At 41.0% G+C, this 144,179-nt stretch overlaps 8 protein-coding genes and 1 long non-coding RNA gene across 13 annotated transcripts; 4 read left to right on the plus strand and 5 right to left on the minus strand.

Moving 5' to 3' along the window:
- Positions 1-3,102: 3,102 nt before the first annotated feature.
- foxn1 (forkhead box N1) lies at positions 3,103-8,053 on the plus strand (the record flags this gene model as incomplete). The annotated part of the gene is made up of 8 exons (XM_084351040.1): positions 3,103-3,222; positions 3,691-4,032; positions 4,514-4,609; positions 5,099-5,220; positions 5,366-5,462; positions 6,718-6,925; positions 7,043-7,483; positions 7,764-8,053. 8 exons carry the CDS (start codon positions 3,103-3,105, stop codon positions 8,051-8,053), a joined length of 1,716 nt encoding a protein of 571 aa, XP_084207166.1.
- A 2,860-nt stretch (positions 8,054-10,913) lies between these two features.
- Positions 10,914-31,278, minus strand: unc119a1 (unc-119 lipid binding chaperone a1). Of its 2 annotated transcripts, none has more exons than XM_084350629.1 (5): positions 30,852-31,278; positions 14,137-14,250; positions 13,800-13,893; positions 12,067-12,239; positions 10,914-11,947 (listed from the first exon to the last, which is right to left on the minus strand). In XM_084350629.1, the coding sequence occupies exons 1-5, from the start codon at positions 30,973-30,975 to the stop codon at positions 11,835-11,837; spliced, it is 618 nt and encodes a 205-aa protein (XP_084206755.1). In that variant the 5' UTR covers positions 30,976-31,278; the 3' UTR covers positions 10,914-11,834. The 2 variants fall into 2 exon arrangements, with proteins under 2 accessions (XP_084206755.1, XP_084206756.1); XM_084350630.1 differs by having other exon boundaries at positions 13,800-13,890; positions 30,852-31,276.
- A 1,124-nt stretch (positions 31,279-32,402) lies between these two features.
- crybb1l3 (crystallin, beta B1, like 3) lies at positions 32,403-36,792 on the minus strand. Of its 3 annotated transcripts, none has more exons than XM_084350642.1 (6): positions 36,763-36,792; positions 35,057-35,130; positions 34,849-34,967; positions 34,626-34,758; positions 33,532-33,674; positions 32,403-33,398 (listed from the first exon to the last, which is right to left on the minus strand). In XM_084350642.1, the coding sequence occupies exons 2-6, from the start codon at positions 35,120-35,122 to the stop codon at positions 33,230-33,232; spliced, it is 630 nt and encodes a 209-aa protein (XP_084206768.1). In that variant the 5' UTR covers positions 35,123-35,130; positions 36,763-36,792; the 3' UTR covers positions 32,403-33,229. The 3 variants fall into 3 exon arrangements, with proteins under 3 accessions (XP_084206768.1, XP_084206767.1, XP_084206769.1); XM_084350641.1 differs by having other exon boundaries at positions 36,757-36,785; XM_084350643.1 differs by lacking the exon at positions 36,763-36,792 and adding an exon at positions 36,466-36,479.
- A 2,840-nt stretch (positions 36,793-39,632) lies between these two features.
- On the plus strand, positions 39,633-42,793 carry cryba1a (crystallin, beta A1a). The gene is made up of 6 exons (XM_084350992.1): positions 39,633-39,661; positions 40,106-40,172; positions 40,325-40,443; positions 40,609-40,750; positions 41,192-41,334; positions 42,274-42,793. Exons 2-6 carry the CDS (start codon positions 40,134-40,136, stop codon positions 42,419-42,421), a joined length of 591 nt encoding a protein of 196 aa, XP_084207118.1. The 5' UTR covers positions 39,633-39,661; positions 40,106-40,133; the 3' UTR covers positions 42,422-42,793.
- A 1,838-nt stretch (positions 42,794-44,631) lies between these two features.
- cpda (carboxypeptidase D, a) lies at positions 44,632-65,317 on the plus strand. Of its 2 annotated transcripts, none has more exons than XM_084351885.1 (21): positions 44,632-45,419; positions 46,560-46,807; positions 51,912-52,054; positions 52,146-52,315; positions 53,510-53,919; positions 54,001-54,192; positions 54,829-54,996; positions 55,270-55,379; positions 55,577-55,679; positions 56,067-56,209; positions 56,305-56,474; positions 56,596-56,898; positions 57,111-57,306; positions 57,508-57,643; positions 57,813-57,959; positions 58,809-58,907; positions 59,002-59,066; positions 59,352-59,483; positions 59,618-59,803; positions 61,986-62,088; positions 62,723-65,317. In XM_084351885.1, the coding sequence occupies exons 1-21, from the start codon at positions 44,770-44,772 to the stop codon at positions 62,947-62,949; spliced, it is 4,101 nt and encodes a 1,366-aa protein (XP_084208011.1). In that variant the 5' UTR covers positions 44,632-44,769; the 3' UTR covers positions 62,950-65,317. The 2 variants fall into 2 exon arrangements, with proteins under 2 accessions (XP_084208011.1, XP_084208012.1); XM_084351886.1 differs by having other exon boundaries at positions 59,005-59,066.
- LOC311256649 lies at positions 60,284-61,480 on the minus strand. Its single transcript, XR_014622512.1, has 2 exons — positions 61,223-61,480; positions 60,284-61,076 (listed from the first exon to the last, which is right to left on the minus strand). It is a non-coding gene; the product is annotated as an uncharacterized lncRNA (long non-coding RNA).
- A 1,258-nt stretch (positions 65,318-66,575) lies between the features above and the next one.
- Positions 66,576-85,924, plus strand: gosr1 (golgi SNAP receptor complex member 1). Its single transcript, XM_084350986.1, has 9 exons — positions 66,576-66,647; positions 67,104-67,212; positions 68,575-68,662; positions 69,424-69,531; positions 69,713-69,804; positions 75,874-75,948; positions 82,804-82,833; positions 84,797-84,879; positions 85,337-85,924. The coding sequence occupies exons 1-9, from the start codon at positions 66,614-66,616 to the stop codon at positions 85,459-85,461; spliced, it is 744 nt and encodes a 247-aa protein (XP_084207112.1). The 5' UTR covers positions 66,576-66,613; the 3' UTR covers positions 85,462-85,924.
- A 3,593-nt stretch (positions 85,925-89,517) lies between these two features.
- trarg1a (trafficking regulator of GLUT4 (SLC2A4) 1a) lies at positions 89,518-109,329 on the minus strand. The gene is made up of 3 exons (XM_084351815.1): positions 108,336-109,329; positions 92,086-92,212; positions 89,518-91,530 (listed from the first exon to the last, which is right to left on the minus strand). Exons 1-3 carry the CDS (start codon positions 108,753-108,755, stop codon positions 91,520-91,522), a joined length of 558 nt encoding a protein of 185 aa, XP_084207941.1. The 5' UTR covers positions 108,756-109,329; the 3' UTR covers positions 89,518-91,519.
- Positions 109,330-112,415: 3,086 nt separating this feature from the next.
- aipl1 (aryl hydrocarbon receptor interacting protein-like 1) lies at positions 112,416-117,697 on the minus strand (the record flags this gene model as incomplete). Its single annotated transcript, XM_084351005.1, has 6 exons — positions 112,416-112,762; positions 113,149-113,290; positions 113,364-113,540; positions 113,626-113,814; positions 115,532-115,711; positions 117,593-117,697. 6 exons carry the CDS (start codon positions 117,695-117,697, stop codon positions 112,563-112,565), a joined length of 993 nt encoding a protein of 330 aa, XP_084207131.1. The 3' UTR covers positions 112,416-112,562.
- Between the last annotated feature and the right edge of the window lie 26,482 nt (positions 117,698-144,179).

Genomic DNA, 144,179 nt, shown 5'->3' on the forward strand with positions numbered 1-144,179 from the left:
CAAGGGAACTTTCGTTAATTCATCCAAACCTTCAAAGAGTGAATGTAAACAAACTACTTCTACACCGCTGTGTCTACAACTTGTTGGCTTCAACTTGCTGGCTTCAACTTTTGACACTTGTTGGCAGCCTCTCAGCCTCGCCCATTACTTTCCCTGGCTTGCCTCATCAAAAACAACCTTATTATTTGCATATAATACGAAAACGTTTTGGTACATGATGCAAGAAAACACGTGAGATCTAATGGGTGGTGTGTGGCTTTTTATGTCATGTTTTACGACGGGGCATCCCAATAGAGCTCAGAATACATCACCTTCTTCATAATGAGCTATATGCAGTAATAAGCAGCTGATAAGCAGTGTTTTGTGCCAACAGGGATTTAGTGTTAAATAGAACAAGAATATATGATTATACTTTAATAAAAAAATCAAAACATTTAATGAGATCCTTGGAGCAATGTGTGTGTGTGTGTGTGTGTGTGCCCCTCCTCTTCTGCGGTTATTTAGAAGAATGCTGTAACGTTGTTTTGCTGTGAAGCTCCAGAAATGTTTTGTGGACAACTTTCCACCAGCATGGGGATGAGTTTGACTGAATTTTAGTTTTTGGGTGAACGTGTCCTTTAATGGCACACGGGCACCTGATTATCGTTTAAAAAAAAAAAAGAGTTGAAAATTGCGCACCTGCCCTTTAATATCGGGGGGCACAGGAGGTGGAAATGCTGTCGTTCATCTCAACACAGAAAGAGCCGACGTGGACAGAAAGAATAAGATCATTATCAAACAGGAAAATAAACAAAACCTAATCAGCTATATTGTTTCTCCAGTGATGCATGTTGTCATAAACAGCACATCTTTAAAGAGTGGGTTAATCTGAGAAGCAGTAGAAGCAGTAGAAACACACTCAGATAGATACAGAGACCACTCCTTAAATTTTTAAGTGCCAGTAAAATCTCACAGTAGCCAAGAAATGTGGGCATGTCCTACTACCCTGTCAACCCAGGAACAAAGCCAGCATTGTTTGTACAGTGCCAGGACGATTAACTTCCATTCTAAAAATAATATAATATAATCTGAATACAAATACTAACTAATAACGAACATCGTCTCTATTGATCCTCACAGTTGAACCTAATTATTGCTTTTTTGCTCGTACACCATCTGTCCATCTTCTGTATTGACAGGTCATTCAAGTGCTGCAGTTACAGTATGCATCTGATGTCCTGAAAAATAAATACCCGGTGATATTTGGAAAAACTCAGAAGAAAGTAACTCTCAAGACAAAGTTCAGTCTGTTGCACCAAGAATTTTAACTAGTTTTTCAAGGTGCACCTGTGTTTCCCGTAACCTGGTGGCTGGAAATGATGTGTACTTGCTGAGACTTATGTAATTCTTGTTAACCAGTTTTGTGTGGATGAGGTTAAAGAGGCACAACTTGGAAAACAAGTGAACAAATAATTTTTCATTGTGCACAAGATGGAATAGTTGTTAGAAGAGTCTTGGGGGGATTCTGGAAATACCTTCAGAAGAAAAATATACTGATCTAAGAGACTAAAACAGCCAAAAAGATAAATTTTTTTATGGTCTTAAAGATTAGAAAGTGACACACACGCACACCACTGCTGAAGTTTCTACTTCTCTTACTGTAAGTGCATCCGTTCTGGCTGGTGGCAGCGTGTCTGTCAAGCAGAAGAGAGGATTTGTTGCCACAGTGGTGAAAAGGTGATCTCTCCACTTTCAGCTCGACACTTTAGCCTCCTTTGATCTGAACAGAAAGAGCTACTTCCCTCTCTCTCTCATTCGTACACACTACAGGTCAACCCTACTTTCTCTGCCTCAGCATTTTTTGGCTTTATGTGACCTAACAGCCATGGTTTGTTGGCAGTTTTAATGAGCTTGGTGTTTAGGTTACCTTTACCTGGAACGCGAGCCACGTGTCTGTCAGCTCCGCTGATATCAGATGTCACTTTTTAACACTCGACCCCGACCCCGTGCACATCCACTAACGTCAAACTTTGGTGTTTTCATAAAGCGGCACTGAAAAGGAACTCAACTGTTCTCACGCCTGCTCTCATGCTGTCAGAGGACACAGTATAGTGTATCTTGCAGATTTATGGTCGAATAATGACTCTGTAGATATGATCTCAAAGGATCAGTGACAATAAGTGCTTTGTGCTTCCTGTCATGTGCTGAGAGCAACATCAATCAAAAGTACAATCAGAAACATCCTGATTTTATGACGCGCTTATCCTTTTATTATCTGAATCCACAATTTAAAGCAGGGATGCCTAAACATTTACCTCTCATTTCTTGGTAGCCCTCGGGCCAAAAGGAAACGCCTCTTTATACCATTGTATTATACTGTTAAGATGCATAAAGGCACAAGGATCAGACGTTACATTACCTGACTGACTTCTTGCGCAAAGTCAGTCTGCCCTCTGGCTAGATCCGGATTTTATAGGATCTGCATCAAATTTTACTCGTAGATCCCATCAAGATCCATGCATTATGTAATTAATGAAAAAGTTAGAAAACAACCTATTTCAAAATGTTGAAGATGTAAGAAAACATTCCTGGATCAGTCCATTTATCTGGATCCGCACCAAAAGTTAATGGGGTCTCTTCTGGGCTGAGACCCATCCTCCATCCAAGTCCTGTGGAAATCCATACAATAGTTTTTGTGTAATTCTGCTGACAGCCCAACAAACCAACCAACTAACGAAAACATGGCAGAAAACATAACCTCCTTAGCGGAGGTAATCAAGGATCCCATATATTTACACAGGCAAATGTTTTTAACTTTGGCCAGAGCCGCTGTCTGTCTGTTTCTAATCGTTATGCTAAATGAAGCTCACCAGCTGCTGAGAGCGAACAAAATGTCAAACTATTTCTTTAACAGCTTCGTGTGACCCTAAGATTTGACTTTATGTTGCTAATTGATGCATATTATCCATTTCAAACTATGCAGCCCCCCGTTGGGCCAGTCAGTAAGAAACATCATCTGTTTGATCACAACTGGGCCATAAAACACCACTGACAACGGATTGATTAAAGTTTTCCTTTTTCATGTTTTTTTAATCTCTTCACAGGAGCAGATTTTGGTGCAGAATGTCAGACTCCCCGCAATTTTACCCCAGCAGCAGCAGGTCTCAAGCATCGACCCCTCAGGCCGGTCTACACACCTGTGAACCCTGTGGGACCTCCTGCCAGCAGATGGCAGAATCACAGGTACTGAGCTGCCTCAGGCCTCAATGTCTTAACATTAACAGATTCTTCTGTGTAATAATGGAAATATAAAATCTGTTCTGACTTTTAAGTCTCATCCAGCTGCTGTCTGTAGTCCAGTATGTACAGACTGTCTCCAGGCTAGATTTCTACCCTTGTTTCTAATCTTTATGCTAAGCTAAGATAACCAGCTGCTGGTTGTATCATCTAGTTCTTCTGCATGTTTCCTAAAAGCGCTCCTTTAACTGTAAGCACTGGTTAACTTACAGAGGTATGTGAGCATGAAAGGCTCAGACTGTTAAACGTGTGGTATGTTTACTATGAGAGAGGAGATTTTGTGGCCTCCGGGGATTCACACTTGGCAGTTTCTTGGTCTCGTTCCCAGCCCTGATTGGATTGTCGACAGTAAGCATACGTGGTAAATTACGTCTTGAATAATTTGTATGTACTGTTTTAATGGTCATACCACAGGCCGATGAAGGCAGGGATGTCTGCTTCACCCAGCATGAGAGCAACACGTTCAGCCTGAGGACTGCAGCTGTGAGCAAGAGCTACAGTGACGATGAGACCCTCGGCTCAGGGTCAGGATCAGCACCAGGACGAGGCCCCGTTGACTCTGACCCTTTCCATTCCTACCAGCGACAGTTCAGCGATGGAGCAGTGGTGGCCGCAGGTCATCTCCAACAGTGCTCGTCGTCCTTCAGCTGTCTGCAGGAGACACACAGCCCCGACAATTGTTCACACAGCTCAAGTGGCGAAGCACCGGCATCCTGGGACCAGTACAACTGCAGCTTTCAGGTTGCTAGCTTCATGGTACACTGATTTTTATCCCCATCAGTTAGTTCAGTTGTTGCTTGGTGCAATAGTTGATGTCAGGAGGGTGCCCACATGTAAGGTTTATTAGAAAGAAAGGGAGCAATAAACAGAGTGGATGACAGAAATGACACCTCCTCACGTCTTCATTCATAGGAAAATTAATTTAAATGCAAATTATAAAGCAGCGACTGTGTACGCAATATTTTTATAATAACAATGTGACAACGTGAAAAGGGTCACACATAGTGATAACCTACAGAGAATGGTACAAAGTATCCTTTAGCATCTTTACGAGACTGCCAGAAAGCTTTTCTAACGTGGTTAAAGGGATAGTTCGGGTCTTCTGATGTGGGGTTATATGACGAACTTATCCCTGGTCAGTGTATTTCCTGCAGTAGATTACACATAAAAGCATTCTAGTCTAGTCCAGTCTAAATTGCTTCTTTTGAACAATTTCTTTTTGCATTCTCATATTTAGAGTCCGTACACAGAACCACCAGCTGTGCCAGTAGAGCCCTCCTGCTTTCTGTCTCAAGGCTACCCATCCTACAGCTCATCGAGCCCTCCGAAGCAGGTTGGTGTGTTTGTGGGCTAAACCGAAGGATATGATGTTTGTGTTACACCCTATGTACGAGCGACAGGTACTGAGGTTATGACTTGATGGTGTCACAGTAATCTAAATGAGCCGAGATACTGTCACCCAGGGATGTTGGGACTATTTTGTCGGAGACACACGTCTTCTTCACGGTTGCGGCCGTGAGTCACTGTGAAGGACCACTGATGAGAGGGCTGATCCATGGGCGCACCTTTCCAACTTGATTTGGGATTCATAAAAGGAAATTTCCGCACTGGCGTGTCACAATCGACTGCTTTTCCATTCATTAATTCCAACTTTATGACACATATACAGTTAGAAACTAAAGTCAGGCAAACCTGTTTTTTCAAGCATCAGAATGAATCATTGTTTTATGGACAACCATGACTCAGTGGCGCCTTACATAACACACAGGCCTTTTATTAGTTTTTAGATTATTCATAGTTTTTATGTGTTTGTGTTCTGCAGGTCTCGTCTAGTCTGTACACTAATCATGAGCAGCCCAAGAGCTCAAAGTATTCTCTATCCACCCAGTCACACCAAGGGGGCACCACACAGACGCTCTTCCCCAAGCCGATTTACTCATACAGGTAACTTCGTATTTCAGCATATTTTTGTGATATATTTGTGTATGTGTACAATTCATATGTGATCGCTATCTTTAGGTTAATCTGATGGCATTGGTTTGTGCTAAAAAAAAACCCCTGTCTAAAAACGTTTCCGTCCTGATTGCAGCATCTTGATCTTCATGGCTCTGAAGAACAGTAAAACTGGAAGCCTGCCGGTCAGCGAGATCTACAGCTTCATGACAGAACACTTCCCCTATTTCAAGGTATCACAGTTAATTTTTTCACCTTCACCTGCTGGAATTAACCCACTGAACCCACTGACACTGACCATGTTTCTGAAGATCTCTAATAAGCCCTGAATCTTTAATTATCCCTCTTTTCGTCCCGTCTCAACCTCTCAGTCATTATTTAGAACATGTGGTCGGTTTGCAGTCTGACAACAGGCTACTAATAACTATAATAATGAGTTGTTTCTTCATTAACTCCTTGTGACACCAAATAATATAAACACTCATCAGAAGCATTGAAGTGCATTAAATGAGAAGTTGGATTTCCCCACGTGGGTCATGATGATGCGCCAATGATGCAGGATGACATTTGTTGAAACTGCTGAATCAACAAGTCACCTGTCAGGCTGTGTAACTTCATGTTTACGCCTCTCCGTTCGTTTGTAAAAAGCAGAACTAAAATGCAAGAATGTTTTATCCTTCTTTCGGACCAAATGAACCCAACTACAGGTGTGAAAACACCCAAAATGTATGCCTCTGTACTGTGACTGCGATTAAGCTATCCAGCTGCAGGGTTTCACCTCTATTTGGGTCATTATGTACATTTTCCAAAGGTTTCCACATAACTACAAATCAAATAAGTTGAGACTCACCTTTGGAAGGAGCTCAAAGACTTGCTGCCATTCATGTTATAGGATGAGATCTATAGATGGCTGCTTTCCAAACAGCTGCCTGTCACATTAAACCCAGGCTGCAGGGCCAGAAAATAGATGAAACAGATGATTAGTGATATACTCGGGGAAGTCGAGGCTTTTTGCAGAAGGCACAAGATGTATCTAAATACTTTCTGACTGTCAGGTATAGAGTTCAGTTCAGTGGACACTTGCTATGGCATGCAGATATCAGGCGTTGCAGATGGTGGAGAAATTATAACATGTCTTGATATTTCCTCCAGGCATGGTTGGGTATCGTGGTTAATGTATTTGGATTTAAGTGAATTTGTAACAACTGTCATAACATTTGGACACTGAAGCACAGTCAGGCGGTGCTTCTGAGAGCCTTTTATAATAAGTGTAAGAATAATAAAGTGCTTTGATAGACGAAGCTTGAACAGGATACTCAGAAGGCAACGTAACAGGAAGACCAAGTCGAGAAAAAGTTCATTCAAGACAAAAGACGCAAAAATGGAAAATGCAAAATTTCGATATAAAAACAAATAAAAGGATAAAATCAGTAAAAATCACGTGTTAATTTATTTCTTCTGCATGTCTCCTTCCCTCTCTGCTTTCAGACAGCTCCTGATGGATGGAAGAACTCTGTGCGTCACAACCTCTCCCTGAACAAGTGCTTTGTGAAGGTGGAGAACAAAAATGGGAACTCGTCCCGTAAAGGCTGCCTGTGGTCTCTCAATCCGGCCAAGGTGGAGAAAATGCAGGATGAGCTGCACAAGTGGCGTCGCAAGGACCCCATCAGCGTTCGCAGGAGCATGGCGAGGCCAGGTGGGTCATGGCTCTGAGAAGACTGATTTCCCCAGGAATTCATTGCAGTATAAGATTAAAAGAGTCAATCAATCTTATTTGATTCAAAACTTTATTTGATACGCACTTTTTTCACAGAATGCCTTGATCGTCTGATGGCAGAGAGGCCAGAGAAGCACAGGTCTTTGCCACCTTACACCACTCCAGCGTTGTTATCCAGACTGACTCCCATCTACAGCACCAGCTCGTCATCTTGCACCCCGGCCCAAGTTCAACCACCCTGCCCATCCATTTGTCGTCCACAATATACCCATATTCAGCCTCAGCAGCCCTGCTACCAGCCTCCCATGGCTGCTCACCCCAGCAACTCGTTTGCCCTGTACTCACCCTGTGGAGAGCCAGCGGCCGGTGGGAGCCTGAACTCACCCATGGCTGGTAAGATGCCGACTCCTTACAACTGTAGCCTGCAGGCTGAGTACACTGTTGGCCAGAGGAGCATGCAGGACTTCCTGATGGAGGGAGACGCCGGTTATGACATCGACACGCTCAACCCCAGTCTGACTGACCTGCAGCTGCAAGGTATGAAAATCAAGTCGAGGCAATATGATTGGTAGAAAACAAGCAGGTTCAGCTTCATCCAACGTCTGCACATAGTTTCATGAGATATCGACAGAAACGTCAGCGTTGACATGATCGGTGAATATTAGCTTTTAAGAAAGATCACAGATATGTAGGCTGGTAACTGAATACAGAGATGTAAAAAAGAATTTAAGGTTACATATTTTGTATTTTGAATTGTCTTTATTCTCTAATCATCTTCAAAAACTGATCATCATCTGATACTTCTTCATTTTCTCAGGTAACTTATGGGAGGAGTTAAGAAAGGACAGCCTGGTTTCTGATCCACAGGTCACCACCACGACACCGTCCTCCGCCTCTGCCCTCCAGGAAGTCCAGACCAGCTGCATGCAGGTCTCGCCTCCTCTTACTGGGCGACGAAAATCAGAGTACGAGGACGAAAACACAGACAGTGAACGAAATGTCGAGCAGAACGGCTGCTTGAATGGGCTGCATCCTGTGGCTTATTCAGGGGTGGAGAGTTTGGCAGGGTATCTGACCTCCTGTACCACATCCATCTCCTTGATGTAAAGACCAGACTCTTTCACTTCCTCTGACCATCCAAGTTCTCTAGTAACCAGAATGGGGAGTGTTACTGCAGGCGACTTCATGCCACAGTATTAGCATTAGCACTCATTAGCATTAAATCCTGTTTTTGATGTAAAAAAAGAGCTCTTGTAAAATATTTTGTTTGCATGATTCAGCACACATTTCTTTTCCTGCATTTATGCAGTTGTGTCTCATTTTGAATTAACGAACGCTATTAAGTTTGATGAAAAAATAATGATTAATATTGTAATTTCATTTCTTATTGAAACCTACGTATATTGTTACATGTATTTTGATTTGAGCTTGTTTTTTTTTACCTTTTAAAAATTGTAATGACAAATTTGACATTATTGTTGTATTTTTTAAATTTTTCAATTCAATTTCAATGACCTATTTTTAAGGGATTAGTTTCTTTGAGCTTTCTCCCACGGTCCAAAGATGTGCACTTTAAATTAAAGCATAGGTGTGTCCATGTGTGAGCCCTGTGATTGGCTGGTGACTATGATAAAGTCCCAACTGCATCGGCTCACCCCTCAGTCAAGAAAAACAGATAAATAGATATCTTCTGCTTCAGCACCTTACCGGCTTATAACCTCAAACTCATGTACAGTTTCCTGGATTACTGTGCACGAGGTTTGTGAGCTGATTTAAGTTTAAAATTTGAATTATTGAATCTGCAGCGTTATAGTGAGTTTCAGCTCTGCACCTTTACTGCTTTGGTTCACTCTCCACACTCTCATGATGTCATCTTCGACTTCAGGGGGCAGCTGTTTTCATCAAAAAAGCTCTAAAAAAGTCCGCTGTACACTACCTGCTAAACACCAAATAGCAGACACAACTAGCTGGTGAACAAAGTGGGGCATTTAGCAGCTAAAGAGCCAGACATTTTGCTCAGGAGTCAGTGAAGACCAAAAACAAAAAGCAGAGCTAAAAGAGAGTGACTGTTGCACATAATGCCCCAAATTAATGCTATCTTGAGATTATTACTAATGTTGCTCTGTAACTGCTTCATATGTAAATATGCCAACAAGTTTGCCATATCAGCTTAAAAGTTAATTATTTGTGACGACTTGTTTCCACTGATGTCTAGTGGCCAAAAAAATCTGTTCTGATTTGCTTTTGTATGTTTCGACATCTTCAAGGTCAATATAGTATTATTATTATTATCATGATTATTATTGTTTTAAAAACAAACCAGTAAGATAACTTATTGTAGATTTTAGCCATGGGCTCGGCAAAGTCAAGAGCTTCATTTGATGTGTAATAAAAGTGCCATCCTGGTGGATGATGATTGGTGGGGTCACAGCAACAGTGCAGTAGGACTGTTGTCACAGAAGATGGCAGCAAAGACAATCAGTGAGCTGCAGCTTGTTCCTCATGAGGAGCTATCTTCTGCTGTAACTGTCACATCTTTTACTATCTTCATCTACATCACACACCATCTGCAAACTTTACATGACATGCTTTATTTTAGCACTCCGGTTGACTGCTTTTGTAACTGCTGCTTTTGTAAAAATGTTGTGGTAAATTGATTCAAGAGTGTTATTTTTAAATAAATCTAAAAGATTTCCCTCTGCAACTGTCTTTTTGAATTCTTACTTCACCGTGTCAGACACAAATTATTAATCCAAGCAAAGTATTTTACGTCTTTAAACATGTCTGGAAGGGATTTTTAATTAGCGCTCTTTAAGTGATTGTTGGTAAATTTCCAAACCTGTGTCTGACGATTTTGTACACCCCAAAGTTTCTGAGTGCAACACCACTGTTATAAATACAAATCCCAGGTCTGTAACAATTTGTCAGACATAATGTAGGTGCTAGCTACAAACAAAACACATTACATCAAAACAATGTTATGTGTTTAAAATTTGTATGTTGAAATAAACATGTATGTAACACTGTGATCCTTCCCTCTCACTGAAGTTACATAGTGCAGAAACAAGTGACAGAGACACCATTCAGCCGATTACAAGACACTGTACCCTCAACAGAAGAGCTGCATGATATGGTCAAAAAGTGACATTGTTATTATTTTGACAGATATTACGATTGTGATATAATTCATGATTATCAAGGATAACTAAATTTGACATCGCAATTTTCATTGTCATTGAAAAACTAGTAAAATCATGATGATGTGGAGTTTCCCCTGGTCTCTGCCAAACAAACACATTTTATTACATCTGGAGAACAAGCTTTGTAGGCCAGAGAATCTCTGCAGCACTACAACATTTCATTAAAACACTGTTTTGTGACACATTTTGACTTTATAAAACAATTGCAGTTCTTGCGATTTGGATATTGCACTTAGATGTACTGCGATTTCGATTATTTTGTGCAGCCCTTTTGAAGCTGTAAGTTTAAGGGAAAAAGATAACCTTTAAACTTCAGGTATCAGGTAACATCTTCATTTCACAAATAATGAAGTAAGGCAACAGGGCTGACAAAAGAAATCCTGTGGAAGCCTATAAGTGACTATATCAAATTGAAAATGAAAATGTAAATACAAAATAGCATTGCAATTTTCCTCATACGTATGTGTTATTTGAGGGAAAATCAAAATCAAAATGCATTTATCGCATTTTAATTTTCACATACTAGAACAGACGTTCTATGAACACATAAAAACGAAAACGTAAAAGCTGTTTCACATTTCAATTTCAAAGACCCGCTCCACGTAAACACAATGCCAGCTGTATTCCTCATGTCTACTTGGTTTTCATACCTTTTATTTTGTCCATTTTTTGTAACCAACATGATTTTAACTCAACTGTTATATTTCTTTTTTTATTGATCATCATCGTTTTGAAGAAAACAAACAAGCAAACAATGGATAACAAGATTTCGAAAAAATCCCATATTTATTGCAGTGATGGAATTTCCGCTGTCAAAACTTTACATACTTTTTCATTTTATACTTAAAACATGAATCATAATTAAAGTGTACACAGTGTTCAGTACTACAGAGAACGTACCGGATATCAAAATTGGTATCTGACTTTTGGCTAACGTAGGTTTCCTGACACCTTCAAAATGGCTATTTATTTAAAAAACACTCCTGAAGTAGTAGTAGTAGTACTATGCACATGAAAACATACAACAAATGACACATTCACATTAGACAGAGTACACGTTTCTGCTTGTCATTCAAATGGACGACGACGGACCGAGATCGTAGGAGGAATCACTCAGATGTGTGCTACTAGAAATTTAAGAACCTTCAGGAGTAAAAATGTAATGAGATTCCTATACAAACTATATAAATGTACATCTGAATGGATTCATTATTATTCAAGTTTTTTTTTTTTTAAGGTTAACTTAATTTCTCTCTTTGTTGCCTCGTCTGGTTTAGCGAAGACAAACAACACTCACTGTCTCCTTGTTCTCTTCATGTTAACAGCTATCAAAACACACAAAATGTAAATGAACCAATGTTTTCCTGATGATCCAGTGGAACCCACATACACAGACTGAAATCAACAGTATGTACAGACACTGCATGTGTTTGCTGCCCACACACTCACTCACACACACTGATGATGATAAAACTGACAGAATTTGATGTTCCTGCAAAGAGAGAAATCTTATTATGGCCTGGCAGCTGAATACCTGAATGGAAATTCATGGAGTTAACAGGAGTGAGACAAGAGTGTTTAATGCCAGCGAACTGTCCATCGGTTCATCTGTTTCCGGTCCTGAAGTCGTACATGGATTCTGGAAAATGTCTAGAACAGGGAGGAGTGAAGGGTGGAGGCTGCTCTTCCTACGGCCCCCCACTGTAGGAATAGTCTGCCTTGTTGTGCATCACCAGCTTGTTGTCCACAAAGTAGAAGCTGTCAGACTGCGTCTCGTAAGGGTGCAGGATCATCTCACGCACTGAGAGAGAGGAGAGAGACACATGATACTCGGGAGTTTGCATCATTAAATCCTGTAAGATCTAATAAAACGTCTGTGTGTGGGTGTGTGTTTGTCTCTGGTGGTTACGTGACACTCACTGATATCCTCAGACAGCGCGGGGAACTCGTAGATGTGCTCACATGTGTTCTTGCTGCTGGGCATGCAGAAGCCGAACTCAAAATCAAAGCTCTTCAGCAGCTGATCGCGGAAGTAGTGTCTCTCAATCATACGGAAGTTGTTGATGGGTGTGTCTCCCACTGTGAACTCCACTCTGCAGAGACATGAGGGGAAAGTTAATTCACCAACATGAAGTTGACTTTTTCTCATAACCTTCGGGGCCTCGTTTTTGCAGTTTTGGCTTCCTCATCTGGGGCCTCAAATGGTCTTACAATCAATTCAATTCCTTCATTTGACATGGAAATGATCTTATCTCCAGGCAACGTCTAGACTTGATGAAAGTTATTGTCCTGCTGGTTATGTAGAGGTATTGCACACAATTTAGTTACGTGTGAAGACTTCAATCTCCTCTATTGCTGGAATCTCGTCTTTGTTTGCTTTGATTTTCTCTTGGCTGGCAGCGTTTAAGCATGTAAACAAAACATTGGAAATTATTTTAACTGTAAGTATGAATCTAAGAACATTTTATAAATGGGGACCCTGTTGGTAATAATAACATTGTTCTTACAAAAATAATTACCAACATATGGGAACATCATTACCACAAAGTCCATCGGGGCAAAAAAACGAAAAATTTGGAGGTAAAACTAAAAGTGTGCACACCAAAATGCAACATCCATAATGGTTTCACACAACTACAGTAAGCACATTATGTTATCCCAACTTGTGATCAAAGCACTTGTTACTCATTTGGTCACAAAGAAATCCCTATGCAAACTTTGAAGGTAAAACCAAAACATTATTTATTATCCAGGAACAGGTTGGGTCCTTGTAGAGTCATTTTAGTGATCTCATGGATTTCCATAATGATGTCCGGTTCGAAAAAAGCACACAGTTTAATATATATGGAGCTGGTTCATCTCGATGAGTCAGTTGTTGGGTTGGACTGAAATGAGTGACAGCGTGGGAGTCTGATGATGAACACCACTCAGGAACACTGACAGATATTTGGTATGTGACTCAGCAGGTGGGCCGGGCCGCTCTGTGTGTTCACACTGATCAGCGCCAGCCTGGCGCCCCACGCTGACACCCACACACACCTCCTACATCCGGGATGTGTCTTCTGTCAGTGTGGCAGGATCGACCGGACGTTACTGCATCATTCAGCTTTTTCACACAGACTATGTTTACATGCACTAAATATTCCAGTTTTTGCCCTTTTTCTAGAAAAGACAATATTCCTTCTAAGTTGTTTACAAGGCTGATGGAAATGAACAAAGCCTTCTTCTTCCAACTTTTTTGAAAAGGTAGGCACTGTGATATTTATGCATATCCAAACATCTGTTGATCTGAGCTGACAGGTGTGGCAGATCAAGATGCTGATTAAACAACATGATTAGTTCACAGGTGTGCTTTGGGCTGGTCTCAATAAAAGGCCTCTCTAAAATGTGGAGTTTTATCTGGAAAACACTCATTTATAAAGCGCTGAAATATGGACTTCACATGACGAGAGTTACAGATATTCCAAGATTTCCTAATGACTTTGCACGTCTTAATCTAAAATGGCACATTCTGAATATCCAAACAGAATATAGTCTTCACGGGACCCCTATCAATTTCAGAATATCGTCATATTAGGAAAAGATGTTGAATATTAGTCTGTACATAAACATAGTTTTCATTTGGATCAAATACACACTTAAGGTTAACTTACGTAGCTCCAACCTGCCGCAACTGCAGGAAGGCAGGGGTGAACTGGTATCGGACAAAACGGCCGGCATTGGGGTCACATTGCCTTTTGCCTGCTGCTAGAGAAGAGACAATAAGAAGAAAAAGAGTGAAAAAAGCTTTTTTAACTTCCACAGGCCGCAGTGTCTCTACTCGTTTATCCTCTGGGACAAGAAAATATCATACAATAACATTTAACAAATTAAAAACACTTTAAAAGACAAGTAAGATAAAAAAACAAAAACATTTGGCTCACATATAACAAAACATCAACCATAACTCCGTCTTCATACTATATAAAAATCATTATATGTTCCAGTGACCTGGTGCTGGAGGTTTGGTGATCTCAAACAGGACTGTCCCTGTTTCCATGTCGCGGATCTTAAACCTGGTGAAGTCGATCATGTGGACATTTTCTTCTGGAGAACACAAATAATCTGAAAAAGAGAGAAAATACTTGTTAGGCTGTGTTCTCTTCCTTCTCTTGACATGATATCACTGTGAATGTAGCAAACCTTTCATGTCAGGCGGCAAGCTGTCAATTAATGACAAACTGGCACCTCAGCAGATTTCTGCCAAGATTCAGTAATCTCTGTTGTTATTGGCATGTTTGAACCGATCTAATTTACAATAACTTCATTCATGCATCGATGCTTTTGGATGCTTACCACTGTAACCTCACAATAAGGCCAAGGATGTTGTTTGTTTTTTACATGCCAGATCTTTCTGTGTGCCAAAGTATTACGCAAACAGTAAGTACACACCTTCTGAATACCTCTGCTATAATAATACAGACTCAGAGAGTACTTCAGGTGATCTGCCAGACTCATTCGATGGGGAGGATACAAGCTGAAAAATGCTTTTGTGTTGCGAAGTCAAAATATGTACAGCCCATTCAGCGTATAATGTAAAATTAGTTCCCTAAACCTGACCAAGTATGTCCGTTCCCTAAACCTGTCCAAGTAGTTTAGTTCCCTAAACCTGACCAAGTAATTTAGTTCCCTAACCAAGTATTTTAGTTCCCTTAACCTATCCAAGTATTTTAGTTCCCTAAACCTTACCATGTATGTCCGTTCCCTAAACCTGTCCAAGTATTGTAGTTGCCTAAACCTAACTACGTATTTTGGTTGCTTAACCCTAACCAAGTATTTTAGTTCCCTATACTTAAACAAGTATTTTAGTTCCCTTTACCTGACCTAGTTTGTCCGTTCCCTTAACCTAACCAAATATTTTAGTTGCCTAACCAAGTATTTTAGTTCCCTTAACCTATCCAAGTATTTTAGTTCCCTAAACCTTACCAAGCATGTCCGTTCCCTTAACCTATCCAAGTATTTTAGTTCCCTAAACCTAACCATGTATGTCCGTTCCCTAAACCTGTCCAACTATTGTAGTTGCCTAAACCTAACTACGTATTTTGGTTGCTTAAGCCTAACCAAGTATTTTAGTTCCCTATACTTAAACAAGTATTTTAGTTCCCTTAACCTGACCTAGTTTGTCCGTTCCCTTAACCTAACCAAATATTTTAGTTGCCCAAACCTGAACAAACAGAAATCTTAACAAAAAGAAAATAATAAATGAACCATATGATAATATGTTCCAAGCAGGATTTAATCCTCAGTCTCTTGATGAAGAGTCACAAACATAACCCACTCAACCACGACAGCATGTTTAAAATGTGGTCTTCAATGTACTTTTGTGATCCTAAAACAACATTAACTATGATGTTCAGGGAACACCAATACGATGATATCAGATATGCCTAGCACTCACACCGCCTAACTACAATATTGCTGAGTAGACAGGTTGTGTCACACCATGTATGTTTTTTTATGTATTTACAGTCATTGGAAACTTTCTTCTCGCAGGTTTCTGTTCTCATTGAGCAGGAGGATTGTCAAGCTGAGTGAACACAAGCCCACTAAAAGACAGAAACCCAAGTACCCTGAGCAGGGTGACAGATTTGGCCATGCTGGCACTGTGTGTGTGTGTGTGTGTGTGTGTGTGTGTGAAACAGTCCCCTCCCAACGGGGCAGGATTAGACCTAAGAGGCTTATTGTGTTTTACCATCACATGGACTGACTGGTTGGGATACACACACACACACACACACACACACACACACACACACACACCCCTACTATCTCATTAGGGTTAAGGTAAGGGCAGCTATTATTGGCAGTCTAAGTTGCATAAGGGTTAAAGGGTCTTTCTTGCTGATGACCTTCTCATGCAAACAGAGTCAGGGGGCAACAATGGAGGTCAAAATAACATGTATTCATGCACATGTGTCTGCGCATACACACTCTCACACTGCTGCATCTTCTACTGTTTCCGAGGGTTAGTGAGCAGATGGACCACACAGGCTTTAGCCACCTGCTTGAAGATATTTATAGACATTTTCATTGCAGCACACTTTACCTGACAAACACCTTGTCTAAAAATGTCCCTCTTGTGAAACAGGACTATTTAGAGCTTCTTGCTTCGTTAGGTGGACTGCATGTTCTGACATTAATTATTTAAAGCTGAAACTTGAGCAAAGATGACAGAAGTGTCTTTTTTTCTTAAATTATCGTTCGTCCAGCGCAGACAAATACCACTGAATAATTAGGTGGAATTTAAATGTAAATATATATGATTTACAAAAGAGATTGAGTCAGGCTGCTTCATTTCCAAACCACGTGCGACGATGTGACCGACCTCATCAACACTTCTAAGCAAATGAACATGAAGAATGTGTTGTATTTATTGTTTTAGTGTTTCACGACGCTTCACGTCACTTATGGATCTTGTGATATGTTAATTCAAAATGTACAGATTTCTAAAAGCAATCTCTAAGCTTCAGTTATCAATCATGTCTATACAAATCAGTGACGTTTTGATGAATTATGCATTAAAGCATTCAAGAAATTGCTTTTACAACTACACTAAAAGGCTGGCTTTTACATACATACATCAAACCGTATTAAAACAGACCTCTTTTCTGTGTATGTAGCATTTTATATTAGAGCGAAGTACGTTATGTCATCATCTTGACTTGTGTAATTAGTATTTCCATGCTCTTTAATGGTCATCCGTCTGAAATGCACTTGATGCTAAAGTTAGCCACATTAAATGACATGTAGGGCTGAAAAAAAAATATATAGATTAGTGCCAGTTATTAACAATCAACAACCACATGACTTGGCTGCACAAACATGTCAAGAATTAGTGGGCAAATCATCAGTAACTGCAAAAAGGCATTTGTCTGTGTAAATGTAACACTTTACATGCGTTAATCATTTTTTTATTGGCCATGTGTGAGCGGGATGTAACATGTATTGTAAATATTGTATTGTATCGTATGTATTTAAACCCTGACACTTGGTCCACAGGTGGGGAGCATGGACATAAAAGCTTCTTCCCCCTGCTTGGGATGGATGTTTTCTTCAAACATTGTATATATGCATGTATGTATTTTTGTGCATTTGCAGAATCCATGAGGCTCATCCATGGTGATTATGTCCATATGGACGTGAGTGTTGAACATTATAAGACTGGTCAAGACATTTCCACGTAAAGCTGCTCTGGCTCATAAAGTCTCTTTATTTTGCCGTCCCAACTACAGTAAGAGGGTTAGAGAGCGGCTGTTTGATGCAGTGCCCTCTAGTGCCAGTTCATTTGATGTGAGGAGCTTATCTGCTCTGAGAATATTACTGTAAGCCTACTGTTAGTCTGAGACTTCTGAAGCAACAGCAAGGAAACTCCTTCACACACTATTTATAGAGCACTACTGTATGTAGCCTGAAGGTAATCATGGTGGGGGGTGAGTTTGAGATGGACAAGCTTCAAATAATCATCAAACTGGACTAAATACGGTTATATAATACTGATCCAAACTCTCTTTAGCTCACAGAGATGAATGTGGGCCACTCGTATTAAAAATATTTGCATCTATAACATGATTATACACAGCAATTTAACTTTACTGCTCCTCTTTACTGTGACAGTAGATGAGTGGTGTAATGTACATGTACACTTGGTCTCAGGCCAACTTACTGATGGAAAATGTCAATCCAAATGCAAACTATAATGTAACTGCAGCCTGAAAATGATCAGAGTGGAGGATTTATTGATTTGTATGTTTGTATACAGTATGTGGTACTGCTGACAGTGAACTTCACATCATGCCGTACTGAAAACAAATATCACAAACTCGTTGTGTGTTGTGTGGTCGAGTCTCAATATCTAGTAATGTGATTAATAAAGAGTTCATTAATAGGATTCATAACGAATCAATACAATTTGTAGGACTGTATTGATTGTAATTACCGTATACTGTATGGAATGCCAATTCAGTCAATATTAAATAAAAAAGTAAATAAATAAATAAATGTGGCAATGAAATAAATCTGAATATATAAATCAATCAATTTCTTTCATTTCAGGGGACTTTTATTTCATTATTCATTTCATAGGCACATTTATTTATTTTATTATCATATGTATTTATTCAATATTGACTAAAATGACATCCGTACATCAGTTTCTCATATAAATAACTTTAACAGGATCACACAAACCTTTTTGTCTGTCTTACAAAACAAAACACACCATAACCACACCAGAGAATATTTTATTATCTTTAACTTGTTTAATACCTTCTGAAGGCAGCGGCGATGTTCAAACTACAGTCACATCATATCAGTAGATGTAAATAGTGAGAGAGATCATCTTCCTTTTCCCTCAATGCAAAGCCCATTTCTAAAGGGTAAAATCTACTGGGTGTCTAAGGGTGTCATCTACTGAATTTATAATTTCTGTCAAAAACGGCACCTAATTGAAAATCTGCTGGCAGAGCGCTCTGAATGCATCTTGCGTATTTGTCACTGAGCAGCTCTCTTTGTGGGCAGATGACCGATAGATGTATTTTGTGAATTGGCTACTCGCCAAGCGTGCTGAAAAAGGCAGATGGAGCATTTCATCTGATAGCACAGCCAGTGAAGTCACTTTCTCCCAGTCCAGTGCAAGTATTCACACATATAACCATGTCAGTCCTCCAGTCTCATGGAGCCCGGAGCTGGTTACAGACATGAGATTTTTACAGCCGCTGCACATGGAGCAGCTTGACTGATGAAGCATGACTGTACTGTCTTTCAGAGATTTGTAGGAGTAGTAATAAAATCCTGCCCTTCTCAGAGGATCACTGTTTAGTGACAACAAAATGAAGTGTGAGCTGTGGGGCGAGAAAAGGAACAAAACACGCACTCTGAATGATGAGAGTCATTTTCCGTTTGTGTGAGACAGAGAGGGAGAAAAGAGACCGAGGATACAGAGGAGGAAGACAGAGACAGCCTTAACTACTGTATCTGATGAATGAGGCGTCTTATACAGGCCTCAGTCTGTCTGTTTTTATGATGGAGCTTGCATTTGGGATTATTTAGGATTATTATATAATGCATTTCTTATTTTGGGTAAAACATTCTCATTTGTCAAAGGGCAGACAGATTTCAAACTGGTTTCTGAAAGCATCCAGTGAGGACAAATCCATCAATGAAGTGGTCATTGTTCTGGTACACCTAGTCTGTTCATTAAATCATATTCATATCAGTAAATTCATAGTAATTCAATCACATTACACATAGTGAACACTGATACTTTACATGGGAGATTCAGGTAATGAGTACAACTTACTACTCAAGGCATGTACTTGAGTACACTTTTGAGGTACTTGTACTTGAGTATTTCCATTTTCTGCTACTTTATACATCCATTCCACTGCATTTTGAGGGCAGTTATTGTACCTTTTACTCCAATACATTTATTTGATAACTTTAGCAACTAGTTACTTTGCAGATTGCATGCTGCATCAGAGCCAAAGCAGAGCCAGTTACTTACTAACACTGTCTGCTATAAAAAGAAGAAGGCTGAATATTGGATCCAATAATCGCCAAAGTAACTTTTAACATGATATATTTATTTTTACTTAAAGTATGACTCTCGGACACTTTTCACAACACTGGTATCAAACCACTTGGATACTCACAGTACATTTTATAATAATACAATATACAAACCATTTAAAATACAATGAAAAGTTTTTTATTGAAAGCTAGTGTGAAATATCTCCAGTGACGTCTGCAGTTTGTCTGTCCATTTAATACAGAGCTACAGCCAGCATTCAGTTAGCTTAGCTTAGCTTGACTATGGACCATAATCACACGGTGGCCATTTTTCATTATTTCATTGCTTGTGGATTGATCGGGAACTGAAAAGACGATGGTTGATGAAAAATCTGGAGGGACATATTTGATACCCTGTAGCTACCATTACTGTTTGATTGCGTTCAGTGTGTTTTATATCCAGGCTTAAATAAATGTGCATTATTTCAGAATTAATTACTCCTTTTTTCTATCTTATCGTGAAACACTATCAAATGGTAATGTTAGGTAGGAAGTGGCTGAATGCTAAAGCTAGCTGTTGTCTAACGGAAGCTACTAGGTTACCTTGAAATATGTCCCAATGTCCCTCCAGGTTTTCACTATCTGTTCTTTGCAGCTGGTGACGCATCAGGAAGCGATGAAACTATAACAATATGTCAGATTCCCTGCCCATGACGTCAGAGGAAAATGGCCGCCCAGTAAAACCAACACAGTTTGTTTATCGTATAGATTAAACAAGATGTAACATGTTATTAAGGGAGCCTCTGAGGTTTTGTTAGCTCTGAACAGAGCCAGGCCAACTGTTTCCAGTCTTTCTAGTCTGCTAAGCTGCGCTAACCGTCTGCTGGCTTTGGCTGCATATTATCTATACAGATATGAGATCAGGTATCTGATCCTGTTACTCTTGGCGAGAAAGTGAACGCAGTAAGCGTATTCACCAAAATGTCGAACTAGTTAGTTAAAAATGCGCTCTAGCTCCAACACAAGTCGTCCTCTTCTTTCAACCATACTGGAGACATAGTTGTCTGAGTCATTGTTAAGCGACTGTGCAAGTAGCATCCGTCTGCAAACAGCAAACTATTAAAAATAAATCAAATAAATAAATCCCTGCAGACTGAATCACCTTGTCTTTAAACTATGAGGGTAAATGATATACATGTTCATACCTCAGTCCCTTCTTTCTTTCACGCACACACACACACACACACGCACACACACGAAGTGCTCCACTTCACTTCCTTCAACACTGTCACCTAGCAACGCTCCTTCTGATAGTGTGCCAGCTCGATTAGCCTGTCTTTTCCCTTCCCCTCATCCACCTGGCTGCTCCGCAACAACAAGGTGCAGCAGCGAATCAAAGGAGAGTATCTCAGGTTAGGCATCAGTGGTATGCAAATGAGATGTTCCTCGTAAACCTGAGGCCTCTTCCTATAGACTGAGGGCATCTTTTTGTCTGATTTAACAGCCTCGGAGCGCAGGAAGCCGAAGGAGCTGGAAGACTCGATACAGAATATTAAGAGGGTGTGTGTCAATTACAACATGACATGATAGATTACACTTTATTGTCCCTGTAGGGAAGCATGTCATTAACACCCAGCACAGGTGATCTGCCATAATTACACGCTGCTCTTTCTGCACTTATTCGGAGGAGGAATTTACAAGTCCACGTTTACTTTTCACATCTTATCTTGATTTCATTGTGTCTAATTTCTTGTTTTTAGCCGTACAAATGATCTGGCTGAGTGTTTTCTAACAATCTCTATCATCTATGATAACACACATTATTCACAACCCTCAAGACCAACAGCAGACTCTTGTTAAACACAGCACTTTTCACTCCACTGGAACACAAAGTCAACAAAGTCCTGAAAAGATCCGTTCGGCAGAAGCCTTTCTGAAGAGAGTAAAATTAGCACCAAGTCTTGAGTCATGCTGTGTTCCTGTGTCCAGATACACAGAGCCTGTCTGACACCAAAATGGCATTCATAAAGAGCGAGCGAGCTGCCACTTATAGCTCCTTAATCCCCAAGATTAGCATGGAGTTACAGACTTTCAGCCACAGGGATTGACTTCACATGCCTTATTCTTTCCATTTGACTCTGTGGTTTCCGATCAGTGCCGAGACTGCGTGTTCGATTAATCCCACAACATGAAGAAGAACAATGCGGACATGTTTACTTATCTCCACGGTGAAATCCACAGCCAAAGGCAGCTAGTGACATTAGCATTACATCTTGATGTTCACATCATGATTTACAGTGCACCTGTGTATGGCAGGCTTTTTCATGTCTCTCCGTTAACAGCACCTGTAGGCAAACTGCCGAACCTTGAGGTTCATGCAGAGGTTGCATTTATGAGCAGCTGAATGCAGATGAGATTTTGTCCTCTTATCTTTCTCTGGCCTGCATCAACCAGTTGGGAAAAAAAGAAAGAAATCTGTGAAAGGGTGTTATGGGGACGGATACTGTGATATAAGCTCCCTGGGAGAGAGTGGCATTAAAAAAAACATTCATATTTGTGCCTTCGATATGAACGTACAGTTATCTTAGCTTAGCATAAAGATTGGAAATAGGAGGAAGCAGTTGGCCTGGATCTGTCTGAAGGCAACATAATTCTTCTACTAGCACCTAAAAAAATCACTGATTATTAGATATGAGGATTGTAAGGAGACACACCAAGACTGTTTTGGTGAGTTTTATTTCGATTCTGTCAAGTTTGAAGTGTGTTGAGTGTGTGCGAGGCAGTTAAGCTCATTGTAGACATACTGTGTACAGTTGTGTGTTTCTTTTTAGTAAGGAAAGTAAAAATATTTCCTTTCTTTCGTTCACTTATTAGAGTAAAGAGATATCCTGCTTTTACATCTCCTCTTGAGGGACAAGGTGGACAGGACGAGACAGGACGGGCCAGGCCTAGCTGGTTAGCATGCTAACTTCAGTTGACATCTCCGCGACACAGAAGCCTGACGTCTGCGTTGTTTCTTCGCACTCTGTTGATATGTCAGTTCATTTTTAAAAGTGTTTTTGAAACTAAAACTCTGGCCATATCTCACAAATTCCAACTTGAAAGAGTGCCTTTTTGTAAACGACTTCATATTCAGTTCAGCATCACTCTCACACAGGGAAGCCTCACAGCCAAAGGTAAAAAAATCTGCTTATCAGCACTTTGATGGCTTGTTAATTATAACAATAAAAAATCCCAAGATGTTAGATAAGAAGATTGATACCACTTTCATTTAAATATGACGCTACAGCCAGCAGTGGGTTCATTTAAACAAGCGTGTAAATAGGAGGAAACAGCTAATAAAGCTAACGAAATTCACCAACCAGCACCTCTATAGCTCAACAACAACATGTAATTTATTTCTGTTTATTTAATATTTAGTGGTGAGTTCAGAAGTGCTGATCACACACTGACACGCGGTGACGGCTCACAGCCAAATTTAGGGTCGTGCTCTGAGAGGAACCTGAAGTGACACTAAGGATTTGTCTGTCCTCCTCCCTCCACTCCTCCCCTCCTTCCCATAAGCATGATCTAAAAAAAGAAAAAGCTTTGCAGACAGTGACAGTTTGTACCAAGAAAATCAAAATTTCTGATTATTGTGACAACTTGTACGATTTTTCATTGAATTACTCTGAAGAAAACAAATCACTCAGTGCTGCATCTTCAGTGAAAAACAGTAGAGTGGTGTTATATTTGTGGAATGAATGTCTTTTTACTGACAAAAGTCACCATGCTAAGAAGTACAAAATGATGTGATTCCAGCTATTATTGCCCGTCCATGTGAGCTCCCACTTGTAACGCATTTGTACAACAGGTTATTGTAAGCAACAGCAGCATTTCTCCTGCTCTAACGTCTCCCTTTATTCACAGCCGGGTGCCTAAAAGAAAGTAAATCCAGTCCTTGAATAAAACAACTAGTTATTTTATTATATTTATATTGATGCCTACTTTTATGGAGTCTATAAATCTTATTCATGAGACTAAAAGTTCCCTCACGTCAGTCTCCTAGGTTAAAGTTGTCACAATGAATGACGAGTAAAGGCAGCCACCTCTACAGCAATACAGCAAAAACTGAGAATGAGGCTGGCTGCGTTCTGTTCAGGATCATCCCTGTTTAATCTGATTTAGATCTTTCAGAAACTTCATCCAATCAGGACAAGGTAGGACATTAACTGTGTCAGCTAAGCAACCCTGGACATACATGAATAGAAAATGATGTATTAGAGTGTTTGAGGATTTTTGTGTGTGTGTTTCTGAGCAATCGTGGCCAAAGATCCCGGGGTCAGCATTCACCCAAGGGGTCACAAGTTGAATCTAAGGGGATGTGATCACCGACTGCTGCTCACTGTACTGTGCTGTAGCTAGCTGCTGTAAGCTGGTTAGCTCAGTTAGCTGAGCAGCTAGTGGCACTATTAGCTGACTGGCAGTGTTGATGTTTACACCACGGCAACGGAAACAGGCTCAGCAGCCTCCAAGTTAACACGACCAATTTGGGAAACGACCACAGCCTTCAAGAACCGACGGATGCCAGTTTGACGACAGGCGATACTGCGCCATCGTTGTATTAAGACACAGGACAGGCCGCACGACCTTTACGGGGTCACAAGGCCAAAAAGGTTGGGAACCTCTGGTTAGGACACTGCAACCATGTTGAGCTTGGATCATAATTATGTACTTACGAAAAGCCTGTTGGCTGACATACTGTAGTTATCATGTGTAAGCCACTGAAAATCCACTTGTGCCATCTAAGAGTTATATCATCCACGATCTGGCACGTATTAGCAGAGAGGGAGCATCTGACTGGGGGAAATTTATGCTGCTGCTCTCTGGATTTCGGCCTGTGTGTCTAATTTTGTAGAGACGCACTTCGAAAGGGGTTACCAGCAAAGATTACAAGCAGAGCGTGTTGAACATCTGACATCTTCCCCCCAGCAGCGACAAGGCCTTTGGGATTATTCATCTTTTATTGGTACAAGGGGTCTTCTGCGCTTCTTTGCAAGTTGGTCTATTCAGTGAAAACTATGGACTGTAACACAGTAAACTCTTACATAATGCTCCTTCGACATGTTAAAATTTGGTGCCTCAGAGCGTAAGACCGGCCATCAGCAGTGTTGATTACTGATGTGGATGCAACGAGCCAGCTCTCTCCATGTCAAATCACTCTGAAAGAGCAACCTTGTGACAGCTGTGCATGGTAGATTAAGAACCGGCAGCACCAATCAATTTTAATTAAAGCTGCATCCATTGTGTTGGCAGACATCACAGAGTGGAAATCCCGCCTGACGTAGATAAAGCGCTGCTCTGTGTCCCACACTTATTAAGGCCAAATAATTGATCACCCATTAGTGTAAAAGGAACCAGACTATACCGACAGAGGATCTAGTGAGGTAGAAGTCCTACATCCCATAACGCTATAATTATTTTAAAGTTGTGTTTCTTCTTATTGTCTGTATCTATTCTTGTGAATAATTTTGGCATTGCTGCTCATCTGACACTTCAAATGCAACTTTTGAAACTGACAATCTAACAAACACATCCACTTCACAATACCAAGATCTCTTTTTTTTCACTTTCCATACAACTCCTTAATTCCCTTTGCCTTTGACAGACAAAGTGAGCACCATTATGCCCCGAGGGCAGGCCTTTCTCCCAACCATTGTGTGGCCAGTTACAACAGATACAACCACTTTTGCTTTAAGACATGAGACGTTGAGACGTAAGATGTTTTTCTCTATCCTCCATCTGCAGCTGTGTGCTTTTATGTGCTTACAGGTGAGTCTTACTACACTAGTCAAGGGCCCATCAGGACACTGAAAACAGTTTTGACATTGTGGACGTTAGCAGATCCCTGTATTCTGGATAATGTATTCTCAAAGGGAGTGATGGGAGATAAGGTTCGAAGTCCTTGTCTGTGCTAAAATAAATACATTTATCTCAAGTTAATCTGGCAGCCTGAGTTCGCTGTACCAAGTGATTATCTTCCAACATAACATGTTAGTTCAGAAATTCAACTCAGGATACTGCCTCATGTTTGTATGCCTCCGTGCACCAGTGAAGTTGTTGTTCTTGAGCTATGGTCTATAGACTAAAATCTAGTCAGTTCGTCCTTGAGTCAAAGTGAACATTTGCATCAAATTTGAAGGATTTCCTCGAGATATCGTGTTCACAAGAATAGGACGGACACACAGAGAGGGAATTTTGTTCTAAAAGAATAAGTAAAACTCTCAGAATAAAATTGAAGCAGGCTAAACATTCGGTCCAATGCAGCTCTATGTGGCACGGCCCTTCATTGGGCAATCAAAAACATGCAAGTACGCATTCCTGGTGGACTTCTTTGTAATGTGAATGCTGTATTTCTACTAGGACTGCAGCAACTAATTGATTAAATCAGTTCAAATCAATTATAAAATCTGTTGGCAACAAATCCCATCATCGATTAGTTGGGTCTATGTTATGATGCAAAGCATACACTGTGGTAACAGGTTGGGGGGCAGTAAGCCAGCTAATGCTGCACCTCGTGTAGCTCATGTAAAGAATTATAAGAAATGATGCCGTCTCCTGACTCTGCAGTAAGTGTTTGAGAATTCCACTTGACTTGTGTCCATTTTAGTGGACAGACACATGATCACAGGTTCAACTCAAAAGACATAACGGATAGAAATACCTTCTGCTTGTTTTCTCTCAGTTTGTTATGTAGTCAGGCCCCTGCAAATATTTTAAAGCTAACACTTTACGATACAAAAATAGGTTGAAGCCATGATAGCTTTGCAGAATGTTACTTTCAGTGTCAGATCAAACACACTAATCTGTTACTCCAACTGGACTTCCTGGATAATTGTCTCACTTGCACCTCGAACAACGCAGGTGGCTGTTTTCATCCTGAATCCCCACTAACAGTGAGTCACTGCAGGGATCTGGAGCTCTAACATTGGTATGATCCAACTGAGGAGTGTGTCATTTTAAATAGATGATTTCCATTTAAAAACTCTTGCAGTGTAATTGAATGACTGAGGAGCATCTTGTGTAAGAAGCACAGTTTTCACTTTTCATCCACAGGAAATCCTCACTCTCTCTCTGACTCCACTGCACTTACATGGAAACACAATTAGACATGGCGGATGAGAGGAAAGTGGCTACAACAGAGCAGCAAATAACTATTTCAACACAGAACAATTCCAGAAAATTTGACTTTAAGTGTTGGAGAAAAATATATGTTAATTAAAACCAGAGACAACTCTTTGTCGCCCCTTTACTGTCCATCAGTAACTACTGTAATTCTTGTTATTAGATTAAAAACACAACATTCGTTCAGTTACAGCAGTATTTCTGTTTATCTGTTTATCATAAATCATCCATCATGTAAACAGTAAACTGATAATGTGCCATTTTTCATATCCCAGCAGCGCCTCTCTGCTGCCTGGATTATATTTCTTCTCCTCTCTGCCTGCGTGACAATGAGGCGCTGTGCCTCCCTTATCAGCACTGAACCACCGTGACAGACTGGAGCTGGGCTGCCCCAAAATGGTGGCATTTACCTCCCAAAAGCAAGACTGGAGAAGTCATTCACACTGTAGGGTGAGGCATTTTCTGCTTCCCCCTTCTCCAACTGTGATTTTCTTTCTCTTGCAGCAGAAAATGATTGTCTGAATCGTGCTGCGCACTATGCTTATCTCGGCGGTGGAGGTCTTTTGTAAGGCCGGTCGTTTAAAATGATTGCGGAAATTTTGCTCTCATCACCGAACAGGAAATAAGGAAGGAGATTCAACATCAGTTCATTCGAATAAACCCAAATATCATCCAGCCACCGCTCAAATTAAAAGAAGATTTATTGCTGACTGGTTGTGAGAATATCTATTTTTTAGTGGATCTTACACATATTTTATTTGTCTAGGACGATCAGAAGCCAGAACATTTCTAGTCTGATATCCACAATGTAAACAAACTCACTTACACTTCAGGCTCATTAATTACCTGAGGTGTATCACGTCATTGCAGAATGCTGCGTTAAAGCCCTCCTGACATAATCCAGATTACTTAGATGTCAATGGAGAGCGGAGATTACCGCACCATCATGAGTGATTTAGGTATAATTGCACTGACAGAGCTTGAGTGCTGCTTTTCCAAATGAAAACAGATGTGATGGTCTGAGAGGGGATGAGAGCAGAGAGATGGTGTGAAGGTTTTTCGGGGATTCAGTTTTGACTTCATGGTCAATCACTGCTCTGAACATGAATGAATTCAATTTAATGGATTATTTGTTTCTTGTGTTTTGTGTTGTCAGTTCGTTAAAGGATCCAACTGACTGACTTGAGAGTGAAAGCAGGTGTTAACCCTGCTGTTGTTGGAGGCACTTGGATTACTAATAGTGACAATAATCTGATGTGGGTTTTCCTCATGTTGTGTATCTATACGTTTGGTTTAAAGATAACGAGTGGGGGTTAAATGCAGAGTAATGTCTGACTTTGACAAAAGAAAATCATTACACGTTCAAAAATCTAAACTTTATGTGGAATTATTGTTGGCAGCGCTGTCGCAAAGACAAACACAGGACGAAATGTGTTTATTCATTCATTGAGTCTCTAATGGAGATTGTATCTCTGCTGTACGGTTAAATTAAATTCAAGCTGTTCCCCAGAATTACTCCAACACAGATTAGCTAAAATATATCCTTCTGTTAACTCTATCTGCCCCAGGTGCTGTAACCCAGTCTCCCTGGGACACATGCTCTGGTCCTGTCCCTCCCTAGTCAATTTCTGGACTCCCATATTTGAAAACTAACCCACTCACCACAGTGTAATGTCAGTGGAAACCTGGGCTACAAACCTTCAGAGGAAGGCAACAGCATTCAATAGCATGCAGACTGATTCTTATGAATTGGAAATCTGACAAACAACCCTCTTCAAGAGATGGATACAGGAGGTGCTGTCATTGCTCCAGCTTGAGAAAATAAGACAAACTTTGAATTGATCTTATGACAAATTCACTAAACTATGGTCTCCATGTAAAGGATTGACTCTCTTTTCAAACTTCTTGTTTGTTTGTTTTCTTTCTGTTTTTGTGCTGGTGATAATGGTGGGCATATATGTCTGTGTATGTATGTATGTGGTTATGAAATGATGATTGGGACGCCAGTCTGCCTTCATTTTACTACGAGGCTCATAGGGGACCAATCTAAACGCTGATGATGTCATTATTCTATTGCCATTTCATTCTGCAATCAGTATTTACTTCATGATAATAAGTTAAATCTAAAAACCTGTCCACTGCCAGTTTAAAGTCCACTTTCAATGTATTAGAAATGTGTGCTCAGTGGGCTAAGCATTAATAATAGTGTTAGCATTCATTCTACAAAGTCGCTAAGCTACATCTTCAAGAATAAATGATGCGTGGTACCATTCACATTAAGGACGAGGATTAGCGTCCTGTTACCATGGAAATACTGGTTCGGGTTAAGTGACTGGATGCAGTCACGCCCATAATTTGCAAAAGATATCACAGAGGCTACGAATACGGTGGATAATGGCGAAATCTGTGATGTGCGGTTATATTGTGCCAATATTCTGTTGATGATATGACTTGCGATAAAAAAACCAAACCTATATAAGATCTCCTCTCCTTCCTCAGCCATCGTGGTAGCTAACTTTGCAATCGCTACCAAATGGAAACCAATCTATCTGATGGTAGCTGACGGCTGGCTGGGTCTCCATCTCAAGCACGCTGATTGTGAATCCATGTTGCATGTAAATAAAATATACATCTTTTTCAACCGTAACTTAGTTATAATACTTCACTTTGTATATACTGTTAATAGTTTACTGTTCCTTTTTTGTTTATTGTGTTTTTAGCATTTTTGATCATTAAGAAAATCATGTAGGTGTTTTTAACTAGCGAGGTTAGCCCAAGCCCTGAGGAAGAAGCCAACTTTCATAGTGGCTGAACCGTGTAATTACAACGTCATGTGATGCACCGGGACCCAGTGACTTCTTTCAGTAAGCCAACATTGTGAAAGAAGCGGCAAAATGACTTGTTTGACTATTATCAATTAAGACATTCAGTCCAATAAAATTTGAAAAGTCTAGAAGAGCCGCAAGATTAAATCATTTTTAATTCTATTCAAGGTAGCCGGGCGCTAAACTGGTAGTTATCCGGCCCGGTTGGTGAAAGTCTTGAGTGCGCACGCTCTACAGGCCCCACAACGCGGAAGATCCGGGTAACTTTATACCCAGGAAGTCGAGCCATTTTGTCTTCATGCGCCACTGAGCAACATTTTAATATATAGGTGACAAAGCAAACAGTAAGGTGAAGTATTTGACCAAGTTACGGATGAAAAAGCACTGAGGTAACTACAGACGAATACTGTAGAGTCCGCAGCCTAATCCAGGAGGCAGTGTCTGACATAATGTAGTACCCATGAGACAGATTGTTAAAGTTTGTGTAGTTCCTCTCCTCTGACTTCAGGTCAGAGCCTTTAAAATCCGGCTCTGTGACATAATATGGAAACACTTTCATAAGATGTTAAACAACAGGCTTGTGTGTAGTCTTCCTCTCTTGCATTAGTTTCAGCTGACTGTCTTACTCTGTAAGGAGATGTAATCAGCCGATCCCATCTCCGGCCACCTGTTACCTCAGAGCTACAGGTTGTCTTGAGACGAGGATGTAGTAGGAGCCAGATTTTCCTCAGCAGGATTTGAGCAGCACACCAGGAAGTACACACAGTCACCTGCTCTCTCTTTCAATGCCTGCACACTGAGACACAGAGCACCTCCAGACACACACACGGGTGTTACACAGGGAAACTCAACATGCTACTCGTCCCATACAGCGTGAAATAACAGTACCTGTCTTCAGGTGGTGTGTTAAACCTGTAACTGCCCACTGACTGTGACACACACTGGTTTAAAGTCTTATTTAAAGCTGCAGAGGTCCTCTCAGGCTGTGTCGCTGTCCATGGTATCTATGTGTGGCTCCTCGACACAGCCAATCAAACCAGTAAACTAACACTGGGAACGTGTTTCATTATGAACAAGGAGGCAGCAGCAGATGGTTCACACTAATCTCCTCTAACTGTAAAGCTTTAACTACTCTTCTCACAGTGCCAATTACAGTCGCAGGTTACTTACTCTTGGTGATCTTCTGCAGCCCAAGCACATCCTCGGGCGTTATTACGGTATTTCTGCGCAGTTCTTCTTCAGTTGTAACCGGGATCCCCATGTCTGATGAGTTGCAGCCTTGCTGCACTTTCATGTCCAGCAGAAGAGGGCTGTTCGGTGTGAGACCTGGACAGGGACTGAGGCTTTCTGCTGCTCTCGGCGTCGTCGCCGCAGGAGCCGATTTACTTGCGTCGCAGCCTTTAGTTGCGCGCTGGCTAATACACCGCACGGCAAACAGGCTCTGCGCTGCTCCAAGAATAACTCATTCTCCGTGCCTCCTCCCCTTCTCGATCCGGTAAAAGATAAAAATCAGCCCCTTAGCTCCCTCCCCTCCCGCGCTCAAGGCTCATCGGCTCTCTCACAAGCTATTTAATCCAAATCCTGTGGCTTTACCCCGACCAGTGGTGCGTGGCTCACAGTCTGCGCACCTCGTCATCTGCTGTGATACACCGGCGCGTGCATGGCTGGGCTTTACTCAGGAGAAGTAACTGATTACTCGGTACTCGAGTCGTTCCTCACCTCAGAGATGAGCTCCATCCATCCCCCCCCCAGGTGGAGCAGAAGTTCACAGGTGTCACAGATAATCTCTTGGTGAGAGGATTCTGTTTAAAGGTGCACTATGTAGTCTTGGGGAAGACATTTTTAATCAGGAGAGAAAGATCTTCATTGATATTTTTTATGCCTGAAAAAACTAAATAAACAAACTCTTTGTTTTCATGACTGAATAAACAAACTGACCTTAAAGGACAACACAGTTGCATACTGTTTTATGTGGCGGACCCTGCCACCTTTCTAGCTTCAAACAGTGTTCTCGGGACCTGATTTTCCTCTGAGAACAGCTTGTTGATTCAGTTATGGGAAAAACATTTCTGAGTTTGTATTATTACCTCATTAATATTGTAAAAATTGAAATTCTCAGTTTGAATTTCTTCCCCAAAACTACACAGTGCCCCTTTAAGAGAAGAGTGCTAATTCATCCAAAAGCTGTTTGTATCTTTCTCTTCCTTAGAAACATATGAAGGTTATAGGTTCTCACTGTGCAGTCTAGCTGAGATGCCTCTGTAGCATTGTAGGCTACATCTCAACAGCTAATTGTATCAACGCGTGGTCACAGTTTTAACGTCAGCTCCTATCCATGTTATGTGAACCTGATATAGCAGCTATTGTAGAAATGTTGATATAACACATATGACTCGTACACATTTTGACATACTGTATCTTTGGTTTGCAGAAATGTAAAATGGGGAAATTTCATTATGATGACCGGGCTGTTTGAAGAGTTACCTTCAACTGAAACTGTAAAACTGAGGCAGTAAAACCAAAACAATGAGCTGAAAGAAACAGTCTAGAGTTGATGGGAAATAATTCTCATCAGGTTCATTCAGAAAAGCGACCCTTTTCATATCATACTTGTTTGATCCATGTTTAATAAAAAGTGCTGATTAGTGACACTTTAAATAAATGTATATGTGTATGAGAACATCATGACCTGAAGGAAACAAAGGACAAGATGAGACTGACTGTCAGCTTTATAATATCTTTATTTCATTTTTTTTTCATTGGAAAGTTGCTTTCCAGATGCCAGCATCCCTGAGAAAGTGTACAATGCAAATCTCCTGGACAGCCCCATCAGTGAGCTGAAACAGGGCCAGCCAAAAGATATTCACAACTGCAAAGCACAACCCTGCGCGGCCACGTTTCTCTTGTTTAATCACAGACTGGCCAGTTCCCTCCTCCAGTCACTGAAGTTAGCCTTTTGCTTTGTGATGAGGAGACAGTGCCTCCCTCTGCTTGGCAAACTCACTGCAGGGCATGTGCAGAGCTGAGAGGTGTCCATGGTAGTACTTTGTGAGGAAGTGATGTGATAGTTTATCCCTTTACTCTCTAAAACCTGTGGATCCCAGGAGAGGGAGAGCGCTTTGTTGAACAGGCTTATTGGCATCATTTCAGCTGGAAACACATAGGCGAGTAAATAAAAATTAAATAAAAAGGGGTATAATAGCTTTGAAACAAACTAAAAAAAACACAAACTATCAACTTAAATTTGCTAATCCCCTCTAATCCCGCTTTCATAAATGATAAATCATATCATCTTCCTTTGAGGTCTGTAGACAGAGAGCATTGCTACCGTTTTTACAGGTGTTACAGTCGCTCTGGAAGTCTGTGACAATCATTCACGATGCCACATACTCCCAAACCCTACCAGTAAAAGCACTAACAATATTCAAAAGCCGTTAGCTTGTGTGGCTAAGTGGCCGTTGAAGAATTTCCAGGGGATGGTAAGCAGCATTGCAAGCCTGGCCCCTTGCTATTCCCTCCTGTTAGCCCACAGTCTGCTGGATTCCTCTCTATGCGGTCATCTCGAAGCAGCCCCTGCGGTGCGTCTGCATGTCCCTCACCCTGCGGATGGACTGGATCTGGGGGTGGTGGGCTCCCCAGTCATTCCAGTGCTTGTAAGGGCCCATCTCAAGCACGTACTGGTAGCCACGGTAGCCGGGGTACTGGTAGCCCACCCAGCTATGTGAGGAAGAAGAGAGAATCACATGTGAGCCATTTTGGATGATCTTAACAATCTCTTCGTCAGTTCCTCTGACTCTTAGGCCACCATACAGGCTAAAAGCAGGATACAAGATGACTTGAAATGACTTACGTTCCACCGGTGACCTGAATGCTGGCAACGCGGTCCTGGAAGCCGTAAGACCACAGGCTTGGAATATCCTCATCACACACCTCCATCTTACGACCCTCAAAGTTTGGACACTCAAACAGGCAAATCTTGTGGTCCTGGGGATCCTGTGCGACACAAACACCAGAACCAGAATCAGGTTTTATTCCAATAAGCAGTAAAATGCTGAATATTGGGTCAGATAATCGGTTGATCCAGAGTACACAGTAAAGAACTACAAGTAAATGTATGTATAATTTACTTTAACTATCGATACTCAAGTACATTGAAATCAGATATATACGTTACTTAAGTACTATACATATGTGTTACTTTCACTTTTAAGTCATATTTTTACATGATATTTATATTTTACAACACTGGACACCTGTAGATCAATTACTGTCATGTCCAGGGGATCCCCAGCAAAAATGGCAATCATTTATTTTCACTTTAATTCCATCTTTAAGTGAAACAGTGACAGGATGTATGGTTGTGTTAGTCATGCGTTGGGTACATTTTCTGTTATAAAACATTTATTTAATTAATTAAGTAAGCAGGTAAGTGAGTAATTCTTATCAGATGAACAACGCTGGGACAACATTTGTGTCAGTTTAGAAGGTCCTAGATGTGAAAAAGTTTGATATCTACTGTTGTTAGATTGTTTTCAGATTTTAAATAAAGAGATTTCAAACAAGAAAGGTCCAACTAGGGTGGCTACAGTTGCAAGAAGACATTAATTGTTATGTAATATTGATGATGGGTTTCAATAGAAATGTTGCTTTAGAAGCTAAGACCAAACCTCTGGGGGAAAAACACTGAATACTCGCAATTGTCTTCGTTTTTGCTAGTCAAATTGACACATAGTGACATCTCAGCTTATAAAAGCTTTAATCCAAAAATGCTGGCAGTGGAATGAGCCCATAAATACACATATAACTGAAACCATAAAAGGCATTTCACTTGTGCTTATAGAGGATGGATGAGAGGATAAACAACAGTGATAAAAATCAGCACTTGAAGCCACAATAGACAGGAAATGCAGCACAGGAAAAACCTGGAGGCTGATCCCAACTTACCATCTTGACGGGCCTGACCGACATGAAGCGGTCACACCTGTAGCTGTTGGACCAGGTGTCCCAGCGGGGATACTCTCCCTTCTCCAGCATGAACATCTCACCGGTCATGTTCTGCTGCTCATAACCCACCCAGCTAGACAGACAGACAGATAGATATTTTACTTCCAGGGATTGAACATGCATAGCTGTAGCACACATTTGATTGGCAGGTGTAGTGACTCACGGTCCACACTCCACCCTGATGGAGCCGATTCTCTCGAAACCCTTCTCACACAGGTTACGGGATTCTCCGAACAGGTCCATCCTGCGGCCTTGGAAGTTCTCAAATTCATAGAGGTATATCTGAAAAGTAAAACAAGTTTAATGCAATCGTTCCTGATGTCAGATATTGTCAATGCATTGCAAGTTTTTGTTGTTTTTAGTAGATGTACCTTGTGATTGCGCAGCCCGATGGCAGAGTGGCTGCCAATACTGCCCTGAGCACCGGAGTGAGACATGATCAGATCTGGAGAGGGAAGAAACGCAAAGTCAGTCGGCCATTTCCAGTTCACTGGAAGGTTACGAAGAGGGTAATTACACTTTATTGACTGCTGGAATACAACATGTAGGCTACACTGTGAGCGATGTGTAAAATGGCAAGCCAAGTCAATATTTACATTTGCCATCAGCAAATGTCATGAATCGAAGCACTCTTTGATATATCAAACATATTAAAAGTCAAAGTAAGAGACGCTGACATCTTTCAAAGGATTCAAATCAGCTCAGATCAAACACTTTTTGCCTTATGGCTGAAAGGGAACATTTGTTCGATGTAACTTAATTTTGTGATGAGTGGACGAGCAGAAACTTAATGTCCATCTTTACGTAGGATTTAAAAAGTTAACTAACACCAGGCTGAGAAGCAGCATTAGCCTCTCTGGTTGAAAGTTTCTCACCATGACCAAAATCCCTGATGGCTGTAGTGAATAAATTTGCTTAGCAACCACACCCAACAGTGATGTCATAGTCTACCGACACACCCTGGAGTACACTACCACATCACTGCAGCAAGGCGAGAAGTTAAACCATTTCAAGTCAACAAAAACAGGGTGTTAAGTTGCTCCTCGGGGTTAAAACATATTATAAAAACAGTTCAGCATACTTCCTTCTTTTATAATTAGTTTCTTCTATAGCGGACCAAACATGAACCTCAAGGCTCAGTGTCTTTTTTGTTGTTTTCGATTTCCTTTTTTGCTCAATAAAACTGTTTTATTCAGGTTTGTGGAAGGCTACGGTGCACCTGTTCAGTGGAGAATTTAAGAGCCCTCCCGCAATAATATGTTTTCAATTAAAAATTATGTGATTTCACATCACTTTAGCTCGTTTTTATGACCATATCTGTGAACAAGAACTTGTTAAAGCTTGCGCAGATAAATAATTAACAACCCAACAAGCTCATTCGTTTAAGTCATTTGGCTTAAGTGTAACTCAAATCACCTAAACCTTTTAATGTTGACTATTAAATTTAAGATGTACGAGCTAAAAAGATTTAACAACCTAAAATTATTGGTTTACGTTACCTGTTCATTTTGAAGTAATTGGTTTCCTCAATTTTTTTAAAAAATGAAGTCACTTTGTCAGATTTGACAGTGTATATACACTATATTGATAATCACATTTTAATGTTCTGCATGCTCAAATCTGTCCCAAAAGCTTTTTTGTTTTAGCAGCATAGTTTCATCTGATTCTGTCCTCAAAGTGGATTTCCTTCTGTACATTTTCCAGTGCATCCCCTGGTACTTTGTTATTTCCACGAGAGGAGGAATACTCACTAATTAGCCAAAAACTAATCTGTTCAAACCTGCCAAGATCTTTTTTTCTTTAAGGATAAATGATCCGGCACAGTCCCTCATCTCTTCATCCATCTTACCTCAGGATGACAACATGAGAGCAGCAACATAAAATCATACCAAGCTGCATTTTGTTAATTTACCATCTACTCAGTCCCAAATACAGGTTTAAAAGAGAAGTCAATCCTTGCTTGATTCTTTTCAGCCCAAATAGTAAACATGAAAACCACAATATTCCCTCCAACATCCAAATGTTTTTAGCTGTTCTTGAAGAGTTAGAAGACCTGAGAGTGGAAACTTACACTTACAATTGCAGGCTGAAACGGACCGACCTTTGGTGAAAGTGATGGACGCAGGCCTTGTGAGTGGGGATATATATATACGTTCACAACCGACCGAGTCTATAGAGGCAGGATCGTGACTTCTCATTGGCTGGGAGCTGTTTGGAGCACGGTGCAGGGGTCAAAGGTCACGCTGCTTATCTGCGCATAAGTCGTGCTGACTCGGCGGCCTGTTTTGTTGTCCAGCACCATTGTGGGGAACCGGTGACAGTCACTGTCATCAGCAGAAAGTTTGCCTGCCTTTCAAACCACACACACAGAGTTAGTTCTGCAGCTCTCACGCTCTCACACTTTCTTTCTAAATTATTTTTCTATGTTTTATCCTTCCCTTCTGTCATTGTCTCCAGTCTTTCTGTGCTCTGATTTGTCTTTCACCTCCATATTTTCTCTCTCTTTCTTTTGATCCTCAGTGCAGCCGGTCCAAGCCTTTGAGCCCTGTGTGTGTAATGTGCTGACTGCAGGAGTGGCATCCATCTCTCTATTGTTTAGACAGGCGACTGTTGGACACTCTTTTGCTTATTGTAGTGCTGGACAGGCTATATCCATGCATACACATCATATACAACCACACCTACACACTCCGGTCATATGCACACATGCGTTTGTACACGCACAGTGGATTGCTTGCACGCTAACAGAATATTTTCTTTTTTGGAAAGCAAGTGAAGGATAATATCATGTGATCGAGTTTCTATTGGCAAAAATATTCACATTTTGTGGTCTAATAATTGATTTAACAGGTGTATCAGTATTGTCCCATGGATCTCTCACATCTTTGCACTACGATTCTTTAAATGTTTCCAAAACATTATGATTTCCATCTGATGTGATTTTAGTGAATGTTTTGCGGTGTTGAACAGTGGTGAACGGCCTGTGGGCAAATGTTTGCGGCATGAACTTGAAAATGGATTATTAGAGCACTGAGAAAGAGGTCAGAGGAAACGTCATCTGACATCTGTGCAACTTTAGACATTTATAGAGTAGACACATGAAGTGAAACAGAGATACAATATTAATGTCACTCTGATTCTAATTAATTTAAAACAACAAAATTATGTCATCATCTTTCTGGAATATCAATTTGATCAGACACTAACGAAAAGAAAAAAAAAGAAACACATCTTTGTTGACCTGAGAAAATCAGCTAGCTTCATGCTGAACACAGGAAGAGACTCATTCAAGTTAATCCCATACTAGCCGTACAAGAAGAGATGGAGGAAGTAGAAAATATTTTGCCAGAGTAAGCAAATTGAACTAAAATATCAAAAGTTACGGTACTCATGCAGAAAGGCTTCTTTTGAAGTGTTTTCATATATTTAATTATTGTTTGATTCATGACTTATTTCCCTCTAAGATTAAAGGGTATAAGTACAATGCAACAAAATGGAAATACTCCAATAAAATACAAATATTTTGACTCTTTATCGTACAATACTTAAGTCAGTGTACGTAGTTATACTATAAAAACTGCAGACAAGGACAGTAACATACATACTAAAAGTTTTAACATTTGATGTATCAGTAAGGACGTTAAATTATTGCTAAATCACAGTTCATCAACACAGAGTATAAGAGTATATGTAGCTTTGCAATATGTGTACAAATAATGGAAATGTTTTGTTGGGGTTTAGGATTAACACAGCTATAGGTGAACTGCTGACCCGTAGAGAGGCTCGTGTGAAATGTTTGGAAGAATTTCAGTTTTGTATTAAATATGACATCAATGTATTTTGTGGTGGAAGAAATATTTGGATCCTTTACTTAAATAAAAGCAGCAATACCACACTGTGTCAGCTAATCCAGCCCCAAAGAGTAAAACAGCTCATTTAGCTTTAGAAGTACAGTCGGAATATTTTCTCAACCTGTAAAGGAACTTTAAATCATTTGGTTTATCTGAAACATTCACATTCAAAATAAGCAAAATTAGAGATCCTGGGCTTTCACTGCACAGGAAAGTTAACTTGTAACTTGTAACTAAAGCTTTTAGACCAATGAAGTGGAGTAGAAAGTACAATATAAGTAAAGTAAAGTACAAGTACCTTAAATTTGCACTAAAGTACAGTACTTGGGTAGAAAAAACACATTAAACGAAGTACACTACAAGGTCAGTTATCACTATCACTAACGGATGTGTGTAAACGTGTAAGTGTGAGTTCCTTTGTATGCTCTGAGTGTATGTGTGCCTGCATTAACAGGCCTTTGTATGCCTTTCTCTGTCCATGAATGTGTGTGTGCATTACTGAGCATGTGTGTACATAGGAGTGAGTGAAAAGGTGGAAGGACCAGAGACGTGAGGTCAGTAGAGGTGGACATGAGGCGCAGATTGGAGACAGAGCACAGCGCAGTGTGGAGAGGACTCAGTAAGATTATCACTTATTTATATGCACATTTTTTTATTAGACACGTTTGTCATTTTGAGTCTTTCAACGTATCTTCAAAGTAAAAGAGACAAAATGTTCTGTTTGCGGGCAGCCATTTCTGTTTTTGTGCTTTACCACTAAACGTGTTTTTCTTTTTTTCCACCAGAGTCACTGGCAAGACCATCCACATCTATGATGATCTGTTTCCTGGACCAGGCTTTGCCAGGACTTGGTCCAGCCCACCGGTCATGGACCGTTTGGAACTTGTGCTTATCTGCACTGGGCACGGTGCCCTCCATCCAGTCCCACTGCGGCGAACTAAAGCCCAGCAGCTCAGTGCTGAACAATGACTGGAGCAGCAATGTGCTGACTCCTGCCCCGACCCACAGGCCCAGCTGCTTTTCAGCACCAGCATGTATAAATAGGTCCGTTTACTCCGGGGTCAGGACATCGTTTTTGTGGAGCCCCCTGTGAGCACTGCACCGCTATTCTTTGGGGCCGGTCAGGTAAGCCCTCCATCTCAATCCAGCCTATAGACTTGAGCACACCATTGTCACTTTACATTTTTGTGTCTTTTGTCTGCGTTGTTTCTGCTGAGCCATGTAAATGTATAGACTGAGGTCAAACATGCAGATGCATAGACACACTGACCACTGGGAGAACAGGCAGCATTGTGCCTACGTCAACAGCTCGCTCCATCAAGTGTGCGCATGAAGTAGCTTCAAGAAAGGTTTCATTCCCAAACATATAGTTTGCATTAGGTGATTTGTTCCTTTATATAAATCAAGATCCTTTCTAATTCTCTAAAGAAAATCATAAATATGCAAAAAAACAAAAAATATGAATATGCCTCACAATAAACATTATCTCTAGTGAGCGTGGAGGAGGTGAAAGGTTGTTTTTGAGCTGTGTAATGTTTTCCTAATGATTCTCTCTGCTCTGCACTGAAGGTAAATCAGCACTGAGAAACACAGTAGCATGGCTCTGAATAATCCCACCCCACTGGGACCATGGAAGGTGAGTGTGATATCTTCCCGCGGATGAAATTTTTATTCATAAGCTGATTTCATGCCTGGCCTGATGATGTCAATGATGTGTGTGTCTGTACACACATCAGTGTGTGCGTGCGGCCTGTGCATACTACATGTATGCATTTGTGTCCTCTCCAGATCACAGTTTATGACCAGGAGAACTTCCAGGGGAAGCGTCTGGAGTTTACCTCAGCCTGCCAGAACATCATGGAGTGTGGCGTCGACAACATCCGCTCCCTGAAGGTGGAGTGTGGCGCGTAAGTCCAACAAAGATCGACCTGTCAATACATTTATATCCTTAAAATCTAGCAACAATTTAAAAATATACTAAATATGTCTACAAATTCATTAATATCTGATGATCAGTCTGTTCCTGACGGTGTGTACATGTGTCTGTGTGTCCGTCTGCTTGCTGCTGACAGCTGGGCAGGATATGAGCACTCCAGCTTCTGTGGACAGCAGTTTGTGTTGGAGAGAGGAGAGTATCCTCACTGGGAGTCGTGGAGCGGCAGCAACGCCTACCACATTGAGAGGATGATGTCCTTCCGCCCCATCTGCTCTGCTGTGAGCTTCTGTTTCCTCCTTCACAGTTAAAAAGCACTAAGTTTGACTCAGAAAAGTGACTCACTTGGGATCAGAACCCGGTTTTCTCTTGTAACGAGCCTACAGAGTAACTTTGGACATCTCACTCAAATTTTATGAATATGGCAAAATTATACAACTTTGTCCAGATGGGAGGGCTGTCTCCAGTCTCTCTGTACATGTAAATGTGTGACTATTTACATAAAGAAAGAAAAAACAAGTAGAAAACAAAAGAAACTTACCTTATGAAGAATGTCTTCAGAAGGGTTTATTGCATCTACTGAACAAACATTACATCCTCACTTGGTATATCACTGTGTTCAGTGTCAACAACAGCTTCGTAGGATATCACCTGTCTTCTACGATATTAATAAAGTATAACAGTTGCTGAATTTGTCTTTTTTTTGCATCGTGTGCACACAGAACCACAAGGAGTCCAAGATGGTGCTGTTTGAGAAGGAGAACTTCATGGGACGCCAGTGGGAGATAAACGATGACTACCCCTCTCTGCAGGCCATGGGCTGGGGCAACAATGAGATTGGATCTATGCAAGTTCAGAGCGGCTCGTAAGTCATTTCTGTGCTGTATGTATTAACCACCAGGCTGTAGTAAGGCTACATTATGTAGAAATTGACATTTTGTGTCTATTATAAAGACACTGTATCATCAAAATGACTTTGAAGCTGTAATTTTAAGGTAAAAAAGTTACATAATGTTGCTTTAAATTCCTTATGGGACAATATAACAGAGACATCAGTAAGAAATAAATGCATCAAAGGACAGTGTTCTTGTTGCATTGCATCAAGAGACAGTGTCCTACACTTTGTTTTACTGTTATAACAGCAAAAACTGTATTTCATACTGCTAATACTGACAATCTGCAGACACAGACGCCTTATCCACCATTTCTCAGGTCCAATCCATTGCATATGCATTTCAATATTCATCGCAACCCCATGTCATCACTTTATTTGTGACTATTACTGTCTCAACAACACACTGTTATGGAATTTATAATGTTAGGATAAGCCCCTTGAGAAGTATAGTTTGAAGTAGGGCGTGGCGATATAGCTTTAAACAATATTGGGATACTTGATATGATATATACCTCAATATTTTGAAATCTCCTCAATATATTTGAGGAGATTTCAAAATATTTATATATCTATATAGATATTTTGACCTAATATTTTGACTGTTGATGCATGCTTTCACAAAATGTTAACACAATAAAATTAATGGTCAATAATTATCAGTAATGACTGCTGTAATGCAGCTGTTAAAACCAGGAAAAGACAACTATACTGCCGTATTACCATATAACGATATCTAAAATCTAAGTCTCATATCACAAGAATGATATATTATCTATACATTGCTGAGGCCCAGTTTGAAATGTGATTATTTTCAATTTCATGCATTTTATTTCATGTGTAGGCTCTATTTCACTTCATGTTTAAACCACATGTTTAACCATTAATCACTGTTTATCTCTCCTCCTCCAGCTGGGTGTGCTACCAGTTTCCAGGTTACCGTGGTTACCAGTACATCATGGAGTGTGACCGTCATGGCGGCGAGTACAAACATTACAGAGAGTGGGGCTCCCATGCTCAGTCCTTCCAGGTGCAGTCGCTGCGTCGAATCCAGCAATGAGACCTGCAGCCTCCTCTCCCAACCTCTCACTCTTTACCTCCTCCACCTCCTTCTCCTCCACCTCCTCCCTTCACCCAGTCATTCCAAGCTTTAACCAGCTCTGTCAGACCTTAGTGAACTAAGGCTGACACCTCCTGGTGCTTCACTATCAAGATGTTTTTGTTTTGTTCTGTTGCCAAATGAAAATAAAGAGAAACGTGATAAAGAGAAAGAATTTAAAAAAGAAAACACTGACGAGAAGCCCCTGACTGACGCCCCGCTGAGGAGAGACGAGGAGGAAGTTGAAGGCCTCATGGCGGCAGGGTGGTGATGTCAGTCAGAGTCATTGCTCCTCATATTTGTGGATAAAAATGGTGCTACCAGTGATCAATAAAGAAGGAATGGGCAACATAAAATAAACAGAAATACAAGAGTCTGCTGCTAAACTCCATGGTGCTCAGTTGTGATTTATTTTCATGTTTACACTCAGGCTTCTTCACTGATTGTTAACATTTACAGACAACAGATACTTTCACATAAACTATTACTCCTTGCCCCTTAAAGAAAGTCCACATAAAGCTTGCTCCAAAGCTGAAAAATACTGTATAAATTAGAAAAACATTGTCTTGGGTATGCATTTATTTTAGGAAGGCTACATCACCGACATGACACGAGTGCACCTCGTTAATTATTGTTAATCATGAGCATGTTTTCTGTGAGAATACCATCCTCTGATATCGTTGAAACACAGGATGAACGCTTAAGTACATGAGTCATGACTGAAGCAAAACAAACAAGTGAGATGTAATGGTTGCTCCACCTGTGCACACAATAAGAGCTACTGCATAAAGGTTACTGATAACAGATAATGGCATAACAGCACTGCTAAGAGGAACATTTTCACTTAGATCCTTAGTGTTTTCATTAGGTAATGTGTGGCTGGAAAAAAATTAACTGAAAACACTCACGAAGTGTTTGTGATATTAGTGGGTGGCCATGAGTATTAAAATGTCAGTGTGAGCTTGAGTGAAAAAGGGTTCGACATGGTCCAAATAATCGTGGACACTGCTGGAGTGTCTGCTCTTCTTTTTAAAAAAAATATATAAACATACTGTATCTTTTACCACTTTCATATTATGCTATTAATAATGTAACAGAAACGTTTCAGGAGTTTCGATTCATAGAACACATACGGTAAATCTGACACCTACAGTATTACAAAAAACTAATCAGCAGTATATTTCCTAAGAATATACAGCCGCCGATGTGTTACTTTACACATATTTTTCATTTTAGTAAAAACAATTTGTAATAGTTCAGTTTCAGGTTAGCCATTTAAAGGTGAAATATGAAAGAAACTGGCCACCTGTAAAAGGCCACTCCAAACTAATAGGGAGTATATCACCAGAGGAACCGCTAACCGCTGTTTACTGTTCTCTTTTCTGTTGCTATCTATGGCTGTAGCTAGTAGCTGTCGTTAGCTAGTTGGCTCAGTTAGCCATACAGCTAGTGGTCCTAAGCGGACTTGAGTCTCCACAGAGCTTGGCTCAGCAGCCTCCATCTTTAAAATAGTATTAAAACTGATATTTCTTCACATTTTGTTGACAATTTTTGTGAAATGTTCTGAGCTAAAATTCTCACATAGATGTTACATATTGCACCTTTAAAACAAGGCACATTAGCAACATAAATGTCTGAGCAAAGTCTCCTGAGAACCTAATGTAAAGTAAATTTAAGTAGTGAAGTTTATTTAATAAAGTACTTTTCACAGATTAAGGTCAGGAAGTGCTTAACAAACAAATTCAATTAAAACATCGAACCATAAAAGGGTGAAAACAACAAACATAAGTAACAACACATCACAGAAAAAAGCATATTTCAGTAAGCAGTTTTTTCAGACTATAGAAATACAGGACAATAAAAAGTATATTATAGGGTATTTATGAAAATAAATAAATTACAATAAAAATAGCAAAACAAACCAATAACTGAAGTGTGAAGTGGTGAAGGGGTGAAATTAAATGATTATATATCTTATAAACACAGATAAAAGTATGACGCGTGAACTTGACACATGTAAGAAGGCTGTAAACGTGTTAAATTGTAGAAATTTGAGCAAAAAGGTGAAAAAAACAAAACAAACAAAAACATGTCCGCTCCGGCCCGCCTTAAAGTGTTACGTCATCACGGAGCGCCGCCCCCTGTGGAGTGAACGGAAGTAGACGGGAACAGGCCAGGCGGGCCAGACGGGCACTGACAGCGAAAATACGTCTGTAGCTGGGGAGACAAACACCCATAAAATATTAAACCTTGGCGTTTGTTCTTTAATTTGGAAGTCCGAATGGTTTAGAAGTAGAAGATACATCAACATGGTACACATCTGGGAGCATTTCTCGACGAAGCCGAAACTACGGGTGTCACTTTTCGCCTTTCTTCTCTGTCTTGTTTTCTCCCCCGGTGACGCCAGGCTGCTCCGGACCCGAAGCGTCAGCCCCTCGACGGAGGACACGGTAGAAACTTACAACAAATACTACAATTATGTTGAGCTAACCGGACGTTTACAGTCCTTAGCCCAGAAATACCCTCACATAGCTAACCTGTCGAGTATAGGTCGGTCTGTGCAGGGCAGGGAGCTCTGGGTGATGCGGATCACCCAGGACCCCAACACAGACTCACCGGGGAAACCCAAATTCAAATACGTCGGGAACATGCACGGCGACGAAACCGTGTCCAGGCAGGTGTTGGTGTACCTGGTGGAGTACCTGCTGACCAAATATGCGGAGGAGCCGCGTATTGCTGAGCTGGTGAACAACACGGATATTTACATCATGCCCAGCATGAACCCAGACGGCTTTGAGAAGTCCGTGGAGGGGGACTGCAGTGGAGACAGCGGGGGCCGGAACAATGCCCAAAATATGGACCTCAACAGGAGCTTTCCTGACCAGTTTGATGGCACGACTGTCAACTCAGACAGCGTCCCCGAGGTCGTGGCTGTAATCAGATGGATCCAGGAGAAAAAGTGAGTCTTCTCAGAGTTGTTGTGAGGTCGTGTTGCCCAGAGCACAGGCAGGAAAGGCTTCAGTAAACTTGATCACACACGCACCTTTCAGTCAATGAGTGTCTCACAGTGGAGGAGAGTGACAAACGTCTTCTGTCAATGAGAAACTCAATTGTCTGTCCTCTTTATAAGGACCTCGGGGGGAGCAGATGCGACTCATAATAAAGTCTGCAGAACTGGGACACCATAATAGCATGGAGTGTAAGACTGAGGTTCACTGAGGAGCAGAGCTGAAATGACCAGTTGATATATAGAAAATTAACCTGCAACTGTTGTGACAGTTGATTTTACAACTGCAGCTACGAGGAAGAAAAGTAGTTGCCAACCATTTTGATAGTTCATTAATTGTTTTGTCATTTTTCAAGCAAAAACGACAAACATTCACTGGTTTAAGCTCCTTGACTGTGATCATTTTTATTTGATAGTATGCTGAGTATTTATTCCTATTGTCGGTAAATAAAGGCAATTTCAAGATATCCCCTTATGCTTCAACAAATTGTCATGGACATTTTTCAGTATTTTATGACATTTTAAAGACCAAATTATTAATTTATTAATAAAACGTTGGTTGTCCCAGTAGCTGCATGTCATACCACCCTCTCTTCCCTTATTTTCTGTATCCAAAAGAGCCATTAATGCCCAAAACATCTTAAAAAGAATAAAGCCAAATCAATCGTTAGCCCTGACTTTGCAAACATTTGTGTCAATGAGTAACTCTCTTCCTTCTTTATTTCGGCCTCAGGGACTGACAGGTGTGATTCATACTGACGTCAGCAAGAACTACTTTCTTGGGTGCTTACGGCTGAGGTTCAATGCTGTGAACAATGGGAATTTCCCTCTTAGCAGCTTCACATTTCATTATAGTATTTTTTTTCCGTGGAGCCCTTCTGCAGAATTGTTTCCTTATAACCTTTCAAAGGACAAGACTACAGTTTTTCTACTTAACTCTTACAGAAATCTCACATATGACGAGATCCCGAAAGCAACTGTAATGTCAGAGATGGGGGACGGACTCCACACGATAGAAAATACATTCTTTAGTTAGCCCGAGGCTCATATGCTTCTTATTCTTGCCTCTAAAATGCACAATTGTCTCTGTAGATTCGTGTTGTCAGGGAACCTGCATGGCGGCACTGTGGTTGCCAGCTACCCTTTTGATGACTCAGCCTCCCACCAGCAACAGGGACACTACAGCCAGTCGGAGGACGACAGTCTGTTTCGATACTTGGCCCTGGTGTATGCCAACAACAACCCTGTGATGAAGACTGGTCATCCAAACTGTCCTGATGCCATGGATGAAAGTTTTGATGATGGCATCACCAATGGGGCGAAGTGGTATGACGTGCCTGGTAAGATGATGCATTTTAAATTGGTTTTATTGACTTTGATCTATCTATTGTAGTTGAGAGCTGAGGATATGAGCTGGAGTCAGTTTACACAGACTTCATCCTGGTCACATCCAGTACAGTATGTGTCATATGGACAGTCAGTGAGTCAGTGAGCCTTCTCACTTCTTGTTATAGACCTAAAACATCTGGTAATACCTTCAAGTGAGATGGTAAGGCTGTCTGTTGCCATGGAGATGGCCAAGAGGAATTGGTGGATTGTGTCTTTGAATAAAGACCTATTGTTGTGTAAGGGGACAGTTTGTCCAGTCATTCTCTTATGTGCTTCAAGTTTTATATTTGTTGTAGACAGCAGGCAAACAGAGCTGTGTAAAGTATTTGTAGTAGGGGCATCACAATCCTGCAAATCCCTGGTTTGATTTTCGATTTTAAGGTCATGATTCTTTTTGGATTTTCAGCACTGATGGCTATGCCAGTGTACGACTTTCACATTTGGATTTATAAAGATCAACAGATAGTTAGCTTGAGGCCCTGACAGCTGTCATTTACATTTTTCTAATTCTTAGATAGAAAGGGGTATTGGACAACCACTGTTCGACATTATCCCGGTAGCTTTTTGCAAGTTCAAATAATATTCACCAAAAATAAAGAGTCCAGATTTCAATGAAAAATAGCACCCTCACAGTTTGTTTGCAAGGAGAAAACCCTCTTCCTAAACAAATCATTAAAGGATATCTAAAAAAAGAAAATAAACCCAACATCTCTGACGGTGTTGGAGTTTCCTTTGGTACCGGTCCGATGTTTGTCTTAAGACAAAGGATAAGTGCCTGGAAATGCAGCTGCAGGCTACTGGGAAGCTAGCTGTATTGTCTTTAAAGTGTTGTTTATTTTACTTTTGATGCACCCAAGTAGGTTGGAAGAATCGCTTTTACTTTTAATTTTGAGGAACCAAACCTAAACCAGTGGCTCTCAACATTTTTCTGTCATGCCCTCTTCAGAGGCAGACAAAGTCAATGTCCCCCCCCCAACCCACATGTTTATCAGTCTGCTGACAGTGATAGGGGAAGCATCTTATAAAAATGTTTTTACTCCATATCTTCCCTTGATCATCTGAGTCCCCCTTTCAGTGGCTCTAAGCCCACCCCAAGTTTGAACACCACTGGTCTGTCCTTTGTTGCTGCTTGATATCTCCCCATCTGATAGCCAAGAATGTAACTTCTTATTGTCTGCCTGTGTGCAGCGTATGTGGGTTTGTACAAGTAACATGCGCAAGCTACAACCTGTTTGAGAAGATGCACAAACAAGCTATTACAGTACCTTTTACACTTGGTGTAGCACAGCTGAGGCTGTTGTCATGCACAGGTTTTCTCCCACTGCAGATCATACATAATAAATCATTCTTTTATCTGCAACTGAATAGTTTTGTTCATCAAAACGCTTAGAGGCAGGTTCCAGTTATTCGTTCAGCTAATGAGCTCATCCAAAGATCATTGTTACTGTGCACATACTGGTCTTATGGCTGCACGGTGTAAAGTTTTGTAGATTTGAACAGAGCTGACTAATTCTTCATAGTCAACACTGGAACTGAACAAAACTAATTTCGGTCTCTTAATATTTCAGTCATTGAAGCACTGAATAGTGTGGCCTAGTTTTGGGTTTGCCAGGTGTCAAAACACTGAAAAACTGTAAGCGCTTAAGCTCAAAATGTGCACTGCTTACTGAGTTTGTTTGTCAAAGCCTGTAATTACTAAAAGTGTGACAGCGGTAGACAACTTCACAGCATATTGTGGGCATATTCAACCCTGTGGTCCGTTGGGTTAAATCCTCTGACTGATACGTACAGTATATGTAACCACGTTCTCTGGTAGAAGCTGGTTTATTTTTCTTTGTGAACTCCGCTTCAATCGGGGTTCAGAATCAGCTCTGTTCACATCACTTGTGCAGAAACTTGATCAGCACACTTTTGTTTTGTTGGTTTGTGCGACAGGCTGTGAGGTGCTGACGTCAGTGCCTGTGGCTTCAGGTAACCACACTGCTTTTCCCGTTGAGATGTGCTTTGTTGTGGTAAATTATATGCAAGGGTGGTTTTTCTTCCAATTGGTGATTTCCCAGGGATTAGTATGCACTTGCTGTGGTCAGGTTAATTTACTTGATTAAGCCGTAACTCTCCAGAATGAGCACCTTGTTTGCTCCCGTGCATTTCTTCTTATCTCGTTTCCTTTGGTAAGCGTGTGAGATGTTTAGTGTGTCTATTTCGCAATTTCATTAGTGGTGCCAGCTACTCCATGTGCAGGTAACAGTTTTTTGCTCACAAATTATAATTAGGTCATTCAAATTCAGTTTAATTTATTGTTGTATTTATTGATCCATGAGGAGAAAGGCTACAGGCTGAAGCAAAAGTAATTTATTTAAGAGCTGCTCTAATTTAATTTATCTGCATCCTCCCCCCAGATTTTATAATGTAGGCAGTCGAACTGACTCATAGTTTTAGGTTTCTTTAAAAAAATAATCATTTGTCCCTGTTGCGGCTCACTTTAACGTGATATTATGTCAGTACATGTCACACATCTGTCTACCACCAGAAGGAACTGGAGCTGTAAATCATTACCAAAGCCATCAGCACAAAGTCTGTGTAAATCTTGGCTTTAATTGCATTCAGAAAACTTCAAGCACAGTGAGAAAACGAATGGCTGTCTTAGTTGAAGATTACCTATTTTGTTGCCTCAGTTTCGCAACTAAAACATTCAGTATTCTGGTAGAGAAAGCTCCAGCTGTAATAGAGGCCAGTTATTAAAACTTTTAGCAGCAATACCGTCCACACACAAAAAAGTGTTAATCAGACGAATAGACAATGCCTGTATCTGTCTGTGACATCTGAGTGGATGAAATGTCACTTCTAAATCTGGGCTAATGGCAGATGATGGAACCAGCCAGGACATTGTAGTGACATAATGAGTGACCCAGGCAGAGCGCCAGGACCAGGAGTCAGGGACAGGAGGTTTTTTGTGTGGCAGTCAGGGCTTGAAATAATGATTCAGCATAACACGTTATCTGGACTCATAATCTTTTGACGCGGTCTAGCCTCAGAGAGCATCGTTTACTTTTGAACTGTAACCATCAGCACATAACTAGGGCACTTTGGTGTTGTTGAAAATGCATATTGTCAGTTTTATTTTTTTTCTTCTACCTGTTTTGTCCACTCTGTCTTGTAATGTTTCATATATTCAAAGTCTAAACTGTTTCTGGGTCATTGGTCCATATCTTAAAGCCTGTGTGTGTTGAAAGATAAACGTCACTGCCTGTAGACATGCAAGAGGAACAAGGTCTAGAATATAATTTTAATGTATGGAAATACAGCTGTATTGCTGTGATAATCTGAGGCCTCAGAGTGCCTGTGAACACTCTGATAGCAACTGCTGACTGTCACATGACAGTAATTACTTTACTTTAGTAGCAATTCCTCTTCCTTATCATTAAAAAATGCTTGACTACAAGGGATATTTTTTGTAAATCCTTGAAGTTATCCTTTCTTCTAAACATCCCTGTGCTTTAACCAGATTTTGGCTCCATTGTCTGGCTAGTGGTTTCCTGCTAAGTTCAGGGTGTGTCGCTGTATCCGGTACATAGACAGGATATTAAAGGTTGGGGCCCCGATAGTATGTCTGTGTTTGTCATGCTTTATCAGCATGTGGGTGGTGTTTACTTTGAGTGAGTGACGCTTGATTCAGTTCAAACTGCTAGAAGTAACTCACACAGGATGACGCCTAACGTCTTATGACCCGGACATAAGGGCTTTAGGTTGTTTGTCATGTTATTGCCGCCAGGTAAAGATTTCCAAAGCTTGTCTGGTGTTATTTGCTCATCATTAACAGGGTTGGTTTGGTTGACATAGCACCCTGCTGCCACCACAGGGGTAAAACCTCTGATGAATTACCCTGACACACATTCAAAATAAGCTCAGAGGGCAGGGCTCTCTGCTAATGTTTGTACCCAAAAGTTTACTATGGAAGGATTACCCCAGGGCATACAATGGGGATGCCCCTCCTGTATTCATTAAAAATTAAACCTATCTGTTCTGTCAACGGATAAGAAAATCAGAAAATTGTCAGACGAGCTGTTTAGAGTTTATTATGTCTTCTGAAGTTGCTCTTTACAGTTTCCAGTGAATGACCTGGCAGCCAGTCACCCTCGTTAAGTTCCAGACCGAACAGCTGTTGCTTGACCGGGAATGACTCAGACAGACCTCTGTGTTTGTGGTCGAAGCTATATTTTGGTACGCCTGCCTGCCCTCAGAGCCAAGGCATATACCACATCACATGCTGCAGCATTTCTTTCTTAGCTTGTGAGGGATGCATTGTAATTTTCTTTATTGCACTTCCTCAAGTCAAGTCAGTTACTGTATGACTTTCAGGAGGACGTCAACATCACAGACGGTTGGTATGAATGTCTGGCAGTTTAACCACACGGTCAGCACAAGCGGTAGAATTGTCACACTTACACTTTGTTCATTGGTAGTCCAGCACAATATGAGGGAATTTAATAAAATAGGTTGCAATTATCTGTTGTGGTGCTGTCAATGTCTTCCTCATTGAAACTGGTTGGTTGCTGGTTGCTTTGCAGAAGTTATTTGTCAGTGTTTGTTGGTGCCTGAGTCTTTTCACTTTGACTGCTACAAAGTGGCAAATAGTAGCTGTTTGATTGGGTTCCTGTGGACACCCAGCAGGCAGTCATGGTAACCCTCCTGCTGTCGCTCCAGTGGGACGGCCAGCCGAACAGCCGGCTCTCCTGTGTATCATTCTGTTTGCCTTACTTTGGGGGTTAGGCAAACTGCACATGTCATGGCTTGATGCCACATTAAACACTATCTTGAAACTGTGGCATTGAAGAGACTCAAACCTTTCCAGACAAAGCTTCTTTCTTTGTTAATCAATTGGCCTGACACCAGTGGGGGTCACGTTTAGGGAGGCAGGGCATAGGTAAGATTTTACTAAATGATTACATCCTGTAATTCCTGGATTGAGACCTTCTCTCTTGTATAATATATAACTGAATGTGTTATGCCATCTTTAGCATGATTGGTTTATTACATTGCTGGCCTGTTTTCTAGGAGGGATGCAGGACTACAACTACCTCTATGGGAACTGTCTGGAAATCACCATGGAGCTGAGCTGCTGCAAATATCCTCCTGCTGCTGAGCTCCATAATGAATGGGATCTGAACAGGGAATCTCTAGTAGCCTATATTGAAAAGGTAAGGGTGTTGTTTTTTTAAATTTATTGAAAAGAACAATGCCATTATCATACAACATGTCCTTTGTATTTACATTACTGATATCTTTCAGGTCCATATAGGTGTCCGTGGCTACGTGAAAGAGGCGATAAATGGAGCTGCTCTCGCTAATGTCAGCATTGTGGTGACAGGCATTCGCCACAACTTGACCACGGCAAAATATGGGGACTACTACCGCCTCCTTCTCCCAGGAACATACAACATCACAGCTGTGGCTCCAGGGTGAGTATCACCATTAACCTTCGTTGATTTAGCAGGTTTTCATAAATAGAGGTTATAGATTAAAGTGCGAAACAAAAGTCAGGTTTCAAATTTCATGACAGTGACCAATGACAGACAAGTGAGCGGTGTGTAATTGGCTGCTTGTTGCCAGATCACAATGAGTGAAGCAAAATTTGTAATCTGCCCCTTCAGCCTGTCATACAATGAAGCTCTGTCTTGGGCTTATCCATTATGTACTGAAGAAAAAGATAATATCAGTTACTTCCTCTTTGAAGTGACCGAGCACATCTTTGTCACTGAACCGAAGAATAATGTGTTTCACAAGTTTACTGGTGAATGACTTCCTGCTACAGAGACTTCAAGGTGGAGTCAGCGTTTCTGGAGAAATATAGTTTATTGTTCTCACTCCCAGGTCGTTGGTATTTGACGATTAACTATTTGTATGCAGAATCACTCACCCTGGGTGATATTTTTTTGTTATGGCATCTGTGTTGTCTAATTATGGTACTTCCTTGTTATTTTAAGATGGAAGTGAAGTCCTAAAGTATGCAGTGTTTATTTGCCTATACTGTGGCATCCTGTCTCATTGTTTCCACCACCGTTGCTAGCCAAAAAAAATGTCACACTTCTCATAATAAAAGATCTCTAACAATGTGTTTCGTGCCGTTGCTTTAGCAAAGCATCTCACTCCCAGTCAGTCACACGCAGTCTGAGCAGAGCCATATACACTCAACCTCCCCCTCTTGTCAAAGTCGATGTCTTGCTTTAAACCACTTCCAGTGCTGTGTTCTGTGACATTGTGCCTGACAAAAGTGAGAGTAAAGTACAACTATTTATTACGTTTGATAAATGGCAACGTGCCATGCACCGCATCGCATGTGAACATGTATTGAGATACACATGCACAAAATTAAACTTGAGGTTTCCAGCAGCAACCTCTGTGTTAACCAGACAGTCAGGAAAATATTTGCATGTTGGAAATCCTCATCAGTGCCCATAGTATTTCTCTGGACTATTGCTTGACTTATGTTCGTGTTATGATCTAGCCTCTTAATCTTGCTCTCAAATTGCACCAGCCTGACAGATAAACATTTCCATCCCTTCCGACCCCCCTTCAGAGCCAGAGATCTGCCCACCAAAGTCCTCAAACTCCTGTGGGAAACACTGAACATGTGTATTGTTTTATGTCCACAGGTACACATCAATGACAGTCTACAGCGTCCAGGTCTTGGAGGGCAAAGCCACAGAATGCAACTTTACCTTGGCACCTGTGGTCAGTGAGGCTGCAGGTAGCACCACTACTCACTCCATACCATCCACCAATGATCCAAACATCCCCACAACCACCGCCAACTCCTCTAACTCCACCCAGACCCGGATGGTTCCTTCTGAGGGAAACAGCCCTCCGTTGCCTCAACCTGAACACCTGTCCATCCAGCCCCAGGTATTTCGTCACCACAACAACGCAGACATGGAGCTGTTCTTACGCAAGTACAGCAGCGAGTTCCCCTCTATCGTCCATCTGCACTCAGTCGGCCGCTCAGTGGAACAACGGGAGCTCCATGTGATGGTCATTTCAGACAACCCCACAGTCCATGAGCACGGTATGTCTTACACAGATACTTAACCTAGTTACTTCCTTGGTTTTTCCTGTAATTGATGTCCTGTTTTTGTTTCCTCATCAGGTGAGCCAGAGTTTAAGTATGTGGCCAACATGCATGGTAATGAAGTGGTGGGTCGAGAGTTGATGCTTAACCTCATCGAGTACCTGTGCCGTAACTATGGTACTGACCCGGAGGTCACTGAGTTGGTCAACAATACCCGTATTCACATCATGCCCTCTATGAACCCAGATGGCTATGAGGCATCCAAAGAAGGTAAGAGAAAAGGACACACACGAAGAAGCTCTTACACAGGCAACAATATAGTAACACTACCTGCACACTAGGTAATTAAAGCTTGTAACATTATGGCAAGTATTTTGGTATAGATGGCACACAGGTGTTTGATTTATAGCTTTGGATACATGAGCAAAGGTGTACTGTTACAGGACCTGAACAGTAATTTGATCGCTTGACTAACAGCCCTTGTGTGCTCTGTATGCTGCTAAGAAAGCTATCAAACTTACAGCCAACACAGGGCTGCAAAGTGACCAGACCACTGTCATATGAAGGGGAAATACTAATTAATCACTAAGAAATAGGCAATACAGTGTTTCCCACACATAGACTTCATAAGGTAATAAGCAGTTTTTGAATTGGTGTTATTTTTGGCATTCAAGTTGTTCTTCTTCTACTTTGCAATTATCATCATTGCAATCATCTTGCTTATGTCAATTCTATTTAAGTATGTGGAAGCTTCACAAAACGTGTGCTACTAATCATGTACCATTGTCTTTTAGCCGATAGCCAGTGCTGATGTGTAACAGGAAGTATAGAGGAAGTGGAGATGAGGTTGTAAACATGCTGTGGTTACAGATACATAACTAACCATTTGCACTATTTTCCTCACAGGTGATGTAAAGGGCACCAAAGGGCGCAACAACAGCAACAATTTTGACCTGAATCGCAACTTCCCCGACCAGTTTGCCAACATCACAGAGCCCAGACAGCCAGAGACTATAGCTGTGATGAACTGGCTAAAGAGCAACGCTTTCGTCCTGTCGGCCAACCTTCATGGAGGTACGGTCTTGTTTTGAGCTTTTAGTGCCAGAAATTGTAGTCTTTCACTGCCACTGTCACCTTTTTAATAGTCTGTTAATCATGTTTGCAATTTTAAATGTTGTGTATGTTTTTGCGTGTTTTGTGTTTTTTCTTATGAAAATCTTTGGTAGCAAGTCATTTTGTTTTTCTTGTATAAAAAAAAGATATTCGATACCTCATTTGATACAAAGGGGAAATAAGGTCTTTGGCATACAAAATAGGTACATTTTCTCTCTGTGTCGTGGACTCTAGGTTCCTTGGTGGTCAACTACCCCTACGATGATGACAAAAAAGGGGTATCTCAGTACAGTCAGTCACCTGATGACAAAGTCTTTCAGCAGGTTTCTCGGGCCTACTCACAGGTAACCGGATACTGCATGTCTGCAGGCTTGAATAATGTCTGCTTGTGGTTTCATGGTGTAATTGAAAACAAAATTGGGGCTGACAAAAGCCACTGGCTTTTTGTGAAATCAGTGATGAAATGACTGGAGATGAAAAGGTTTGAAAACCACAACAGTACTCATTGTTGAGTTCTAACTTGTGTGTGATGTGTGTGCAGGAGAATCCTGCGATGCACAAAGGACACCCTTGTGAGGAACTTTACCCTGATGAATATTTTGATGAGGGCATCACCAACGGTGCCCAATGGTACAATGTTCCTGGTATGCCTACATTTTTTCATCCTCCTTTGTTCCTCACCACATTAATTTTGTTTTTCCACAGGAGATCAACCAAAGCTTGCGTGCATATGAGAGATTTTCAGTTTATTTGTGTAATTAGTAAAGTTATTTTGGTGGAGAAAATAAACTTTTCCCACATGGCAAACTTCTGTTTTTATAGCCTCAAGTTACACAGATTGATATTTATGTTTTATGTACAAGTTTCGTCAGTTGGTTTGTCTGCAAACGGCATTTTAGATCTTTTAAATATTTAATTATTATTTCAAGTGATTTCTGATTTAGAATTGAAATCAAGATGTATTCTGCACATACTGAAGTGGCTTTAATTCAAAGCTTTCAAGTTTAGGACTCCCTTTTTTTTTTCTCCAGGTGGCATGCAGGACTGGAACTATTTAAACACAAACTGTTTCGAGGTGACCATCGAGCTGGGCTGTGTGAAGTTCCCCCTGGCCAAGGACCTGCCACAATACTGGGAACAAAACCGACGATCTTTGCTTCAGTTTATACACCAGGTGATAAACACAAATCTTAACATGAGCCTGGAGTTTCTCCTCACTCTACTCAGTTTTGCGTCTACTCACGTTTACATGATAATCTGCCTTTGTAGGTCCACCATGGAATAAAGGGCACAGTCTCTGACAGCAGGGATGGTACAGGAATTCCCAATGCCACCATTAGTGTGGAGGATATAGATCACAACATCACCACAGCTCATACTGGGGACTACTGGAGGCTGCTGGTCCCTGGGACTTACTCTATCACTGCCTCTGCACATGGGTGAGATTTGGATTTTAAAAAAAGGAAGAGCAAACAGAAATTACCACAATGTTTCCAGACAGTTCCCTGCAGTTACTTTCCCTTATTTCCAGAGCTATAATTAACTTTCTCTGTTGTCCAGATATAAATCTGTGAGGACCTACGCCACAGTCCAAAAGGATGGAGTCGAGGTGGTGGACTTCAGACTTACACGTGTACACTCAGACCCTAATGGCCACCCAATCGAGGGCCCCCAACCCACCCAGAACCCATCTGAGAAGGAGTTTGAGAGCTTAATCAAGGCCCTCTCTCTAGGCCAGGGTTTGGAACAGTTGGTCAAGGACACAGCCACAGAAAAAAGCTTCCGCTATCAACGCTACAAAGAGCTGTCCGCCTTCCTGAGAGGCCTCACTCTTAACTTTCCCCAAATTACATCTTTACACAGGTAGGGAGACTTGATATTTCCCCAAGCCCTGTATTTGAATCAATCAACATAATTTCCTTTTACAGATACATAAATGTTTGACATCATATCTGTATATCCTTTGTATGCCGAAGTAAATTTATAATCACTGTCCACATCTACTCTGTTATGAAACACAGAGCAAATCTTATAATGCTGGTGTATATTTCCTGTTTCTTGTCTTCTGTGTCCAGTTTGGGTCAAAGTATAGAGTTTCGAACCATTTGGGCTCTGGAAATCTCGAACAAACCAGGGGAAGCTGAACCATCTGAGCCCAAGATCCGTTTTGTAGCAGGGATTCATGGCAATGCCCCAGTGGGCACAGAGCTGCTGCTGGAGTTTGCTGCCTGCTTGTGTATCAACTATGGGAAGAACCCAGCCATCACCAGGGTGAGTCTTAGGACCACTTTAGGAAATACATTGTATTATATCCTGTATGTATAAAGTTAAACCCTTTTAAAAGTAGAAATCTGAGAAATTTGCACTCTTTTACATCTGGGATCAGGTTCAGTCTGTTGTGCAATCTTGTCTTGACTGGAAAGAAACAGTCCTAGTAAATGACGTATATGGTTCTCCATCTCCCTTCCCTAGCTGGTCAATGAGACTCGGATTGTCATCGTGCCCTCCATCAACCCGGATGGGCGAGAACAGTCTGTTGAGAAGCAGTGCACCTCCACCCAGGGCTCGACCAATTCTCATGGCAAGGATCTGGACACTGATTTCTTTGGTCAGTTGAATGGATTTGTTGTGTGTTCAGTTTAACTGAGGGACAGAGACACCGACACAGAGACAAAAGAACAAGATTTATTGTGAAAGAAACAAAGACATGTCATTGATTATACATGGGTACATAAATTGCCATAAATTATATAAAGTTGTTTTCCTCCTTTTTTTAGGTAATGCATCTCAGCGTGTCGTAGAGACTCAACCTGAGACCAGAGCGATGATGGACTTGATTCTGGACAAGGGCTACACTCTGTCTGTAGCCCTGGATGGAGGCTCCCTTGTTGCTACCTACCCTTACGACAAGCCCGTCCAGTCTGGTAACACCACTATGCAGAAGGCTGCTTGACTCATTTTAAACATATAAGGGCCTGATCAGACAGCGCAATTTTTGCAGTGAGAGGTGCCTTTTTCCAGTTGTTTTAGTTAGTTAGCAAAGCACCTCGTGTTTTTGCAAGAGTGCTCTGAATATCTTGAATCATTGTCAAACCCTGACTCTCCGTAAAATAATAATAATAACCCTTGTACTGACCATCATCCAGGACAAGCTCCTAGACCAGCTGGTGGTAGTACCTTTGATTTGTCTTTCTGAGGATCTCATTTATCCACAAACAAACAAGGCAACGTGGTGAGCCGCGCATTGTGCAACCGGCAAAACACGCTCTGTCTGATCTGATCTGTCTGTGTTTGAAATGGAAACTTTTATCAAGATTACAAATATTTAGAGATTGCCCCCTTTTAGGGGTAGGCTAAGGATGGAAAATTAGTTGTTATTATGAAAAGCTTGTGGTTAGATTGCTGTAAAAATTTGGTACGGATATTCTTGATGTCCTGAGGATAGATGAATCCTGATGATCCAAAATTCTCCACATACGTTCAAGAAAATCTAACTGGCTGATTTCCTTGACATCATCTAAAGCTATAAAACCAGTGCCAGTAAATAGTCACCTTGTCCCACACACACTAGACTGTTGTTTTTGTTTGAAATAAAATGGTGAGTAGTCACAGCACGTCTAACGTCCTTCTCCTCTCAGCTTTTCATTATATAACAGCAGTTTTCCAAACTTTGAACAAATGATCCACCATCTCAACACTGATTGCTGTTAAACATTTCTCGATAGTATTAAATTTGACTGTGTGGTTTTATTTAGTCTTTCTTTTGTTTCCAGTTGAAAATGAGGGCACATTGAAGTACTTGGCAAGTATTTATGCCAGCAACCACCCAAAGATGCACCTCGGGGAGACTGGATGTTCAAATAATGGGCAGAGTATGTCATTTAAGCACTATGAATAATTCTTGTTATGTTGGTCATTAATAAGATGATAGCGGTTAACAGCCAATTGAACTTTTCTGTTGCTCAGTAGGCAACATCCCAGATGGAGTCATGAGGGCAGCAGAGAGACAAAGTCACATGGGGAGCATGAAGGTTAGTCTCTCCACAGCACTGTCTTTGATAGCGGCTACTGATGTCAAAATGGTCTCCAGGCTGCACTACGTGGTATTTTTATCATATGAACTGAAAGGAAAGAGCACATTTTTCGGTTTATTTTTGCAAAATGCTGTGTACCGACAGCTTGTCAAAGAGTTTTTAGATCCTGAATGTTAGTTTAGTGTTATCTGTCAAATCAAATGAGCAGTAAAGCAGAGACAGAAATGGGCCTCTGCTCCAGTACTGTCTCATGTGTCATCTTGTGTCTACGTGTCTTCCCAGGACTTCAGTATGGACTTTGGACACTGTCCAGAAATCACAGTGTATACTGGCTGCTGTTTGTACCCTCCTGCTGAGCAGCTGGCTACACTCTGGGCTGAGAACAAGAAGCCTCTCCTCAGCATGTTGGTGGAGGTATGATGTGAGATTTTATCAGCACAACATGGAGACATTGTGTACTTTAACCAATTTTAGATTAGATATTCCAACTATTTAAGATTATTATCATTATATATCCTTCATTTTCTCTCAATTTCTACTCCATCCAGGTCCATAAAGGGGTGCGTGGTGTGGTCAGGGACAAGAGCGGAAAGCCTATTGTTGGGGCGATCATTGTGCTCAATGGAGGAGTGAGAGTCTTTACTGTAGAGGGCGGATACTTCCATGCACTCCTGGCTCCCGGCAACCACAACATTGAAGCTGTCGCTGATGGCTACCAACAACAACGCCAAGAGGTACACAGTTATATACATACCATGTATTATGTGGGCCTGCAGTGTGCTAGCTTTCAGGCAGATGGCCACGAGTGGATAACACCGAACGAGGAAATCTAATTTATAGTGTCTAATTAATTCATAGGTTCATTATTTTTTTATTATCTTACAATTCAAATGTTATTTAGCTCACTACTAAACATGTGCTGCACCTGGGGACGATAATGCAGCATAAAATAAGAGGCTCACAATTTCTGGTTTTGAATATAGATTTTTATGCAACTGTTAGGAAACAGAAAGAGCCCCAGATGCAACCACATGTGCTCAGTTGAACAGGGAGCGATCATACAGTACACTGCATTATTTAAATGGTTGGCAGGTTTTCAAACAAATGATTTGATGATGATACTTTGGAGTAGGACTGCACAATTAATCACAAAACAGCTTTGTAATGAAGTTTTGTGGAAAGAAAACATATTTGTTTGGTACAGACCCCCAACAATTGTCACATCATCATGATTTTAATAGTTTTTTCAGTGTAAAAAAAAAAAGAATTGTGATGCAAAAATAACCGTGAATCATATCTTGATCATTGTCTCTTTCGAATAATTGCAAGATCTTTTACCTTATCGCGCAGCCCTACTTTCTCAGTTTAGGCAGATGCAAACCAATTATAATTCCAGCTTTTGCAGATTTTGGCCTTTTTGGTTTGCGTGATTTTTTTCTTATGTATAGAGACTATATAAGAGTCTGTGGGAGAATATCATCGTGGTTCTCCTTTACTGTCTATGTCTATAAAAGGTGTAGAACGGAGCACGCAAAATCTCTCCATCACCTCCACCTTTCCATTTGGATGCTCTGAAATCTGAAGCGTGGGGTAGGCCAGTTCTTTAAACAGATGTTCCTTAATGTGACGTCCCAGCTCCAGACTGTAGGCTGCAAGCTTCCCGCTCGGACTAAAGAGCAGGGGATCCACCACTGAGTGATACGTCTGCTGGTACTCCGGTATGGTGAAGCCGTGGATCATCAGAGGTCCTGGCTGACTAGCTGACACAGTCCTCTCTTCAGTAGTTAGGGCTCTGACGCTGTGGGGCACTTTGAGATCTGGAAGAACAGCTGCGTTCCTTATGTACCTGTCCTCCAGGGGTTTCTGGCAGTCTGCTTCACTCTGCTCACATACAGGGTCCAAATCATACGTTGGAGCCAACATGTATTTTCTCTCTTTAATAGTCTCCCCATATTTCTTAGGACAGCGAATACTCTGCCTCAGACCATAGGGACGCATTTCATTCCTCTGGAAATTAAAGTGACATTAGTGTTAGTTGACTTGGATGCCTCTGCACAGGTTCTCCTATGTCTTGATGTCAGAATACAAGCAGCAAACCTTTTTTTTTTTTTACTGAGAATTGGAAAGAAATTATGATCAAGAGGAGCACTTACTCTTTCACAACAAGTCTTTGGGTGTGTGTTCAGACCACATCACTGAATCACATGGGTTGAAATCCTTGTTGACCAAGCTTTGAATCTAATTTCCTCATTTTGTTTTTAACTGCGCTTAAATAACGACACTGAATAAATGAGATGCACTTCACTTCGCGTGGAGAAAAATCAAGCAAGTTACAAAAAGTAAATTCTGAGATTCTTGAGCCAGCGCTGAAATCCTATTTTAGACGTACAAGACAACCTGCAGCAGATTATACTAAGCAGTCACACCTGCAAATGAGGCTTTTTTAATTAGGTCATTAATGACCCCACTTCTGTAGGGAGCTTTAGCAGACAGTTAAATGCCTCCAAGCTTTGTTTGGAGAAACAGGCAGAATGGATGAGACGATGTGGTAAAGCTTGATTTTTTTTCTCTTCTTGTTGTTGAAGTTAGTTAAGAAGTAAGGTTAGTAAGAAACAACAGCAATAAAACATAATTATATGAATTTCACAGGTCACCAAAACACACTAATGTTCTTTTCTCATCAGTGTTGGTGAAATTTCAGAAACAAGTAACCTTGATTAACATTGCCACAGCTTTTAGGACCTGTGTTACCTTGCAACAGTTTATATTCAGAGGCTACCACACCCAAAACAATTATAGAAATGAAGAGTTTGATTCTGATCTTTGACTTAAACCTCCTCCATTAAGAATGTTGCTGGAAGCCTTCCTAAGACACAGTCAGATTTAATTTCATTGAAATTTTTTTCTGTGTTGCAGGTGGTGGTGTCTGCCTTTGAAGCTGCTTGCTCCATCATCATTGAGTTTGACATGGACAACAGCATCTTCGGCCTGCCAAGAGAGTTTGTGGTGGCCAGTGCAGGTGAGCATGTCTGTGAAGAGGTCTTTTGTAACCAGTGTAGACTGAATGCATCATGTGATCTGTCCACATCATAATAAAGCAGATTTTTTATTTTTATTTTGGTTACTGTGATGTGACAAAATCGTATCCAGCCTGTAGTTTTTATATTGATCTGTTTTGATTTAATGTTGCTAAAAACTGTTTAATGCTTTGTTACTGTAATTTGTTTTAAATGTATGTAATCAAACTAGATGGAGGTCACATTATGCAAAAAGAAATGCATAAAAAACAAAACAAAACAATAAAAATGTTATTTGTAAGAAAACCATGTGCTTTTGTGGAAGTAACATGGAATTGTAAAAAAAACGTACTGACCCATCATTCACAACAAAGCATCAATACAATTATTTTCAACAACTTCACTTTAAATATTTTGGCAATTTTATGTCGGCAACATTTTTTTTTGCCTTAAATGGTCTTTGAGGCATTAAAAAAAACTGCCTCCCCTTTCTGAAATACTCTCACAGGATCCGTCATTGGCACAAGAGAAGTGCAATGTTTATTGTGTGTCAAGTCTTTCAATGTTCTCCCAGCTACAATCTGTGTATGTAGTATGCTGTCAAGCTGACTTGTGCATTTCTCCTCCTCTTTCCAGCGGCCTCCATGACAGCGTTGGTGGTGACAGCGTGCATCATCTGGTGCGTGTGCGCAGCGAAGTCTAATCGTCAAAAAGACGGCTTCCACCGTCTGCGGCAGCACCGTGACGATTACGAAGACGAGATCCGGCTCACCTCTATGGGCTCCAAGAAGTCGCTGCTTGCCCACGAGTTTCAGGACGAGAGCGAAAGCGATGAGGAGACACTGTATGCCAACAAAATCTGAGGTGAAGCGTTGCACTAATTCGACTGGTGGCTCAATATTGTTTTGGTTTCCCCGTTTAATTTAACCCCTGGCTTGAGGACCAGGTTGAACTCTGGGCTGAAAGACACTTTGTTCTGTTGTACCAACAAGCTCTGAGGGGTCACTCAGTTATTAGTGCTACGAAATTCTGAAAACGCAAAGAAAATCCTGTTGGTGTCTGGACTGAAGGGCTGGATGTTTTTGTTTCTCCATCTCTACCTGGCTGGATCAGGAGAAGAAGACAAAGAGGGCCATTTAAGAAGAAGAGAGAAGTTAAAGCTTGGTCCACTGAGGTCCTCATCCGTCCAGGTTTCGAATCCTGCAGCTTTTTTTCATTTCCGAGCCACGCAAGAGTGCTCTTTTAGACCACTACCTGTCCTGCCTGGCTGAGGGGCTCCAGCCGATAAGTCCAAATAAACTTGTTAGTGGATGTGTAATGAACTCTGGATGGAAGTGCTCAATCTCACACAATCTCCCCACTGATATCATGCATTTCTTTCAATACTGCTTTGAGTTGGGAAATTAAAATAGTTTCTTTTATCCACGACAGCGTTGCCACAATGAAGTGTCTGAGCCTTTGGGAGACTGAATCCAATACTGTGCCTTGGCTTCTTTAAAGTTTACAGTCCGCTCGGGCTGTAGTGTGTGCGTGTGTGACAGCAAGCAGCAACATGGTGAATAGATTATACTCGGTCCATGCTGGGATTTGATCCATCCTATACTCAGGTGGTAGGAAAAGATAGAAATGATGATTAATGGACTGCTGAGTTCCAATGTTGCACTGTTTCTGCACAGATGACTCAAGGCTGGCCGGCCTGGGTTCAGTAGTTTTATATTTTTCCTGTGAGTCAATGTGTTGGCCAGAATCATAATAATGCTTTAAAGCATCAGGGAGAATCTGTTACCAATGAAATGCTTGAATGAAACCCTTCCCAGTAAGTGCAGGGTGCTCTCATGTATGCATGGAGGTCACTTGCACTAAATAGAAAGCAAGGATTGTCCCATATCATTGTCCAGGAAAATAAAACTACGAATCTCTAAATATGTAATCATAAAAAGAATGTATTGTTTTTTTTTCCCTTTTTTGTTTTCACTAGAGGTTTCAAACCGTCTGTACATGGAAAGTTGCTGCTGACTTTCTTGCATGTCACATTGAGTCTGTGCCCCTTCTTTGTGCATTCTTACCCTGTCTATAATTTCTCACAATGATGAATATCAAGCCTGTTTTCATTTGAATAAGTGTGAACTCCCCCACTAAACAAATGTATTGAGTGCAAAAGTCGCACCAGGTTTGTCCGTCCATTAATGATCACTATGAATCAATATCAGAGCCACCCATTCACCATGATTTAAAAGGTCCAGTGCAAAGAAATTCATATTTTCCAAACTTCAGATATCAGAAAACAAAGGGTGTATAGATCATAATCCATTTGATTGAGCGATGAGGCTGAAAGGGGCTGCGCAAGATGTTTTCTGTGTGATCTCTGCAGCACTACAGACTTCATTATACTGCTGTTTTGTCACCCATGTCCTTGTTTTTCAAAGAAAGAACGTGTCAAATTGTGCAGCTCTAGTTAAAAGCTGCAAAAATTCTAGTAAGTGGACTTTTTTAAATTGAGACTATTCCCTAAACACAAAAGTTTAAAGCTACTCAAAACATAACTACTATTGTGGTGTAACTTTGACTTGATTCGTTTGAGGTTTAATGTGCAGTGTCAAAGATGCATATAATACTTCAGACAGTTGACAGGGGTGCTGAAAAAGAGGTCGCAGACAAATTGCCTTAGTAGTTTTACATAACGTCCCAGTCTGGAGTGAAATTGTGAGTTATTCAAAGAAGGAAAAAAGCGAGATTATGTTTGTAATCCTGTGCTGAAATGTCCAACTGCCAGGACCCAAACTCGTGGTAGTCTTCACATCAGAAAATGCATTCCTAACAATTCAGATTCTTGCACTGGATCATTAAAATCAGGTAAAAAAAATTGGGACCGCTATGCATGTTTGTCATCACATACATAAACACGTTGTTTACTAAAGAATTTGCCTTGATTTTCATTTACTTTGAGAAGAGATTCTTTGCAGCTCTCATCAGTGATGTTAAACCTGATATCTGTCTAGAGAGACAGTTTTGTATGTTATGTTTCTTATAATGTATCTGTGAGTGCGTGTGTATGGATATTGAAAGTTGAGCGTGTGCCAGGCTCAAGCAGTGTTGGTGAGAAGATTTTATATGAACTGGAATCAAGTGTAAATAATGTTTGCCAATTGTGAATGGGGAGTGCAGTTCATGTTAACCATGAATACGCACAAAACTCATGAAACACAATGAAATAAAACATCTCACAACTCCTCTCTTGTTTCTGTGTTTCATATGACACTGATCGCATTTTTTTATGACACTTCTTCGAAACAGATTGTCCGGCGGTGAAGGAGAGAGGAAAAACGTAATCCCTGGTCAGAAGTCTCTCACAATGAACTTTAGTGGCATTATGATTAATGAATAAAGTTTACTAGCTTTGAAAACTTAATCATCTGAATAAAATGTCATTTTCTTCTCTTGTGTGAGTTATGTGAGTAAAAGAGCTCCTCACAGGGTTTGAGACGCCAGGAATGTAGCACGAGTTAAACGACAGGTAGTGTGACAAAGCCATATAAGGTAATAAAGGGATAATTTGTCTGCAATGTGGCCTTTCTTCCATTTTGAATTTCACCTTCCTTGGCAGATACGTTCAGAAAAAACACTGCTATAGCAATGACGAATCACAAGTATATGTTGAAGAGACCCTCTATCCACATTGTTTTGTTTTGCATTGTACAGTATGTTTATGAATATGTGGAAAATGAATAAAACTACAATAATGGTCTATAAAAGGATAGCAACAAGAGAACGTTGTCGAGAATGTCTGTAGCATTATTAATTGAAATAAGTTTTAATTCAGCTTATTTGTTCACCACTTCTTGTTATTTTAAAATAACTGGGGCATGGGGGTGATGGCTAAACAGGTCAAACAGGTTGTCTATCCCTGGCTCCCCCTTTCCACACAGGGAAGACATGATGCATCGACTCACAATCGTACAAATAAAACAAGTTAACACACTGTAGAACATCATTTCAGCTTGAAACATTTAAACAAATTGTTGACATTCATTAATAAAATGATGACGTTTATCAGACCAACTGGGTAGTGGTGTGTGTGTGTGTGTGTGTATGTGTGCGCTTATAACTCACGCATACACGAGAATACTAGCATTGAAATATAAAAGAATGATTGATTTTAAGAAAACTGCTGCAAAACTGCTGCAAAATTGATATATTAAACCTTTTAACATTGCTCTTGTTAGTTTTACAGTGCAAAAAAACATTTAAAATCACACAATTGAGGACGTAAGTAATATATTGTGCATGCATTCAATAATTTGCTTTAAACTAAACAAATAAACATAACTGTAATTGTTGAAACTTAATGCCTCTAGGTGGCGCTGTTTATATAAGCGTCGCTGGTGCATGGTGAGCCTGGGTGGTGTTGTGCCTGACAGGCTCAGCTGAGGGCGACAAACCTCCACAGCTGACTTTAGTGCGTAAGTTGACGTCTTCCTCTGACGTATGACACAACCCGGAACTGGGTGACGTCCCAGAATAACAAAGATGGCAGGAATAGGAAGCAGCAACTATTGGGAAGGTAAGTGAGTAAAAATGGACTCTATTTGCAGTAAACAGTGTTTGCCACAGCGTCTAGTACAGTATTCATAATGTCACAGTTAATTTTCCGGTGTCGCTGTCGGCGCATACAACACCCACAGTTTAAACACATACGTGTCTCTACAGCGACTAGCTAGCTAACATGTATGTTAACGTTGTTCCCTAAGCTGTTAAATCTGTGACACCTCTCTAAACGGTTTGTCAAGTAGACACACTTAGAGTCCATTGTGTCAGCTCTCACACTCATTAGATGGTAATTTGTATAAACCATTTTCCTCATTTTCTCCTCGGTTGATGTAATGTTTAGCAAGTTAGCTTGTTCAGCCAACGGTACAAATTAAGAAACGTTGCTGTAACCTTAATATCTTGCCATTGGGTTTGGCAACAAACTTAAAGGTTTTTTTTTTTTTTTTGTTGCTGTGTGATTGTGTTACAGATCTGCGGAAGCAGGCCAGACAGTTGGAGAATGAACTTGACCTGAAGTTGGTCTCCTTCAGTAAACTGTGCACCAGCTACAGCAGTTCCAGGGATGGACGTCGAGACACGTAAGATCAACTTTTCTGTAGAGTCAACCACCGCCTGAAGCGAAAGTCTGTGTAGATCATCAGTCATGCAGGTGATGGGATATGTAGAAGTAGTAAGGCAGAGGTCGCCTGACTGGATTTTACCAACCAGTCTAAGTACACTCAGCAAGTCAAACTGCCTCTGACTACTACTAGGTAAACAAAGGCACTTGGTTGGGAATGATAGGCTGTGTTCCCTTGATGTGATGATTAAAATAATCATTTTTAGCTGACCAATTGTGGAATAATTGATTAGTCAAACAACAGGAAATTCTCTTACTTTTTGATAATAGAATCATCATTCCATCACTTCTGATTTAATCTTCTCAAATGTAGGGATTTCCTGCTTTTCTTTGTCAAATATGACAGTCAGCTGAATGTCTTTTTGTTTGTTGTTCATGAGGTAACCTTTGTGCTGGAAATCAATGATTCCTTGATGTTTTAAAGCCAAATGATTTTCAAGAAAATATTTGTCAGAAGAATTGATAATGAAAAAGTGTTTGTAGCAGCCTTAAGTAAAATAAGTCTTTCTTGTTTGTGTTAGAGAAGAATGCATAACTAACATTTAACCAAAGTCAAAAACTCTCTTGTTTGGTCACAATCGAACACCAAAAACTATTCCAGCTTGAAATAGGAAGGAAGCTTGTCAGCACAGGAAAGTGTTGGCTGCAGGAAGGAAGTTTATATGAACAATACATATAATCCATACTCCAAGGCTTTTGTTCACTAGCTGTAATATCCTGGGAAGGAGGGAAGTGAGGGGGAACTTCCTTATGGAGATCTTATTATTGTAACACTATCAGCACTGAAGCCACTACTTGTGAGCTTTGAGGACACCTTTAAGTTTTGATTCTTGAAATGATTTGACCAGAAGTAGGCATCTGAAAGATTGTTTGTTGCCAAATGGTGCTGGTTTGATGCCCCACACAAGAACCAGTGTGCATTTCTACTGATGCATCCTTACATAGGACATTCACTTCACCATCACATGTAACACATGTAATTTAAACAAAAAATGTCAATAACATGTGTGTGTGGAGGGAGTAGCGTACGTTTCCCAGAGGAATGTCTTTGGTTGTTTTGTGGATAGTTTTAATGAAGAATTTAAAATTTTTCATGAACATTACTAATAATTTAAGTTATTTGTGACGAATTTCAGGTCCAAGATTATTTTGTACAATATGATTTTGTTTCGGACGTCACTACTGTTAAAAATGTTTTCATGTGTCAGTTTAAATCTGCAAACAACTTCGATCAGTTCCAGTATAACATTACAAAAATGAGTACAAACAAAAAACTTTAAGTCGTCTGATTGCACTCCATTCTTTATTTCTCCTCCTCAAGGTCAGACACCACCCCGCTGCTCAACAACTCTACCCAGGACAGGATGTTTGACACCATGTCGGTGGAGATCGAACAGCTGCTGGCCAAAGTAAGTAAATTCTCATGGGCCAGTGGGCCGTGAAAGGCCAGCGAAAAGACTGTAATAAGAACAGCACTGGATTTATGCCAAGGCTCTCTGTTTTTCATCGAGTAAAGAGCAGACTGCAAGCTCCACTTCTCCACATGGTTTGCATTGGACCCCAGAAGGCTTAAATGTATTTGATTGAGCTCAACATTCATAAACTTTGTTATTCTTCAAAGGGCAGTTCAGAGAGACTCCAACTATTTTCAGAATTGATTCATTATAATTAAAAGTTACTTTTTAAGAGATAAAGTCAAAATTCTCTGATTTCAACTTCTTAAATGTGAATATTTTCTGGTTTCCTTCCTCCTCTATGACAGTAAACTGAATAACTGTGGACAAAACAAGACATTTAAGGACGTCATCTCGGGCTTTGGGAAACACTGATTGATATTTTTCTGAATTTTCTGAATTTCTTTAGAACAAACAACTAATCACAGGAAATATGTCAAAAACAACAGCTATCTCATATCTCAAAATTGTGCAATTCTGATCACAAAATGGCAGTATGAGTTCCTCCCTGTAATGTGTTGCATCATTTAGATAATCAGCATGAAAGACATGTAGTACAATGTGTTTATTCTTGAATTGACACATGTTGTGTTTTTACATATGCAGCATATTTTAATGGGATTCTGTCCGGATCTTTAACTCATGTGCTGATCTTCTGGTTTCCCTGATGTCTTTCCTGTCGATATTTCCATGCATTAATTTTCCATATCTGTCAGCTGACTGCAGTGAATGACAAGATGGCGGAGTACACCAACACCCCGGGCACAGCGTCTCTCAATGCTGCACTCATGCACACGCTCCAGAGACACAGAGACATCCTACAGGTTTGCCCGCTTATTCTTCTCAATTCTCATAATTTTCTATACTCTTTATATTCTTTACAGTTTTTGTTTTCTTTAAAACGCCAGTTTGGTTAAAGTATTCTGTAAATTAACTTCACTAAATTAACTGCAGATCATAACTTCTCCATTTTATCCTGTTGGTGTTTCATTTGGTTCTACGCAGGATTACACACATGAATTCCACAAAACCAAAGGCAACTTCCTGGCCATCCGTGAAAGGGAAGACCTGCTTGGGTCTGTCAGGAAAGACATTGAGTGAGTACACAGTCACAGAACCTGGTTTACAGTTACGGCAATATGGTCATTGTAGTTTATTATTCACACTGTTAAGGGGATTCCAACTATTAATAACTTATTAAATCTATTGACTGGTGAAGGTAAATTGGCGGTCAAAGCCAGCACACAGTGTCCTACTGTCTCGCTCACATGAGACTGTACATGGTGCTGCATACAAAACAAATGATATTGTCATATGATGCATTGCTTTGTGGCTTTGGAGGAATTAAACCTTCCGAACATTATTCACACTACCTCTGTGTTGTAGACCTTATTCCTTGGAGGGATAGTTGAACCTTGACTTCTACCTGGCACGCTCTTGAAAAATGTCGGCCATTAAAACCCCAGAAGATTCATGGGGTATTTGGCCTTGTATTGAGAAAGTGTGTCTCCTCAGATTGGCTCAGTCGTGAGTGAGTGTATTGAAATGAGATGGAGGCTCCCACAGACCATGACTCGTGCTGTTTTTTTTTTTCTTTTTGTAATGGCTTATTGATCTTTAAGACACAGCAGACAGTGAGCACTGCAAGATTCCTATTGATCCCCCTCCATCCAGCTAGTATGCAAATAGTCCCAGGATGAATCACACAGTCACACATGTTCCATAGGCCTTACGCTCACTTTATATCATAATCTTTCTCATCAAGCTCTCAAGTAAAACCTGCGCTGCCGGACGTTTACATGTAAATGAGCATCTGTTGCATTTGAGCCCATGCCAAACGAGTTCACAAAATGCTGACTGAGCATTTCACCGCTAGGTAAATCTCTCTGTGTATTGCAGTATAATAGAGTTTTTAAATCTGGAGTCCGTGGCAACTTTCCCACGCTGGTGTACCAGTAAATACTGATGTGCTTTATGTCAGCTGGCAGGGACTGTTAAGCCAGAGCTGAAACCATAAGAATCCCAATTTGACCAGAAATCTCAGTTCTCAGCACTGTGAAAAGGCAGTAAAACACCTTGCCAGGTTTAGTTACGGACTAATCTAGTAGAAACAATGTTAGTTTTGAACTGTCTCACGTCCCGTTGGTAAGAGGAAACGCATACAGTATCAGCGAGGGACACCAGCGCTCACTATCGAGTGAATGTCCGTCTGTTCACTCGTGTTTTACCTCGGTTTCTGTCACTGTCCCTCTTCACCTTCTTTACCTCCTCCATCAGCGGGATTCTTTTTCCTTAGCAGTTATTCCAGTTGTTCCACTGATACCTGGGGAGAGCAACCTGGCAAAACTGTCTTCCTGTTTTGGCTGCGCAGTACGCGCTTCCTTTTGAGCCATGATTCGACTGTCGTTTTCTGGGAAAAATCCAGCCTGGTGGCAGACAGAATAGCATAGTGAAAGCGATGCTTATAGGGAACCAATCTATAGGCAGATGGTGTCATTTTTCTACAGCCATCGCACTGTGCAATCAATATTTACTCCAGAATGATAAGATAAGTTTAAGGCAAGAAGGAGATTATTAGCAAACGTACTCCGCTCATGACACAGACCCTGAAAAGCTGTTTAGTTCAGTCTACAACAGTGTAATTGTTCGTGTCACTTCTGTATTAAATCAATCTGTTAAACTGTGTTGCTAAATCCAAGAACAACTGCTCCCAGAGACTTGATGAGAGCACATGTACATACAGAGGCATGTACAGATCCTGTGAACACCACTTCTCCCCTCAACAGCTTTCTGTCTTTATGTGTAAATGAACAAAGTTATGTTAATTTTAAAATGTATAATCATTACATATTTCGATATTGATGCAACACTGAGCCATTACCTAATGATAATTTGTAGTCGCAGCTGCACACAAGCAATCAAATCTTAACTGTGTATCTGCTCATTTAGTAACATCCCACGAGTTTAGCGCCACATGCAACAGTTCACTCAATCTTCTCATTAAATCACATTGCTAAGGAGTGACACTGACCCTACTAATAAGCTCAGTGCTGATGAATTCAATGCATAGAAATGAGCCGGTGTTGTTGACCCTGGGCTCGGCCTAACGATGACTAATGTGCCCAGGGGCTGCTAATGAGGGAACTGTCTGAGCTCACAGGTAGAGGAATTACAACTGCTGCTGTTATGGCGCAGTGTGATGAGACATTGTCATACTTTACAAGACAGTGCCTAACCTCATTCATTGACCTTTGCTGGTGGAGCATGGGAGAGTGATAAGATAGGACTTATGAATATATCAACACAGCCATATCCTGCACAGCTGGAAGGCTAGCTTATTGTTTTTTTAAGACTCGATCTGTTGAACTGCCTCGACTGTGATGGACTGCGATCATACTTGTTACCACAAACACCCTTCTCTTCTGATCTAAGAGATCAGAAGAGAAGGGTCTTATCCAAGTTTATTTAGTAGGGTCAGGAAAAAAATGCATTGTAGAAAAACGTAAACTACAAAAACATTTTCTAGACGACTTAAAGTGCAGTCTGAAACTTTAGAATTTGCCTCAAAACAACAACAGCTCCATAATAAAAGATATGAATGTTTTATATAGTTTTATATGGAGAGAAATGTCTCAAAATGATCCATTAACGATGATTAGGATTTCCAAATGTGTACGACTATTTACACGTAATTTTGGGGACTTGTGAAAGTGTGTTCCGATCTCACACAAACACCAAGCAACGTGAACAAATATTCCTGAATAAATATTGATATTTAATACAATAAATACAAAAGAATGTTAGAAATATTATTAGACAATCGTACACACGGTAAGCTTTTGAAAGCAAAAATGATCACACCTCTGATGTTAAAGTAAAACATCTGTGGGTAAAATATTAATTTATTCAAGTGATGATGTGTGACAAAACTGTTGTACATATTTGTTAATAGTATTTTTCATTTGTGGATCATTTTGAGACTAATTTCTCTTTAAATGTAATGTATTGCAGATTAGGCAAAATGTCAGGTTCAGTAAAATGTGTCGGCTTTCCTGCCATTGATCCAGTGATGGATGTTCCTGCAGCAGCTGAGCCTTTTGTCCCTTTTGTCAGGTAGAGGGCAGTAGAGATCTTGGGCATGGAGTAATCCTCACCAGGACGCTGCTCACTGTACATTTTTATGTGTATTCGTGTTGTTTATATTGCACGCGCACGCACAAAAAAATCCATACTGATTAAGAGAAATATCACACTCATTTTAAATGAGCAGTATGACATTTTATCAAACAGTGTATCAATATCTTTCAGTGTGCTCGCAGACACCGTCAGCAAAACATCTTCTCATGCGCACACACACACACACTAACGGCAGCACCATTCATAACAGCAGAACGGAGCAGAGCCGAGCGCAGACCGAACGCTCCCGCTGCTCATGCTTTGATTCTAAATGTCAGCAACAAAAGTGACAGCTCGCCTGTGATTTACATTGGTGCCCTTTTAAAAAGCCTTGCTGGAGTGATGAAGCTGGCTGTCAGTACAGGCAATTCTAGCCGAAGACGAAGGCATCAGCACTGCCGGTGGTGGGGCACTCGAGCTCGAGGCAGCCACTGTGGAGTAGTGTTGTCAAAAATATCGACGTATCGATACATTCAGAATGTTTGAAACAGTGTCAATACTCATTTTCTGCAGTACTGATACACAAGTACTAGCTGTGCATTCCCCTTCTCCTGCGCTGCTGCATTGCCCACATAGCCCTGCTTCCTACAGAAGTAAATACAGGCACACGACACGAGCCTTGTTGTGTTTATCCCAAATAAAAATCAAAAATGTTATGCCCTCAGTGCCGTGTCAGTTTCTCCCTGTGGTATTGAATTTTAAATATTTGAAATATTAAAGGTACATTAATATACTCAATAAAGTATTTCCATTAAACAGCTTTAGATGGCGCACTGGAGATGAGCAGGCACATTTGTTCGTAGACTGCTCACAGATAGCTGGGTGGGGTAGAGTGTTTATGGTATAGAGGCGTGCATACTCTTATGTTTCCCTCCCCTGCTCTTTATCTCACTCTCGCCCAACAGGAGGGTGGGGCTGTGTTAAATGACCAGAAACCCAGGAGAGCAGCAGCAGGAGTCGGCTGCTCAGGGATGCTGATAGCTCGAGCTGCATCTAGCAAAAGAGAATGGATGTGATGTGTTCGCTGTGTGAATGGTGTAACAGCCCAACCATTCACTTTGACTGCTTTGCTACCAGATAGAGCACACTGTTACTGCTCCTTCATAAACCTGAGATTGTATGGTACTGTCGATATGTGGATGAACAATCGTAAGCCATAGCGAACAAAATCAATAGTTTTTTTTACGGTTCTCACCTTCCACACACCCAATCTGAACCGTTTTTACATGAGGAGGTCAAGCTGTGATTTTATGTCCATTGCTGCCTCGTAGCAGGGGAGAACCAGGCTGGTTCACCCTGCTTGGGAACAAGATGACCATATCTGTCCTTCCAAGTTGCGGGTGACCAGTGAGAAGGCAGCATTGTTTAAAGGCTTGCTTTTGTTGCGGCTGTGGCTGTCGCTCAGGGGTAGAGCCAGCGTTTTGTTATCAGAAGGTCGCTGGTTCGATTCCCCTGGTCTGCTTGTCGAAGTCTACTTGGGCAAGATACTGAACCCCAAACTGCTCCTGATGTGCTGGTCGGCACCTTGCATGGCAGCCACCGCCATCAGTGTATGAATGTATGTATGATTTACTGTAAGTTGCTTTGGACAAAAGCGTCTGCTAAATGCCCTAAATGCTTTTTAAGCTGCTGTGTAATGTGAGGTGGTTCGTTCCACTCCCACCATCCTGTTCTCTCTTTCAACCAGCCAATAGCAGTCTGTTCTCCGCTCCGCTCCACGACAACCATACTGTTGTTGCGTTAAGTTACTGCTAATGCAAACTGAATATTTCCTGCTACTGCTTTCCATTGGTGAACCACAAAAAGGCTTTTACTGTAAGGCACGCAGAGGGAATGCAGTGGTATTAGCACTGACTGCTATTTGATAAAAGTTGGTCTACATAGCAGTTAAACGAGTGCTTTTTGTCAGTCGATCAGATTAAATATCGCATGGAATAATAAAAGAAGTAGTAGCCTTGGTGAGATGGTTGGATAAAGAGCTGTAGGCCACGTGTGTTTGCAGTTTTTGTGAATCAGCAAAGCTCCTGCACACCATTAAAGTGAGCTAGACCTTTTATTCCTGAATGTTATGTAGGATGGAAATTCACGTCTTGACCATAGGTGGGCGTCTTCAAAGAGCTTTTGTAGACTAACGGCCCTGGCACACCAGGCCAACAGTCGGCTGTTGGGCATTTTCTGCCATCTTGAGCATCAGTGGCTCAAGATGGCACTTGACAGCCATTGTTGGAGGCTTTTTGGCCAATTCAGCATGTAGAATCAGTGGCGGCTCATCAGTGACAGAAATCACTCTGAGTGGCTGTTCGGGTAAGCGGATCAGTGCCCAAAAAGAGAAACAAAAAGAAAAAGGAAAGCTCCTTGAGCCTGTTAAGGTTTCTCCTTGTTTTTTCACAATTAGAAGTGGCTATATTAGTGAGAGTGGTGTCAAAAAATGTATTTTAATTATAACAACAGATTGTATATCACTCAGGTGCATAACGTACAAGCTTGTTGGCTGCCGACTGTAGTCTTTCCAGTGTGTTCAATTGCAGCTTTTTGGGCGAGACACAGGAGTCTAGTTCTTTGATGTCAGTTTGGTGTGTCGGGGGCTTTAGACAGACAGACAGTTTTCTCACACTGAATAAAACTGGCCCACCATGTATACCCTGTGGTCTCTGTCTGTGGATGAGGAAAAGAAAAGGTGATGGAAAACTTCAGAGACAGCTCTTTCTCTGTCCACCTGTTTCTCTAGTCTCACTGTAAAAACTACAGCAAGTGGTCAGGCTGAAGGCTGTCAGCTGTCAGTTAACTGTCAGCTTGGTCTACCAGGATCCCTGAAATAACACTTGATATATGGTTGTGAGATATTTTCTGACTAAGATGACATAACGTTGTCATCGCTGAATGCCGAGAATTGATGCACTGTCACTGTTTTTGAATGTTGCCTCACATTATTCAAATATTGTTGCGTAACTCTCTTGAATTTTGAACTTATATTCCGGTTCCCTTTTCAGGACATACAAGAGTGGCTCTGGGGTCAACAACAGAAGAACGGAGCTGTTTCTGAAGGAGCATGAGCACCTGAGAAAGTAAGTTCCCCTCAGCTGTCTTTGCTACATTTGAAGATTTTGTGAAGTGATAAAGAATCCAACTTTGTAATTCACTCAGACCAAATGTATTAGTTAGTTTCGGTATATCAATCCCAGCAGATCAAAGTAGAATATAGGTGCTATTTTTCCAGAGCTATGCAGCCTTTCTTGGCAAAGCAGTGCCCTCAGCTTTCCATTGATCAAAGCTGATCTTGATGGTGCAGCAGAGCCATTTGGAACAGCACTTGTCACTGAAGCCTGTTTGTTGAGCTCTAGCATCCTTTGGCACTTTATCTCTTTATGCTTTTACTCTCCAGCAGATGGGTAGCCTCTTTTTCATGACGTTGCATTCGCTAATCCAGAGTTTGTCATATATATCAGGATAAAGAAAAATGAAGACCGGATTTGAGTGCTTTCCTGGCCGGTTGAGACCAAAATGTTTTGTGCTTTATTTAATGCCTCCAAAATATCAGCAGTGGCAGTGTTGTAGGGTGAAAGCGCCCCACGATAACGAGTAAGCAAATTCTTAATACAACTTTTCTACTCCATTGCATAACTGCAACTTAAAGCTGTAAGTAAAGTTTGGCAGACTTGTCATACTGACACAGTAGGTCAAAACCAGATCTGCCAGCAACCTCATTAGTGTCCTACTATCATTTGGCTGACTCTCAAGCACTGCAGAACAGCATGAGGTGGTAAAGTTTGTGAAATCTGTAAGCGAGTACCTGTGTGTGAGAGGTGTGAGAGGCATCCTGTGTGCAAAGTAAAATTGGATGTCAGCAGGTCGCACACACACTCAACCAAAGCAGGAATAAACCACAAAAGAGCTTTTAACGTCACTCAGGTTCAGTGATCCCATCTGCTAATTTGGACATACAAATCAGTCTGATTTATTGTCTCCTCGGCTGAATGTTTGCTTCCTGTTTCAACCCCTCAAAGGAATAACGGCTCAATTATTCCCCATTAAGACCACTTAATTCATTTCGCAACATGCTTAACCTGCTCTGACATGGCCTGCCTAATGTTTATGGAGTGAAAGGGGGTTCATTCAGAAACACGAACACAACACGACAATAAAATAACCCAGCAATCCCACTGCAGTTTTTGAAAATTCAAAGATTTTTCATTAACTCTGATGTGAAGCTCTAGTGTTGTATATGCAGCTGCGGCCACTTGCAGCACAAGTGCAGTCATGCCCTTGTGCTAATCCAGCACAACTTATCAGGGTATCAGTAATGACATTATCTTATTAAACCACAACCCATATTAGAGGGCTTCCCCAGAACACTGGGAAACAGGAGAGTGGAGATGAGGATCGAGTTACGCTTGATTGATCCTATTAGAGCCATGAAACAGGAAAGCGGGCCTTAAGAGAAAAGGGCTAAAATGTGTTAGTGGCCAGAGCGATGATCTGAAGTCTCACTGAGGGCAGAGCGTGGATACTCTAGATTTGGGATACACTGCTCTTCCTGCTCTCTTTTCAACAGTTTTATGAGTATCGTGTCACTCATGTGAGCTTATGTGATCAGTTCAGGTCTAGAAAGAGTTTGAGGTGCTTTTTTAATTTAATATTCACACCATGTTATGGAGAGCTATCTGTGGAGTTATCCTTTTGCAGCTCAGCTTGTGATTAAACTCTGTTTTTGCCCATGGCCTTTTACCTTAGACTAGGGAGCCTACATGAGGATTAAAATGTTCTGTCTCTCCATTTCTTTTAGGGTAGATAATACACTGTATGACCAGCACAAACAGTGTACGGTATAGGGTTTGTGTGTGTGTGTTTGTCTCTATAATATATTGGCAAGTGATGGGTCCAGCATTGCCAAACTGATCAGCTAAGACTAATCACTCTCCAATGAAGGAAAAAGCAAAGTCCCTTCCATTTAATCTACAAATGACTGCTACGGGTAGAGTGCTTTCCAGCCTGCATTTATTCTCAACAAAACCTAATGAGACGCACATGCCGGGATTCATTTTTTAGTCGCCTCTCTAGTTTTGCTGGTAGTGATAAACCCTGTGTATCGCCTGCCTACCCATTACGTGATGAGATAATACTAGGTGGAGAGCAGCAGCCTAGTAGGATGGGAGGTAGCTGGGAGCTAGTTATAAAACACAGATCACTGATTTTGCCATGCATGCTGTTTAGTTATTCGAGCTACCATAAGTATTGTTGATATTGCTGTAGTTGTCTGTGCGTTCAGTTCATCCCTTTCTATCTCCATCATTGCGTATCTGTTTTTCCATCTCTCTCTGCCATAAAGGTCAGCATTCATGAATAAACTAGAGGGAGGGAAGGGCAGGTCCATTAAAAGTCCATGTTGGAATAGCTCTAATGGTAGTGGTCACTCTGAATAGGACTTCCTGTCAAACAGAGGCACAGCATCGGTGTTGGTGAGAAGCGAGGCAACTTTACACCTCTCATTCACGAACATCTGCTTGAGCTTGATGCTGTGTGCTTGCTGTCTGTGTTGATTTGCCACCAACTGCCTCTTGGCTCCGAGTCTTACACTTGGACTTTGTCTGAGCATACGAACGCCTGCTGCTAAACCACAGGTGTTGAATGCCCTTTTTAGTGATGCTCTTGGACCCTGTTATACTTACTTGAAAGTCTAGTTTCCAATGACTTTTTTATGTAGTTATGCAGCTCTAAAAGCCTTAAGGTGTGTACAAATTGAACACACCTCTGGAAACGATACTTCTTAGCCTAGTCAAGCTACTCCTCACAGTGGAAAAGGGCCCTTCCCATCTAGCATGTTCAGAATATCCCTTAATTGCAATCATGAAGAATGGCATCATCCAAAATATTTTCAAAAAACAAAAGAGAATTGGAAACCATTAACCAACCATTATTTTCCAGCGACTGCTACAAGGACCAAATTGTACCTTTTTTTTGATGTGTTTTTCCCAACGAATCAGAACTTTTTAATTTCAGTAGCTTTGATAAAACCAGAACAGTTTATTGCCCTTCCAGATGATTGAGATGCTCAAACGGCCAGTAAGAGAAGAAAAATAATTTGGACTTTTACTTCCAGAACCCTGATGGCCAATATAACCCCACCCACTTCTCCAATCTGCCTCCCTTTCTGCAAGGTCTTATTTGTAACAAAATGTCTTACATTGTAAAAAGTGGCTCTTTGTTAAATGTGGTGCATAGTGGAGCGATGCTGGGGATGAAAACGACGAAGTGTATGTGTGTTTGGTGCAGTTTTTTCCAAGCATTTCAAACGAATTACTTCCATGCCACAGTCCCCACATGCCACGGCCTCTTTACTCTCTCTTTATTATTTCTCCGTCTCTCCTTGTCCCCGAGTTTGAGACCCCTGCTTTTAGTTTGCTCTGGCCTGTTGCCCACTTTGAGAAGTTCCATCTGAGCTGCCAGTTCCCTGATATGCTAATGTAATCAGCAGAGGATACCTCTGAGGATTCTGGGTAAAGTGCTGCCCTGCTCTCTCAGGCTCACTAGAGGGATCCACACAGTTCGGTTCAGATTCAGTTCAGAGGTTCGGTCGGAGGTTTACGCAACAATATGAAAGGCATTTTGGGTCAATTCATCTGTGTGCGTTGCTCCTAGCTGGTTATCGAGATGAGTGCTCGAAAATGGACCTAAGCACCTAAGTGCATCAACTATTTTCACTGACTCGCTCATATATATCAGTCCATTATGATCTATCATAAGTGCATTTTAGCAAGACATTATCCAAATTAAGATTGTGTACCATTTATAGCCACGTTGTTGTGAAAGAAGACCTTTTTTCTCATTGAGTGTTTTGCTGCTTACTGCTATGTGCTCATCGTACTTTTGGTGCTTGGTGTTTTATTTGGGAGCTTCTCATTTAAACAATGTTTATCTCGGAGCAACAAAATGCTCTACATTACCACAGGCTTTTTCTCTGCTGGCCGAGCCCCACCAGCTGATCTGTAAAAAACAAAAGAAAATGGAGGAGTAATTGGTAGCTACAGATTCCCAGCATTTACCAAAGTCCTAGTTTATGTTTCTAGCCTTCTTTCTCTTAATTTGTTTTATAGATATTAATTTGCATCAAAGGTTGATGAATGGCAGTGTTACTATAAATATAATTTCTGTGAATCTCACAATATGTTCAGCTCTGAGCTTTGATTTGTGACCCTTTTTCCTCTTTGCTGATGCAGTTTGCTTTCTGCAACTGTTGCCAAGATTTGCTAAGACTGTTTTCTTGGCAAAGTAATTAATGGTTCAGTTTACCTGGCGGATTCTTATAGTCGCCTGACGGAGCATTACTCTAAAGGGTTTTTCAGAATACCACTTGAGATAATTGATGACTCAACAGAAAAGAAATTAGTTACCATTTTGATTATCTATTAATCTTAATCTGGAGTCATTTCCCAGCGCCATGATGCCAATTTACCACTGCTTGTAGCGTAGCAGTTCTGATGCAAACAAAAAATGGCCACTTTCATTTGAGCTGTAAGTAGTCGGCCCGTTTCGATGTGCGAATGGCAAGAGAGAGCACTGAAGCTTGTGGGCAGGATGGGTTGATTCATCACACTGGGAAAGGCAATTAGCTCGGAGCTAATGAGCGATTTTAATGTCTGCAGCAAAACACCACTGACCGGGGGAAATGGAAGGATCCCCCTCAAACCACATATACATGAATGTGATGGCACAATCAACCTCACAGCCACAGCAGCAGCTTGTTGATGGAGGGAACGAAGCATAAATCTTTTGCGCTGTCTCATTCCTGCATATATAAACTCCATGAATCACGGCTCACCTCAGCTCACAGCCACTCTCTCTTTTGCTGTTCAGATCAGGATTTATCAGATGGACGCTGTGGGCCGACAGTTAAGGTTCAGTTTTCTTTCATCATTTAAGACCAGTGTCATGAGGCTGTCTGGCCTTCCCCTCACCAAATTCTACCTAAGTTGATAATCAACTAAGCATCATGAGTTGTAAGATTTTCAAAATGTCAGTTGTTTAAAAACTAAAAATAAAGAGCACTGCTTGCCAGTAAGCCTGCAGAGTCCTACTCCCGCTGTGCTCACCCATGCTTGCAGTATTTGGCATTTGTACAGAACTTGGCGGCCAGCCTTCATTCTGAATATTGAGCCAGTTATCTTCCCGTTTCACCAAATAAATTGATTCCAGTAAATGATTCTGTTTCAGTGTGACCAAACAACATAAAAGATAATACACCAAACCACAGCCAACAGCAGTTTGGTGCTCGCGTGCAGAGCTATGATCCAAGAACAGAGGGTGGTCCAGCTCCAACCGTGACTGTGCATTGACCCTTTCAGTGTCCAGTCCGTCTACTCTCCTGTGGTGTTATAGGTAGTGCTCCTGTCCACTGGCATTTCTACCTCTCCCGTAACCTCTCCAGAGACCATGTTAAATGTAGACAAATGAAATGAGGTCGAGAACAGGTTAGATCACGGTTACAGGAATTAAAGTCATCCATGTTGACTGGCTGACGTCAGTCCTGTTTAGCTTACCAGTAAAGAGAAGGACTGTAACATTATAGGTCATTAGCTGGACCTGTTTCAAAGTGATTACATCAATATATAACCCAGAAAATGGACTGTCCTCTGAGAGATCAGCTGGTCAATACTTGACCACATAAGTGACTGGGACAAGGTCCCACAATCAAATTTAGTTTTATGGTATTACATTTTTTTGTAGTTCTGGTGCTCTCATATTTGACCTGCCTGAAGCAAAGCTTGATCTGCTTTTTAGATTTTTACTTTTTGAACTTTTCAGTGCACCTTCTGTAATAATTTACTTGCTTTTCTTCTTCTTCAAATTCATCATTCTTGATAAACTGGATCTTTGAGACTCCTCTGAGGGCTGCCCAGCATCTGTTAGATGATTAAAAAACTGTTAGCTCAGCACACACACTTGGCAACAATGCATGTGCACATGCAGAGCCTCATGGTATGTTTTCTCCTCACTTAAAAAGAAAAAACTGCAGTGCAGATAGAGGTCAGCCCATTGAATATAAGCACGCTCACACTCCCAACCATGTTTCTCTAAAGATTAGATGAGCAAGTTAAGGTATAAAGATACGATTTAGCTAAAGGTTTGGTCTGGCTAAAGTTTGACTTATTAAAGTTCCTTCTCTTCCTTTGACTTTGTTTGGATACATAACGCTAATAGCCAAACAGAAACCACATATTGAGCATGACTATAATGATGTGGAGTTGAATGGATGTTGAGCTATGAAATCCAATCCCTGCATTTCTGATTGTTTGGTTTCCTTTAGTTCTCTGGAACATTATCCAAATTGATTCCAATTAGGGGATAAGCTGCTGAGAGCTTTGTTGTTTATGAGCAACCCGAGACACAAAACTGGTGTTACAACATCAGATGGTTGTGTGCCTTCCAATATTCTCCGCAGGACAAAAGCCAGCAATTGACACTCCCTTTTTAATGTGGTTATGCAGAAGATTAAGCTCCAGGATCTCTGAGGTGGAATCCTCTGGGTCTACTTAATCCAGACTCCTCATTGTTGTGGGAATCATCCAGGAGGAGAGGATGCGCTGAACAAAGTCACGAAATGTGTTTGAGCATTTTTTTTTTTTAAACAAAGGACATGAAACACTCAAATGATGATAGGCTGTTTTCTGCTAGGCTGGTTGGTCAGTCACTATGTGGGAGTTAATAAGATTAATATGGAGAGAAGAAAAAGAAAATCCAGTCCCATGAAATCTAATTCGGTTCCTTGGTCCGGCGCAGTTTCACCAAGTGACATGATCTGAACATGCCGATCTGAACAGATTTCTTTATTACCATTCAGTGTTTTTGCTACACTGCCCCATGTCAATAACTAACCTCTCTTTCTCTTTTTCATCCCACCCCCATCTCCCGCTCCTTGTTTATAGTTCGGACCGACTGATGAATGACACAATAAGGTAAGACCTGCTTTGTATCTTGCATATAATGGAAAGAGATATATTTGCATACATGACAGCTCCCCCCGCCCCTCTACACTCTGTCATATCTACCTGCTGAACCTGCCTCAACAGCCTCAGTATGTGTGCAGCTAGCCTGATAACAAGAGTTGCCAAACAGAGCGGCAACAAATTCAAAATCTTTTATTGTTGGACTCAGGATGAAACGCCTAAGAATAGCTGATGAAATGATCTAAAATTCATCCAGAATCTAAAAGAGGAAGGAAACCAATTACATGTTTTCTTAAACACAGACTGCATATTCATAGGTGACTTTTTATGAATGAACTTTTCAATGCCTTTTCTCATTGAATGTACCGATGATTCAACTGGCAGAGTTCGTGCACATCAAAGCCTTAAAAGTGCTGGTCACATAATAATGTCTGCAACCTGGGATGCCCAAAATAAATCTGCCCACTTCACTGATTTATAGGTATCCTCCACCTCTCACTACTCCCTTTCTCTCCCTTCAGCCCTGAGCAAATGACAAATATGATGCTTAGCGTTTATCCTCCCTCCCTCCCTCCCTCCAGTCTGTCTTTCTCTCATCTCTCTCCATTGGTCCTCTCCCACTCTTTTCCATTTCCAGTCCTTGCATCTCGTAAACTGTGCTTACCTGGGGACTGGCTTGCACAGCGACCTGATTGGTGGAATTTGTCTTTGAAAGTCTTGCCGCAACTGTGCACCCCGAGATATTGTTCAAGCTTTGGAGCTGTTATTTTTCACAGATTTTGTCTCTGAAATGATTGATGATGCTTTGTGACACCCCATCCAAGCTTGGCTTTATATCCATCCAGATCTATGATTTGTGATTTGGGGTCATATAAATAAACTGACTTCAACTTGACAGGTTACTCGACTTCTTGTGACGACTCCTCCAGGTCACTTTTAAACAGCGATCACGGACTGATCACATACATTTTGGCTGTGTGTGTGAAGGGGAATCTTTATCCTCCAGCTCTGATTCTCATGAGCTAGTTAACATTGAGATAAAGGCGCGTCGAGGTTGCTGGAGTCAGCAAAGTGTTTCTTCCTGACTGAGGAGAACATGATCCCCAAAACACTGCTACAGGCCAAGACTGCGGACTGATGCCATGACCTCACCCACACACCCCACCCTCCACATACACTTATAGTTACACACTGCAAATTCTGTCTTTACCTGCATTCAGGTGCACACAAACACAATCCCTCTAGGCTCGCTGCTCATCAGCGAAAAGAGTAAACAACCATGGGGGATTTCATTTATCTTGTTTTGACCAGCCTCCTTTGGGGCTCCGTCGCTCTGGGGTGGGTGGAGTTTGTCCCCTGTGGCTGGTTCTTACTGCTGCTGCATCTGCTGTTCAAAAGCTCCATGCAGTGAAGAAAAAACTACTGTACCATTTAAGCAAATTAACACCAAGCTTAAGTCATTATTTTTACTTTGTTGAGTGGATTTCCTTCCCTCAGATGCTGCTACTGTGAAGGGCTCAGAAGGGGGCTCAGTAACTGCTATTGATTATCGTGTGTAACAGAAGGCAAACAGAGCCTGAAACTTTCCCTGCCAACTGCCCGGCTGCACTTTCTTGCACTAAAAGTTGCTGAGGCCCAAGTTTGAGAGCAGGAGAGGTACAATATCATAGCAACTCTATACCTTCCTTCTACAAGCTGAGGAGACTCGCACACAATACTGTATGACACCTATAAAGCTCAAGGAGATTCATGATAGGATGACTTGCATCACCCTAGAATAGTTCAACAATGGAATAAAATTAGACTTTAAACTGGACGCTCGTTTCTCCAAAAACATCCCCCAGTAGCATTGAATTTCTAATCATCTGTGCAGCCCCTTGCACTCAGAAGCACTTTACAGTACTAATGACTGCGACCACTTGCAGTATATATATTGTCACCTCTCAACTCATTTCTCTCTTTGTTTCTACAGTATTGCCATGGCGACCAAGGAGAACATGACCTCCCAGAGGGGCTTGCTGAAATCCATACAAAGCAGGGTCAACACGCTGGCCAGTATCCTTTATGGGAGCTGAAGGGTTCCTGCTGGTCCTTCAGAAATCAATGCTCACATATTGCTTTTCTATGATTCTTGTTAAGATATATAACCACCACCGTACCATATATCACTCTGTCAAACACCAAAATGAGCCTTACTATAGAGAAGGTGTTAATAATATAACAGCTAATATAACATATTGACTGTGTGCAGCAAACAGTCTCAGTAAAGTTTGAATGGAAGTTTTGGTCAGCCCCTTAATGCACCATATAGAGGATGCTTTCAGGGGAATCATGGATGTTTGTATAGCAGCTTCGATGGTTTCAGAGTTGTTACTCCTCTTATGCCTGTTATCCAGTGGGGGATGTTTTTAGGGCGTTAGAGTTGGACTTGGTCCTAAAAAGGCAACTATAAAGAGCTGTTTTTCTTTTAATTTAAATATTTGTGATCCTCCTTAACTTTTGACTTTCCTAGACCGTTTCCCGACCATCAACAATCTCATCCAACGGATCAACCTGCGAAAGAGACGGGACTCTCTCATCCTCGGCACGGTGATCGGCGTCTGCACCATTCTCCTCCTGCTTTATGCTTTTCACTGAACGCATCGACCTGGTGATATCTGTAAAGGAGCGGGACTGATCTGCTCTTTTGTAGCAAGGGGAACCCCAGGAGACTGAGCTCAGTGATTGGAGGACCCTGGAGGCTCCCGAGCAGAAGGACATTCAGTTGGTCTAGTTCTTGGACGGGGAACAATTTCAGCCAACTTGAACTACTGAACTTGTATTTAGTGGCGGGACAGATGGAGGGCTGGTGGTGGAGCAGTCTTTTGCCAGCGGCGGAGAGGGAGACCGGAAGTACAAATAAAAGAAGATTTTAAACGATTATATTGATAACTCACTCGGAGAGAGACTGAAGAAAGTGTGAAGAGACTGAGAATGTGTGATGCATCTTTTTTTTCACAGTTGGAAGAATTTTTAGTGGAATGGTCCTTTTTAATTAATGGCGTGGGACGGATTGTTCATTGTGGGCTGTAAAATGTGAATTAATAAATTATTCATATCAGTATGTGCAAAAAGGTGTGTGACACTACTAGCTAATTAACATTTAAAACTGTTTTATATTTCAAAATATATGACTTGAACTCTGTTCAAGAGTGTATCGAGCTTTCTCACTTCCATCAGTGAGGAGAGAGAGAGAGAGGGAGAGAGAGAAAACAAAGCCCCTGACTGGATCATCAGATGGATGGATAATAAAAGTAGTCATTAGTTGCAGCCCTCTTTGCATTCATACCTGCATTTCCAGTAACTTTCTCTGTAATCTTTGTGAAATGCACAATGCAAAATACACAGATCAGCCATCACATGAAAAGGACCAACGATTGTGAGTGAGTAACATTGATCATCTTGTGACAGTACAATGTTCTGCTGGGAAATCTTGGGTCCTGATATTCATGTGGATGTAATGGTCCACAACAGAGTTCAAGTGGCATCCACATGAACGCCAGGACCCGAGGATTACCAGCAGAGCATCGCATTGTAACAAGATCATCAATGTTATTCGCTTCTCTCAATGTTGTGGCTGATCGGTGTATGAAATCAGCTGCCAAGTGAGTGTTTAGATCTCACTTGTGTTTCTTTGGTCACTTACACAAGAGGCTCCATCAGTTCTACTAACTGGCAGACTGTTGATGGGATCCTTTAATGGCAGTCATGACATGGTACTCGGGTTTAAGACGTGTTCGTGGCAACAAAACCAGATGTTTTTTATGAGCCCGTCTGTAGCAACCAAAACGGGTATTTTAAGTGAAAACATGATCTTTTCCAAGCCTTAAACCTAACCCGAGCATGAGCATAGGGTTGCCACAAGATAAAATTGAAGATCGAACCTAAAGAAATGTAAAGTTGCAACATATCCTGGTTTGCAAAAACGTACATTGCCAAGATTTATTCTGACGAGGGGGGTTGGAAATAAGGATTTTTGATGAAAGTGGTGAAATCAAAAGCAGTGCTGTACTTGTAGGTCTCTATAGAAAATAAATGGAAACACTGCTTTGATAATGGGCTATTGAAGGAGTTAACCATTCTGCACTTAGTATAGTGTACCAGCCAGAGCCCATCAACCTCTGTTTCATTTCCGTCCACCTGGAACACAAAGCGACACGTGCATTTGAAGGTGGGAACTAAAGCGTTCATGAGATGGGAATGATTGCAGACTGGGTTTGACCCGTTAGATTAAAGTCTCGCTTTGTTGGCGGGGGTGTGGGACTGTGAAAGCAAGGCGGCCGTGTGAGAAACATCAATGTGTTTTTGTCTCACCGCGTCAGGCTGTTACTCGACTGGAATCCAAATATAATAAGTGCACTTCAAGGGACTGAAGGGGATAAATTTGGTTTCTTGTCCTCATTCCCTCTGTTTGATGCCTTCCTCACAAAAACAGCATAGAAAACCTAGCAGGCTGCAGTCTCTGTAAACTGTCTGTAAACTTATCTGGAAGTTTTTTTTTTTTTAAAGGAATCGCCTGTTCTCTATTTTTATTTGTTGTCTTTTCTTGAAATATCTCACTTCCTTTAGTAGGGAAACCCTGGGTTGAAGTCTAAATTTGGTGCGGACATGAGTACACGCTGTGCACTAGACTGCAGAGGTGCTGATGCGTTGAACTCTTGAATATTTCAGCCACTCAAACTGAGCGCCACCCAGGCAGAACTAAGCACCAGATCCTCTCACTTAGAGGGGTCGCGCTACAGTGACTCCTGACAAGCACAAAGTCTGTTTATTCACAGCAGCTGAAATGTAAGAAAAACGCCTGGTCCTCTGTTTCTGTGAAGAAATCAGATGGCTATTTTAAGCAGAGTTTGGTAATGCTGCTTTGTGATGCTTCACTCGTCTGATGGCCTCCTATCACTGTTCTCTGGAGGTGATTATTGATGAGTTAAAAGGCTCTCTGAGTCTGAAGTATTCTGGCTTTTTAAGCAAAACAGACAGCATTTCTTGGCAAATTGGCAGCCAGAAAAAGCACTGCAAAGAAGAAAGGATGCTGTTTTTTTGGGGGGGCTTTTTTTTATCTTAAAGGATTGTGGTGGTGTAAGTGTTGCATCAGACCACTACTCTGCAGTGTGTGTAGGTGGGGGGAGCTGGCTTTAAAAGTGCCAAAATCTGTCATGAATTCTTCATTTCCCCCCTGTTTTTTCCCCCTAGGCCATCTGTAACCCATAGTAGTGGCGGCCATGATGAATGGTGTTCTGTGTCTCAGGACCTGCTGTACGCAGATGGTTCAGATGTAATAAAAGCAACAGCTGTACAGTATAGTGTAATCCAATACAACAGCACTGCAGACTGCAGCCTTAACAGAGAGTAAAATCAATCTGTGATTCACTCATTACGCTTAAATAGTACACTCATAAATGTGGAGACATTTTACAGGTGTAGCTCTTATGCTGAGGGACGTGAAAGGCACTGGGCTTACTTACATTATTTTGATCTTTTTTTTTTTTGGCCCACCACCATTTTGCATGTGACATTCTCCATAAGTTGTTTACAAAACCTGTTGCCTGTTCAAGAAGTACTCTCACTATCACTTTTTACACGGAGGTCATTTTCCTCAGATGTCATGCACAGGTATAGGCAGCTCGAATGTTGGGTAATGTAATGCTGCTGTGTACCACGTTACAAGTCATATAAATGTAGGTAATCTGACAAATTGTTGTCATTTCACAGCATCCCAATTGATCAGTAGGTGAAAAGATAGTGGATGGTGAAAGTGTGGTGGCACATTTGGCCAAATTTCAAAGTAAAACAACATATTTGATAACTTCTTAGCTAACATTACCATTTGATTACATCCTGCGTGCTTCACCTCCAGGTTTAGACAAAGGTCTCCAAGATGTGTGTTGGTACTTGTGAATTAATTTAGGCCTCTCCTAATTGTACCTCATCAAAACCATATCATATTAAACAGTAACGTTAGCTAGATTGGTTTGAATGCTAACATTAGCTGTTTCCTATTGGAAGCTAATTGGTAAACAAACTAGTTTTACCTCGAAAGATGTCCCTCCGGGTTAATCCATTGTCCTTATAGTTACAAATCAATCTGGAAGCAGTGATATGATAACAGTTTGTCAGATTGCCTGTTTATATGACTTACACCCCAGAACACAGCGGTACGATATTTGAGCTTTACATTTTTGTGTGATGTCAGAAGGAAAATGGCCGCCAAATGAATATAGTTGGTCCAGACTGAAATATAGCAACAACTTTCAACAACTATACCAACGATTATAAGCTGACTTTCCTTGACATCTCTAGCACCATTTTAAGCTTCCAATGAAATATGACAGCTATCAATTGGATTACTATGATATTTGGCTCATTGTGGGTGTTGCATGTTAGTGTCCTTTCCAGGAACCCCAGGAAACCAAATCGATTTTTAAAGCGGATATTTAGGCCCCTTGTTTTGAAATGGGTGGAAGGCTTCAACAACGTGTCGAAGTTGTGGATTATACAAAAACTTCACCCGACTTTCCATCTGCGTGGGGGTGAGTAGATAATGGCTGAATTTTCACTTTTGGATGAACTTATCCTTTAAATCATTTCTGCCTGTTTGAGACTGTCAGCGCACAAACTAACAAACTCATAAACAGCAACATCAAAAGGCAAAACTTGGACCATGCATGGTAACATTTATTCCAGACATGCAAAATGTACACCACACAGATGACTGTGAAACTGGCACATACAGTATACTGGAAAAGGAAAACAGTAATATACAGGAATGAAATGAAGGTTTGAACTGTTTTACTGACAGAGCAGAGCTTACAGGCGAAACAGTTGGCTCTTAAACACCAGTTTCAGAAGATGGAACATTTGTTTTGTACTCTTTGGATTTTGCTGCTTTCAGATGTTTGGATAAAGAATGTGATTTTTTTTTTTTATGTATAACAATGAATCGGAAAGGAATTGATAAAAACCCCTTTTTGCACAGAACATTGTGCTATACAGTGTTAACATTTCACATGATTGCAGTGATGTTCAGTTTTAGGACTTGGAAGAATCACTTTAGCTGCATAGTTTGATAAATTTCATCCTTTATCAGTCGTAATTAGCTGGTGTTTCTCCTCTTGTATGAGCCCTTTAACAAACAACCACTGGAACGCAAAAAAAAAAAGGGAACTTAGTCCAAATGATTCCTGATTTGCACAAGACAAAAAAAAGCACCCAAAGAAAAGCTGTGGATTCAAACAACGCTACATGGTCTTAACAGTGACGTCACCTGTGCTTGTAGCCTGTAATGTGTCAATACAACAGTCCTGTGTCATCAATCTGTCGTGCTTGGATTTGAAAGAAAGATCGTTTAAATGCTATCTGTTGTTACTCAGTCAAACGCAAACTCACCGGCCTGTTCATTTACAAAAAAAATAAATGTGTGTGAGCCCGTTTGGCCCATAGCATGCGTACATATTGCATATATATTTTCCCATATAAATACATTTCATACCAGTACAAGGAGCGGACAAAAACATTCAGTGAAACAATGGCATCTAACAGTCCATGTATAACAATGTAAGAATGGGGAGCTATGGTGTAGAAAGGTAGTACAAGGTAATATTGAAAATGATATAAATGAAGGGAGATAGCCACTAAACCAGGACTTGTGAAAGGAAATCTAGGAATTTAAAGATGGTAGGAGGTTTGGCATGCGTTTCAGCCTCTGCCAGAGCACGGCAAAGAGATTTTGAAGACGATAAAGGCCACGCTCTACAGTGGCTGGGCTCACGTAATGTACACAAATCACTCCCGCATGTGCAAACCTGTTCGCCTCCCCGACTCCTCGATAAGAAAAGAGACAACTAATAACAGTCAAAAACGAAGGCAGAAGTTTGGTTATCTACATTCAGGCATGCAGTTGGTCTCGATTTTTTTTCGTTTAGTTTGAAAAAATAATAATAAATAACAAAAATTAAAAATGTGTTCCCTGCCCCCTTTTTCACAAACCCTTGAGTTTCCACTAGTAACGCTGACGGAGCAGCCATTGTGACAGTCTTAACAAACCCAGCACCACTTGGCATACAAACGTTTTTAGAAAATGTACATCTATATATATTTATATTCATATATCCATATTTCAAATATATTTGTAGCTGTATATGCTTTGAATGCAAGAGGTTCAGTAAGGAATATATGAGGATTATATGCAGCTGTTTGAAGTCCAAACCCAGAGGCTGTTCTTCTTTTTCCCAAAGGAGCCCCATCGCAGACGTCTGTTGTCCTCGCACGTAGATCCTCCTCTTCATTTTAAGAAGTCCATTATTCCAAAAGGAGACATTTATGAGTCCTCCTGACCACATACAGATCTGCATTTACTTTCTCCTCTGTTTTCACCTGAACAATTCTACATCAGGTTTTTTTTTTTGTCAAGCAAATGTTACTGGATTCTAATGCATGCATCTCTGAAGGATTTTTTCATTTGTTTACTCGCTGCAGTGCCTACTCTCACGAGTTACCTATTTTTTTTTTTTTGCATTCTGAGGGTGGTCACGACGTTATTACCATACAGCATAAACTTAAGAATCGTATTATTCGTTATTTATTTTGGAACAGGCTTTTTTCTTCCCCCCTTGTTTCATCCGTTCACGGGTCACGTTCCTCCCTCGGCTCCTTCGTGTCATTTGCTCGCTGCAAAAGAGAGAAGAGGAGAGAGAGCGTCAGGTCCGGCACGAAGACGGCTTCATTATTTTTGGCTGCTGAAGCTCAAAGTGTCGAAGGCTGTGAGCGGTAGCCGCCCTCGCTGCACAGTCAGCCTGCTACACTCGCTGCAGTGCTAAATCAATCTGCGCACACACACACACACACACACACACACACACACGGCTTGGAAATGTGCTGAGTTTGGACATAGAAAAACACACATCTCATGCTTGTGTGGTGGTGTCATATATCACCCTGTAATCGTAATGCAGTCTTTGTTGTTGAACACTTGTTGTTAAAGCCCTGTGTGTGTTTGTGAGTGGACACACGCACCGTACATCACTTTCAAACGTTTCTCCCCTTACTATACTGTAAACATAATTCATTTTAAGCACAGTACACTGGAGGCTTCACCAAATATTCAAATGTGAGTCATTACTACAAAAAGTAAAACAGGCTGTGGTTAGTCAACATGTATCGGAAAAACTATTATTTTACATCATTGTATTTTGAAATGTGTCCGGTCTGGCTTTGTTCCTGTACCTGAAACTGAGACGTAGACGACGATGACGACGACGCCCAGGACGATGGAGACGATGCTGAGCAGGCGAGCCAGTCGACCGAGCCTCCTGGCCCCGTCGATGTCCCCGACCTGGAGACTGTTTCTGGACTGGAGACACACAAATAGCACAGGGTGTCAGCAGGAGGAACATCTGAATGATAATATTAAAGGTGCACTATGCAACTTTTCTTTACAGGCCTAAATCAGATTGTAGATTTGATGTACTTTAAAGCCATATGTTTACATCTGTGTTTGTAAACATGGCTTGTATCTGAGTTATGGTGGGATGAAGTCTTACAGTTCAAGAATAAAGGACTAAAAAGTTACATAGTGCACCTTTAAGGAAAGCATCCGCTTACATAATTGTGAATCCAACCATGCTACAGTGGGGTAATGATTTTCAGTTGCAATGGGCAGTCAAAGCATACAAGACCCGGGGTAAATGCACTGCTGCACAGGAATACAGGTTAATAACGCTCACTGTGAATGTGGTACATAGTCTAATGACAGAAGTAGCGTTGTTTTGGCAGGAATCATATCTCTCTGACTCACTTATTACTCTCACCAATCAGACCAAATCAGACAACAGCTAGATTAAAGATAAGGAAGGTCATATTCTAGTTTAAGGGTTGATAGATCATAAAGAAGGTATTTTAATGGATGTATATATTGCATCAGGTCATGTAAGATCATTTATTGAACCATCTTAATATTTGGGGGACTTGACTCTAATAATTTGGTTAAGAGGAAACACCCACGATAATACCTCCACTTCACAGAACAGCTATTTACTCATTACTCCACACAGAATACTCCAGGTTAGACTTTTTCATTGCTTAATAAAGGATACCAGCACACTCAATGGTAGGTTATGCAAAGATTATATAAAGAAAGGGTTAGCGTTAACTTATTGCCTTCACCCCCTAGAAAAAAAAAAAGATATTTGTTTGAATTATAGTCAAAAATGAAAAACTGAGCAAGTCGGCACTGTATTCAAAACGATCCACAAATGTGTGGATGAAGGACTTGTGATGAAGACATTTCTCTATTATGGAGATTAGGAAAACTGGTGGAGAGAGAGGATTAAGAAAAAAACCAAGAAATAATTAAATGTGTTAGAAACTAGGAGATAGTCAACAATTATTTGAGGCCTACTGTAAGATCATATACAGCCACCCTAACTAAGCTGACCTGAGTCTGACAGTTTCATGGCCAAATGATACAAAACCTTCAAGTCTGAAATAACACCAGTGCTCCTCAGGTGCTTCAACCACAAGCAACCCAATCATGGAGCGAGACAATAATATCAATAATCCCCAAAGAGGGAGAGGATGATTTTAAATACAAACAAACAAATAACAAACTGCTCACATCAATAAAAGCCAAAAGGATTGAGCATGAGAAATTCAGAGAGACTCATATTGATGTCACTTCTAAAAACGTTCAGCACACACACAGACTGCAGGTTAAACACACTTGACTTGCCTCAAACACTTCCTTATAACATTTTTATAAATGCTGACTTGTCAATGTGGTTCCTGTGACAACAAGAGACGTCAAACCAAACTAAAGCAATAAAACTAAAAGTACTGCCACGGAGCATCACCGGGTTAGTGGTTCGATCCCTGGCTCCTCCTGTCCCAACCCCCTTTGGCCATGCACGGTAGCTCCGTTGCTTTCAGTGTGTGTGTGTGTGTGTGTGTGTGTGTGTGAAGGGGTGAAGTGTACGGTACAATACATTTACCATAATGAAAATGTTTAAAATTGGAATTGATTGCTCTTTTGTCATATTAAACCCGGGCAAAATTCCAGACAAACTCATGGCTCAGGATGAATATCTGCTTAAAATCCTTCAGCCTAAGTCTACAAAATGATCAGATTGTAAAATACTGAAAGAAATGGAGCACATATACGTACCTATATATGATGTAAACCATTAGATATGCCCATGATAAAAGTAAAAGTGCAAATAAGGCTCCCAAACAGAACCACCATACTCCTTTAGCTGCACCATTTCTATATTTTTTACCGTGAGTTGAGTCTGTCGACATTTATGACCAGAGTTGTTCAGATAATTTTCAAATGCAGCCAGTAACTGAATACAAATTAAGTTTTGTAATCACTTACCAACTGGATTACAAAGAAATGTAATCAAATCTGACTACTTCTGGATTATCTCAAAATCAAACATTGATACTGTACATTTAAAACATGTTCAACGTCATCTTTGACTTGGCATCTAAATACACATTTTTGCAAATGTAACCTGGGCTGATCGTAGTAATTTATTTTCTGTGAAGTGATCGTGTTAATCCAATTACACGTGGTCCATTACTACCCACTCCTGGTTATGACACTCATATTTCACATAGCCAGTGACTTTTAATAAAGACAACTCCCCGGTGAGCTTCAGTTTATCAATATAAGCCTCCGGCAACAAAGAAAACCTTCATATGTCCATGAATCATATCGACACTATCAGCACAGCATAAAATGAACACCACAAATTAAAGGGATACTGAGTTTGGTTCCCAGAGACCGCTCCCTCCACGGCGCATGTAGCAGCTCTCAGAGAGTTAAAATATTTATCAGGAGGTTTTCTGTAAATCGACAGCCGAGTTATTTTAAAGGGAGGTGACACACATACGGTACAGTATTGTTGACTCCTCTAAGGGAAAATACCAACAATAATTTATTCCCAGCCGTGAACTGTGAAATTGTCTATTTCAGATAGGCGTATTGGGGTTGATGGAAGAATGTGACTTGCAGAGCTAACTGGATGGAGTATGTCAGCGCAGCACTGTGAAGGGGTCGTAGATCAACTTAATGCTGTATGTATATTGCTTTATGTAAGCTGCAGATATGGAGACAGGAGGATTTATGTGTATGTGTGTGAGCCATGACGGATGGATCCTCAATCCTCGCGCAGTGCTTTTATATATGAGAGACCCAAAACAACAAATCTCAAACGGCTGATGTTACTATCGTCTTATTAACCTTGGTTTGCATTTATTAAGGCTGCTTAGAATTTGTGATACTGTTCAGCACACACACCGCTGTATACGGCACATACACAAGAGCAGAGAAGCCAACACACACACACGCAGTTTGATTCTTGACATCTCGTCATTGATTTTGTCGTAAAACAAAGGTTCGATTTATTAAATGCTGATTTTTCTTCTTTTCAAAAGATATTATTTAACAATTCATTTGCTTTTAAATATTTCAACTCTTTACTTCTTTTTTATATGTAACTTAATGGATTTCTACTTTACTGAAGAGTATGAAAGAGTGAACTTCCCAATGCAAAATTGTTGCGGATATTCAGCAGCTTTTTTCTTATTGTCATTAAAGACCAAACCCAACATTGAATTCTTTCTTCTTACAGGTAGTAGCTGTTTAACTTTTCCCTCTGGGTGCGCTGGGTGACATGTTCTTTCATTAAGATAAACACAGGCGCTGTCATTTATTTTGGCTCAAACCCATCAAGCTGCCATAAACACTCACCAAAGATGGATTCATCCGTGGCGGAAAATCATCCCCACCCATTAGATCCTACTACAGTGCTCGGCTGTTTCAGGAAATGTAAATCTTTACAGCACATTTCCTTCATTCAGGTGGAAGCACAACAGGGTGAGCTACCATGGATACTGCAGCCACACAAAGCATGTGGATAGTGTAAAGATAAAACATTAGACATAAGTAAACACAATTAAATGAAACACGTTAATAATACATGTGAATTAAAAATCATTAGGAAACTAAAATAGATTTAGGATTAAAATCAAGACTGGCAACCGACCAGTAAAAGTTAATAAGTCATGTGAATTAAAACCAGTGAAAAGTAAGAATAAAATAAGAATTGAGACGAATGAAAGACAGATTTATGGTTTTAAATAGACTGAAAGGGTGAATCAGGCAAAGAGAAGTGTGATCCCTAGTTTATTTTCACTCATTAAAGCAACATTATGTAACTTTTTTTTAACCTTAAAATAGCAGCTTCTAAATCATGTTGATGGTTCAGTGTCTTGTAATGGGGTGAGTAGTGTCTCTGTCTCAGCCACTCCACCCCCCCATCACTTGTTTCTGCACTATGTAACTTCAGTGAGAGGGTAGGATCACAGCGTTACATACATGTTTACTTCAACATACAAGTTTTCAACACATAACATTGTTGTGACATATTAAGTTTTATTTACCACAGTGGCGTTGCACTCAGAAACTGTGGAGGGTGCTAAATCACCAAAAATGCAAATTTCTTTCTATTTTTTAAAGGTGCTTTCTGATTATCAAACAGGTGTAGGTGTTTAATAAATACTGTGAAACCTTCAAACCGTCAGCACGTGATGTCACATGTATGAAGTTGTTGCCCTCAGCCACGCCCCCAAAACACCCTAAATAAAACTGTGAGCCTGAAAATGAGCATAAAATGGGACCTTTAGGACAAGAGGTGTGTGCATATGTAATGCGATGTAACAGACATGACAGCAAAGTAAATAAGGTCAAGTTAGAGATTGAAATCGGCAAAAATGAAGCGGGCAGAGCGTCACAAAGTCTACAATTAGTTAACTGAGTGAAGCATTTGTGGTATAAAACCCCGTAACAATATAATATTAAGAATGCATAACCTGTTCTGTGTCCGAACACAAACACACTAGGTCAGAGTGTGCTAATGACCACACAGAGTTGAGTTTCTTTCCGCAGTAAACAAGAGTCACAGGTCGTACCGAGGAGAGAAACAACAACAACATCGGACACTGGAGAGTTGGAAAAACACTGCCTACTCTGCTGAATTTCACTTCCTGCTGTCTCGCTCTGGTTGTGTGACTCGATGTATCCATCACGCAGAGTCAAAACATCGCAGTCTGGAGGTGGTGTGATGGTGTTGATTATGTCTCACTGCGCCCTCTTTATAATGAATATTTGAATGTCTGACCGGCCCTTTGTACCAGCAGTGTCACCCTCTATCAGGTTTTTTTTAATAGGATAATACACAACGCTCTCAGGAGGTCAAACTATCCAGGAAAGACATTCTCCGCTCACTAGATTTTTAATCTCGAGCTACTTGGACTCTGCACACAATACCAGCTGGTGTGTGTCAGCCTGGGTCAGGAACCCAGTGGGGGGGGGGCTTTAACTACCTTTTGGGTCCACGCCCTGATCAACTGGGTCTGTTCAGAGGTCAGACTCCGGGAGAAAACAGTGTTAGAAAAGTGCCACTCATACTCTGTGTTAAACCAAGGGCAAAGAGAGAAGGGGAAGGGAGAGCACGTTACAAAGCTCATGAAATAAGGCCACGTGCATCCCCAACTTATTAAAGGATAGAATATTTATCCCACCAACAAATCTGTCTCGAGATTTGTGGATATCGATAAAAAGAAAAGAAACAACTCATTGTGTATTTCATGAATGTCAGTACACCTCAGGATTCTGGAAAACACCCAAACCAAATATTCAGTTACGCCTGAAGCCAAGGATGTAACGCAATACTATGGAAACAAAAAACAGAAGGCTCAGCGGATTGTCAACTTCACATCCACAAAGCCAAGTGTGTGTGGTTTCGCCCATCGTTTCAACCTGTCGTGATCGAATTTAAGTGTTTTGAGTGTCCAAATCACAAACAATAAGAAATGATCTCACAGTTATTAGGCTGCAAGAAGTTTGACCTATTGCCCACAATTACTGTGAGGCTACTATATTACATTTAACAACTTCATCTAGATATTTTTAAGAGCATCAAGCATCAGTTATCTTTGTCCACTAGACAGAGCTGTTTCCATGATCTTTTGCCGTCTTGTTGCATCATAACCTGGTCCCACACTCAAGCCTTTTGTGTTTTAAAGCCTCATTAGCTAACTTTTCCCCACACACCACACACAAGGGATTCGGAGCAATTGCATCCCTCGTTGCCTTGAAACCAAATTTTATGAAGCTGTCGTCATGTTTTTGGTTGGATTTCGCTTTTTTTGTGCTTAGTGTCTCCATAATCCTCACTGTCTGCGGACCTTTTTTCTACAGTCCCAGCAAAAAACCCACACGTGACAACCAGTAGAGTGTATTCATTGTCATATTTAAACATTTAACTTGTGATATGTAAAAAAAAAAGGTTGGCATTTTCACGAAAATAAATAATAATAATTGTAAACACAATGCAGTACATATACAGTATGGCAATTACAACTGCCCACTAATGTCCTAGTGGGTTTTTCACAGACCGGTGCTGAAGGACCCAACACCCGGTGGTTGGGAACCCCTGTCTTAGAGAATGTCTGACCCATTCCAGCTGTGGCAGGGTTGTTCGGACTACAAGAATCTATTAGAGGTGACTGGGTAGCTTCTTCAGAGTAACAGCATTTGGTCAATCTGCTTTTTTCGAATACAGTGGTGGAGAAGTGGGACTCTATACCTACAAACATTAGAGACTCTGGAAGTTAGCAGTGTGTGAAACCAGCCTCGAGTTTTGGCTGTAATAAGCACAAAAGTGTCATTTCCCATGATTGTCTTGCTTATATTTTCTATCTTACTGATTCAACTTAAACTTACACTGATGGACTTTTTTGTGTTGTGATGTTTAATGCAGTGAATTTGCTGTTCTGTTCTAAAAATCCTGCCTGTTTTGATATTACATCATTACGATGTCGTGTTTTATGTTTTTGACTTAGCGTCACATGTTGTAGAGAGAGAGAAAGAAAAAGCAGTGAGGCCGTGTGCTCGCTCTTGTGCCTGATGAAAACTTCAGGAGCTGTCCGTGGTGCTGAATGTGTCTTTTTAAACTGGAGGCTGTGTGTGCAGCACAGCAGGAAATGGACTTCTCGTTCCTCTCATCTATATTAAATTACACAGCTTTATTTTTGTAGGGTGTGTTTCTCCATATAGAGTAGTATTAGATGGAATAATCACTCCACATATCCCGAAATGAATGTATCAAGGACAAAATATGGCCTATTAAAGCCACTTCAGCTGCACAAAGACATCATTATCCAATGATTTACCTCTTACATGAACCCTCAATGAATGTGTCTAATTGAATCACTGAGGGAAGAATCATAGCAAAGGTGGCATGAGGAGAGAGTTGTAATTAGAGCAAATGTGACATGGAGTGCAGGCAAGGTGAGACATTATTTCAGTGGAAAAGTATGCATGAGTTTTGCTAATTCATCGTGATACAAGCACATCTTTTCAGTCTCAACTCAGGTAATTTGGTATTGCTCCTTAAACAGATGGAAGGGACTCCCTGAGCAAATACCTCAGAGATATTTTTTTTTTAAAAATCCTAAACAATGCATTTTAAACTACAATATGTTGCTTGTCTTCTTGTCTCAATCATGCAGTCAATACTGAGGGTGCAGAGCTGGGGTTGCCTCAGTATTAGATAAGATTACACGGCAGAGAGAGAGAGAGAGAGAGAGAGAGAGAGATCTCTACAAGTGACTTCATCCTCCCACTCCCATGAGCCTCTCTGTCTCCAGGCTGTCTCTGGTGGAGTCAGATCCCACAGTGCAGTCAGTGCAGGTGGGTGGGGACGGTGCAAACCTGGGGTGATGCACTGGAGGGAACGACTTTTTTTAAATTAGCATTGAGTACACTTACTTTCCAGTCTGATTCAGTAGATTTAATTTATATTAAGTGTAACCTTCGCCTTCATGTGTGTATCCTGATTTTTCTTTTGGGAACATGAACACTTTGGATATTTATATTTTCCCTTCAACTTATCATTATTAAACATTCATTGCAGGATAATGACAATAGTGACATTTAGATTGGTTCCCTATAAACCTGATTTACAGTATGCAGTGCCAACAGGCATATATAATCTCCTGGGAAAGATGACTGACTGGCACCATTACTTTCTACTTTCACGTCTCCATTAAAGACTAAATAGATGAAAGGGCCCACCCTTTGTCATGTGTTGCTGGTAGTTGCGACTCTTAGGAAAACTGAAACGATCCAGTTGTCATTCACATTACTTCAAAAGCATGAAAACGCTACAAGACAGTTAAAAGACATTTAAATAAGAAAACACAAGTTAATTGGAGGGGCAATTTAATATAATCCTGATTAAAATTTTGAAAATTAAAGTAGGCTTTGGTACAATTTCAATGTGACTTACACCACAAAGGCTTAATCAATGCACATGTCACTTTGGGCTCCTGACACTAAAATAAGAGATTTTCTTCTCTCGCTCACACACACTTCAGCTTCTCACTTCCAGGACCTGCAATGAAGCTATGGTCCAAACACAGTCCCAGTGGAGCCTGTATTGATCCGGACTCACATCACAGAGAAAAGCAGCATCAGCACCTTCAATCAATGGAGGCCTCTTTCAGAAAACACTGCCTATTCAGCCGACTAAGAGAGAAAACGTTAATGAAAAGGATTTGAAAAAGTTATAATATTCTACATCCAACACAAAAACGGGAAAAAGGATTGAGAGAAATTCAATGTCAGCATTCTTGTTTAATATACCCAGCCTTTTTTTTTATGTTAGCCTCAGGGGCAGCAAGAGATTTAGTGTGTGTGTGTGTGTGTTTGTGTGTGTGTGTATGTGTGTGTGTGTGTGGTTAGTGGGAGGCCCCTCTCCTGGCTGATGAATGTCTATATTGATTCACAGCAAGAGTAAGCCTGGTCATATTTGTTTTCTGAATGGGAAATTCTACCCTCAAAGTGTCTTGTCCAGTGTTCATTGTGCCACCAGTACACACACACACACACACACACACACACACACACACACACACACACACACACACACACATTACTCTCTCTCTTTGTGGTTCATGTGTTCAGCAGAGGAAGGTGGAGGCTAGTAAGTCAGTAAGTGCTCCCTTTCTCTCTTGTCATTAATAATGGAGGACCAGCAGCAGCCTTGTGGAGAGGGACACTGTACAACCAGGAGCCAGTGTATAGTTATGTCTGTCACAGTGGCCATTTTGATCCAATTAAAATTGTTTGTTTGCATTCACATCCCTTATTTCCTGTAAAACGTTCAGTTTTTGGGTTCATTTTCAACATATTTACCATTTTATGCCTCGCCATTGTAGCCTGGAACATAGACAGCTTAATTTAAAACAGTTTTCAAAATTAAATGTTGAAATGATCTATAATTAAGTACTTGTAGTCATTTCTAAGCCCATAAAGAGAGAAAACAATGCTGCTTGGTTGGTCTCCGAGTCTGTTGGTTTTAACCACTTTGGTCTGGATGGGTGTGAGGAGCATCACGGCCCCTAGGGGCCGCTAACAAGGCTTTTAGACTCAGTCTTGTTACGCTAGAATCGCCATTAAAATTTCAGACCACTCAATGTAGTCAGATGATCAAATCTGTCAGACCCATGAAGGCAAAGCCCTCATTCTCAAAGCTATAAAATGCATTCTAGCAGCTGCTGGAAGCTCATAAATTTTAATTGTATTTATATCTTTGTTGGCTGTTGAACTGGAAACACAAAGTTCAAATATGCTAACTCGGTGTTAGCGCTACAAAAACCCAAAGTCATAATGGCATATGCCATGCCTTATTCCATATAGCACATCTGTAATGTGAGTTTCACAATTTAGTCCGTGGCACAGCTATCAAGATGAACAGAGCATGGTGCTCTTGGTAGTATGATGTGTTGGTCAAAAGAAAATTAGATAATAAAGTGATGCGCAGACAAAGAGAGTCCAGTTAGAAGTCCCTCTAGTAGCAGAACAGGAGGATCCTGCTGTCCGCTTGTTTCCTGAGAAGACAGGACCGCCTCTTTTAGGAGTTCTCTGTTCTGATTGGATTAAGTGGGCAGGGATACCAGAAAAGTTATTTTCCTTTTTACTACATGAGTGGGGGGCAGAAGAAGAATGGATTACTGACCAAACACTCGACGGCAATTACTTTGGAATATAGAGCTATATAACACTTATTTTAATAAAAAATACATCACTTACAACCTTTAACCTGACACACCAGACTGTCTGTCTTTGTTTCACATAGAGATCTGGAAAGTTGCCACTAGAAACTGTGTGGAAATGGCACTTATAAATAACAGTAATAATAAAGCTATTAAAAAGAAAATGTCAAGAACACGTAGCAACGCGTAAATACTTTTTATTGTGCTGCTATTACATTTCCATTCAATGTAAATATCAAAGCTCCTCCTTATAGGAACCGTACAGTATACAGCACCCCTCCCCCATGCCTCAAAAAGCTGAGGTGGTGCTCTAATGCAATCACTTGAATCCACAACATGACAGCACACACTTTTTCTATATTCTATTTCATCAGCTGCAGAACGATAATATCATCACTTGCGCCGGTTAAACTATGCGAATAACAAATAAATCTGTTTTCAACTGCGATACGAGCGGCAGTCCCTGGTTTTATGTTTTCTCCTACAGTGTGAGCAGCAGTCTCTGGCTTTCTCTCTGATAGGCTTCATTTTATCGGCAACAACAGTATGAAGTGCTCTCCCACTATGACTGCGGTATTAGATTGCTAATAAGAAGTCATTTACCTATGCACACTCACATACACACACACAGTCATCCATCCAGTGCAGCACTGCGAGTCCATATTTCACAGGCAAATCTGCCGAGCGTGCAATAATGCTCCTGCAGTTTGGGCCTCCCCATTACTGGGATAGGCTGGTCGGGGCAGTAAAAACCCCTGCCTCTCCAATCCCCATAATTGACTGCACATCTTTCGCGTTTGCCAGCCACAAGCCTTCCCCAGCAGAGCATCTGTCAGAGATCTGTGGCGGCGGCCAGCTGGAAGTTGGCTTTTAGGTGGTCCTGCTGCTGGAAGTGGTGGTGGATGATGATGGATGTAACTTTTTGGCAGTCCCGTTGTTAGCAAGGCACCATCTGCCAGAATAGAAAGATGCTGACTCTTACAAGGCTAAATGAGGCCTCAACAGATTGTACTTAATTATTGTTCATTTTAGTTGTTTATGGGATTAAAACAAGGAAAGCTGCCTTGTTGTTTGATGTTTCATGCCTGTCGCCACCACAATAACATGGACTATGTGACAGCGTAAATTGTTTAGGGCCTTTTGATGGGAGGAGCAGACAACTCAGAGGATTTGGTTAAAAGTACCATATTGTAGAAAGTGAGTTTTCCTGTCGTTTTTTGATTATAAAGCATGTCAAGGTGCGATATATACAGTATATGCAGTAAAAGTATCAAATGCACACAGCATGTGTTCAGTAACTGTGCCTTTAAACAAGCTGCCAGGACGTCTGTAAGGTTGTGATGTCACAACTTTACAGTCACCGCCCTCAGATCGACCAGGCAGAGCTGATGCAGGGGGCTTAAAGAGACAGACGGAGTTAGAGGAATAGAGGTGCTGCAGCAATTGACAGTATGAGAAAAATAATGTGTGGTTTGAGCATTAAAGCTTGTAAACTTTTTGTAGTAGACACCGGACAAAAGTGTGAACCTGAAAATGAGCATGATATGGGAGCTTTAAGGTTACTGTCAGGATTCTGGGGTTAGCTTGTAGTCTGTGTCCTGTTCACTCTTGTCACGTGTCACATGTTTTATTTAACTTCCTGCCTTTGTCTTTTTTCCAGCCCGTTTTCTGTCACTTGTTTTTTACACTAGTTAATCAGTCCCTTCTGTATTTAGTCGGTTTGCTGTCCCTCTTTCAGTTGTCAGGTCATTTGTGTCATTTGTTCCTCGTGCCATAACAGTTTCTTACTCTTTGTTTGGCTTTTGAATTTTAACAGTACCAGCTGCATACATAGCTGACCTATTGGCACCTCATATAGTTCAGGCAGACATGGAGCAATACTATCATTCATTTAGAGTTGTATTTGTGTGCTGTCAAATGTAAGCTCTGTTTTGGTCTCGACCATCTCCTCAAGTAAATATCTGGCTCACCAGCTGCTAATGCTCCACTGCCCTGTCTGGCCAGTCGATTACTTTGTCTGTCTGCTGTTTGGTGCTGGGCCTTTTAGTGTAGAGTAGATTTACTGGAGCTTTTCTGCTCAAATGAGTTGCCTGCTGCTGCTCAAAGGAGGGTTGATGTGAGTGTGCAGCAGTTGTTGGCTGAAAAAACTAAAATGATCCAAAATAAAATTAAAAAACAAAAAAAAAAGCTCAGACTTGGCTAATGATTCTCTTTTTTTCTATGTATAATTTCCTGTAGTCTGGGCTGTTTCCTCTGACTCATTAATACGATTTTAACATCAGTTGAGCGGTTTGTTTTTTTCTCTTCAACTTTCCAGCGGTATCCATTTCACATGGGCGAGGGGGAATATTAGCACTTAGCAGCGAGCTGGCACTCTCGGGCTGCGTATCTTGTGGTATCAACCGCATTACTTTTGATTCATTTGCTCACAGCGCGTGTTGTAAAAACCTCTGTTTTCCTGCTCTGACTCGCTTGCACTTATCTGACATCACTGTGGTATCTGATTCAATTCCTTCCTAATCCAGTGATAGGAACTACTTTATAGCCATTTGCTGTCTCCCTCACACCCATCTGCCCTTGTAGCCAATGATGTTCATTGCGAGGCTCGTATCCCCTTTCCATACATCCAGGAAAGAGGGAGGATGTTGATCGCTGCCACAGAGTTGGCTAACTGCTGCAATCTGCCCTCTGCAGAGAAACTAAATTGACTCTTCTCGCCTTCTATTGAGTTAGTGGCCGGCTCCAGTTTCTCCCTCCTTCACTTTTGTTTCTTATGTCCTCTGTCAAAGCCTCTCTCTCTCTCACACACACTCTCACACACACACATACACACTGTGTGCCATTAGCAGGCGGCTGACTTGTGAATGTCAGTGGGTTCATGATGATGGCTTGGGGAAGTACAGGCTGTCTCGTGGATACTGCCTGATATTCCCTTTGGTGTGTAGTGCCCACAGGAGTGATATTACAGAACTAATGGGTTTGCTGCATTGCCTCTGCCTTGTTTCTCTGTAGATCTGAGTGTTGGCTGCCGTACAGTGTCAGAAGTAAAGTGCGCTGAAAAACACAAATGGCCGTGCCAATAGAGACGATGCTGCCATCAGCCCACAGGAGTTAAAATCCGTACACAAGAGAGTTACTACTGATGCCACTAAACGACTCCTGGTAGGATACTGCCGGGCACTTAGACCAAAGGTCAGTCAGAAGCCGGATTTATCTGTGCTAACAATGAATTGCCTTCTCTGCCTCTATTTGCACTTTGCTTGGTTTTGTTTTGGTTGTTTCAGATCTGAATGAGCCAAATGAGTAAAGTGATTTATCACCTGAATGTGCCGCTCAAAGCTTTTATTGTGTTTGGAGGTATTAAAGAAAGTAGGAGAGAATGGTTTGGGATGCGAAAGTTAATTGATAAAACTTGACAAACGATAGTTTGCAGTTTCCGACTCTTGTGCAAGCTTTGCTTTCTTGTTCAATTTTTTTTATGCTCTCCAATTAAAAACAAATGAACCAGATATTTCACGATGACAGCATTCAAGATTGGAGAAACTCCCAACAGATGTAACACTGCCTCTGGCTCGATAACGGTGGGCCAGCCTGAATTGGTTCCAATATTTTGTCTCAGCTCCAAGGATGTAAACAAACCTTCACTGAGTCATATTTCATTCATCACTCCTGTAGTCTACAGGCCTTAAACCCCGTCACTTTGTGTGTGTTAATGGTTCAGTTTTCTCATTTCAGACTTGAATACGAGTGCTGAAAAGGGTACAGTATACTGCAGCAACCAAACTGAGCCCTCCATTGCTGTTCCATTCACTAAAGATTAAGGCAGTTACACATTAAAAGGTGCAGAATTTGGGGACCATCCAGCCTTAGAGAAAATCCTGCTGTATCACGTCATGTTAACGCACATTTGCTTTACATAAGATTTTTTCAGAATACTGCATGTGTACAGTATGTTATATAACAAAGACAAATATCTTATTGATTAGCAGGCCCGACAGTCTGTAATCACCTAAATGAAATAAATATTGAGCCATTTGCATTTGCAGGTCTTTAAACCCATAAATCCATGTTTTTTGTTTTTTCCCACATCATCCTTGATGGAGGTGTGTCAGATCGGAGGCAGGACACAGCAGAGTACAGTGCTGTTGTATCTGGCTCTTGCAGCTTGTGTAGGAGCTTCTTCTCGCAGGATGTTTTACTGTAGCAACGTGTAATTTGAAGACAAAATATGGAGCTTTTAAGCCACTTTTCCTTCATGTCATTTCAGCTTTGGTGCAACATCAAAATCGACTAGTTGGCAGCTCTATTATTTATAGTTTATTAAAATTAAAATATCATTTATGTATTCACCTGTGCTATAAAGTATTGTCACACTCAAAAGTGACACCAGTCTCTGCTCATCAGGTTACACTTGACCTCCACGCCACATCTTCATCTATATCTAAGATAAATCTTGCAATATCTTGATTTGTTGTCTCTACATTTCGCTCTGGCTGATGGATATAGAGAGTAACAATCTCTCACAGCCTTCAATAAAATCCACCATTTTACTGCAGACCTGTCGCCACTTCAGAAGGTGACAACATCAAAGTGTGAGCTTTCAATTTTAGCGCAGCGCACCCTCGACATAAATCTACGGACTCGTGTGCTGCAGTATGAATGTGGACCATGTGGGGAGTACACTGAGGATCGTGTCTCCAGAAAACAATCACTGAATGAAGAGTAGCAGCTTATCCAGCATCCGTGGCTTCAGTGTCTCAGCTGCATCTTGTATCAGCGTTTCCTGCATCCTGAAACTTTCAGGGAGAGGATTAATCAAGTGTCAGCGCCTCTGAACCAGAACAACCTGCAGCTGAGTGGCAGCAGCAGCAGGACGGAGATCGTTTAAAGCCTCAGCACCGTTAGAGCTGATGGTGCACTGAGCTCGAGGTGTGTGTGTGTGTGTGTGTGTGTTTCCCTGATATTCATGAGTTTATCTGGGACCACAGAGCCAACTGCACTGTACTTGCTGCAGTTAAAGAGGTGAACGGTTTTCTTTCAATGAAATATGGAAATACGCAACATTTGAAGGATTTGGAAATGATTCATATAAAAGTCACTCATATTAATCTGTTTTATTTGACTGTAAATCGATTGCTCTTGGATTGTGAACTGTTGGCCTGACAAATTAAGTCATTTTAAGATGTCCCCCTGGGCTCTGTTCACATATGACGGGCAGTTTTTCATATTTATTTATTATTTTAGTTAAAAATGATTGATATATATAAAAAAAAACACAAATAGCTGTATGACCTTCTGCTCACTGAGCTATGAGCGATATCCACTTCCTCTGAAACACTGAAATCATACAGTGGCATGTAGAGCTCGACTGACACTTGATTTTTAGGGCTGATGCTGATCAGGAGAAATAGTTAGATATCAATATATCAGCTGAGAAACTTCAAGCAATGATCCTTCAAACGTGGATATTTTTTTCAGCCTTATAATCTCTTAAAAAAATGACTCTTCATATCGTCTTATATCGAGCAACATATACTGTCTGTCCATAACAAGATATCTGTGTTATATCAATATATGTTGTATCAATATATCGGCAATGTTGGCAGAAAATAACGGCAAACCGATATATCGGTCGGGCTCTAGTGGCATGAAGATAATAAAATCATAACAATTACTGGAGACTTTGGCTGTTTTGGGGGCGGCTTGTCTTATTTGTCAAGCCAGTTATATAATTTGTCATCTCTGAACCAGATTATCTTCAAGTCAAACATACTTTTCCAATTTTGACACGCTGCTCAACAAAGATATTACACATGAATGCTCCTGTTTACTAAATGTATGAAGTTTGAAATTACAGACTTGCATGAATGTTAAATAAACACAGCTTTGGCTCTTTAACTGACTGCTCCTCCTTTCTTAAAAAAGGTGCACTACGTAGTTTTTGGGGAGGACATTTTAGTAGAAAGAGCTTCTTTGACTGATTTATTATGCCTTAACAAACTAAATAAACAAACTCTCTTTGTTTCCATGACTGAATAAACAAACTGATGTTAAAGGACAACACAATTTCATACCGTTTTACTTTGTTTATATGTGGCGGACCCGATTTTCCTCTGAGAACAGCTTGTTTATTCACTTATGAAAGAAATAAATATTTCTGGGTTTGTATTATTACCTCATTAATATTGTGAATATTAAAAATCTGAGTTTGAATTATTTCTCCCAAACTATAGTGCCCCTTTAATGTCAGCTTTAGACACGGTCATCCATCACATTAACAATCATTCACCCACTCATCCATCCATACTGCCCAGAAAACACTGCTGAAGCAATTTTGATAAAGTGACACTCACCATGATGGAGTACACCAGTGCGACAATGCTGACGGGCCAGACGGGGCAGAAGCAGGACAAGATGACGAGGATGAGGTAATCCTTGGGCTTCGGGGTCTCCTGGACGGCAGCGTTCCCGGTGGAGGAGCGGCTCAGACTAACCTTGGAGGGGGAGAGGGGGGCGGCGGCGGCCAGCTGCCCGGCGGAGCCCGACCTCACGGCGACGCTGTGGCCGTTCTGGTCGGCCTCCGGGCCCTTGTCGCTGTCCATGTTGACGGTGAAGGAGGAGGACAAGGAGGTGGTCATCTTCACCCCGTTGCCTCCAGGCTCGGCGGTCAGCGCCAGGAGCTTCTCCGTCTCCTGGGCGTCTGCGGGCGGAGCGCCTCCTCCACCCTCACCCAAGTTGGACTTGAGGAAGTCGGTGTCCGTGTTGATGGCCATGCTCGAGTCTCGGTCGTGTCAAACTAGATCAGAAAAAAAGTGTAACTCGTAAAAACTGCTTTTTTAAAATGGTTTAAGGACGCACCGACATCCCATAATAAGTTTTCACAACTTAATCGTTGAAGGTGTGGCGGGTGGAGGGAAATTCAGATGATCTGAGAGGTGATGCAGAAAGATCACCCCCTCTAAAAGAAAAGATTAAAACCAGAGAGGAGATGGAGGATTCCTGTAGATATCATTCCTGCTCCTCGATCACCTTCCTTCACATCGGCTCATGTCCGCAGGGGGCTCGGATCAGACAACCTCCCCTCCTCTCTCAGACATCCGAGGAGGAACAGACCACTCAGAGGAGCTCCTGTCGCCGCCTTCATCCAGTCCCAACACTTCTCCTCTGAGTCCGTCTGTTCACTGACAAAGTGGCCTGACACGCCTCAGTGTGCTTGTTTAAACGGCAGCAGGTCGGAGGTGAAGCGTCTCTGTCAGGGCAGACCACACATGAGCCACTTTCTCCTGCTCTCCTCCGCTCTGTCTGTCCTCCAGCCGCAGCAGCGCCGCTCCGCTCAACTTGGGACAACTCAAGTTACCCGGCAACGAGCAGGGCACTTCCGGTCAGGAAACACAAAATAAAAGCGCTACGACACGTTCTAATTAAAAAATATTACTTAGATTAAAATATGATTATTTCCTGTTTTAAAACACTTTTGAGAATCATTTAAGGGCTCAAATACATGTTTACTTACTTACTATTTTAAATGCAACTACATTCAACACTGTCCTGTCTATGATGTATGTTTTCTATAACTATAAAAGAACAATGCATGCTGGGAAGTCTGCCAAAATGCTGTTAATTTTAAATATTTGACTTATTCGTATGAGTTGATTGAACTCTGTGCATTACATTCACCCAACTCATCATTTCAAGTCAAGAGACTTCAAGTTAAAAGTTTGAAAATAAAAACTATAACCTTTAAGTTTAATTAACTTGAAACAAATAAACTTGTATATTTAAGTAAAGTTAATTATAAAAGATAAGTTGATTCCACTAAATTCTGTAATGACTTTTTACAGTGTAATGATAATTATATAATATACACTAATAACTAGTGTTATGCAATTTACTTTCAAAATGCAATATATTACATATTACTAGTTACCTTCATTTTAAAGTAATATATTTCATTACAATATTATTGTCTGTGTAGAGCAATTTATTGCTTATGACACTACTTTTTAGTTGCTTTTCTCAGACGAAAATAAAGTCCCCAAAACACTGTTTGAAGCTAGAAATATAAACAAAGTAAAACTTTCATACATGCAAAAACAGGACCCAAATGTAGACACAGGAGCAGATTCAACACAAAAAGCGAGCTTTAATGAAAGCTGATCACCACCCCAAACAATCCAAAAGAAGAGGAATCCAGACAACAGTAAAACAAAAACAGAGAACAAACCATAAAGCCAAGGTGAACACGGGAAGCACATGAGGACCGGGGAAAAGACACAGGAATGCAGGACAACAGGGTGAGGACGAGAACTGAATGGACGGAGCAACCAAGAGCGAGGGAACAACACAGGGTTAAATACAAACAAACCTAATGAGGGGATGAGGTGCAACACAGGTGAAGGAAATTAATGGAAAATCACCAAAATTGGGGGAAGGGGCTGATAGGCTGGAAAAGCTGGAAAACACTGGAATGAGGGAAAGGCTAATAAGGGAGATGCAGAACAGGTGTGGAGGAGAAGCAGACTAGGGCAGAAGTTAGGTAACAGGGCTGGGCTGATAATCAGACTGAACACAGGTTTGGAGTGAATATCAGGCTGGTGAGGACCACAAGCAAACAGTAGGGGAGACAGAAAAACACCTACTGTTGTAAGCCTGGCCTACATGAAAGAGAAAGGAATCAGTGAAACTATAAAGCCAATAGTTTAGTAATAGTAAAATAAGCTGACGAGAAACAAAACGCCACGATTCCTTCCAGATTCTGACATTAACAGGTTTTTAATTTGAAAACTCCATCGTCGTACTGCCGGTATGAAATTGGCCTCTCTGACTAACTTGATGCATCTCCCGATGGAGCAGGGCAGTCTGGTGCGGAGCCCCCTCCTCCTCCTTCTCCTCCTCCCTCTCCTCCTCCTCCTCCTCCTCAACATCAGCACCAGTGGTTTATGGAGGTGAGCCAGCGGCGCTTTGTGCTGCTATGCAGAATCCAGCCGGTGACAACAATGGTTTCTAATGGCACAGCCCGACATCATAAATCAACTCTTTCTGCGTCAGTTTTCTAAATAGCATTGTGGATATTCAGGTGTGTAGATAAAGAAAATGTTTAACTGGATTTGAAAAGACACAAATTGTCTTTTAAAAGCAGTCTTTTTTAAAAAAAACACAGTTTTAGTCCCCCTGTTCACCTGCCTCAGATCAGATCAGCCATGGCTGCATTAGTAAGGATGGTTTCAAAGGGCTGGAAGCTATATGACTTGAATGTTTAATCACGATCCTCTGTGTTTTTTCCTTTTTTTCCCTGTGATCTCCTCTTATTGATTTTCCTCATCATTAGACTGGTGCATTAGCTTCAGCCTCATTTCCCAGAGTGACTGCTACACTGCACTGTGACCTGGGGAGGGGGGGGACCAACGCAGTGATGAGTGGGGATTCCCTGAATGAAACTGACTTCCCACTGTGATGTCATAATGCTACTGATCTAATATTTTACCTCAGCACACAAACATAAGTGCATTCAAATGTAAGTATCTCTCAGATGTATTAGTCAGATCTTATGTCTCTTCTCTATCCTCACTGTCAAACTTTGTCCCTCCCTGCTTTGTATTAAACAAAAGAAGGAAGCAACGCCGCTCGTTTATTTGTATTAGCCCCCAGACTCTTCAGACTCAGGGTCGGTTCTCCAGCAGGTTGAAGCAGAGAAATAATTGTAGTCAGAGCTCCACCTTTTGGGAGGGCAGTGTGCCTACAAGAGTTAGAAAACTGACTTGGATTTGATGTGATTTTACACAAGGGTATCTAAATCTTCAGCCCACACCTTTAAGGTCAATAAACCCTTTATTTTTTTGTTTTTGTTTATTTCTATGGTCTTAGTTTTTTGAAAATTGTTGATTACAATCATTAATGCATCATTTATTTGCATTTAGGTACATCTTGAGGCTAAAGACATGAAAATAGTGCAATACAAACAGCCCATTCAAAGAATGTCATGTAATATCAGCAAATCGAATAAAATTATGCATGTGAAAAATCTTTAATTAAAGTTACACAGATTGTAACAATTAGGATTGAGACAGACCAAAAGTCAGATGTTTATAAAACCTTTATTATAACCCCAATCACTTGATCTAATAAAACAGATTTTATTGGACTTTCACACTCATGGGAGTGAAGCTGTGGTGGTAAAAGGTCAAATTAAGCATGAAGATTTCTGCAGCTACGAGTCTCTAAATCAAAACAATGAAAAACAAAAGACATAGTTTCATGATGTTGTGAAGTACTGGGGGATCATGGGAGTTGTTGTCTTCACTGTTAAACAGCCACCAGTGCAGATGAAAATCTGTCAGACAAGGTAATGTACTACATTTTTCTGCACCTTATGTTTAGTAACGTTCCCTGACTTCCTTTCTCACGCTCTGATGCAGCATCTGATGTTTTCCCATAAGTTAGAAAGACAGATAGCCATGAAATAAAACTTTGTGCAGACACACTTAAATGCAGAAAAGTTACATATAACATCTTTAACAACTTCACTCTTCTTTAACCCGTCATTTCCCTGGTCCTCTGTCCTCTGCGTCAGTCTCTCACGATCAAAACATGCCCTTGTACTTGTCCTTGTCCTCCTGGTTCTTCTCTTCCATGCGCATGTTCAGCACTGCCAGGTCCTTCTTCACGGCCTTCTTCATGCCCGGGTCCAGATCCAGCACCCTGCTGAAGTCCTGCCGGGCCTCCGCCTCGTTCCAGACTTCCACGTGGGCCTTGCCTCGCAGATAGAAGGCCTTCGCCGCACCTGCAGGACATAATACAAACACGTACATGTCTGACAGCAGCAGCTCATGCGAGGGACATCTATAGTTTTAAACAAGACAGGAGTGTGTCTTTTACAGCTTAGTTAGATTCACATGTGCATCTATGAAAACCTTTTATAGGGTCAGACTTTTATAGATTTTACAGCTACTCTTAAAAACACACATACACACACAGAGGGAAAACACACCCAGCTTATTAAAGGCTGAATAAACTGCGAGGCTTTAATGCTTACACAGCGTGACAGTCTCTCACACTCATACATAAACTGTCTGGAATGTGATTATCTACTTAGCAAAGAAAACTTTTCCTGCTTTAAAATGTCTACGTGACCCCTCGATGCATCATCAGTCTATGTCGGTGTCAGACCTGGGTGCTGGTTGATGATGTCGCTGGTGTGTTCGATGACCTCGTAGTACTCTTCCATGCGCAGCAGACACTGGCAGTAGTTGAGCGTCAAGGTGTTGCCCATCTTCTCCAGCTTCAGCCACGGGACCTCCCACGCTTTCTCCTGAAGGCGAAAGCAGTTCAGATGGACGTCTGTTGTATAGAAGTAACTACATTTCTGTTTTCGACACGCTCACCTTGGTCTGAATGTTCTTGATGCAGATGATGGCCTCTTTGTACTTCTGTGTGGCCTCTTGGTAATTCCCTTGTTTGTAGAGCTTGTTCCCCTGGCCGTGCAGCACGGGGACGGCCTTCAGCCTCTCCTCATCACTCATAGCCCACGTCTCCCTGTTGTACTCACTGGGCTGCTGCACCTGCCAATCACACACATACATATATATGTGAGTTTGTTCTTCAGTTTTCTAAAGATCCGTGTGGACGTCTCTTGTCCTTTCTCACCTTGAGCAGCTCCAGGACAAAGTAGAGGGGCTTTGGTTCCTTCATCAGCTCGTCCAGGTCGTCGTAGCCCAGGCTGTGGTAGGCGAACATGTTGGCCATACCGCATGTATGGATGTGCCAGTCGACTGGGTCTTTGCCCTCTGCGATGCGCCTCATACTCTTTGCAACAAGCGGATAAACACCGGTGTGCTGAATAGGAGAGAGGAGTCAATAGAGTTACTGTTACTGCTAATCTCATGAGTTGTTCCATTGTTGGCTATTCATTTTCCCACTGAAGTGATCATTGCATTGCAAGTATTTCATATCTTGTGATTACAGATTACATTTTGTTAATTTTCCATTAAATATATTAAGATAAGACAATAAGATTCATTGTAATTTAAACTGACATGACTTGCTTCACATTATCTCCAGTCTAATTCCTCCTATAACATGCCAACTTTGCCCTCCTCTGGATGGGAGTAATACTGCACAACATATGCAAGGGACTGTGTAGTGCAGCCATGTTGTTCAGAGGGGTGAATAAACGCTCTAAGCCCCATCACATCTAATCAGAGTGGAGGGGAGTCAGTGGTGCTGATTCAGCAGGAATCAGAGCCGATTAGGGAAAAGTGAGGCTGCCGCAGATTAATGACAGTATGCCTCAACCCATCTGTCTCTGACACACACACACACACACACACACACACACACACACACACACACACACACACACACACACACACACACACACACAGACCCCAGACATAACAAATTATAGCTTACATAAGACACAAATACTTTTACACATATACAGAGGAAGTGTTTTTGCTTCACAACACCTGTCTCTGATACGGGGGCATGTACGTGTTTGTTGACCAGGTATCTGCATGAGACGGCAGCTTTTATAACAGGAAGAGGACACGCACAGACGACGTTCAGCAAGACAAAACATTACTCATGAGGAAAATATGCAGGGAATTCAAAGCGACAATAAACTGAAAGTGAATCAGATGTCCCTGAGACATTGCTGTGAATGTTTGTTATAAACCATTTGTGTTACTATTATGTGGGTGTTTCCACTTCAGCCTGTTGATCCACGCTCTGCCCTGTGTTAGCTCTGTGCAGCCAGACAGTGACGCATTTCTCTTATTATCTGCTCCTGTGTTCATTTTCTTTTTCATGGACAGGAGAGTTGAATATATCGTGATTTTTTGTCTGGGCTATAAATGTACAATGTATGTAACTGGCACCGAGGGAAATTAACTAAGTATATTTACTCAAGTACCATAATTTTTGAGGTACTTGTACCCAGGTTTGGGAGGTTTACTTGAAAAGTGTATTCCAATGAAGTTACATATAATCTGTTAAAAAAATGAAGTATCACAGGAGTACCACAATAATAAAGTAATGTAACTTGAACTTGTTACTATCCTTATTGATTACCTCAATACCAAACATATGCAAATAAATGTGAATATATTTCATTTAATCTTGTTACACAAGTGTATATTATGTATTTGGTTTCATTCAAGACCAGAGTGATGTTGTCGTGAAGAATGTATCTGTAATCAGATTACATATTTACTTCTGTAACTGTAATGGAAGCCTGCTTGAACTTCTCTTTAGTATTTCTATTTTCTGCTACTTTTTGGATTTTGGAGGCAAATATTGTACTTTTACTCTATTACATTTATATGATAACTTTAGTTTCTAGTTACTTTGCAGATTACATGCTGCACTAGAGCCAAAGTAGCACATTTTAATTTAATTTGACCTCTAGTATACATTATATGCATACATATAAATAGATGAATGATTTGTTTTCTATTCGATTGTACTGTGCTCTCAAACAAAACAAGGTAACACAGCAACAAATTAAAACACAAAGCAGTTGGCGTTTGTTAACATTTTTTTTAGCACTCACAATGATGTCACACCAGAATTCAGCCACCTCACCGATCCTCATGGAGGACATCAGGGTCTCCCAGATGTCCAGTTTAAACATGTTGCCGACCACTACCTCCATGGGCGTCCCCACCACTTTGCTGTCATCTATCACCGTGCGATCATCATCACACAGCTGGGTGCGGAAGTGGAAGGTCACCTGGAGAAAAAAAGTCAAATGATGGAAAACAAACCTGTGCTTATTGACTTTGTCTTTGTCTGTATATGACATGAGACTCAAAGATTTTATGTGTTCATCTGTGTCTGTTTGTTGGTTGGTTGTTTTGTCAACAGGATTACACAAAAACTGCTGATTTCCATGAGACTTTGTTGGAGGATGGGTCTCGGGCCAAGAATAGAAGAAAGAATTGGTGGTGATCCGGATAAAGGGACAGATCCAGGAATTTTTTCTGACTTTCTTTAACACTGCAAGATCGTTTTTCAAGAGATTTTCATTCATATCTCATGGATTAATGCATGGATCTTGATGAAAAACGATTTTGCTTTGTCTTTTAACATATTGCTCTTTTATTCCAAGAGCAGCTAATTACATTTTACAATGTGATCAGACATGTAAAAGATATGCATGTTTTCTTTTTTAGATTTTATCTGCCTTAATTTTCTTTAAAAAAAAAAAAAAGGACAAATAAATAAAACTAAATTGAAAACTAATACAAAAAGAGCGGCATCAAGCTGGCTTGTTAATAAATTGGACATAAATTGGGGAAAAATACTAATAACAGCTGTGGCAGCTTTAGAAATGGGCAGCTAAAGTGACTTCATTTCATAGAAAGGCCGAATAGTTGGTGCGTGAAATGCAGGTGATCACAAACACCATAAAACTAAATTGCATGAGGGAAAGCTGTCTCAAGCCAATACTCGCTGACAGACAAAGTGTAACATGTTGTAACAGGGGAGTAAACACAAATGAACAGGCATGTCGAGGTTGAATGGTTGTATAACGTCCAAGGAAAGTGAAACCATTAAACAGAACTGGGTGTGCACTGTGTTGCTTTCATGAGCTTCTTCCATAATTCATGATAACAGCGCCCTCATATACAGCGCTTGTATAAGCGAAGGCCGATTTTATAAACCTGGGATGATGTCAAACACGATCAGACAACCTTCAGGAGCAGTCAGGAGTAGATTTCCAATAAATATGAGATTTTTCAAAAAGGTAAATCTCTCAAGGAAGTTGAAGCTTTTGTTCTTTAAAAAATAACCACACAAGTTGTATAACAGGGTTCTTAAAGTTAGACTTACTTTGCAAAACTGACACAGATGGTTCAGAGAGTATTGATTCATCTGTGAAAATATTGTTCTCATTAAAGGAGCATTGAGTGATTTATGTCCTCTATCAGCCTCTACTGGCTGCCAGTGGGATTTTGCAACATGACTGTGCCTCTCTTCACCCATCTTGTTCAGTTGAAATAGCTTAAAAGTGGCACAAATGATTAGAAAAATTAAATCCATAAATCTCAAGTAATGAAACCACGCACACTGAACAAGAAAAAAACATTCAAACCTGTACAGAAAATATCACGGTTCTGCTTTTCAGCAGGCCAAGAACATTCTGGTAAAGACCCTGTTACTAAGTGCTCTGTGTGCATACAGCACACAGCTGAATTGATCCTATATAACATAATTTATTAGAAAAATATTGCACATCTATGTTAAGTCGACACAGTTTATAGTCAAAGACAGGAAAATGGAGCCTTCTCTCACTTTTTAATGCTTTGCAACAATTACACCGAAGTCTAGACAGACTGTTCTGTCTTGTTTGATGAAGGTCATGTGATGCACAGTGTGATAATCAAGTGCACGCAGGATGTTCAACTCTAATTAGATTTAGAACATTAAAACTGCTCTGAGAGAAATATTTTAATCATCCTCTGAAATTGGTCCAAAAGAGAGACCTTACAAAACTGATATTTGTCTGAAATGAGTGACGTAGCTGTGGATTCAAACTCTCTAACTAATGGGGAAGTTAAAAGTAAAAAGTCAGTGTCAGTGTAAATAAAGCAGTGAAGGCCTGCAGTACCTTTGCCCCCGTGATGAGTTTTGGGATGTCTCCGGTCCCTCCATGCAGAATGGTTTTCTTGATCCCCTCCAAACCCATCAGCATCGTATCCTGCATGTCCGACATCTTTTTTTCCTTTATTGATATGGGTCACCTTATATTACCATGCATAGATATATCTTACGAGTAGGTCTGTCTGCATGTTGTGTGGAGTACAACACATGTAAAAGGGTGTGGATGACTCGGAGGTGTTGTTCCTGGTGGATTAGGTCGGGATAGGGATAATGAGATTAGAAACTTCTCCTAACGTTTCATCATCTCTCGTCATCAGCACTTTCTCTGAATGCTGTCAGACGACAGAAACGTCCAGAAAGGACGAGAAACAGATTCAGAATGAAAGAAACGTGAAGTGGATTCAGTTTTTGGAAGGACTGGCTTGTACAATTTGCCTAATTCAGTGACTTGAAGTATTTTAATTGGGCGTAAATTTACCATTTAATTCTATACGATAAGTGAACGTCAGATGCAATAAGTTCAGTGTTCAGTTTTTCATGTTGAATCAATGTAATAATTACATTTCTAGATGATATTTATTAAAGGAGACAAAATAACCAACTTTTATGTCTAATACTTGAAAATTAAACACTACAAAACACATTATGTTTATATAGCAGTTCCCTTTAAAGAGGCAATGTGTACGAATTTTGGTTAAAAATGTAAACATGTATTTAAATTAAAAACAGAAAGTGGATAAATAGCAGTTTTGACATTATGGTGTCTGTGTATTGTGTCTGTTAGCTGGTTAGCATGCTAACTTCAGCAGACATCTTTTCAAATCAATACATGGATGTGTTGACATAACATGAATACTTTTGTTTCTTCACATTTTGTTGATTGTTTTAGTTCATTTTTTGTTTTTGTGAACTAAAATTCTGACATGTTGCACCTTTAAAGTCACAGTTTTAAGCACATTTTTGTTGTCTTTTCGGTCTATAGGTCTTTTTAAAAACATTATTTCCGTTGTTGTTGTCTGAGGTGTACAAATAAATGTCTGTGGGGGTCACGAATCCAACCCCTGACTATTCCCTGAGACCAGAACGAATGTGTGTGTGTACGTTTCAGAGAGAAAGAAAGTGGGAGAAAGAGAGAAAACAAACACAAATATGTCTGTGAGAGTAGGACATGGTTTCCATTCCAGAGGAAATTTCCTGGATTTATGTGGATGTGGTGATCTGAACAACGCCGAGAATACTGAGAAACGGTGGAGCAGACAATTACTGTATGGACTCCTTGACCTTGTCTATTAAACATCTGTCTCCCATCTGGGCAGCGTGTGTGTTTGAGTGTGTCTGTGTTTGAGTGTGTGTGTGTGTGTGTGTGTGTGTGTGTAATCCAAGGCTCCTGTAGTGTTTGCTAACAAAGTCTGCAAGCAGTTTGAGGGGGCAATTATTCTCAAACATTACCCAGTGTTAATGCTTTATTCCCGACTAATTGCACAAATAGAAAACCCCATAACTGAACCTTGGCAGCGCTCACAATTGTATAACTTTACAGCTCTGTGTTTCCTCTGTGAAGCAATGTGGAGGAATATTTCATCATGAATTATCAGGCAAGGCTGCTGTCTTATCTCTATTCAAATAAGTCCTCTATATCCCTGGAAAGTGCTGCAATGTACTGTCAAGTTTGCCTTTTTTTTTTTTTCCACTGATGTGACAAACAGGATTGGGCAACAGTTTGGTATGTACTTGGCAGCTCTCCAAGCACAGGCAGTGAACAGATTGTACGCTCTCTTGTGGAGGAGGTCGGCAGTGCAGCAGGAGTCGGCCCTTCTGTTCTTGATCACGTCGGGCCCAAATGATGAGACGTTTATGTGTGATACTGGGATACTCAAATACACTTCATCTGAGAGGACACATTCGAGGTGGCAGCCGGGTGAGTTGGAGGATTCATGAGCAGTATCATTATGATATCAGCAGCTGTGACTATATGGACAATAAGTCCTCAATCCGATTGAAATAATTCTGATTAACGATTCCAACTTAACTGTTATATTCACACTAAATATCAGGTAAGATGTGTGTTTCAAGGCCCAAACAAATACAATCAGAACCTGTTGGACGTGCGCAGAGTGGTTCCACTTGCTGTGAGAAACACAGGAAGATGAATAATAATATTTTTTCTTTAGTGAGAAAATTAAATTAACTCATTCATCACATGTCGATGAATTCTTGCCAGACAGAAACAGAGGAGGTTATTATGTGCTACTATATGTATATTTTTCTACTGAAGAGATTTTCAAAGGTTTACACCACCCCTCTCGATCAGATTGAAAATGAAATCACTGCGGATTGAGGTGGTTACATGATGCATTTTCATTCTGATTACTCGTGAATTTTTAAGGTCCATGTGAACGCAGCCACTAACCGCATGCTTGAATAATTTAAAGAAGAGGTAAACTGTTTCTACCTCTCTCTGGATTTTCCTCCTCCATGCTTCTCTGTGGGAAAACTGGGCATATGGTGGGTTTGCTTCTCTTGGACGACAGGTTTGTGTTGCTATAGTTACTGCCTTTTACATCATTATCATATCTGTGAGTTGAAAATAAAAGTAAAACAGTGTGATTAATCTTCATTGTACGACCTCTGTCTGTAATTATACACCTAAAAGATGAGGTGTTGTGCTGACTCATGGTCTCAGCTTGGTAATTTAAAGTTGTTTCCTCCACTCTGGTCCTTTCTCCCACCAGTGAGGGGAGGGAAGGCAACAATCCATCCGACCTGTTGGAAAGGTAATACTATAACAATGGTGTGTGTTGTAACGCAGGCTTTGTGTCAGAGTGACTCATATTGTTTGCGTCACACCGCCTACACCTTTCTCCACCGCTCTGCCTGTGCGTGTCTGGGTGCATTTGTGTGTGTATGCATGCATGCACATCTGAATATGCTGCATGTACACTGTAGCGTGGGAAATCCACTGTGCCAGTTTGCTGGACTGCGTGCTCACGCGTCTTTGAGAACAGGTTCAGCGACGAGCAATCTTGCCAGCGGGAGGTACACCTCGGTCTCCATCATGTTTAGCCCTGCTGGAAAGCCGTCGCTGATGCATTAGTTCCACTTTCAGCAAGTCATACTCTATTTCTGGAAAGTACAGTCATGGATTTCCTGGGGAGGAGCCGTTCCCTGTGTAAGAGCCATTCATTCATATACATAACGCACCGGGGAGGGCTCCTTCCATGACGCACAACATATACGCACATAGCATAATGTTTATGGATGTGTAAACCTTTTGTGCTGCTGCTGTGGGAAATGAGGCTCGGAGCAGGCGAGGGAGAGAACAAGGGAGAGAGACGGGGGAGAGAAACGGACAGAAAGAGAGAGACAGAGAGGGAGAGAATATTTCCTTCTGATTGACACAGAGCTGACACAGCAGATCTGAAAGGCAGAGGAACATGCCAAGAGAGCAGTGTGGGGGTCACGATGCAGGGCTGCAAGGTCACACACACACAGACACACACACACGCATTGTGAAAAGTGTTTTATGTTTTCACTTTTATACTCCAATACATTTATTTGGCTTACAATGACCATAATAATATTGTTTAATGGTAAGTTTTACGTGTATTGAAACATGTGTAAGTGACCGTATTGTGTGTAACGTGGTTACAATTGGCACCATCATGACCAGCAACAGCATTAAAATCCTGCAAAGATGTTAAATCAGTGACAAATAGAATCCAGTTTACTATAAATCTCACCTGTCTGTCCACCGGGTTTGATTTTTTTCCACAAAAATGAGGGACTCATTGCGGCACAAGACCTTCCATTGTGCAACCAAAACAGGAAAAGGCATTGTTTCCCCCGGTCGCTATCCCCAGGTAACGGTTGAACAACGGAAATAACTACACTCTACACTGCAAAAGACAAAGTACCCGCTTATGGAGGAGGCCAAGAAGGCAAAGAGGGAAAATGAAAGAAATCTAGGTAAAACAGGAGAGGACAGATGAGTATTCGCTTGAGGGAGAGCACCCTGGTGTAGTGTCAAAGTCTGTTCCCCTGCTGATGTGTTTCCTCTTACCACTGGGTCTTCAGACGGTTCAAATCTGGCATTCTTTCTGCTAGATCAGTAAGAAACAAAACCTGTGCACTTATCTATACAACCTGATGTTTGACTGCCTTTTCATTGCACTAAGATCAGGATTTTGAGATCAAATTGGGATTCTTATGGTTGTTTTTTTTTTGCTTTTGACAGTAGCCAGGCTGCTAGCGGTAGCCATTTTGGTAACACTTGCAACAGTAATACCACAGGGGAACGCTAGGAGGTGAGAATTTTAAAAGTTGTCTGTTATCGCTTTGAGTAAATTGAGTTGATTACACTTAATTTGACTTTTACTTAAACTTGCATTACATGATTTTTCTCTCTATGTTCAAATAATCTGTCCATCCTCTCTCCTTTATGATATTTCAGAACCTGACTATGCAATACCTCATAACAACTTTTGTGCCGTACTTCCTGCACCTCTTCACTGTCCCATACATCAACTCACCTGTTCATTTTTTTCTGTGCAATATCATGTGCAATACTGTCATTTGAAGCATTCATGCAGCATTTATTTATACTGTGAACTATTGTCTGCTCTTACTGCAATATTCGTCAATATTTTCTACATTGTAGTTACAGTGTAGTACAAGGCACATATCTTACATCTCAATTTCTAAATGTATAGTAATAGATATATATAGTTTTTATAGTTATTTTTTTAATATGTTATTACTTGTAAATATTCCTGCTTACTCTTATTTCTTATTGTCTTCTCTATTCCTATCTTTTCTATTCTAGAAGGAGCCACTGTAACACACCAATCTCCCCTCGGGGAGATTCAATAAAGTATTTCTGATTCTGATTCTGATAAAAGTTTCACCTTCTCCCTTCAGGCCAGCGGGATCCGTATGTAGTGTTAAAGTGTGGAACAAATAGGCGTTACAATTCTTTCACACCAGCTGCTTTGTAATCATGAAAAAAATGAATCATCAGTTGTAGGTACTTCTCTGTACTGCACTGTTAATGCTCTGTGTTGGTTGTTCAGGTTTGTGTTAAACAACAAATTGACTTTCAGGAACCGTAAAGAAACTCGAACTCATGCATTTGTGCATGCATACACACTTGAATATGTTTCTCTTCTTACTGAAAGTCATCCAGTAAGATTTTTATTTCGTTATGTTGTGGTTGAGTCACTGAATACCAGTCAATGGTTTGCCATTAGTCACAAGCTATGAAAGCTTGCTGGAACAGGTGAGGAAGCTGAGTAACAGCTGTACAACTGTATCGACTCCTACAAACTCAACCTCCCAGTTCAACTGTTTATTGTACTGTACTGTACTGTCCTATTGTCTGTATTTTTTAACATCCAATTGTCCTGTCTTTTTGTAATTATAGTTATATTTCACCAGTAGAAATGGGGGAAAAACTGTCCAAGTGTACAGAAAAATGCAGTTCTTTATCTAAAAGAGAAACACGTGAAGGACATCATCAAACAAGTACATTAAATAATGTTTTAAGTCAATATTCATTAAGCAAGTTAGCATTTTCTTCTATCCAATTACAGCTTTTTGACGTCACATTGCAACTGCAGTCATATGAGGCAGTGCATTAATATACTGTACAAGAAAGTGACACATTCAAATCTGCTCAAATCAACAGAATCAGTGCATGAGTGAAGTAATTAGTGATGCGCTAAACAGAGTAAACGTCCAGATTTCACCACACTGTGTCATTCACAAGGACAAAACATGATGAATGAGAACAATAAAATGTATTCCTTCTCACTCTTCCACTCCACTGGATGAGGAAGTGAAATCCTTAAGATTTCCAGTCCATCCCTCATATTTCCTCCAAAGATTTGAAAAGGATAAGCGAGATGGCAGCAGTTCAATCAAGCCAGTCATATCCTCCAGGCTCAGGGGATTTCGTATTTGGATCTTCTATTCAACTTTTTAAACTGTGCGTATGGCTTATTTATCACAGTGACCAAAATGGATCAAAGCTGTGCACACAACTTCCATTCATAGATTACAGATGTCTGAGGAATTCGAACAATCACCCGCTCGGCTAAGCCCCGAACAACGTGTCTGATAAGTTACGGGTAAATGAGACTCTTCTGGTCCTTGTTGGTATGCATCCACCTCATTATATCTACTGCATTCATAACACAGGTGTTCGTGATATGTAATGTTCCACTAGCACATATTTCTAAACCTCAATTTCCTTGTAGGTCACTGAACTGAAAAGATTGCATAACAAATGGCAGCCTCCCGAACATGTCGTAAAGTTCAAAACATGTTAATGTTTTTCTACGGCCGGATTAACAAACAAACATAACAAAATAGATTTTTCACCACTGACTGTATAAAATGTGGCTGGAGGTTCAGGATGTGAAAAGTGAAGCCAATGCAGAAGTGCTTTAAAACTGCATTCTTTATGAGGCAACTCCACTGGTTTCAAAATTAGTGGGATTGTATGTAAGCTTATGAGAAAATGACCCTTCTTCTCACTTGGTTTATTACCTCTAACAGAGCTGGAGCTTGTTTAGAGCCACACATCAGTGTGACGTTCTGTGTGGCTCGCTCCTTACACCTTGTAGTGTGTCACTTCAAGAACTCAAGAAGTGCACAGCCATGGTAATGTAGCGGCATGGTTGGTAGCGTTGGGTCAATGTTTTGTTGTTATGGAGCGCCATCCTGTTGAGTCTGCTTGTTAGTGCTGCAATAAATCTCCATTTGCAAGTTATTTCAGTGTACTGATGATACAACGTTACACAAATGGCTCCAAACACAAATGTTAGCACTAACACTAAGAAGGAAAGAAAATTGGACTTGGGGGAAATAATAAACTCAAAGGTATGTTATTGTTAGTTGAATTTGACGGAATGAATCTGGCAGTCTTTTTTATTGACTGAAGGAATTAAACAGAACATAACCACAGTTAAATTTAATCCTACTAGCTGGCTGGAATTAATAACTGCATAATGAAGTTTAGATGGTAATAATAACAAAATCTTGTTTAGACCCTCCAAATCCAAGTTCCAGCCCTGCTCAGGAAACAGTTCCTATTGACTTTATGGTCTTAATTGCTAGTTTCTGGCCTTCTTCTAGACGGCATGATGTTCATTTAGTAAATTATGGTCCCACTGAGAGTAAAATACACAATAATAAAGGATGGTATGTTTTAGGGTGTGGCTACCTTGTGATAAGTACCTACCGAGGTGACCACCAACTCTCTGGTACAAAATTTGGTCACTTCTGGCTAAAAAAAACAACCCAAATAACAAAACAAAAAACAGAAAACAAGATGGAAATGGCCGTAATGCCAAACTCAGGGCTTCAAAGCAGTAATCAACAAATTAATGGGTGACATCATTGTAGGTTTACACTTACTGTATATGCAGAATAGATATATTAGTGTTTCCATATTCAACCAACAGTGATATCCACTCTCATCCCTGTGTACATTCAAGTTATTCATGCAGAGAAGCACAACACTGACATGTGCAAAACAGCCCACAAGCCCAGGCAAAGGTCAGAGGTCAGATCTCTAAACCACTGAGACAGAGCACCCTGCAGTACCTCTTCTGACCAATAGGAGGGCTGCTGGATAGCTCATTATGTGTGTGTTTTTGTGTGTGTTTGTATGTGTGTGTGTGTGTGTGTGTGTGTGTGTGTGTGTGTGTGTGTGTGTGTGGGCGCTGTAGCTGTCCTGACTTGCAAAATTCTCAGGAACAGCCTGCACTGGAGTCCTGTGAAGTCATGCAGTGGGTAACGGCAGGCGAGAAGTTTCTGGAATTACACATAAGCTCAGATTCCCGAGGTGTGCACATCAATTGCATCATAAATTACCTACAGGTTTACTCGATGCCATCCCCGTGGAGGAAGATTATAAATACTCAGCTCACTAACTGGTTATTTCCTTTTGCATTCTATGGGCTGTAATCTTTTAGCCTGAGCACAAGGATTGTTTTCCTCTGATATTCACGTCCTAATCCCCGCTCTCGTCAGAGCTGCTGGCCTTTGGCTCTGCGGCTCTTCCCCAGCCACAGCTTCCCCCTGACCGGGCCCCTGCCGTCCTGCTCTCCGCCTGGCCCCGACCTTTAGCAACATACCAGAACACATAGCAGCCAGGACAAAGGGCAAATGCACACGACGCATAAACACGCTCATACAGTACATACCGGCTCTCTGTTTCTTATGCACACACTAATGCAAAGGTGCCCTCTGTGGCACAGGAAATATTGGATCGAGGTCTGTGATGTGCAACAAGAGGGGGATATAACTTCAACTGAACACACACACACACACACACACACACACACACACACACACACACAGACTCACAGCACGGTTGCTGACACAGCCACCTTCGCAGTTCACACTATCACATGAGCTGGGTTACCCAGGGTTACCAGCTGGCTATGGGGGAATATTCTGGGGTAGAAGTGGGGGCTGATAGATAAATGATCGCCATCCATCCCACGCAAAATGCAAACCACTTGCCTGAGATCACAGTTTATACACTTCATACACTTTTCTTTCAATGTTTTGGTGTACTTGTACTTTTAGCTGCAACCTTAAGTAACAAGATATATTTCTGTCATAAAAGTGGGGGACTTAAAGGAGACACCATAATACAGAAAATAGCAACTGTCAAAGATATCCTGGCTTTTAGGCCCTAACATGCGTCAAGTCTCAAAAACACTTCCCTCGATGCAACATGATATTATCTTTCACAAGCCTTAAAAAAAATCTACATACTGTAGTTTCAAACCTATATCCTCAGTTTGTGACCGAGGATTTCTATTAAATAAGTAGAGGGTCTGAGCCCAAACTGAGATTTTCTTACTGGTTGTTTTTATTTAACTGTCTTCAGAGGCTGAGCAGAATTTCCTCATTTTGTATATTGTATAATACAGTATAACATGTGCGATCAGTGTTTCTTTAAGAGTTAAGTATCCCTGGAGAAGTACAGTTGAGTAAACATCCGCACAATGAACATAACCATCTGCAGAACTTCATCCTTTATATAATCTCATTAAGGCATCATTTTTATAGCTTCCTTAGAGGAGACATATTATGCTCATTATCAGGTTCATAGTTATAATTGGGGTTACTACTAGAATAGGTTTACACGCATTAATGCCCAAAAAACACATCATTTTCCTCACACTGTCCAGTGCTGCAGCTCTGTATTCCCCCTGTCTGAAACGCTCTGCTTTAGCTCCTGTCTCTTTAAGACACCCCCCCCCCCCCCGAATACCCAGTCTCCTCTGATTGGTCAGCTCACACACGCCTGACCCAGCACCACTATCAACAACAGAGCAGCTGGGCTTAATTAATTCTTACATGCCAAACTAGCTGCTAGGTATAAATGTCATGTGATGTCACAAAGTCAAAGAATTAATTTATATATATATATATATATATATATATATATATATATATATATATATGTATATATATATATATATATATATATATACTGTATATATATATACTGTATATATAACTCCTATATAAAAGACCGAAGGAAAGGAAAAACGTCTCCTTTAACTTCTTGATTTTAAGGGCAGGGTTATGGTTCAAGAGGTTATTTTAGAGAAATCATACATGTAGCTGTAATGTCTCTTAAGTTGTCAATGGTGTCAGCAGTAAATGACAGTATTGTTTTGATGAGACACTTGCATAGACAAGGCAAATCCTCCCGCGCCCCTGCTGTGAGTTAATAGAGCTGATTGACCTAACAGCCCTGTGCAGACCTAATCCTGCTATTGACTTACAACAAGGTTTTTTTACCACCTGGATGACAAACACAATGTAAAAGAAACCAAAATACAGATGGAGATTCAGAAACCATGGACAGAAACATCAAAGGCAATACAACTTATTGTCATTTTACCAACTCAATTCTTGCAGTAAACAGACTTTCCTAACACCAGATGCATTGCAGTTTTCCACATAAGGCAGAAAACAGCTTTTAATGCCTATTTCAATCAGCTAATGACAAATACAAAGCCCAGATCCATCCCAGCTTTGTAATGAAGGTGTTCTTCTTTGTCCCACCTCTCTAACCCAGGCTCATGTATTATGCTTCAACTATCTATAGCAACACTTTCCTAACTGACGTCTCTTTACAAATCTTTAAACAACAGAGACGAGTAACTGCCATCGCCTGCAGCAGCTCTTTTAGCTGCAAATTTTCAAAAAAGTGTTTAAAGCACTGTTAACTTTAATTTCTGATGTTTAATTTCCATCTGCCTTGACCTCTTTTTTTACCTCTTGACTTATCAGTGAATTTAATTTGAGTATAATGATAATGAGTTTAATTAGAATAGTTCAATGCTGTGTTTTGTGGTTGTTATTCAACCTGCTGCGGTTGTGTCAATGTCCTGGTGTTAGGCAGCTTGATTAATGGAATTGCTCTGGCTTATGGTTTCATTGTCTGTCCTTTTCTAGTTTTTGTCCATGAAGTCATCCTGTTACAAAATCCTGCCTGTGCTTCCGTCACTACTCATTGTTTAAAGTAGTCCTGTGCTGTGATGAAGCTATGCGGCGGTGCCGTATTGACCTTTTCTGCCGGGGCCGGCGGGGATATGAGAGGGGGAAGTAAGATATTGAATGCGATTGAAGTGCAGCCAACAGAGAGCGTCAGGATCGACCTGAGTATTTCCCCCAACAAGCTGGTCTAATCTGTTGGTTGGACCGGGCCAAGGGATTAAACGGGTGCTGTTCAGGGGCCATCCTGTCTGACCTCAATACACTTAACCTGGCCCAGTCCTTAAGATAAATCGTCTACCTGTTTGGAAGCAGACGGATAAAGCTACAAAAAGAAGCAGGAACTCCACGATGGGAAAGAGTGATATTAAACTTATGAAAGGCCCAGTTTTTGTTTAGTCATGATGTACAGTCTTCATAGAATTGATAAATCATATTATTTTTTTTATATCTTGCTGAGACATGACACGTGAAGATCATAAAAATGAGAACACGAGAAATGTGAAACCTGCAGATTGACTTCTGCACATTTTATTTTGTTTGTAACTTGCCACCTTGAGGCGCACTGTACTGTATATCTTTAAAAGGAGACTGTGCTGTATTGCTTCGGAGCTCTGGAGCTAAACCAAGTTATGTGAATAATGCATCGATCCCAGCCTTACAGTATCGCAGTCCACTGTTACACTCTGCATGACTGAACACAAACCCAGTGAACTTGGAAGTCTCTGCTAACACTCCCGGGAGAGATTATCCACTCAGAAGCCCTATTTCAAACGCAATGTCATTTCCTAACCAAGGACGACCACTGAAATAGGCGGATGTTTGACTGGAGGAACCTGATGGCGAGCACGCCCTTGTGGGAGATGGCAGCGTCTGACGGGGGCCTTAATATGGACCATGTGCTGTCAGAGGGCAGGACGGTGCTGAGTTGGTCCTGCTCTTCATGAGCAACTATTGACAATTTCCTCAAGTATGCGTGAGATGCACACAGAGAGGGACACTCCCTGATACACACATGCACGCACACACACTTTTTCCATCCTGGTGAGGCTGTCGCATGCAGCTAAAATCAAAGGTCAGCCTGCTCCCACATGGCGAGCAGACACACTATACACTTGCATGCACACTATCTATCTATCTATCTATCTATCTATCTAAGAAAAGAAAATAGTGGTTACAGCTGAGTTCTTGTTTGCTGAACCTCCCCACTTCAAACGCCCCAAAGCTGCCTCTGGTCATGGGCACGCATCCAAAGGATGAAACCAGAGGGTGGGTTCAGCTTCCACTTTTTCACTCGAGTAAAATTAGAGGAAGCTTGTAGGTGGTCCACGTTTACTACTTACAGTGAGAAGAACACAACTTGAAGGAATGTGAGCTTCATGCATGTTTGAAATGTACTTGGTCAGTTTTTTAAATGATCTCTCAGCCCTCTTTCTGTTTAGTTCTGATTTTATATGTTAAAGTCATCGTTATTTTGTTGAATATGCTTTTTTTTCCTGAAAATAAGATGAGGAAATTGATATCACTTGCAGCTGGTTAGCAGAAAGACTAGAAACAGGGAGAAACAGCTAGCCTGGCTGTCTGATGGTTAAAAAAAAGCCTGCTTGCACTTCTTAAAGGTTAAATATATAACATATTGAACAACAACGTAGGAGCAAACATGATTTATTATGTTAAGATATAGTGGAGTACTGTAATGGCGTCTTGAACAAAGAAACAAGCGGAGCTTCTCTGTTCATTGTTTCGGTAGCATGGATGTGAGTAGAGAGTCCCTATCTGTCTTCCCCACATCTGTTACCAACATGGCGGCCTTGGAAGAAACTTTCTTATATACAGCTAAACAGCGCACTAAAATATGTTTTCTGAAAACATTTAGGCAAGAAGTAAGATGTAGTAACAGAAATTTGATTCATAATTTACATTACACAACATTGTTATTGCTAACGCTAGCTACCTAACATTAGGGCAGTACAATGTGCGCGGCGCATACTGCAGAACTGCCATGTGATACCAACGGAGTGACGCTATTGGCTGACAAACCTTGTTAGAAGCTGTCCTGAATCTCTACACAGATTTTAAACAAACTTGACAACATTTCCAAAAAACAATTTCTTTAATCATGCAAAGTGTTTTCGCCTCCCGGTGCCAAACATGCACTTGGGCCGCAGTAACCTTTTAGTGTGAGGGTGAGATGAAAAGTATAGCGGAACAATGTGCGTCCGTTTATAAGCGAATGCGACCACAGTATGCACGCATGAATTACAAGCCGAAGTGTATCCAAAAAAGATCCCATGTTTGTTCCTCTCCAAGTGCTAATAAGTAACAGTAGCTTGGAAATCCTAGACGGCCCCACGTTCACCAGTCGGTCCCTCTGCCTCTCTCTCTTACAAGGGATTAAGTTGTCAGGTTACATTGAACTCTGAGCGCCCTCCACCCAGACAAAACTGTCTTAAGGTGCAGGCCGTCCAGTTATTTATAACTCTGTTGGGTAAGCCTCCACTCTCCACAGCCCACTCCAGCGCATAGACATGTATGGGCCTCTGTGTTCTGATTTATTATGTCGACATCGCTCTGGCTGTGTGTGTAGAATAGTGTGATACTGTATCTTTCAGTCTGTGTGTGGCCATCGCAGCCATTTAACAAGACTGTCTGGCCACTACTGGTCAGACTTTCCAAAGTATTACATAATAGGCCTTCAGTGAAGAGCACCAGACTGACAAGAGCACCTTTGCTGACGTCACCACACACACACACACACACACACGGACATGCACAGTGAATTAGGAGTGCAGGGTGCAGGCAGCAGATTGCAGACACACAATACCGCTCCTCTTTCCTTTTGTTACACTATCCTGCGTCCCACTCTCACTTGTCTTTTTCCCACTTTCTCTCTTGTTCGCCTCACAGCCCACCTATCTGGAACTGCCGTCTATTTTGGGAGCTCAGTGCCGGCCAAGTATCGGCTGCAATGTGTAGAACACATCACGAGTAGGGGCCCCTTTGAGACAGGATGCGTTCTGGCTTAAGCACAGTGGTAAGTGGGTGTAGGCTACTTTGTATAATCTCTCAATCCCTGGCTGTACTTTGGTTATCAGATTGGATTTTTAAACCTTTTTTTGACACATTTAATGACGATTTTGTCTTTGATTCGCCGTTAGACAACTAATATATCTGATATGCAGGGTTGAAAATCAGTTTTCTTCATTTTTTTTCCCTCTGAGTGGATTTTCACCTGTGTGTTTCCACATCCATGAAAAAGTCATCTTAGGTTCCTGCGAAAGGCTGAGTTACTGGTGCCAGTAATGTGCTCTTCATACTGTAGGTCCTCATGATTTATGGGCCATTACACAGTCAAATATGACAAAAACCACTGAAGACAGCTACAGTATTGACTGTTTCAATAAAATGTTCATTTATCAAAGCTGGGCGGCCCTGGCTGCATGAGACAAAGCAGAAGACGCTGGTGATATATCCCCGACATTTTAAATAAGACCATACAAGCCTGAAAAAAAAAAAAAGACTGCATGAGGAAAACCAGACCTCACCACATCTCAGCTGCTGACATTTCTGCAATTACACTTAAATTCTTGTGAGCGTCTTGCTGACATTTTTGTGCATTTCGCCATTTTTGCGAGCAAGTGAATGCTTTTATCAAATCAATGTGTTTATTTCAAGATGTATTTGCACTTTTCTGTTTTTGAACAGAAACCAGAGAAAACCCTCCGGAGTGTGTCTGTTCATCTGTGAATACACTGAGCATGTTTTATTTATAGTAATATATCTTTATTTATATATATCATGCAGAGACAACTGCTGATGCAAGGCTTTCGCACAGTATCTCGTTTGTGTCTGCAGATCACAACATATTTCATTTTTAAGACATTTTAAAAACATTTTTAACGTTTTCAGTGATTTACAATGCAACAGAAAACTGTCAGTAAAAATCACTTCACACCAAAGTTTTATTCTTACATCTTTCTGCCATATTTGTGTGTATAAATAGTGAAACAATAAATCTTACAACATTTAACCCCTGTGCAATAACATTTTGATTGATTATCGCAACAGATTTGTTCATTTTTACGAGTGTCTGCGTCACTTTTTCTTGTATTTCATGTTTCTGCCAGCTTTAACTTTGTTAAATTGACATAATTGTCAGTTGTGGGGTAAGGACAGTTTAAAAGGTGTAAAACAAAATAAAAATGAATGTGCAAAAGTTTACCAAAACGAACATGGACTCAGTGACAGCCGCGAGACAGTGATTCCTCTCTGCATTCCTCTGTTTTTTAATTCATGTGATTCACGGCAGAAAATATATTTTTTGAAGTTCTCAAATCAAAGACCACAGCTGTCGTCTAGACAGTGCGTTGGGTATATTTAGCTTTGTGGGTTGTGTAATGGTCCCTGAAATTGTAGTTTTTCAGGAATACAGAGTATTCCAACAGCTCCCCATAGTTTACCTCTGCATTAGCTGAAAAGAAAAAAGTATTTCTCACTTCAGGAAACCATCGCTGTGCAACTGAAGCTGAACTCCCTTCATTTTTTAATAAAACTAGCCTCAGTGGCTGAGTGTGAAAGGACATTTTATTAGAGCATTGTGTTTTCAGGATGTGACAGTGCACCTGAGACCTCATTAAAATATGGAGGGAGTCCATTCTTCTACTTATGCCCACATCTAATTTAGCCAGAATGACACTTTCCATCCAAATTTCCAGCCCCTGACAAATCCACTTCCCCAGATTGGAAATTTAAAGCAGCTGCCACCGATTGAGACTTTTCATATTTTCATAACAGGCTAGATGAAGGACAAAACACTCAGTACACTCGATATTATTCTATTACCCTTCATCCTCAAAAGGGACAGAAGCTGGCAGAGAGCAGGAGACTTTTAATAAAGTCTTACATCATCACATTTGATTTTGTCTGTCATATTAAAAATGATCTGAGTGAATGTAGAGAGAAGAGTTTCTCTCACAGCAGCTTCTCCTCTTTTCTGAACTTTCTATTTGACCATCACACGCATTACATCACGTTATCTACTTAGTTACTCTTAAAAACGTAATAGAGTACTGAATCTAAACCTTTCATCTGCATTATTGTCTGATCACAAACGGGCCAATGAAAACCCTGACATCGGACAAAACAATGAAACTCTGCAGCAGGCTTTTCAGGTTTGGACTGAAGATCTGGAGAAACAGAAACAACTTCGACTGAATGTCTGCTATTTATAGCATTAAACATCAATTAAAAAGTAACTTATACTCTGAGTAGTGTTTGAGAAGAATGTGTGTTATTGTAATACCAGTAGTTTGACTTGTGAGTAATATTTAGGTACAGTGCCTTTACACATAGTTGAGTACAGATTTTTTGAGTTTTGATTTCCCCCTAAATCAGGAAAAAGAAATATGCATTAAAAAAGGATCAGACTAGATGGTAATCCTTTATAAAATGAAGCTTTCCCCTTATTGATGTTTGCATTTTAAGGGTTCTTGATGTCTTGTAGGACATGATTTCTGTTTTGAGTGTCGTTGGTAGATCAAATGTATTGTTTAGTCAAATAAATTGTTTTTGGTTTTTGCTCTTTTTTTCACTGAATGTCTGTCTTTGTCTTGATAAATGTTATTGGGCTGTGTAAACAGCAGGGACGATGACGGAGATAAGTCCAGGAAACAGGGACAGGATGTTGGTTTTCGGTCCAATTTGGTTGCTTAATAACACAAGAATTTCAAAATATTCAGAATATGTTGGACCCAAGAATTCAATTTCCCAGCTCATACTGAGACACGACTGACGCCATTTCAATAACATTAAAAACAACACAGTGAATGAATCATATGTTGCTTTATAAAATTGCTTTATTTTTTTTATTCAACACACGTTCCGGTAAATGCAGGCACCACTCACAATCACGTAGCATTTAAAATATTTATTCTTGAACTCTTAATGGTTTAAAACACATTCCTGAACGATCCAATAAACTGACATTTCCTGTGTCATTAGATCACCTGTCAGGTGTGTATGTGATCTCCTGCTTGCTTTAAACCACACAATGCACTTTTACCTCCGGGGCTAAAGGTCACAGAGGATTGTGGGAGCACGCTGCGACACAGGCTGCGGTTGCGTCACCGGCAGTATTGAGTCAGGTGCACTCCCAAGGATCTCGCTGCCAGCTGCCGTCGAGGCAGGGATAATCTGCCTAAGCAGCTTTCACATGATTTTACCCACAGGGAAGAATTTAGGGGAGGTTTGTAAACCTCTTCAGACCTGGCCTTGGAGCTTCTTCCTGCTTTGACTTAAGAGGTGAACAAGGGCTGGACAGCAGACACCACACCGGAGAATACTTTAGTGTGTCTGCTCTTTTACTGTTGATTCATTCCTGCACAAAATCCGCTAAAACACGTCACCTATCTCCCCATTAGCCATTACACTGAGAGCAAACGATAAGAAACTCAGATCACATCTTATAAAGCTGTCCAGAGGGAGAATATCTACAGCAGATAGAGAGCAGAGTTCACTTTATCTTCTTTAAAAGACTGTAGGAAATTTCTGCGACCTTCTCTGTGAGGGTCAGAGAACTGGAACAGATGAAGTTAATCTACTAACAGTGAGAGGTCAAAGTCAACGGCCTGATGTCTATACATGCTGTGCAAAGATGTGACTGCTATTACATATTCCAAAGGGCACTGGCAACCCAATCCTTGTAGGAAAAACTGTCTCAGTGAGTCTTCTGTTTCCACGCAAAGCTCTGACTTTTGGCATTTAATGGCACGGCAGATCAGATTTTAAAATGGTTTGTTTTCGTAAATTAAAGATCAAACCCAGATCTCACTAAAAAGACTAGAATGGTGCAACATTTTGCTGCTTTTATCTGTTTTTTTAATTATTTTTTCGTCTCCCTGTTTTATTGATTCTCTTGTCTTTATATCTACATTCATAACTGACCCTTGAATACTTGCGATGGTTTCACTGTTATGCACTTACAGCACTTTGTAACTCTGCTTGTGCTATACAAATAATACATTTGTACACAAATTGCCAATTACTAGCACTTCAAAGTCAAGTTAATAACAAGAAAACACTTTTAGGTTGAAAAAATGAGCAAGCATAGAGCTAATGCTGTTATAATCATTAAAATGAAAAACAATCTTTGACAAAACTGAGGAAGTTCAGAAGAGATGAAAGCAGAAAAAGTGCTTAAATTAGAGACTGGTCTTTCAGCTGGCCTCTTATATTTAAAATTATTTATTTTTGTCTTTAAAGATTTGCCAGAAAATGCTGGTATCCACTTTTTCCTCAGCCTCATTTTGGTTTTCTTATCTCTCACTGAGTTCACACAGCCCCTCAGCAGCTCAGGCAGATTATAGCCTGCTGAGCTGTTCGTGCGCTCACTAACCCTCTGCAGATGCCTGCCTGATGTTGATCAAAAAAGCTGCAATAGTGAAAAGTTTGCTGCTATTAGCAAAAGCCATTAGCCAACCAACAGCAACTTCATTTTGAGGACAGAAGACCTTTCTGATGAAGGTCATCGGACGCCTAAAGGAGCCGTTAATGTGATCAGCTTCACCACTTCTCACCTCTGCTTTTCTGGATTCTAGGTCAAAGTGCGCACTGTAAAGAGGATGTTGTCTGCGGTTTGACAGAAGTGGGAACACTGTGTTGGTATCTGTGTCAAGTTTATTATAGTTAACTCAAATGTTTTTTTTAACACATAGTTTTAGTTAAGTGTATACAAATATAATTATACTTAAAGGTGCTCTATGTAGTTATGGAAAAGAAATTCAAACTCAGAAATTGTTATTTGATGTATTTCCATATAAATAAGCCATCCTCCAGAGAAAAAGGGCTTCATTACACCGTTATGCACAAATATAAACAAATAAATGCAAAATTGTGTTTTCCTTTTCTGTTATTTTCAGTCATAACAATCAATAAGATAAGATAAAAAAATAAAATTTCTCACCCAAAACTACATCGTGTACGAAGAAGAAAGAAAAAAATAAAAACTAACTCAAGCGACGTTGTGTAAACTAGCTGAGATAAAGTAAAAATATACAGGAGATGTCTTTAGTTTTAGTCTTTGTCAATTTGGTCAAATTTGTCAACCTAACAAGCACAAGGTTGGTGCGAATGTTAATATCAGGTCTGAAATGTCTACATGATTGTGATTGCCTTCACAAAGTGTGTTTGTATTGTAACACCTATTCTGAACTTCTTAAATGTCCTATTTGTAAGAAAGATGATTTTTGAGTCTCATTCCCAAACTCATCAAACACTGACGCTTTGGGATTGTGGGTCGGGTCGACCGCCGTCCTCTGAAATTGTACCAAAAATACAAAACTATAACATCTCTAATGTGTAGGTTTTAATAGAAGTTAATCTTAATCTCAAATCAACAAAAACATCGTAATAACTCTGCATGTTGAGCATCAAACTCTCCGAGCAGATAACAGCGTCACATTACAGCCCAGCGCTCGTCACCATCTCATCTTCACATACAGTAAATTGCTTGAGTAAGGGCTTGCTCGTACTGCGCACAGAGCAGCTCACCTTAAGAAGATTATTGTTTACGTTCCCACTGGCAGTATAATGTATGCCTCCAAACAGGAAGTGAGTTTGCTAAGTCCATAAGCCCGGAGGCTGGAACACCAACCAAAGTGCTGTAGCTCAGCTGCATGTGAGTCTGAACGCCAGCTCGAATTAGAGATCCAACTATTTGTTTCATTGCCTGAAAAGTGAAGCTACTGTGAGCCGAAAAGACATTTCTTATAGTGTATGACTGCAGCATAACACAAAGTATACAGCCTTCATTGTAATTTTAAATGCTGTCTGTTTAATATTGAGCTCCTGGCTGTGAAATAACTGTGAGCCAATAATGAATACATTATAATTGATGGTGAGTAGGTTGACTCAGTCCTTTGATGATGCTCCTCCATCTTTCTATTTGCAGCAGCTGTCTGTTCACCTCTCTCTGTGACGCTGCTCTGCTTCCTCACCCTGCACAGCTGGCACGGCAGCTGGCACGGGCGCAGGTATGGGCCACCCAGGTCTGGTGGCACGGGTGTGGCACATCTGGATGGGAGAGAAGGAGGAAGAGAGGGGCGCACGCACACACATCAATTCAAATGTAAAGAAAGAACGCAAAATGGCTCCATCCTGTCGGGGTCAGGTGGATTCATCTTCTCATGCATCCAACAATCTCTTAATGCCCTCGCAGGCCGATTCCTTGGGAGCGGATCAGGCAGACATGTCACTGACCTGGAACTAACCTACACAACACATAAGGTCACGGCGTGACCCTTCAATGCTCCTGTGTGGCGCATTAATGCAGGTACTGGCAGTGCTACCTGAAGAGGATGTACAGGAGAGAGAGTGGAATAATCCCGGCACGGTGTTTCCCATGTGTGCGTGTATGTGTGTGTGTGTGTGTGTGTCACAGACTCACAGAGTGCAGGAGGATTGTGGGGGTGGCGGGGGAGGAGGAAAAGGTCTGCCAAGCATAAAGGACAAGGCGGTAAAGAGGAGCAGACAAGAAGATAAGGAGATTGGGACACAGACAGGGAGCTGGGAGCCAGACTGCGTTAAAGGTAGTCGGAAAAGAAGACGATGTACTTGAGGCAGGCGGAGGAGAGGAGGCTGCCCAGTTCTCGCCTCCATCTGCGGCGTTAAGTAAGAGCTCGAGGAGGCAACAGAGAGCATGTGTGCAAGGGAGAGTAAGCCGGGGCATCTGGTTTTGTTAAGGCCTCAGAACATTCCTTCCCTCTGTTCGACTCTGGCTGGCAGCTTTTAAAGGGACACGTCCGCTCTCATATCCTGCTCAGGGCATCGCCTTCTCTCTTGAAGTTCGATTTACGACTGCTGAGGGTCACAGGCAAGATGTCTGCTTATATGAGGGCTCTTGTGCATGACACTCAGCTGAGAAATGCTGTATGTCTTTTATGAAACGGAGGAGGAAAAGCAGAAGGATGTTGATGACAGCAGACTTCAGCCACTTGATCAGTTAATTTATTTCTTATTTGTCATCATTTGGGTGTTATTTTTCTCACTTTTTATGAAGCACACAAATAAAAAGACAAACAGAAGAGGATGTCTACTATCCACTGTCACCAGTAGCAATGAGGATTTCTCTAATCCGAACCGCTTTGTCCATGTTTTACATTAAAGGATAAGTTCACGCAAAAATGAAAATAACGTCAATCTTCTCACCGCCATGCCCATAGAAAGAGAAGTTTCGCAGTCCACAAAACATTCCTGGAGCTTCACAGCAAAACAGCGTTGCAGCATTCTCCTAAACAACTGAAGCAGATGGGGACTTGTTTTAAAACGTAAAATGACACCTGAGAAAAATAAATAAAATGGCTCTGTGAAGCTCGCTTGGTGTGATCCAAGTGTCTGGAAGCACTGAGATCGCAAATTGAATTGAAAAGCTGTTATTTACACCCTTTTAAAAGCTGAAAATTTTAATTGTAGCTGCTAAGCTAAAAGTGTTAGCGTCCAGCCTGTCCATGCGTAGAGGGTGTAAATAATTTTCGAATCAATTTGGGATATTGGGGCTTTTGGTGACTTAGATTATGCTGGACCAGCTGTGTGGAGCCATTTTATGGTATTTTTCCACTTGTTTTTTTAAAGTTTTAAAACAAGTCCCCATCTGCTTCAGTTGTTTAGGAAACTGCTGCAACACTGTTTTGCTGTGACGCTCCAGTAATGTTTTGTGGACAACGAAACTTCACTCAACTTTCCATGGAGGTGAGTAGATTAATTTATCCTTTAAGGTTCAAAGGCAGTTTTCAAATAGCCAAAAATTCTTTTCAGGTGTTTGTTTTTCCTTTAAACTTTAACAAGGAGCCATATTTCTAAAATGAGGAAAAGAAAAGGCGTGGATTTGACTGCTGATGCTGAACTAAAATTTTTTCTTTAGGATGATGCAAGCCAGGTGAAACTGCGCACCGACACTGTGCGACATCATCATAATAACATGTCATTAAATACAAACACTAAACTGCACAGCTATCATGAAAACTAACCCAAAATGACAGAGTCTGCAGTCCCCATGATGCAATGCTTTTGTTACATGAAACAGCAGGTGTCATGGTATGAATCTCAACACATGAACGTGCCGCATAAGTAACAGGATTTTTCGTACGGTCATCGACTCTGCTTGTCATTTTTTACGCGCCCCAAAGAGGCTGGACGTGATTGGTCATTATCGTGGTGTGCCTCCGGGGGATGGACGGGTCTTCAGCGCAGCAAGGGGCCGACCACAACAGTTCTTCAGCTGGCAGCTTTAGCTGGTACATGAGGACATAAAGCTTGCCAGTGAAGAACTGCTGTAGGTCGGCCAACAAGCACCCAACACGCCCTTGTACATACCACAACCTGAAGAAAAATATGGACATAAGCCGGTGAAGTCAACCATTCAGAAGCTTTTATTTTAATTTGCTGTGACTTTAACTGAGGCTAAGAGGATGAGACACCTGAAGCAAACCTTAAACATACTCCTGTTAAAATCCTAATATCTCCTTAATGGAACCTTCATTTTCAAAATCACCAGCGAGGCACAAATTAGCATTTAAATAAGTTGTTTTCTACCTTTTCTTTTTGGAGTTGCAGCATCTATCTACCATTACTTGTGCTCCATCTTAAGGCGCTTCCACATTGGCTTCAGCTTTTGGCCATGATGGTTGCCGCTTGGCACACATATATACACACACACACACACACACACTCCTTCTTTCTCTGTTGGCTTTAAAGGGAACTTGTTGTGGGAGAGAGGTGAGGAGGTAGAGAGAAAGATAGCAGAGAGGAAAACTTTATGACATTCTTTTGTCCTTATTTGTGAATACTGCGGTTTGCAGCGCGTTTAAATGTGCGTGCACGCATAAACAAACAAGCTGCGTGCACGTATCGGCACGGAGCGAGCCCGCCTGCATCAGACATGCCAGCCTACTGTTTTAGCATTCTCTCTGCTTTTTTTTTTTTTCTTTGCTATAATTGAATGCAGAAGTCTTTGCTAGCGAGATAGCTCGGCCTCTGGTTACAGCCTGGAACTCCTGATAGAAAACAGCTCTTGTCCTGTGGGGCAGTTCAGTTTACAGCGGCCATGCAGGACTGAATGAAGGAATTTTCCTTGCAGTTTAGACACTTCCACTCCCTTGGGTGTGTGACTGCCCCACCAACATGTCAAGTATTTTGTTATTTCACCTTGAGAACACCCCGCAAATTTCCACCCCAGTGAATGACAGTTTGAGAAATTTCGGTAGAAGGATGAAGCCCTTAAGAGGACTAAACAAAGCCGATTTGGTCCATCATCTCCTTTGCTATGAAATGGTTTTGAGAGTTTAACCATGGTCCAATCAAGTGTCAGAAATTAAAAGTGACAAGAAAACCCTTCATGTGATGTACCACTTTAAAACATTTTCAGCTCTCAGCTGGCCACTGTGTAATACTTACGAGTAGCCCAGGATTTGTCTTGCCTGGCTTCTGTTCAGCTGGCCTGACTTCAACTATTGCAGTCAGTCAGTCTGAAAAGCCTTTCCCTAGCAGCATATTCTTTCACAGTTCAAGGACAGGACTTTGGGCAAACCGGCTCTCAGCAGCACCGCGAACCCAGCAACCCCTGGAAACTCAACGAACCCCACGCCGCTCTGAGCAACAGTGGAAAGCTCTGCGCACACACACCCTCTCAATGTGACCGAATGGTCCTCTTCCACTGAGGCAAGAATTCTGAATGAGCTTGCGGTCCGACTGAATCCAGTGGGATCCATTGTGGGTGTGTATTCTTGGATATGGGATCCAGGTCAAAGGCTTCTCCATTGTGAGTACATTTGTAAAGAGGCACCTGATAGCTCCTCTGGCCTTTGTAACCGGTGAGGAAATAGGTTTTTTCTGGTGTATTTAAACTGGGAAGAAGACCACATTTCTACACAGAGCTGGAGCAAGAGGTTAACAGATAAAAGGAAGAGGAAAAGGATGAAAAGAGAACAGCAAACATGGACAAGGTCAGAGATCAGCGCTGCTACAATAAAACAAACTGGTGACCATGTAATAACCCCAGTATGACACGATGAATCAACGAGCCTCCCTCCGGCCAAACAGTACAATCTGGCAGCTTCAGCTCAAAACACGATGTGCAACCAAAGAAGCAACTCATGTTTAGACTGAAATTGCTCGCTAAACCAAGCTAGAAATATCTGCTGCACACCAAAGAATGCGAGTGAGTTAGCTAGAAAAGTGACACTAAAGGAGAAACATGCAAAACTCACCATCAGGGGATAAAGAGGACATCCCTTCTTTGTGTATGATGTGTTAAAGGGGCACTTTTTAGTTTTGGAGAAGAAATTCAAACTCTGAATTTTAATATTTATAATATTAATGAGGTTATAATACAAACTCAGATTTTATTTTCCATAACTGAATAAACAAGCCGTTCTCAGAGGAAAATAACAGTTTGAAGCTAGAAAGGTGGCAGGGTCAGCCAAATATAAACAAAGTTAAACAGTATGAAAGTTTGTTTATTCAGTTTATATACATAGTGCACCTTTAATTGTATTATAGTTATTTTAGCTTGATGCAATCTGAGATCATTTTTCACATGCCGCTGCTGCAGCTTCCTCTTTAACATGCTTATGAATTAAAAATGAGAGTCAGAAAAACCTGTTTTCTATACTGCCTGGACATGCAGGGCTGAGGGGGAGCGTGAAAAAGAAACACAAGAATGAGCACCTAAAGTCGCAAAACAGAGCAGGCTATGTGAAATTAATTTACATCCTCATTAAACTCCAATTACACCCATTGGTTGGTTTTTCAAATAGCATAAAAAATGAAGTTGTGCCTCTGGCGGATTAAAAAAGCCTGTTGTGACAGAGAGCTGCAGCTTTTTCCCCTCTTAATGTCATTTTCTCCCCCTATTATTCCTTAGCTATGTTCTTTCTCTGCTTGCGATATGTTAAGCATGCACACCACACACACACACACACACACACACACACACAGAGGCCATCCCAGAGTGGAGAACACAGTGTACCAGAGGAGTGATTTATTACACAGAGCTGACGATTCCCAGGACAATTACAGCCAGCCTGAGCAACAGGCTGAAAATGGCTCCTCGGAGCGTGTACGCACAAACACAAGACGAACACAGGGCATATGTGCATGAGTGATTCAAGCGCAGATCCAAGCTGTGCATGACTGATAACTTAAGTCGTGGAGAACAAGGCCTACTGTCCCCAAATTGAGTCATTATTTTAAGGTTGCACATGCACAGAGAAACATCCTGTAAGTGTTTGTACTTCAGGTGCTTAGAGGTTTTTCTGAGGCAGCACAGTGGAGACTAAACATCTGTTCAGCTCCAAAAGCAAAGAAAAAAAGCTCTGGAACGCAAAAATAGGCCAAAAGGTGTGTTTAGTGGTGATGGGGTTATGGTGGTGGTTAACTTGGTTAGTGCAAATGTTAAACTGAAGTGAGGATTCAAAGTAACACTTTAGCCAAAGTGTTGGAAAATGCAAAGTCACTGTGAGACTCGGAAAATCAATCATGACCTACTGACACTTTGCAAAACAGCCAAGTATCAACTTACACTCACACGGATAGTGATTTGACTTCAGACAACAGCGAGCGTTCTCTCTGGGGGATGGGAAACACCCTCGTTTGTTTCCCGTACAACCTAACTTGCTGTGGGTTTGCCCTGAACTGTAATGGTCTTTCTCAGAAACTCTGACAGATATCTCTAACTGCTGAAGCTTGATTAAAAACACACCGAGGATGGAGAATGGATCAAATCTAAGAATGCTTGCCAGTAACAACATACTGTATCTCAGAGGGCCGTGCAAGGAATGACTTGGCTAACAGGAAAAGAATGAGAAGCCCTGTGAATCATTCCAAGAATGCCATTTTTTTTTTTTTTATCCAAAATCGATCGCAAGAACTGCCTTCCAGTAGTTTATTGTGACATTTGTACAGTTTGAGTATCACAGGAGTAAGTGGAAATATAAGCGGAACAGTCCTCCCACAGCATGACACAGCAAAATGCTAACATGGAGACACTTAGACAAAGACTTAAGCCGGATTGCACATGACGCTGTATGTAAACGCAGGGCTAATACCGCAGTTGAGTACGGCATAGTTGTTTTCTATACAGGCTGGATAAGCTTACGTATGTGCTCGGTGTGTTATGAGGATGAGAGCAGCTTTGCAACAGATTCTGGCGAGCTTCGTATCAGGCATCAACAACATCCACTTCACGAGCAGCGGCACCCAGCCCTCGTCTCTTCTGGTATCGCAGTAATCTAAAATATTTTCCCTTGAAATCCACAAACTTGGCAGAGCGGCTAATGTTAGCTTTATTATGGTAACCTGACGGCACACCCAAGAGTGATTAGCTGAATAACAGCATAATGATCACACATATCCAGTCTGTCCCGTATCAAACTCATCTCCAAGAACTGTTGCTGCATTAAATTAATTAATCCGGCGGCAGGTTCAATGGAAGCTCATAATAAGACAAGGACGAATCCTAAAACACTTTGCTTGTTCCTTGGAAAGAAAATGTTACCATTTACTGCCTCGCTTACATTATGTAGTAAGGTTGTCAGAAGCAGTGGTGGAGTCGAGATGTTTAATGGGGCAGGTATGCTTACATGGACAACATTTCTTCATTCCGATTGAGGATTACGGGTCAACTGTTTACTTGAGATGGGAGAAAGCAAGATAGTGATGCTACGTCGTGCATTTCTCTCCCACGTAGGATAATTTATCTCACGTGTACGTGTTTGATCAGCTCCATGTCCTGAACATCTATCACCGTCTGTGTTAAGTTCTCTAAGAGTCATCAAACAATATACAAAAACAATTCAAGATGTGTTCACTGGCATTTGTATCAGGAATGTATATTCTGTATTATTTTAGGAAGTAGTTTTATAGTTTGGACTGGATTGAGAAATGGCCATTTTTCTTAGTTTTTGCCTGATGAGCAGCTCCTTTACAGTTAAATGTAGATCTGACTTCTCCTTCACTTCTGATCACACTGGACGTGATGCAGCATCATTTCTATTCACGCTTCCAGGCATAATCCAGGA

This window comes from Pagrus pagrus, assembly GCF_965226575.1.
Source record: "Pagrus pagrus genome assembly, chromosome: 4".
Lineage (NCBI taxonomy): Eukaryota > Metazoa > Chordata > Actinopteri > Spariformes > Sparidae > Pagrus > Pagrus pagrus.

Excerpts from the sequence above, each read along its gene's own strand:
- trarg1a (XM_084351815.1), bottom strand. The coding sequence starts at position 108,755 with ATGGCCATCAACACGGACACCGACTTCCTCAAGTCCAACTTGGGTGAG. Across the intron at positions 92,213-108,335 it reads CACTGGTGTACTCCATCATG|TCCAGAAACAGTCTCCAGGT; the intron begins GTGAGTGTCACT and ends GTGTGTCTCCAG.
- cryba1a (XM_084350992.1), top strand. The coding sequence starts at position 40,134 with ATGGCTCTGAATAATCCCACCCCACTGGGACCATGGAAG. Across the intron at positions 40,173-40,324 it reads CCCCACTGGGACCATGGAAG|ATCACAGTTTATGACCAGGA; the intron begins GTGAGTGTGATA and ends TGTCCTCTCCAG. Across the intron at positions 40,444-40,608 it reads CTGAAGGTGGAGTGTGGCGC|CTGGGCAGGATATGAGCACT; the intron begins GTAAGTCCAACA and ends TGCTGCTGACAG.
- crybb1l3 (XM_084350642.1), bottom strand. The coding sequence starts at position 35,122 with ATGTCTCACTCCGGTGCTCAGGGCAGTATTGGCAGCCACTCTGCCATC. Across the intron at positions 34,759-34,848 it reads ATCAGGGTGGAGTGTGGACC|CTGGGTGGGTTATGAGCAGC; the intron begins GTGAGTCACTAC and ends CTGTCTGTCTAG. Across the intron at positions 33,399-33,531 it reads ATTCAGGTCACCGGTGGAAC|CTGGGTGGGCTACCAGTACC; the intron begins GTAAGTCATTTC and ends TTCCTCACATAG.
- gosr1 (XM_084350986.1), top strand. The coding sequence starts at position 66,614 with ATGGCAGGAATAGGAAGCAGCAACTATTGGGAAG. Across the intron at positions 67,213-68,574 it reads AGGGATGGACGTCGAGACAC|GTCAGACACCACCCCGCTGC; the intron begins GTAAGATCAACT and ends CTCCTCCTCAAG. Across the intron at positions 68,663-69,423 it reads TCGAACAGCTGCTGGCCAAA|CTGACTGCAGTGAATGACAA; the intron begins GTAAGTAAATTC and ends CATATCTGTCAG.
- cpda (XM_084351885.1), top strand. The coding sequence starts at position 44,770 with ATGGTACACATCTGGGAGCATTTCTCGACGAAGCCGAAACTACGGGTG. Across the intron at positions 53,920-54,000 it reads CCCCACAGTCCATGAGCACG|GTGAGCCAGAGTTTAAGTAT; the intron begins GTATGTCTTACA and ends TTTCCTCATCAG. Across the intron at positions 54,997-55,269 it reads GTCGGCCAACCTTCATGGAG|GTTCCTTGGTGGTCAACTAC; the intron begins GTACGGTCTTGT and ends CGTGGACTCTAG.
- unc119a1 (XM_084350629.1), bottom strand. The coding sequence starts at position 30,975 with ATGAAAGTGCAGCAAGGCTGCAACTCATCAGACATGGGGATCCCGGTT. Across the intron at positions 14,251-30,851 it reads GCTGCAGAAGATCACCAAGA|ATTATTTGTGTTCTCCAGAA; the intron begins GTAAGTAACCTG and ends TCTCTTTTTCAG. Across the intron at positions 11,948-12,066 it reads CGCGCTGTCTGAGGATATCA|TGCGTGAGATGATCCTGCAC; the intron begins GTGAGTGTCACG and ends CCTCTCTCTCAG.